The sequence below is a fragment of the Crotalus tigris genome, unplaced genomic scaffold (genome assembly GCF_016545835.1).
Source record: "Crotalus tigris isolate CLP2741 ecotype Arizona unplaced genomic scaffold, ASM1654583v1 scf7180000018299.754606, whole genome shotgun sequence".
Lineage (NCBI taxonomy): Eukaryota > Metazoa > Chordata > Lepidosauria > Squamata > Viperidae > Crotalus > Crotalus tigris.
This window is the reverse complement of record NW_024096930.1, coordinates 682-142,830: the sequence shown is the minus strand read 5'-3', so window position 1 is coordinate 142,830 and position 142,149 is coordinate 682. Positions and strand designations below refer to the sequence as shown.

At 38.8% G+C, this 142,149-nt stretch overlaps 10 protein-coding genes across 30 annotated transcripts in view; 5 read left to right on the top strand and 5 right to left on the bottom strand.

Annotated features, from left to right (window-relative positions):
* TESK2 (testis associated actin remodelling kinase 2) overlaps window positions 1–6,917 on the top strand; it is a 57,539-nt gene extending 50,622 nt beyond the window's left edge. For all 4 annotated transcript variants that reach the window (XM_039349591.1, XM_039349590.1, XM_039349592.1 and 1 more), the window contains one exon: window positions 949–6,917. In XM_039349591.1, coding sequence (XP_039205525.1) covers window positions 949–1,964 — 1,016 coding nt within the window. In that variant the 3' untranslated portion in view covers window positions 1,965–6,917. The remainder of the gene's footprint in view (window positions 1–948) is intronic.
* A 1,290-nt stretch (window positions 6,918–8,207) lies between these two features.
* On the bottom strand, window positions 8,208–13,396 carry TOE1 (target of EGR1, exonuclease). The gene is made up of 8 exons (XM_039349603.1): window positions 13,262–13,396; window positions 12,695–12,815; window positions 12,507–12,547; window positions 11,945–12,041; window positions 11,375–11,533; window positions 10,620–10,879; window positions 9,585–9,759; window positions 8,208–9,175 (listed from the first exon to the last, which is right to left on the bottom strand). The coding sequence occupies exons 2-8, from the start codon at window positions 12,803–12,805 to the stop codon at window positions 8,405–8,407; spliced, it is 1,614 nt and encodes a 537-aa protein (XP_039205537.1). The 5' UTR covers window positions 12,806–12,815; window positions 13,262–13,396; the 3' UTR covers window positions 8,208–8,404.
* A 44-nt stretch (window positions 13,397–13,440) lies between these two features.
* MUTYH (mutY DNA glycosylase) lies at window positions 13,441–30,053 on the top strand. Of its 8 annotated transcripts, none has more exons than XM_039349600.1 (16): window positions 13,441–13,694; window positions 15,189–15,286; window positions 16,654–16,775; window positions 16,877–16,916; window positions 17,145–17,218; window positions 17,327–17,368; window positions 17,502–17,573; window positions 18,105–18,218; window positions 19,923–20,020; window positions 22,580–22,724; window positions 24,311–24,398; window positions 25,067–25,258; window positions 25,845–25,987; window positions 26,632–26,793; window positions 27,520–27,567; window positions 28,026–30,053. In XM_039349600.1, the coding sequence occupies exons 2-16, from the start codon at window positions 15,196–15,198 to the stop codon at window positions 28,152–28,154; spliced, it is 1,560 nt and encodes a 519-aa protein (XP_039205534.1). In that variant the 5' UTR covers window positions 13,441–13,694; window positions 15,189–15,195; the 3' UTR covers window positions 28,155–30,053. The 8 variants fall into 8 exon arrangements, with proteins under 8 accessions (XP_039205534.1, XP_039205533.1, XP_039205531.1 ...); XM_039349599.1 differs by having other exon boundaries at window positions 13,441–14,365; XM_039349597.1 differs by lacking the exon at window positions 13,441–13,694 and adding an exon at window positions 14,349–14,482.
* HPDL (4-hydroxyphenylpyruvate dioxygenase like) lies at window positions 29,895–35,403 on the bottom strand. Its single transcript, XM_039349604.1, has 2 exons — window positions 34,751–35,403; window positions 29,895–31,413 (listed from the first exon to the last, which is right to left on the bottom strand). Exon 2 carries the CDS (start codon window positions 31,362–31,364, stop codon window positions 30,123–30,125), a length of 1,242 nt encoding a protein of 413 aa, XP_039205538.1. The 5' UTR covers window positions 31,365–31,413; window positions 34,751–35,403; the 3' UTR covers window positions 29,895–30,122.
* A 2,828-nt stretch (window positions 35,404–38,231) lies between these two features.
* LOC120310792 (selenoprotein Pb-like) lies at window positions 38,232–44,534 on the top strand. The gene is made up of 6 exons (XM_039349589.1): window positions 38,232–38,373; window positions 39,846–39,909; window positions 40,196–40,432; window positions 40,973–41,185; window positions 41,790–41,928; window positions 43,063–44,534. Exons 1-6 carry the CDS (start codon window positions 38,247–38,249, stop codon window positions 43,285–43,287), a joined length of 1,005 nt encoding a protein of 334 aa, XP_039205523.1. The 5' UTR covers window positions 38,232–38,246; the 3' UTR covers window positions 43,288–44,534.
* A 5,380-nt stretch (window positions 44,535–49,914) lies between these two features.
* Window positions 49,915–64,296, bottom strand: PRDX1 (peroxiredoxin 1). Of its 4 annotated transcripts, none has more exons than XM_039349588.1 (6): window positions 64,275–64,296; window positions 57,038–57,154; window positions 55,209–55,362; window positions 53,992–54,114; window positions 51,711–51,841; window positions 49,915–50,330 (listed from the first exon to the last, which is right to left on the bottom strand). In XM_039349588.1, exons 2-6 carry the CDS (start codon window positions 57,141–57,143, stop codon window positions 50,245–50,247), a joined length of 600 nt encoding a protein of 199 aa, XP_039205522.1. In that variant the 5' UTR covers window positions 57,144–57,154; window positions 64,275–64,296; the 3' UTR covers window positions 49,915–50,244. The 4 variants fall into 4 exon arrangements, with proteins under 4 accessions (XP_039205522.1, XP_039205518.1, XP_039205519.1 ...); XM_039349584.1 differs by lacking the exon at window positions 64,275–64,296 and adding an exon at window positions 58,891–59,044; XM_039349585.1 differs by lacking the exon at window positions 64,275–64,296 and adding an exon at window positions 58,877–58,974.
* On the top strand, window positions 63,754–90,281 carry AKR1A1 (aldo-keto reductase family 1 member A1). 4 transcript variants are annotated; one of them, XM_039349583.1, is made up of 9 exons: window positions 63,754–64,060; window positions 71,757–71,852; window positions 74,458–74,577; window positions 76,642–76,793; window positions 77,209–77,404; window positions 82,008–82,207; window positions 83,300–83,372; window positions 86,694–86,780; window positions 90,039–90,281. In XM_039349583.1, exons 2-9 carry the CDS (start codon window positions 71,763–71,765, stop codon window positions 90,102–90,104), a joined length of 984 nt encoding a protein of 327 aa, XP_039205517.1. In that variant the 5' UTR covers window positions 63,754–64,060; window positions 71,757–71,762; the 3' UTR covers window positions 90,105–90,281. The 4 variants fall into 4 exon arrangements, with proteins under 4 accessions (XP_039205517.1, XP_039205514.1, XP_039205515.1 ...); XM_039349580.1 differs by lacking the exon at window positions 63,754–64,060 and adding an exon at window positions 64,112–64,244; XM_039349581.1 differs by lacking the exon at window positions 63,754–64,060 and adding an exon at window positions 64,220–64,357.
* A 4,289-nt stretch (window positions 90,282–94,570) lies between these two features.
* LOC120310789 (nuclear autoantigenic sperm protein) lies at window positions 94,571–109,969 on the top strand. Of its 4 annotated transcripts, none has more exons than XM_039349578.1 (15): window positions 94,571–94,723; window positions 95,959–96,015; window positions 96,545–96,655; window positions 97,643–97,723; window positions 98,423–98,526; window positions 99,270–100,139; window positions 101,274–101,344; window positions 101,616–101,692; window positions 101,787–101,860; window positions 102,786–102,974; window positions 107,054–107,220; window positions 107,750–107,803; window positions 107,879–107,938; window positions 109,038–109,166; window positions 109,810–109,969. In XM_039349578.1, exons 2-15 carry the CDS (start codon window positions 95,966–95,968, stop codon window positions 109,852–109,854), a joined length of 2,082 nt encoding a protein of 693 aa, XP_039205512.1. In that variant the 5' UTR covers window positions 94,571–94,723; window positions 95,959–95,965; the 3' UTR covers window positions 109,855–109,969. The 4 variants fall into 4 exon arrangements, with proteins under 4 accessions (XP_039205512.1, XP_039205513.1, XP_039205509.1 ...); XM_039349579.1 differs by having other exon boundaries at window positions 94,605–94,723; window positions 95,965–96,015; XM_039349575.1 differs by lacking the exon at window positions 94,571–94,723 and adding an exon at window positions 95,164–95,244.
* Window positions 109,970–114,729: 4,760 nt separating this feature from the next.
* On the bottom strand, window positions 114,730–119,337 carry LOC120310788. 2 transcript variants are annotated; one of them, XM_039349573.1, is made up of 6 exons: window positions 119,130–119,337; window positions 118,784–118,940; window positions 117,786–117,878; window positions 116,682–116,886; window positions 116,470–116,576; window positions 114,730–115,754 (listed from the first exon to the last, which is right to left on the bottom strand). In XM_039349573.1, the coding sequence occupies exons 1-6, from the start codon at window positions 119,309–119,311 to the stop codon at window positions 115,638–115,640; spliced, it is 861 nt and encodes a 286-aa protein (XP_039205507.1). In that variant the 5' UTR covers window positions 119,312–119,337; the 3' UTR covers window positions 114,730–115,637. The 2 variants fall into 2 exon arrangements, with proteins under 2 accessions (XP_039205507.1, XP_039205508.1); XM_039349574.1 differs by having other exon boundaries at window positions 114,731–115,754; window positions 118,784–118,937.
* A 1,127-nt stretch (window positions 119,338–120,464) lies between these two features.
* Window positions 120,465–140,269, bottom strand: CCDC17 (coiled-coil domain containing 17). The gene is made up of 12 exons (XM_039349572.1): window positions 140,240–140,269; window positions 133,631–133,754; window positions 132,135–132,294; window positions 131,424–131,546; window positions 130,755–130,888; window positions 130,198–130,326; window positions 125,305–125,534; window positions 123,382–123,467; window positions 122,863–123,078; window positions 122,072–122,294; window positions 121,671–121,781; window positions 120,465–120,661 (listed from the first exon to the last, which is right to left on the bottom strand). Exons 1-12 carry the CDS (start codon window positions 140,267–140,269, stop codon window positions 120,500–120,502), a joined length of 1,728 nt encoding a protein of 575 aa, XP_039205506.1. The 3' UTR covers window positions 120,465–120,499.
* Window positions 140,270–142,149: the final 1,880 nt, after the last annotated feature.

Below are 142,149 nucleotides of genomic sequence, written 5' to 3'. Positions count from 1 at the left end.
AATTGTCCAGGCTGTCTCTGCCCTGCTGAGCCCGCCAAAAGTCCCATTCTGCAAACAGTGCTGCACTAGTTGAGTAGTCCTCGACTTACGACCGGTTGAGTAGTCCTCGACTTACGACCGGTTGGGGGTCACGGCATTAAAAAGGTTGAAAACCACTGCTGTAGGCTATACACTGCTTATCCATTCTTGTTTTAAAGTATCACTTTAGTATCTGTTATGCTTAGGAAAATGTAAACATAAACTCAGATATCTTAAAGGAAAAGGATTTTTTTGTAATATAGCTAAACACTTTCCGTCTGACCTTAATATTTATAGCTGCTTTGTTTAGTGACTTTTTATTTAAATGTATTTAACAGATTTTTCCCCCAAGCTCAAGTGCTGTGTATCCTAGTTTCTACATTGGACAATGTGCTGTTTCAAGGCTGATGTGGAAAATAACCACTTCCACAGGGAAGTATTATTGTTTGCCTGCCCTTTTCACAGCATAGTGGTGTCTTTTGCTCCAGGGAAACCTCACTTCTGGAAACTATTGTCATTAATAGCATGGAATGTGCTAAACTTAATTAAAAGGGGAGTGTCCTCTTTAACTTTCACTCTTGGGAAGACTTTTAGGGTGTACAAATAATTGGAAGAATATATTTTTGTCATATTAGCTATTTCTAAATATGTCTATGCATTTGAGGGATAGAAGATATGTCGAAGAGTATAAAAACAAAATTTAACAATATGCAATAGATTGCATTCTCTGTCTATAGAAATGGCTTATACAAAATTTATTTGAGATTGAAAAAAGAACTTTATGAGAATTTGTATACTTCCTAAGGGTGTATGGTTGTGGAGGATATGAGAACAGCACATATGTATTGATTATCTCTCCCTGTGAGTGTATATGAGTCTAGATTTGTCACTGAGGTAATGTGTGGATTTAAATCCGATTTTATTTTTTAGGATTGCTAGAGAGGGGACAAGGTATCAAACGGCTGAGCTCATTGGATGACAAGATCCCACCTAAATCACCCCGGCCACGGCGAAACATCTGGCTATCACGCAGTCAGTCAGACATCTTCTCTCGGAAACCTTCCTGCAAGATAAATGTTCAGGATCCATATTATACACCAAGCAAAGGGGCAAGTCGAAAAGTCAACCCCTTCAATTCTAGGGAAGACTTGAAAGGGGGGAAGATAAAATTTTTTGACTTGCCTAGCAAATCCGTGATATCTCTTGTATTTGACCTGCACTCTCCAGAAGCAAGAGGATGTCTAAAAATGAGCCAGCCGCTATTCAAGCACACCTATGCCTCTGACTGGCAAGGCTCTTCTTTCTTTCCTGGGAGAAGAAGCAGATCACTTCCAGTTTCTCCTGAATTTGGCCCTAAAGATTATAGCGCATTTGGAGGTATCTCTTCAACAGTCAGTTGCTGTGATCCCACGCAGCTAGGGGCTGAGGTGCGCCAGAGGCTACTATGCAGTAGTAAGTATGGTGTATCTGAGATCCCTCCTTTTCAGGTTAAACAACGCAGGCAGGACTCTCATCCTCTGCTTCTGCAAGAGGAGGAAATGGATTGTTCTGATGAACTGGAGTCTCTAAACAAAAATGGGTATTCTGTAAAATGTTCAGCTGAAGAGCCAGAACTTGGGAAGCCTGAGGGACAAGTGCTGCAAAACACTCCTGGCCAAGTGGCTAATATCTTAGTAGACAATTTAGACTACCCAGAAAATCAATTCCCAGAAATGTTCATGAGCTGTACCACCTCTGAAGAAATGGAGGTTGAAGATGAAACTCAAAGGAATATGCCTTCCACTAAATTGGAATCTTCTAAACGGTTGCTCAGTATTAATCCTTCCTCACAGCATGGCAGAGACTCCGGCTTCCTTGAAGTGGTGGACAGTGACAGTTCAAATGTTTCTCTGCTGCCTTCAGACACACTAGCATCAATAAGTGGACAGCCAAAATGTGACATTTAAAACTAGCCATTGGATGATTATGATGATACACTTCTAACTATGGTTTTAACTTCCTGTGTCAAATGTCTCTAAACAGTATAGAAATGTAACCAGTCCATTTGAAAATTCTAAAATGTATTATGAGAGATCGTATGCATGCAAGGATGTGCGTAAAGAATTCTCAGCATACCTCAGGAAGAAGCTAATATAGGAATAAGGTTTGCTGTTGAATGCCTGATTCATGTAGGGTCACAGTTATAGAGATAGTGAGATTATGGACATCTCTCCATGTTCCTATTTGTGTTATTCATACTTTTTACATTCTGTTAAATGTTTTTTTTTTAAACTTAGTGTCTCCTTGAACCTTCAAAATCTTTGTCTCATTAGCAGTAAAAATGCTGAGCAGCAATAAATATTTATGTGGAAAATATTTAAAATAACAAGTATCCTGAGTCGGGGGCAGACTGTCCTGGACTAGTCTTACTTACCCTGGCCAACCTTCAAAGTATTAATTTTAAAACCTAGTATTCTGAACAATGTCCATTGTTGGAATATTCTGCGAATAGAAGTTTATACTTGAAGTTGCTTAAAGGTAAGGGCAGTTGATTTAGATATTACTGGACTACAACCACAACTGTTCTGGCCAGTAACAAGGGCTGATGAGTTGGAGTCCATTATTATCGCAGGTTGCCCAAAAACATGTACAAGATTTTTTGTCATGGGAATTTCAGTTTCAAAATCAGCTTCTCTGGAAGTAGTTCAACATATCAAACCATTTCTACAATATTCAAAAAATTTTGGTCCATGATTGCAAGAAATCACTTTTGGATTGATTAATTTCTAGAATATCCTATTTTGGATCAACCAAAATAGAATGGTTTGCAATGATACTTCCCCACTTTTGCTATAAATAAACAGGAAGAATAGGACTCCGAATACTATAACAATTATTAAATAAGTTGAGATTTGGCTACAATAACTTCCTTACCTTTTCCAGTCCAGTTGCAAACAGTGGAGGCACTGAGCACATTCCTACTTCAGGCATTCCTTGTTAAATTATTAGTTGCTTGTCCAGGTTTTATTTGCTGGTAAGGAAATTTTCCATCAGCCATTTTACTGAAGGAACAGCAAAGTTCCTTTTTTGAATAAATTGCTCATGAAACAAAATGAGATGAATATTTTTTATCTCTTAAGTAACCTTATTCCCTTTATTGTAGAAGCATGAAACGTATGGTCATCAAATGTTTGGCATGGAAACTCCCTTCAACATATTTTAAAAATCCAGTTTTGCATGCATATCTTCAATTAGTCTATGTGCGTCACTCACATTGAAACATGGTCTCTGTGTACAATTTATATAAATTTTGTAGATAAGTTGCTTGAAATCTCTCAAATGGAAAATGAATTTTAAAGTGTAGCTACAGAAATAGCACATCCAGACCAGCATTACATGCTCAGAACTTAATAGGAGTTAATATAGATTATATAAAAAGGATTAAACTCCCAAATTTTGCCTCTAGTTAGAATACACTTGAAATTAGTTCTGGTGAACATAATTTCCTAATGTTCATTCCTCAAAACTGAACTATAGAAAGGGCAAATCCTCACAAAATATGAAGCAATAAAAGCAAAGTCACAAATATTGAGCAGACCAGTTTTGCAAGCTATGTTTGTTTATAGAAGTTAATGACAGTCTCAAGCTGGAGAACAAAATTGTCTTAATTATTCATTTGAAAATTTCTAAAGTAGCACCATATTCCAGTTCAATTGTTTCCTCTTTCAGAATTAGTGATAAAGAATCCCAGTAGTTATTATCAGGCTGCTTTATTTAAAACAGGTGGCACGATTTTAAATTTGGTATCATTTTCCTCCACCCCATCCAAAGCAAAACAATTGAATGTAATTTATGCTCAGCTCTGGAAAGCACCAAGTATGCAATGTGTCTCAGAGGCCATTTCAATTTCACTTCCAGAAACTATTCCATCCTTCGCCCACGTTAGTTTATAACTTGCTCTGCAGATTCCATTCTTGTAACCTTTCAATATCTCACTTTTACTGCTTTTGAAGGCTAGATGTGACAAATTACTTCCATTCTGGTCACATTCCCCCACCCTTTTTTGTATATTTTCCTGGTTTTTTTTTATAGACTCTAAGAAGTGGTACCCTCTCTTGTTAATGGGATAATAGATTCCTACTGCAGTTGCTCTGCCTTCTTGGTAGAGTGTTAGTGATAACCTAGGTCCTTGATGCAAAAGTAAGTCTTTCTAGACTGCCATTTAACAAAAGTTGGCTTCATAGGAGCTTGAGAAAGCAAACTACAAAGTTATTGAATGGTTAAACAGAAAAGTAATCTGTCATCTTATACAACATGTAAACACTATTATCACATTCTTTGGGTACACTAGGGGTCTTCAACCTTGGCAACATTAAGATTTGTGGACTTCCAACTCCCAGCAAAGCTGGCTGAGGAATTCTGGGAGTTGAAATCCACAAGTCATAAAAGGGCCAGGTTTGAAGACCCCTGGGGTACATCATGGAAAGCCAGCATTGAGGACCAGCTATGAGCCATCATCTGTACTCTATACAGAATGTGGCCAAATGAATGCATAATTTGTACAAACACAACAATGCTAGATGGTTTTGCTTTTCAGCATGTTTGATTTGCTAACAAAGATGCATATTGCTTTTGACAAGCCACCTGAAAACACTTGTAAGATCCTCAGTCGATTTTTAATTCATTAATTTTGTCTAAATTACATTTAATAAGCATATCAGAGGATATTCATGTGGCCAACTGATGAAAGACTGTGAATACATGTAATGTAACAAATTGATGCCAGAGTAGAAAAAAAGTGTACTATGGATTCTTGGTTGCTGGATCTTGTCCAAGAACACTGGTATTTCTTGCCAGTTTAACTAGACACTTGAATAATTCCTCTTTGCACTTAATGCTGCTGTTTATACTGCATGTCACTACATTTCTATGCAAAAATAACCTTTGAGGTAGCCAAATATTTGATTTAAGGTTTATAGATCTTTATAAGATCTATTTTCATATTTATGAAGGAATTTTATGTCTTAATATTTGCTGTCTGTAAATAGCTAAATTTTGTCATTAAAGTTTAGGAAAAAAAATTATAGCATGATGTGTATAATTTAACACTGCCAAGAAAAGGATTTTTTAAAAAGCAGTTTTCTAATACTTTAGATATTTATGAATGTTTAAAGAAAACAAATCTTGATTTGTATGTGTTGATTCATATTGTCTGATTCCCCCCCCCCTTAGAATTACATAAGCAGTATGTTTCACTGGAACTAAAAAAAAAACCAAAGATAAACGTAGTTTAAAATATCTGCAAATTTTCTTTATAGTTTTTGTAAACTATTCCCCAGTTTAGTCAGAAGAAAAACAAATATGTTTTTGTGGTTGAGAAGACAAAACTTACGAAGCAAAGGAGCAATATAAAATGGCTTCAAACAATTTCTGGGAAACACCCATTCTGATTTAATATTCACACATTCCAGTATTTTGTTGTGCAAGTGATAATGTTTTTTTCTGTTACAGTCAGATTCCAGGAGAGTCTTTGTCTCATTCCAGAAGGAATTCCTTATTGTGCTTTCACGTTTTCAGATTTTCAGTTATGTATTCACCAAAAATTAATGCTGGTGGTAGATTATCCTAACATTTGTTTCTAGAGAAGACACATCACATTTCATAGTGTGTAAGCTGCAGTTACCTTATATTAAAAAGATAGTAACTGGAGCCAATGTCATGTTGGTAAGTTAAATGCTTTCATATAACAAGTAATGGGACAGTTGTTCTGTTGAGGCATTTGCATTTGTGCTACAGATCAGTGTTCTATTAATTTGGATATTTCTATTTTCTAAGTAATCTATGTATCCATCTTGAAGTTTTCAAGTTAATTGCATTAATGAAGGATAGAATTACCAATCAACTTTCACTAAATGATTGAAAGTTCTTTTTGAGCAAAAAATTCTCCTTGCTCTTTAAGTTATTTATCTTACTTAACAACTGCCCATCTCCTTCACAGAGGGACTCTGGGCAGTGTACAATAAAATCTACTCACCATTTTTAACCAGCCACCTCATTTCTCATTTGTTTTACTCTGTTTTCAAAGGAAAACAGAGTAAAACAATCTAAATGCTTTCATTTTTCTTATACCAAAAAACAGCTCTTGATTTCACATTTAACAGTTATCCTTCAAATATCAAATATGTTTGGAATATAGATGGATATAAAATTATAATTTTATTCAATTCCTGTGAAAGTATAAATAATAAAATTTGTAAGTATTAACATTTATAAAAAATTTGTGTGCTACTGCTGCATCACTTTACATTGATTTCAAATTTTGTCATTTTGCTGTCCATCCTCACAAGTTGATAACATCTGGCTAGAGCTATTCAGTTAGCTTGAGCTTTCGTTTCTCTAGCTTGGTATTAATGACCAGCTTTAGCTACTTCATTGCTCTCCCCAGCAACAGCTTTTAATAAGTTGAACGTTATTGACCTCAGTAAAGCTGTTATCAAATAATGCTTTCCAGCAATGTATCTGGAACAGATAAAGACTAATAAAAGAATCATTATTTAGCTTCCAAGAGATCTCATTACTGTTTTGTTGTGTGTAACTGGAATACATAACTTCACGATCTGTATTACAAAAAGACTTGCAACAATAAATTAACAGCTAAAAAGCTTCCAGTCTGCCAAATATTTTGATACAAAAAGCTAAACATTATTTAATAAGCAAAACACCAATATTTTATTTCAACAAAGATTGGTGATGGTACAGAAGAAAAATATCCCTTTGAATAATTATACTAGAATGGGACTGGGAGCCTATGACCTTCCAAATGTTGATTTGTAACTCTATCCTGCATTACTGTTTTTTTCCAACAGAAAGCTTAATTTGCATTTGGAAAATAAGACTTCAATAGAACTGTAAAAAAAAAATTAAGCAATTTGGCTTTAATTCCTTATCTTTTCCTTATTTTTTTGTTGTCCTATCTAAAGGATTTAAAATAACTAAAAACAAAACAGTATAATGTAAAACACATGTAAGAACAGTTTAGAGGGCGTGATTTCAAAAGGATATCCAGAAAGAGGAAAGACAACCAGCTGTTTGCTAATGACAAACTGTAATACAAGAAAATCAGACATCACCTTGTCAGTGTTTCCCAAACTTGACAATTTTAAGGCATGAGGACTTCAACTCCCAGAATTCCACAGCCAGCAACGCTGTGGGAGTTGAAGTCCACATGCCTTAAAATTGTCAAGTTTGGGAAACACTGCCTTATGTTATGGTAGGTTAGATTCAATTAGATTTCTGAAGCCTTGAAAACTTTGTAGTTGATTTAAAATGGCTGCAGTCTCCTTTTTGGGCTGCTATAAAAATAGAGGAATTTATATTTGATACACTGTATTTGCATTCCTCTTCCCCAAAACAAAAGCCTCACAAAATTTCAGAAAGTTTGATTAGAAATTTGTGATACAGAGTTGGGGCTTAAATATTCGAATGTAATCAAGTTAAGCAAGAACTAACATAATAACTCAAGTGTCAAACTGGCAGCCTATAGGCCGGATGTGTCATATGTAGGCCACGCCCACCCCAGCTCCGCAAAGGCAAAAAAAGTCTCGATAGGTCACATGACACGATCAAGTTTGACACCTGTGTAATAACTGTTCTCAAGTATTCACTTGAACGCACAAGTGTTTAAAAAGGTAGGTAATGCACTTCTTACCTATTCTGATCAAGCTGTACAAGCTGGGATGTCAGAAAAGGAACTAATGCTGTTTTAAGCACCTGCTTAAAAACAAGTACTAGTCTATAAATCTGAAAGTCTACTAAAGTAGGCATCTACACTGCATGGAGAGCTGTAATGACTTCACAACATCTGATAAAGACATAAAAGTTAGAGAGCAGGAATACAGCTAACTATCTGATCTTATGAACATTAGTATGGAGGGTGGTGCAAGGCGATCCATGTAAAAAATGTTTTCCCACAATCCCCTTGGTACAAAGAAAACATTTCTCTGAATGTTTAAGGTAGATGATTCTTGGGAAAGTTTACAAGGCTGCTTTGAAAACTGATGCCATCTGTCTTCTCATACATGTACAGCACTGCCATTCCCCAAGAGGCATTGTGTGCGTATGAATATATAAACAAATGGGAAACATTTTTTAAAGTGATGTACTAGTCTTATACAAGAAAGTGCTTGAAAAAAAATGCTTCATCTGCCATATAAAGATTCTATCCCCAATGGGAAAATTTAATACATAATTTTACAAACATTTAAAAATAAATCCATATTCAGGCTGCTACACATATTCTATCATGTCTTATTAATGTCTCTATAGCAGCTCTGGTTTGAGGGCTGCGGCTTCAAGAAAACGATAATAATAGCATTATCTGTGATCCTGAACGATACGGTGTTTGCTTCTAACTACTGTCCCATGCCAATTTCATCTTTTGGTTGTGGGCTTTGGAAGATTTAGAAAACAAACTTTTCACAATCTGAAGAGGCACAGACTTTCCACTAAGATACAATTTGTTATGGCAGTCTGGTAACCAAGGCCCATCATTTGAGTCTCTCTGTTTATCATTCCTGAGCATCTGGATGTATGCTATTATGTAACCTGTCATGAAAGCATCAAAGCCAGCCCGGTGAATACTCCCTCGTGAACAGTTAGATGGTGCTACATTATCTGTAACAGGCAAAGAAGTCACTGCAGAATCACTCTGTAACTGGGCTTTTGGCTCTGTTCCTTCACTTCCTATTGGCTTTTCCTGCTGGAAGTCTTTGAATGGTGAAGAAATGACATTCCCATTGTCTAAGGCAATGGCAACATTGCCATCAACACTGGCATCAACTGCACTGTTGGAAACTAGTTCTTGTTCCACATCCATTGAAGTCTCCCCATTACCAGATGCTCTTTCTGCATCTGCATTATCTACAATAGGAACAATCAAGTTAATAGGGCAGGACTGTTTGGAAGGGGAACCTTTTTCCTTATTCCAAGCTAACTTTACATCATTCATGGGGCTGCTCAGTTCAACTTCTTTTGTCGACTCTGCTAAGTTCTTCCGCCGTTTCCATTTCTGTTTTCTTGTCTTCCGCTTCTCCTCTTTCTGATTCTCATCTTCATTAATTATTAGATCAATATTGTGAGATTGTGTACATTTCAGCCCATCTGGGCACCAGCCATAAGCCTGTGAAGGAGAATGAGAACTATTAGGATAGATTTAAAAAATTCTGAAAATTTTGCAATGACTGGAATCCAGTCAATCTTTCCTAGAAAACAGTACTATGCATAACCATTGATTCTAAACCTCCTCACTTGGATCCCCCAAGTAGCTTGTTCCTAAATGAAGCAAAAATTCCAGTTTTGTTCTTTCTTTTAAAATAACCCACTTAATTAAAAAATATCTGGTTTCCCTGTAGCATATTTTAATGGCCAGAAAAGCTGATCTAGCAAGAGAGATTTTTTTTATTCGGGGTAACTGGTTTTCATGGTCAATATCTAACAACATTTGAGGCCTAAAACAGTTATTTCCAATTTGGCTTTAGAGAGATTTTTAAGATCCTAAAAGGCAGATGAAAGAGCCAATAATACTTAACCGAAAATGGTTGACAGATGACAATTTTGTTAGCGCTGTCAGTTTGAGCCTGGCTGACATCAGGCAGAGAGCAGAACCGATATTCAACATAGGCATCTATGCTGGCAGGATAGTTGCAGAATTCTATGCTGAGATATGGTTTCTTAGAATCTTTCAACCTGAAGTTTTCTCGTTTGCTGAAAATTGAAAGCAGTATTATAATAGCAAATGTATGGGGATAATCAGTGATTTTTCAGGACTTTTCTTTTACAAAATCATACAAAAGATTTACAGAACATAGAAAAAGACGTATGATGGAGGGAAAATCAATTCAAAACAAACACAGAATTGTCATTGAGATGAAATTTAATACAGAAGTGCTGTTGGGTAACTGTATAATTTGTCTACTGATAAGAGTTTTCCAATTCTATTGCCAGTTAACTATCACTAGCATTTTTCCTGATATCTACCTTGCTGAGCCTTGTCTCTAGTTAGTTAACCAAAAGAAAAAAATCCTACCATTCCTATTCCACTCTGCCATGTTATGCAATATCTCCTCTCATATTTTCTGGACCACATGGAGAACACAGAATGCAGATTGACATGCATTTCATGCCACTTTATCATTATTCTGAATCAGTATAATCACCAGAGTACAGAATGAAAAAAGACTTTAAAATTCATTTCAGAAGAGTAATAAAGCCAGTGATAATCATAAATAATGGCTAGTTAAGTGAATCAACCAAAATTTATATAAGTTATTTCTGATGTTTTCCCTCCCATTTTCACAAAAGAAGGAAAAGAGTGTTTAAAAAATGTCAAAAGCACTGCTTTGGAACTACATTTGATTACATAAAGAGAATGATCTATAAGCAGCTTGAAAACTGCCTCCTGACTAATAAGTATAAGGATACGGTAGTTATCTTCTTAGCCTTCACCCTACTTGGTCATGTGAATATTGAAATCTTTTTATATATAAAGAAGAAACTGAAGAGGAGCAATACAATTCCAACATTTGCAGGGTGTTTACAGCATATATTTGTTAAATGATACATACCACTTCTTATAGGCATACTCTAGGTAAGACGCTACAAAACGTGCCTCGAATTCTGAGGCATATTTGGTGTCATAGAGGCCAGCTGGGAACATCTCAGAAAGGTCAGCAGTGAAAGTGCCCAGATTGTCAGGTAAGTGGGCATAGAAGCATTGGTAGAGGAAAACTAAATCAATTAGGCCATTGTGCAGAATGATAGGTTTTCTTGCTCGAATTATTTCCAGGAAAAAAGTACGAATTGATTGGCTCTGATTTTCATTTCCCTGTGAGTAAACAAAATGGAAACAATGTTATTTAGGCATTCCACTAAAGTCCTCTTCTGACAGTCTTTTAGATTTGGAGGGGCAAATGGGGTGCCAAAAGTTATCTCCTCTAGACCTATTATCTAAAGAAAATACAATCTAATCTAAAGTATTGTATAGGCAATAAAGTTTTGCTTACCATTTGTTAGCTACCAACTAAACCACTGAACATACAACTACATCATCTAAATATGGCCTTATCAGTAAGATCTCCAATCTCACAGAAAAATGGTACTACTGGTAACTTTCCTTTCAATAGCTGAAGGTAATATGAGACTTTTATCAAACAGCTTGAACCTGGGTTAGTTTCTAAACCTGATGTTGACACTAAACTTTCACCAAGTTATGGAACAAAATATTCTGTGAAATCTACTAGGTAAGAAATCCAAACTCATTTCCCAATTTCTTTCTTATATTTCCATTAGATTTAGTCCTTTAATTAAGGAATCCTTGTACCTTATCATTGCCCCTATGATATGGAATGCCCTGAGAATATTGCTTGTTGAAGTCAAAGCCATGTTGCACCAGGAATTGGACTGACTGTGGCTCAATTATATAATCATCCATACACAGCAAGGTCATGTTGTAGATTTGGGAAAGATATGTGTTCTCCATCTGCAAAATAAAAGCCAATGCAATAAAACAATTACTATTGTGTTGTGAATATATGTCTCATATATACATTCAGATATGTGTATATGAAAACCTCCAGCATTGATTTCAGCTACAGTAAGCAATCTTAACTGAGATAGCTGAACACAAAATAAGATGTTTGTCAGATTTCTAGCAGTGTTTGTGTCTACTCTTTCTTTTTTGGATAATTGTTTTAAATTTAGGTTCTCTCTCCTTTCTGTGAATACAATAATACCCCAGAAATTCAAAAGTTTTATAAACTAATGCTAATAACACCAGACATCATCTTTAGATTAAGTTTCTAAGGTTTGCCTTCAATATTCATCATAGGTAAGATTCTCTTGTCCTCACAGAAATATCAACAGAAGGCTAGATACGAGATGAGCACCATACCTTGTCAGGAAGGTGTTTAAAACAAGCAACTCCAAGAGACAAAATAGAGCGTGTTTTAGCAGCATTGCAAACCGCTTTATATCGTTCTTCAATGCACCTGTGATAAACATTAGGCAATTTAATAAAAAGCAAAGAAAGAAAATTTAATCTGCAGAGTGCATAACCCCTGAAAATATCATTAGTATTGTCTAGATGGACCAATAATCTGATCATTATAAAGTAGCTGTCAACACTCCGTATGATTTCTGATCTGATGACAAAATCTTGTCATTAACCTAACTACATCCCCTAACTTTAAACATGATCTTCCCCAACTCCAAGAGTATTATAGTGATGCCTATACCTATAGTTAACAGTCTTATTTTCAGAAGGGACAATTGCTTAAATAATCTTAATCAAGTCATCAATTCCATCTAAAGCTTATACCTATTGAATGCTTCTATCTAAAAATCTGACAAGTATATTTAGTAAGTATTGTGAATAAAATATTTGGCTCAACATTAAGAAATTGATTATTAAGAAATTGACTTCGGAAGAGAAAGAGTGGCAGCACAGTACTTACTGATTCAGCAAACTCTTCCTTGTTCCAAGCCCACTAAGTTCCTATGGATAAAGATAACACTTTCAGTCTTCAATCGAAGATGCAACTACACAAAATAATTAGAGATACATTTTACCTAACTCTCAGGAGTCTGACTGCAATTTTCTCTTGTTCCAAAGTTAAAACCAATAAAGAGCAATTCTACTCACTGTGTCAACAGCAATAAAGCTAGACGTTTTGATAGCCAAGAGCATGGATGGCCACAGCTCCTTGAAATTGTCTTCCTGGACATCAATGACGGGCACCCTTAAAGAGGCCATTATAATACAGCTGTTGGGAACAAGACACATATGATGTTATTTTAATAATCCAGTTATTAACTTTGTTTTGGGGGAAATCATGGTGAAAAAGTAAAATAAGCAAAAGGCTGCCAACTAGTCAATTTAAAGAACTGATAATTTTCTGCATCTACCCCATCTCTTCCATTAAAACTCAAAAAATATAGGTCACATGTCTCAGTTGCAAGAATCCACACAACCTGCAGAAGATAGTAGAGATACAGAAAACTACTTGCTGTCATCTACCGGTCCTCCGCATTTGTGCAGTGTAGATATGGTAGCTGTAACCAAAAGAATCATATTGCAATTGCCAATGTCTAAATGGGAGCAGGCTTTGCGTTCGGCAGAGCTCTCTTCTCTGCGTTCCTGGGTACCAAATCGCCTGGGGAAAACTATAAAGGAGAGAAAAATCAAAACGAATAGAATCCAGGAACTCACATTCAACTGTAGCAATCCTTGGAAGTTTTCAGATTTTCTATTACCCTTAGTAGAATTCGTCTCCCGCTGATACCCCCATAAACTTCCGGCGCGTTACGAACTCAAGGGTCCTTCTCCTGCTGATGGCGCACAGATCTAGATGCCTATTTCAGTGCCTTTCGTTCGATGCTAGCGCAGTTATGTAAGATTATCTAAACAGGAGTCCCGTTCAAATTAATATAATTCGCAGAAAAATGAATGTAGTATTCCAGCTTTCCTAACCCAGACGCTTTAAAAGTTTTTGGCATGCTATCAAAAAATAAAGGCCATGGGGTAATATGTTTAGCAACTGTGGGGTTTTCTGCATATTTTTTTTAAAAAATTAAACCCAACTTCCGAGGTGATCAAAATTTTCATTTTGCGTCAGATCTCCACAAGCCGAGAATAGATGCAAGTATGCATATAAAAACATTTTAAAAATATGATATTCGGACTTGGAAGCGGGCAAGATTTTCCAATTCAATATTTTACAAAAATTGCCTAGTGGGAGGAAAGATTTTCCATTGCAGTCTTATCAACAACTCATTTATTTTTTAAAAAAAATCAGCGATATACTTTATTTCATAATTGGTTGCGGGAAAGTAGCTAATAAAGTTTTAAGAAAAAAATTAAAATATGCGAATTACAAAATAGCATCAAGCAGGCAGTTACACTATACATAAGCATAAATTGCCATGCTCACGTTTGGTTGTTTTTCATCAAATGACCAGCGCTAGCTTAACGAGGATTAATTTTTTTCCTAACAAGCTTTAGCTACTAAGATCTTAGTTTTTCCATCACGTAAATAAAACCTGATGGTATGATTTATAAAAAAGATCTGGAGAAAGAGTTAGTCTCTGCTCCTCAATGCTTCCGCCGAGTTAAAACTTCGCGCCTCCCAATCGCAAAATCTGCAGAACAGCACAAACTACGTCCCGGGTCTATTTGCTGCTTGAAATATTAATTGCAGGGCAGCTTGCAAAGAACACCATCCCCTCTCTCCATTAGAAACACACCTCTTTGTACACGGAGTAAGAATTACGTTAGAAAGTGGATAGACTCCCGTTGTAGGAAAGAAATACTTGAGTACGGTAAAATCCTTTACTTTCATTTCCGTCCAAAGAGGGAACTCTATCGATACAAGAAAAAGTAACCGTTGGAGAGCCTAGGTTTTTTGTGCTTCCTACAGTAGCGCTGCGGTTGGTGAGCTTTGTATATCCCTTTCCTTTTCAATCTGCTGTTTGTGTAGTTCGTACCGTTTGTATGCATGGCCAACCGGTAGCGTTTCCGTGATGGCTCTGGGGCTACAAAGCCGTACAGATGAGAGGGAAGGGGGAAAAAAAGAAACGTTGTATCCCTCCTTTGAAAGGACGTCTGTTTTCTAATAATTGTTCCATTTTTGAGCGTGTAAGAACAAAACAATCCTCCTACACGGATGTTGTTGGCACGTGGTGAGGAGAACCGACGGCTTTGTTAGGCATGGAAAGCTAGAATAGTTTGCATTAATTTAGGTTATTGAAGGAAAATCTCACTCTTCCAAAAGTAGGATTTAGTTACCTGATCTAATTTTATTTTGTATTTGCATAGAGTTTTTATATAGGGTTTATATTTATATAAGGGGGGGAACAAAATATTTATTTGCACTGTGAAGTCGCTCATGCTTTGGAGTATTCACCAGTCTTATGTGAGTAGGTGAATCCGTTTCAAGAATAAAAAAAGACTTTGATTTCTTTTGATTTCTCCTTGGAACATATTTTCTCAGATTGCCCACATTTGTGATTGTGATTGTTTGCATACTAAATTGGTAACAATTTGGAGTATTTATATAGAGTGTTGCACAAATTATTACATTTAGATTTGGAAAGAGTTTGATCTAATCTAATGATAACATACTTTATGTTCTTCCTAGCTTGGCAATGAGTAAACGTCAAACGTCAAAGTGCAGCAATATGGGAAAATCCAAAAATCATCAAAGAAATGTGAAAAAAGAACTTGTACTTTACAAAGGTAATGGAGCTACACAAAGATTTTGCTCAAGAAACAGAAAAATGAAAAGTCTAATACTGTATTTTTCCAAAGTCTCAATATCTTTTTTATAATGTGGTAACCAGAACTGGATGCAGTATTCCAGGTACGGTCTTAATAAATACATCCAGTTTTGGCCACCACGTTACAAAAAAGATGTTAAGATCTTGGAAAAAGTGCAAAGAAGAGCAATTAAGATGATTAGGGGCCTGGAGACAAAAACATATGACGAAAGTTGCAGATTGGGTATAACTAGTCTAGAGAAAAGAAGGACTAGGGATGACATAGCAGTATTCCCGTATTTAAGGGGCTGCCACAAAGAAGAGAGGGTCAATTTATTTTCCAAAGCACCAGAAGGCAAGACAAGAAACAGTGGATGGAAACTAATCAAGGAGAGAAGCAACCTGGAATTAAGGAGAAACTTCCTAAAAGTGAGGGCAATTAACCAGTGGAACAGCTTGCCTTCAGAGGCTGTAGGTGCTTCACCACTGGAGGTTTTTAAGAAGAGACTGGACAGCCACCTATCTGAAATGGTATAGGGCAGACATGTCAAACACAAGGCCTGGTGGGCCGGATGCGGCCCGTGAAGTGGTTTCATGTGGCCCACAAAGCCATCCTGGAAACAGTGAGGGAACGGCCCCCACTGCCTTGGCCCTGGCCCAGGCCGGCCAGGAGCCAATGTACAATTTTGTGGTGGCCATCTATGTTGAAACGCATTCAGTCTTAGCTCCACAAGGCCATCTGGAAACCGCGAGGAACCAGCCCCTGCGGCGTCAGCCCCGCCCTCTGGGTGCATGCTGGGGAGGTGTCACCCTTTGTGAGGAATGAAGAAATGGGGCATGCCTTGGTGCTTGCCCCGGTTCCAACCCCTTTTGCCAGAGACTCTCAGATCTGTCCCACTCCTGCCCAGGCCCCCCACAGGCCCCCTTGACGCGAACGATGTAGGGCTGGCCATGCCCACCCAGTAGGCCACACCTACTCCATCTACGCCCACCCAGTAGGCTGCACCCACTCTAGCCACACCCACCCGCCTCCCCCCCAGGGCAACTGCAATGCTGATGCGGCCCTCAATGAAATTGAGTTTGACACCCCTGGTATAGGGTCTCCTGCTTGAGCAGAACTGCTTGAGTTGGACTAGAAGACCTCTGAGGTCCTTTCCAGCTCTATTCTGATTGATTATATCGAATATAATTTAAATATAATTTATATTATCTTGGAGTGATCACTTAATCTTTTATTTGATTATACGTTCTAAGAAATTGCAGAAAAATTCAATTACAGATTGATTTCCCCCTCAACGTAGCCCTAAGAAATGCTAACTTAAAAAGGTTAATTTCTCTTTACTACAGAAGCGCCAAGTTCCCAGTCTGTATTTCACACATTCAGTGATGCGGATGAAATCAGAGACTTCCAGAAGAGACTGCTGTCTTGGTACAATAAATGTAAACGAGATTTGCCTTGGAGGCAACTGGTATGGAAAAATAAGGAGTGGTTCAGAAATATTTTGTTTTCTTTGAAATGAGGAGATAATTATTGTGTTGGGTTTTCATCCTTGCTGTTCCTCTCTCGCAGGCTGCAACTGAAACTGATGATGACCGACGAGCATATGCTGGTGAGAGCAATAATTCAACTGTTTCAGGGGGTCTATATTAAATGCCCCCAAATTCTCATCAACAAAGCAAGTGATTTGATTGGAGTTTGGCTTGGGTAATATATTTGATTATATATTATTTTTATTAATATATATGTTAAGGGGCATACCTCTTTTATCATGCTTCCTTGATCTAGATATCTTTAATGAGCAGTCTCTGATGCTGCTGTTTCCCCTTTGTGCTTGCAGTGTGGGTATCGGAGATCATGCTCCAGCAAACCCAAGTGGCTTCAGTGATTAATTACTACAATCGTTGGATGCAGGTGATGCTGAGCTCCTTTCTTTGTGGCTTCTGGCTTCTGAATTATTTGTGCATCTGTTCTGCTTTTGCAGAGCCAGTAAATAAACACCTGTTTTTCTTTGTGATGTAGAAATGGCCAACTTTGCAGGATTTAGCTGGAGCTTCATTAGAGGTAGAAAGATTTTAAATACGTTTATGAATATGCACACATTTGTTAACTGTAAAGGGAAAAAGACATTTATATGTATGACCTTATCCTTCTCGGGTTAATTCGGTTTTTTTTTCTCATTTCTATTTGAGAATAGGAAGTGAATGAACTATGGGCAGGCCTTGGCTACTATTCTCGAGGTAAAAGACTCCAGGAAGGTGCACATAAGGTAATGTAGACAGAATTAATGAGTTACTAGATGACTGGGTTGTGGTGCTTAACTTTGGCAAGAAAATGGTACTATTTACTTGGCTTATAGTCAGTTCACAAATTGAGACTCTGGGTGGTTAATATAGGATTAAATCTGAGAACAAGCCAACAAAAAAGCAAAAAAACAACCAACCAACAACCCTAGACTGCACTGGAATTGGGTAGCCAATATATTTAAATAAACAAATAAGCACATCCAAGGCCAAACATTAGTCATTTTCACACGCCAATTATTATAAACGGGCTCATCCAACACATTGCCCTAGGCCAGGTCTTCAAGGCCCTACATAATGCCAACATGGTTGGGAACTTCTTAAAAAACTATTAGCCTTCAACAGCATATCTGAACTTAGAGATGTGTTTTTAATAAAAACATCCTTGTGTTGAGAAATACTGTGGAATACAGTGCAGCCTTGTTAAGAGTACAGTAGACCTTCAGCTTGTTTGTTTCCCTTTGTTTTGAATTGCTTTCTTCACTGGTTTTTTACAGGTAATGTCACAACTGTCAGGTCATATGCCAAGAACAGCAGAAGAGCTGCAAAAGCAGCTGCCAGGAGTAGGGAAGTACACTGCAGGAGCTATTGCCTCCATAGCATTTGGCCAGGTAACAAGGCCATCATTCTGGGTGTTTAACTTTGCTTTAGGGTGCATATGGAAGATAGCATGGGCATCTATGTTTTGTAAAAATGGTCACTCCCAGCTCTCCAAACATCTCCTATCTAATTGCCCTTTTGCAGCTTTAGGCTTCTATTTTGATCCTGTTTATGTGTTTAGAGACCCAAAAAAAGGCATCTCCCCTTGCTGGAAGGGCCCATTGAAAAGATGAAATGTTTTCCAGTAGGATGGAGTAGAACCAGTAAAATGGAAGCTATTCTTCGTGCTTTTATTTTTTAGAAAGGATGGCTCTATTTATGTAAGTTTTATGGTATACATTAGTAATTAGTAATATCTGTGACATCCAATAATTGAGATTCTTTTAACCAATCACAAAATTACTACAAAATTAAAATAATGCAAACAATAAAATAAGTAGCACAGGAAAGGTCTATCATATATTAGAATAGAATGGAATGGAATGGAATGGAATGGAATGGAATGGAATAGAATAGAATAGAATAGAATAGAATAGAATAGAATAGAGCAAAGCAGAGCAGAGCAGAGCAGAGCAGAGCAGAATAGACTTTGGAGGTCATCTAGTCCAACCCCCTGCTCAGGCAGGAAACCCTTTACCATTTCAGACAAATGGCTGTCCAGTCTCTTCTTAAAAACTTCCAGTGTTGGAGCATTCACAATTTCTGGAGGCAAGTTGTTCCACTGATTAATTGTTCTAACTGTCAGAAAATTGCTTCTTAGTTCTAGGTTGCGTCTCTCCTTGATTTGTTTCTATCCATTGTTTCTTGTCCTACCCTCAGGTGCTTTGGAGAATAGCTTGACTCCCTCTTCTTTGTGGCAACCCCTGAGATATTGGAACACTGTTATAACACCCCACGTGCATGCACAGACATAAATATAAATCTTTTTATTCTAGCTTAGCTCCTGATGTCTACATGAACTGTAAAATGCTTGGAAGGAAGAACAGTCAGTCTTAGCCTGGCGTTGAAAATATATCAGTTGCAAACAAGTGTGTTTCCCTGGGGATGAGTTTCCATAACCTGGAGGCCCAACTGAAAAGGCCCTCTCCCTTGTAACAATCTTCTTCCCTTCATGGAAGGTGGAACAGACATCTAGATATCTATGATGACAAAGCAAATCTGCACACAGCCTGTAGGGTACTGTGCTCATGAGTATGTTTAGAAGACTCATTGAAATCTCTCAAGCATAAAAGCTTGTTGGATGATTTTGAGCCAGATGTATCTCAGCCCATTCTGCCTCATTGTGGGGAATCATTGAAAGAAAGAATAGGAAGGAAGGGTGAAATACTAATTTATCAAATTGGGGAGAGGCATTTCTTTGATATATACTCTCAAATTGTATTCATATGGTTTTGTGTTTGTTTTCTAATTTTAACCCTGTACAGCAGCCCTGTAAGGAAGCTCAGTAATAATATCATCCCTCATTTTGTAAATAGAGGCCCCAAAACTGAATGAGTTTAGTTTATTTAGGACTATCAAGTAATTTCCTGAGAGGGGGAGGATTTTAACTGCTTTTTAGTTATTGCACTGTAGTGCCCTCAAATTCATAAAGTTGATTTAGACAGATTGCAGGTGCCTTTCATTATCATTCAGCGCCTGACTTTCTCTCTCATTTGTTCCTGAACACAAGTTTTCTCAAGTATATGAACCAGTAGGTTTTTGTTCAAAATACACAGGTGACAGGAGTGGTAGATGGGAACGTGACTCGAGTTTTGTGTCGCACAAGAGCCATTGGTGCTGACCCTGCCAATTCAGCTGTTGCAGACACACTCTGGTAAGGAAATACTGTCATTCCTACAAGGCACTAAGATTTATAAAGCAATAATTCATACAATAGAGAATGCAGTGCTTTGCATGTAAGCAGTCCCTTTGAAGTCAAGAGGGCTTAGAGGTCTCTGTCCAGCATACCTCACCAGATTCCTGTTGGATGAAATGAGAAATCCAATTGCAGCTGCCTTGAGTTTCTGCAGAAGAAGCAAGATATAAATCTCACAAGGATCATTTAGGATTGAATTAAACAATATGCTGAGAAATGAATAGAGGCTATAAAGAATGATGATAGCATATGTAAAAATAGTGCTTGCAGTGATAGCTGAATTTCCAGGACACTGCATGTTTTCAAAATTTGTCCACAACAATGAGATTTCAAAATCCTTATTTAAATAATGAAATGAAAGATCCTTAAAATGATGTGTTTATGCCATCAGATTCTATAAAGGAAGAGTATATATTTCTCATTCATTTCTATGTAACTTTTTAAACTTGGGCTCAATGCAGATATTTGTTGGCCAGATTTTCCTGTGGCTTACAATCAGATAATTGTTTCTAAACAAAATAAGCTTTTCTCTATTCTTTATTTAACAGAGGTGCTTATTTGCACATCCTTCCCCATAGCCATTGCCTTGGACTTGAAGTCGGAAGCATAATAAATCAAAATTTTTATATTCACAAGATACGTGGGGTTATAACTATCTCTAATATTTTAGACAAGTATTAGGACATTTAATATCTTAGTAATAAGTTTTGTCTGTCATGTCTTGTTAACATGTTAGACTTTTCCAGAATGGAATGAAAAGATAAGATACTTGCTGAACAATTAGCATTCATACAGGTAGTCTCAAATTTACAACTATAATTGGGACCTGAACTTGGGTCACTAAGTGATGCAGTTGTTAAGAGAATCGTGCCCAATTATACAAATTTTTTGCCATAGTTGTTAAGTGAATCATACAGTCACTAAATGAATCCAGCTTCCCCATTGGTTTTACTTGTTGGAAGTTGGCTGGAAAAGTCGCAAATGGCGGTCAGGTGACCACAGGATGGTGCAACCGTTGCAAATACATACTGGTTGCCAAGCACCCAAATCGCAATTGCAACTGTCGGGATGCTGCAAAGGTCACAAATATGACCAGTTGCAAGTCACTTTTTTCAGTGCCATTGCAACTTCAAATGGTTTTAAATGAATGGTTGTAAGATGAGGATAGCCTATATCAGATTTTTCTTACAACCCATCCTGCAGTTACCGTATTTTCCGGCGTATAAGACGGCTTTCTAAACATGCAAATCGTCTCTGAAGTCGGGGGTCGTCTTATATGCCGAGTCGTCTTATACGCCAGAAAATACGGTACTAAAATAAAAAAAATGTGAAGTTATATAAGATCGTATTAATATTTTAGGTCCAAAGTACTCTAAAATAGTAAACTAATGTCTGACTCTATTTCAGAGGAAGAATTTATAGAGGTTTTACAGGTAATGGTTAATGTTAATACAGATTGTCCTTGTCTTATGACCATAATTGAGCCCAAAATTTCTATTGTTTAGCCAAACAGTTGTTAAACGAATTTTGTCCCATTTTACAACCTTTCTTGCCACTTTTGTTAAGTGAATCACTGCAGTTGTTAAGCTGGAACACAGTTATTAAGTGAACCTGGTTTCCCCCTTAACTTTGCTTGTCAGAAGATCGCAAAAGGGGATCATAGGACCTGGGGACACTGCAACTGTCATAAATATGAGTCAGTTGCCAAGCCTCTGAATTTTGATCCCGTGACCACGGGGATGCTGCGATGGTTATAAGTGTGATAAATCATAAGTCACTTTTTTCAGTGTCGTAACTTTGAATGATCACTAAATGAACTGTGGAAATATCGAGGACTACCTGTACCTGCAAAGACTTAACAATGACAGTAATGAATAATGAAATAAGATGTCATTTCCTAGAAAGCAGATTACAATGTAGTATTTGGGCTGCATCATACATGCTCTAAATCAGGCATGTCAAACTCGCGATGTCATGTGATGTCACGCAACATATCGGGATGGTTTTGCCATTGCCGGCAATGGGGTAGGCGTGGCTTCCACATGACGCGTCTGGCCTACGGGCCGGCAGTTTGACACTCCTGCTCTAAATGATGGCATACATCATGGAGAAAGAAGATTTGGTGGTGTTTTTTGATTTAGGGAAAGTTGTGGGGAAATCTTGGTTGTAATGGGAAAAGTCAGGGCTTTGGTATACTTAAGATTCTGCATACATAACAAAATAAAGTATATAATGTTCTCAGCTTTAAGAAGAAAAAACTACACATAATTTTTAATGTGGTACTTGTTACTACATTTTTTATTGGTTTAGTAGTTTCTAGTTCATGAAAAAAACATGAATTTAATTGTGTATCGGCCATTCCATAGAGTGCAGGGTTGTCTCATGTTATGCCAAATTGTATGCAATGCACTTTGTGGAATAGCAGGAGACTCATTTGAATAAGTGAATCATATCTTTTTCTAACTTGAATTCCTCCCCTACAGTATAGCATTAATGAATAACGGCTATTGTTCTTAGGGTGTTAGCCAACACTCTGGTTGACCAGACCCATCCTGGTGACTTTAATCAAGCAATGATGGAATTGGGTGCAACAGTGTGTACTCCCAAGACCCCATTATGCACGGAATGTCCAGTGAAACAGCACTGCAGAGGTCTCCATAAAGTAAGGACAACCTGTTTGTTTGAATGTTCTACCCAGATATGCAAAAATGATATGAGGGAGGCTTTGTTCTTTTGTGGGATGTGGTGCACTGACTTTGTATCTTAAACTAAAATACCATATGGACATACATGTATGGAATATGTGAAGATTCCAGGAAGATAATAAATAGGATCACAAATGAATCTTGAGGTTGAGAGGGACTACAGCCTTCCTCTGTAGACTGGGAATTTGGGAAGTTGTAGTCTTAATATACTTGAACAGCATCATATTGCTTTAATATGATTAAAGTTGTAACCTAATGCATATATATTCAGAAATAAGTCATTCTTCAAGATCTTAGATTTACTTTTGAATGCATTTGGATAGGCTTGCATTGTTAGCCTAATGTTGACCCAGTGAGGCTTTGTTATATTTGTTCTTATCAGAATGAAAATTATTTTTCACAATCTCTTCCACATACTAATTTTACTACAACTCTTTTTTTTTAAGTGCTGACTACCTTCTCCAATCAGAGAATACTCTAGTTCAGTGGTGGCGAACCTATGGCACGGGTGCCAGAGGTGGCACTCAGAGCCCTCTCTGTGGGCACGCGCACCGTCGCCCCAGTCCTAGGCCTTCAGCTGGGTTTTATAAAACCTTTTCACTTTAGGCCTCCGCCGCCGTGTACAAAAAAAAAGGTTCACTCAATCAGCCAATTTCAACTTCTAGCGGGAAAAAAAGATCTTGCAAAGTTGGAATTGATTGATTGAACTTTTTAGTTCCACCCAGTCTGCTGTTACCACCGCAGCCACGCCCACCCAATGGCCCACACCCACCCAATGGCCCACACCCACCCGGCACCTGACGATGCATAAGTGGGTTTTGGGTTGCAGTTTGGGCACTCGGTCTCTAAAAGGTTCACCATCACTGCTCTAGTTGAATGGAAGTCAACTCCCAGAATTCTTAGTAATAGCCATCATCATTTTAGCCATTGTCTATCCACTGCAGGATGAAGGCCTCTTCTGCATGTTTCCAACCAATACAGTCCTGAGCTTTCTTTTGCCAATTGGGCCCGCAATACTTGTTGATGTTGTCGATCCATCTTGTTTTAGGTCTCTTTTGTGGATGCTTTTTATCAAGTGGGATCCATTCCATTATCAAGTTGGTCCACTTGCCATCAGTTCTTCTTGCTATGTGACCAGCCCATTTCCATTTCAATTCTTTTACTCTCTTCATGATGTCATATACTTTCATTTGTTCTGTAATCCATGTGCAGGTCTTTCTATCTTGTCTTGTTTCTTTCCATGGCTTTTTGCACCATCATAACTTTTGTATCAATTGTGAGATTAGTGTCCATGTTTCACCTGAGAAGTTCTAAAAATTGAAGTTTGCGCCTTATTTACTACAAAAATTTGTACAAGAGAGGCTGCTGCATAACAAACCTTGCAGTCCAATTTTTCACCTGGCTTAATCTTTAGTTGGAATCATGATTAATTGAACCCTTAAATAGGCAGGTCTTGGTATCCTTCCAGACAGGTCTCTCCCTGTTGTCATCTGCACCCTTTTCCTACACTTTTATCAGTACAAAAAGCCTTTATCTTTTGTAGGTGGAAAAGGATCGGTTAAATTCCACCAAGAGACTGTTCGGAAAACCTGCTTCTAAAAGTCTCCCTGTGCTAGATATGGAGGAATGTGGTAAGTGCTAATAAGAATTTATATTACCAGGATAGTTGTTTACACTGAGAATGAGAATTTAAGGTTTTATAAAAGTGAGGAAGACTCTCACAACTTCATTCCCAACTAACCTCTTTCCACAGACATTGCTTCGTTTTCCTGATGGTTGCATAAAAAGGAGGGGCAGAATTTTGGTCATACTCTCAAATCAGCTGGTTTAATCCCTCAAAATAAATTGTATTTTTGTCTTCATTGTTAAGGCTTTGGCAATGTCCTTGTGGGAAAAAGTGGATTGAATGTGGGGTATGCTTCTAAAGAGCCTACTTGTTTGGAAATTTTGCATCTTTAAATTGAGGTCGTCTTTGATCTGAAGGTCATGGCAAATGGATAAAAAAATAACATCCTTGTGTAATGTTTATTTTATACTTGTTAATATTGCTATTTGAAATGTATTCTGTTATGTTTATTGATTTAGGCTTTCAAGGCTTCCTTGGGAAGGAAGAATTGGAGGTGGGTTGAGCTTTGTCACCATGGGACAGGCAGGTTCAGAAGAACTGTGGTTCTTCTTGTCCAGCCAAGCCTTCCTGTCCTAGATGGACATGAAAATAGATTATAATGAAGCACTGCTCCTACTACCCTCAGCATTTCAGAGTTTGCCTGATCGCCTGCTGCTTCCTTCTCATTATCAGCTGCTGTCTCAGGAAGCTGTTCCCTCTGCCTGCCTCCTTCAGTACCATGGGAGCCCAGCCTTGGTGTCACTAATTTCCCAAGAAAAGCTACCAAGAAGCAGCCCAGAATAGAACACACAGCCACATGCGTGCTAGAGAGGAGATGCAGTGATGGGAATCCAGAGTACTTTCTTGTGAGGAGGCCCACCTCAGGTAACTCAGCTGAGGAAGAAACCAAAGAAGGCTAAGAAGCATTGTCAGCTAATGTTAGCTCTAGTTCTCTAGCAGTTACAGAAATCGGGATCTTGCTCATGAAGTCTCTTTTTGTCTATTTTTTTTTAAAAAAAGAAGAAATTACCAGGAAGGTTTTTTTTTTCTCTGATGGTGTTTAGGGGCTTTTCGTAGGATAAGAAGCCAATTTTATCTTGATAATTTTGAATAAGAAACTACAAATATGTGAGCATCTGTAGTTCTGAACCAAGAGCTGATTTATTTGTGTGTCTAATCCAGAGTACTACCCAGTGGTCTGGGCCCAAGCATCTTTTGATTAATGTCATGTTTTTCCATTCTCATTAAGAAGACATTTGAATAACAAAATGTATTGAATTCCTCGACCTATGTGAGGGAAAGACTGCCTTTAACAGAATACTCATTCCTTACATAGTTACTGTAGAGATGATGTTTTAGCTGAAAGTGTGCAGCATTTCAGTAGCTTTTTTCCTTTGAAGCAGAAAGTTCAAGTTCACACATGTAACCATGGTGTTATATTAAATTGCACTGATTAGACATTTTCTTGTAGGACTGCTAGCTGGATTGTGGGAGTTTCCTAGCATCCTCCTTGAACAAGGGCAGGAAAAGCAACAGAAAGTGATTCTGGCAGATCACCTTCTAGCCTCCCTTGGCAATGACTTGGCACCGAGGCAACTACAGTATGTTGGAGAGGTAAATTGGATCCCAGAAAGGAATTGGTAATGCTCTTATAATCAGCCAGTGTTAGCTGATTGTTTTCCAACAAGTTTCTCCCATATTTTCGCTGTGTCTTCGATCTTCAGCCCAGTTCATTTTGGGGTAGCATTAGCATTAGAATTTCTATTGCTATTTACAATTATAGTAAAGTTTTAGAGTAGAGTAGTTGCATGGACCCAAGATGAATGTATTACACTTGGGAAATGGTTGTTTGATATTGAAATTAGCCAAGGTTGCAAACATAGCTACAGAGCAATGACATTAGTTCCCCCAGAAATGTGGGCATCAAAATTTATCAGTTTATTATTGTCTTATTAAGACTTTTCAAACTTGCAAGTTTGCAAAAATATTGATCTTAATTTCAATTTTAGCCATTATCCAAATTGTTATAACAATGCAGCAGAATATTTTTTTTCCATATCTTTGCTCCTAAATCCAGCTATCATATCCCTGCATCACCTTGTCTTAAAGCAGGGAAGAGTAAAAAAGAACTCCAAGGATCCCTCTCCTTGGGGCATTTAGTTTCTGTCTCTGCCATTCAGTGTCTTCCTTCTGCCCATGATAATACTGAGTTAACAGGATCCATCCACCCACCCATATATCCATCTTTCCCTCCCCAGGTTCTCCATATCTTCTCCCACATCCGCCAAACATATGTGATCTATTTTTTGAATGTGGACAAAGATGAAGAAAATTGGCATAGGAATGTGGAACTGCCAGCATTCCGATGGGTGACCAAAACAGAATTGCAGTTATCAGCCATCTCCACAGCTATGAAAAAGGTACTGAAAATCTGAGATTTAAACACTTTTGCAGTGGATTCTTTGCAAATCTCTAAAAAGTAGTATGCGAGGAAACAATATGTAGGTAAATGTGTTCTATTTGTATTTTGCCTTTCCTGTACGAATGCGTAACAACTTATGTAGCAATCAGTTATCCATTTTCTTCTCTCCCAACCTCCTCCCTTGAGATACCGATTGGCCCAGAAACACCCAGTGAGATTTATGGCAGAGGGTAGACTTAACAATTGCAATTGTTTCATTTCACATGAATGCAATTTGCTTCATTGTTCAGACAATGTGCTTCCAAGGAATGTTGATAGAAGACTTCAGTGCACAGAAACAGAAGCCATCCTGTCTCCCCATGTCTCTGTGGAATTAGAACCAAATCTGTGCAGACTCTCAGCCTGTCAGTGTAACAACTTGGGGCTGCATAGATGTCTCTTACGTTCTGCAATAGAGTTGATAAATTCATGTGTAGCTATGTCAAGATTTCTAATCATTGATACATTTGCAAATATTTAACTGATTTCTCAATCTATTCCTGCACAATATATGAGCATCTACAAAATGGAAACAGATGTACAGGGTTCCTGAGAACAGAACTTGCTTAGTCCCATGCCCTTTTTTAGTCTTGCTATATATATATAGGCTGAGCATTGGCACATACTATCCACATTAAAAATGGTCCTGCAGTTATTTGAGTATAGTTTCTATGTTCTTTTTTAGGTCTTCAGAGTTTATGAAAAATGGAGCTGTAGAATCAACGATGCCCAAGTGAGTTTATCTTTTTATAGAACCAAGCAGCTTTTGCTCATGCCTTGTTTAGCTGCCTATTCTTAGTCTCTTGCCCCTTTTTAAAGTAAGTCCCCAAATTGGTCAGTGATTGACTTGTGCTTGGCCAAGGTACTTATCACAGTAGTGCTTTCACCAGGGGTCCCTAACCCCTGGCCATGGCCCATTCAGAACCAGGCAGTGTCAGCAGTGGGTGCGCTCATAGCTGCACTCACGCGAGGTGGCGGATGCTGGCACTCACAGCCCTCACACAAATGAATCTGTGCATGTGTGAAGGCACTCGCAGCCTTCACACAAAACCATCCCCTCTCCCCCCCTTCGGCTGCCACCCCGGAAAAATTGGGGAACACTGGCTTACAGGATAAGGTGGGAGAGGATGAAATAGGTGACTGTTTGCAGGGTCTTTTCTGTTAAATCTCTACCTTTGTATCATTGTACAGGCTGTGAAGAAGAAGAAACGGGACTCTCTCAGGACCAGCCAATTAAAGCCTAAAGAACAGACTAGTTCTTCCAAGAAGCTGCTTTCTTTGCATTCGTTTCTTAGAGCTGATCTCAATAGCTCAGTATAGAAAAAACATGAAAAGTGGACATCTTTGCACTCCCAATATTCTTGTACAGTACTTTGAAATCTGGGTCAATCATCTTTTGAAGGGCCTGGGAATAGGGTCCTCTAGCCATGAAGTGAGATGTGTCTGCCCAGTATGTGAGATACTGAAACAGTGCTGTGAAACATATCCTGTTGTCATTTGATTTCCTACTCATTTGCTAAATGATTAAATAAGCACTGCTCTTAGCACTGCATGCCCAACCCCAATCTGAGTTGCAGCTATAGATATGCCAAAGAAAGAGACCAACTACCATTTTTTTTTTGTAATATGGCACATTGAAAGAAATATGGCAAAAGCAGGATAAAGTTTTTTTTTTTTATTAGAGCCAGATTCTTTTGGGAACAAGTAACTGAATAATTGCAGTTTGCCTACATTCTACAATTGTACTGCGTGCCATTTTTCTGTATGATCAATTATTTTAATGCTTGAAATGTCTTGTTTTATAACTGTGGTTTCTCTAATAAAACTTTTAATGATTGTTTATTAAAAAAAAACTTAGTGAGCTTCCATTTTTAGCTGTTTCCCCAAAACGTACTAAATTTATGAGAGTGAAGTGTTGAAAAGTGAATTTATCCCCCTGATTCTTAAATCAAGATATAGTGTATAGAGTTAATAAGCCTTTCTGTATTTTAAGGTGATTTGTTTCACTTCTTCTAGCAAGGAGAAACATAACTGTGCTATTCAAGAACATCCAACAGATAGAACTATATTTGGACAAGAAATAGATTATGGTAGATATTTGTGAGCAGGAAAACATACAGGGAGAGCAGTTACCACTTCACCACCACTTTTCTAGCTGTAGCATTCAGTAACAGCAAGTGGACGTGACAGACGCTTCATTAATAGATGTAACCACTAAATTAATTAAACCATGGATACTTTTCAGTAACAGCTAAAGAAATGAACTGAGAAAATCTCTTCATATTCAATGGATTCTCAAGTAAGGGCTCTTCTACCAAACTACTGAGCCAACTTTGGACGTATATTAATTAGCAATATGTTTTGAGAATCGCAATATTTATACACAGTTCTTTATATTAGATAATGAGTAAGTCGGGTTCTTTTCACTTTTTAGGAGTGTAAATAGTACAGTAGCTACTTTCCATCAGTATAGATGCTTGGATCCATGCTAAAGATTCCCTGTGGTTTCCATGTTCTGGTATTTAAAAAGATGTCCTGATTCATGAGACAGTGGCTAACAGATACTCTTGCCTCCTGTTTGTCCAGTTAACACTACAGTTGGTGGATGCAAGTAAGTAAGAACAGGGAGAACTGATTTTCTTCCAGTAGTAGAGAATATGTAGTCCAAAGTTTGCTCTTGATGGCTTCAGAACTTGGTTGTTTTCACTGAGACTTTTTGTTACCTAACTTGGTAATTTTCTTCACTAAGAGTAATGTAGCTAAGCAATAGGGATCTTGTACCTTTTCAGATTTGAACTCCTTGGTCCCAAAGACTGGGGTAGGAGGTTTCTGTAGATAGCAGTCACTTATTCTAATACAGAGAGCATTTCTCTCTTCCTAGGAAAAATATAACAGCCATTCCTTCAGGCCTTTGTGTTTTGTTAGGGAAAAATCAATTACCAGTTCAGTAGTTCAGCTAGCAAGGCAAAAACCTACATGCTTTCAGATGTGGTTATTGTCACAACTTTGCTACAGTAAGGTTTCAGTTCTCATCAAATAATGCATCAGATGGCCTCCAGCTCACTTGGATACTTTTTAATGCAAGCCAGCACTGATTGCAAAATCAATTTTGAAAGTACACCTTTAAACCAAATCAGTCCATATGCTTTGTTCTAACATGGGCATTAATCCTGTGTTAACAAATCTGAGGCAGCACTATATTGTTTAGCTATAATTTATTTATCAAATTTGTTTGGGGCCCATCTCACAGTTCAAGGCGCCTCTGAGCAGAACAAAATAAACATTTTGTCACGCTTCGTTCTCAAGTAGAGTGGGTCCTTGCTGCCGATCCATATAATCCTGTACAGACTTCCAAAGCGCACGGACATTTCTCTCGCCGAAACCTGCAGCTCCATGGCGTTCAATGAGCTCTATGAAAAAGGTCTCTTCTGTAAAAAGAGGTTTAGTGAAGATCTGCATCAGATATTGCTTCTCAAGCATGCTAGGGCTATCATCCTGTCCTTCGTTGTCTATTACCGCATCAAGAAGGATGCCGTAGTCTTTCAGGAGCTGAAGATCTTGCCCAACTTGCTGTATCTCCTTCTCTTTGCTTTTCTCATTGTAATATGATACTGGTGGTTTAAAAAAGCTTACTCCTGACTTTGCCATGGCTGCAGCAGTACTTACAATGTCTGTGGTATGAAGGGCCACATGCTGGATGCCAGCGCCTTCATGCTGCTGAAGGAAAGTGTCCACCTGGCCCATCCTTTGCGTTGGCAGCGACTCAGCCAGAACAAATTTACAATCATGCTCAAAGAGTGACAGTCGATCATCACTGTATTGCATGGCGGTAAGAAGAAGGCCCATGTCTTCCCCCTGAATTCGAAAGCCTTCTACAGCGTCATCTTGCTGGTGGATGAAGAAGCGCTGGAAACCAAAACAGTTTTTGTACCAGTCCAGCACAGCCTGTGAGCTACCTTGCAGACAGGCATAGGTGATGTGGTCAAAATGCACGGTCTCCTTCTCCTTCTGGCATTTCTTGGGGGCAACCTCAACTTCATAGAAACCAGGCAAGAATGGCCCACCATACTGGGATCGGTCAAGAAGAGTATGGCTTACGTTGCCCACAATGGATCTCACTACAGAGTAAGTAACAGAGCCATTTTCATCTGCTTCAGTGGAGGGAGGAATAAGGATCTTGCAGCCTTTCTCTTGTAGATTTCGGGAGATGCCAGGGACATCGTCTACCTCAAAGCAAATATTGGACGCTGTACTGACTCTGTACTGCAGGTTCACATCATACAGGATTCCTTTATGCTTACAGCAGTCTGAAGGTAAATCTGAAGACAAAAAGTTTTTCCCAGTCAGCTCCTGCTCTTCATTGACAACAAAAACAGCATCTCCTCTTCGGAAAGCCTGCTGCCTCCTCCTCTCTGCTTCCCGTATAGCAAACAGTTCAAAGCCAAACCTTTGTACCAGGTGACTGGCCAGCTGTTGACCCTGAAGAACATGGAATCCAATGTAACACAACCGCTTCAGAACAGCAGACATTGTGAAACTTGTGGTTGGTTAGTTGCAACACATCCTTTTGCTATTAAATCTACAAAACAAGAAGAAAACATCCAGATCAATATCTTAAGATGGGGGGGGGAGGTAGGAGTGGCAGACCATTCCTGAATGGAAACTGGGTCCTATTCTATTGCGCCAATGAAAGGTTCTCAGATTTCATAGGAAGAGACCGTTTGGTGTAGTGGTTAAGGCATCAGGCTAGAAACCAAGAGACAAGAGTTCTAATCCCACCTTAGGCACAAAGCTAGCTGATTGACCTTGGCCCAATCCTTCTGTCTCAGTCCTAGAAGCAGACAATGGCAAACTTTCCAATTAACCTTGCCAAGAAAACTACAAGAACTTGTCCAGGCATTCTGTCCTGCCAAAACCAGCAATTCAGTTTCCATTCTTTAGGATGCAGCCACATTCTGTTTTCAAGCACAATAAAGAAAACATATATCTTAAATTCACTTTGTTCACTTTGTAGTCCTGTCTCAGAATATTCCCACTCAGAAAAGGAGAGGAAAAGGGCATTAGAGATAATAGAACGCAGAATTGGTGAAACATAGAAACAGCAAAACTATAACAGCAGCTATGAACAAAGTTACTTGGCTCCTACAGAGTGGATATTTACACCACTCGGGCCCACCCCAAGCAGCCAAAGAAATTCAAAAGCACAGAGCTACACACACATTGCCATCACATCTACCCTGGGCAGTTATTAAACAAGAGCGCTTCCGAGCATATGCACAGAAGCCTTTCAACAAAGCCACCTGCCACTTTTTCAGTGCAGTGATATGGTACATTTTTATATATGACAATATGAAAAACATTAATATGATTGTAGAGTTTATCGTCTTTAAAAGTACACTTTGTCACGGATCCCATCTAGAAGGAACATAACACTAAAGAGAAGAACCAAGCATGGATGCCTGCTTTACAAGAAAGAGGGACTTTGAACAATGGGAAAGCGAAGGTTTTTATACAAGTTGGAGGCTACAAGACAGGAAATCCTACGAGCCTGATTGGTCCTTATCAGCGTAACTGGGATTAATTTTATTATTAGGCAAAGGAAGATGGAATAGTGAGGTCATCAGCTGATAAAGGATGAAAAGTTGCAGTTTTGCAATTTTGTTGCTAAGGTTGCCTTTAGACTGTGCTGCGAGCTGGTGAGGAGGCTTCTATGGAATTAGGCCATTGATGAACTGGGTTTGGCCCTGCTCTCTTCTAAAACACAGGGAGGAAAAGGGCGTAACCTCCATTTTATTTGTTAGGTTCATTTCATATCTCCACTACTATTTTTAGCCATCCTACAATCTTACTTCACATTTGTATATAAGTGAAGATATTTATCTCTGTTGAAACCATTTTATTCATCACAACTGAGGGTTTTCGTAAGAAGCCTTTGCACCGCTCCAGAATCAGTTAGAGCTACATGATCTCGTGCTATGTATCTTAAAGCAAATATTGGACTTTCTACTATAGATTCACATCCTACAGCAGGGGTCTTCAAACCTGGCCCTTTTATAACTTGTGGACTTCAACTCCCAGAATTCCTTAGCCAGGCACGCTGGCTGAGGAATTCCGGGAGTTGAAGTCCACAAGTCAGAAAGAGGCCAAGTTTGAAGACCGCTGTCCTATAGGATCCCTTTACGCAGTCCAGAGTTATGTGATCTCATACCACCATGTTCTGTGGCTGAGCCAACTGATTTCTTGTTCAGATTCATATATCTGAAATTGCACTGAAGATAATTTTTTTGACTGAAATGTTGAACCTGTAGTGCTTGAGGGCCAGATGGTTGGTTTGGAACAGGGGTCTTCAAACTTGGCCCTTTTATGACTTGTGGACTTAAACTCCACAGAATTCCTGTGGAATTCTGGGAGTTGAAGTCCACAAGTCATAAAAGGGCCAAGTTTGAAGACCCCTAGTTTGGAAGTTTCTCACATCATGTTACCTCCTGACCATCTTAGACTCATCGAGACACTGGTCTTCCATGGCTACCTTCTTGGTTTTGCAGCTTCCTCTCCTACAGTTACATTTTCTTCAGATACAAAAACCAAAAATGTAGACTTTAGTGTGGGCTTTTGGTAATTGTTCCAAAAGAGTTAACACAGTCAACTTCAAGCAGCTCTCCCCAAGAAGTGGGCAGTGATGAGTGACTCTGTCCTGCCACAGTGGAGTAAAATTGCCATTTTAAATATTACTTTTATTTGATCATATTACTCGATGTTGGTTTCCTTTCTTTCTTTCCTGTGGGTCGCGACCCCATTTGGGGTCGAATGACCATTTCACGGGGGTCGCCAAACAACGCAGTCCGCCATTTTTTCCCCCTTTTCCTTAGCTGTGCTACTCCCTTTTGAAAGCCAATAGAATAGACTATCTTGAATAGAGTCTAATTCTATTGGCTTTCAAAAGCCAATAGGAATTGTCCAGGCTGTCTCTGCCCTGCTGAGCCCGCCAAAAGCCCCAGTCTGCAAATGGTGCTGCAAGTTGTCTGCAGCGAAGGCGAGCTGTCTGGAAGCTTCCACCCCTCCCTGCTGAGCAACTACTAAAAATGTAAGTAAAAGAGGGCCGGGGTGGGAGGTGGGAGCCAGCAGGCACAGGAAAGGTTGCTGGCACACGTGGGGCCCAGCAGGTGCCTTACCTCCCTTGGGCTGGGCCAGCTGGTGGCCCAGCCAGTGGTCGCCCTGCGCCATCGCTGCCCCTAGCCAGCTACGCCTCGGCTGGCGCAGGGGGCGGCACCATGCATGTGCGGCGCTCCCAGGCAGGGAAAGTCCTCGACTTACGACCAGTTGGGTAGTCCTCAACTTACAACCGGTTGGGTAGTCCTTGACTTATGACCGCTTGGGTAGTCCTCGACTTACGATCGGTTGGGGTCGCGGCATTAAAAAGGTTGAGAACCACTGCTTTAGAGTTACCATTTCTTTGACTGTTTAAGGAAAACAGGTTCTGGGCTTACTCACATAAGAAATACATACAAACTGCTCCTTTAAAAAGAAGAATTTTCTTCGACAAGCATGTTGTCTTTTAAGTTGCTTAGAATAATCCGTAGAAGAGATGAAAGATGAAACGTTGCATTTTAAAATACTTCCAATACCTGCTCCTTTATCTTTAAAAATAAAACCACGTTTTCTCAAGAGAACAAGTTGCAAAAAGGAGAGAGGATCTTTTTCCCCCCCTGCAATAAATCTAAGAGGCACGTTTTATCCACACCATCCCACTCCCAACTCCTCATTCTCACTTGAAAAAACATGGGTTGCTTTTTTTTTTTTTTTACTCATAATCTTTTACTCGGCAGCGTGAATATTTCCTCTTTTTCCCCTGCCGCGTGCTGATTCCATCTGCTGCTGCCCGGCAGATTTCATGCATCTACTCCCTCGCCTCTCACCTGATTTGAACTCCTTATTTCTCCCGCCGTATTATTATTCTCTCTCCTTCCAGCCGGGAATGAATGCATAACGGTGGTGGTGGGGCAGAACACAGCAAAACACCAACTTTCTCACGACCTTGACGTTAAAGTAGCAGCTCCACAGCACGGACGGAAGCGGAAGATGTTCGAGTATGAGATTGCGCCTAAAGGCAGTTGCACCGCATTTTACAGGATTTGGATAATCCAGAGCTAGGACGAGCTTTACCACTAAGCTCCCCCCCCCGCCCCTTCTTTTCAGTTGGAAAACAGAAAGAATGAGGCGCTGTGTGAGGCAAGGCATGCGGCTGTCTCTCTGGGAAGAGACTGGCTTGTATTTTTTTAAATTTGAAAGTTAATTTTAAAAGACAGGTGTCCGTATTCCTTCTGGGTTTAGACCTCGGACGAGGAATGTAATGATGAACGTCCGAGGACTGTAAAAAAAAAAAAAAAACCCCACAGTTACTAGATGGCAGCAAAGAGAGATTTTGGTACTCTGCTACCATCTGGTGGTCATTCTCATGATCTGCAGCTGAATCCGAACACAGGTTAGTCCTGGATTTACCATGTCATTTAGCAGCTGTTACGAGTTACAGCAGCATTGGAAAAAATGACATATGACCAGTCCTCACACAATCGTCACATTCCCCACAGTCATGTGATCAAAATTAGAGCGCTTGGCAACCAGTATATATTTAGACCAGGGGTCTGCAACCTTGCCAATTAAGATTTGTGGACTTCAGCTCCCAGAATTCCTCAGCCAGCATTGCTGGTTGAGGAATTCTGGGAGCTGACGTCCACAAGTCTTAAAGTTGTCAAGGTTGCAGACCCCTGATTTAGACGATTGCAGTGTTCCAGCACCATATATTGTCATTCGTGACTTTCTCAGCTTCTGACAAGCAGTCAATGGGGGAAATCTGAATTCACTTAATAATCCCATGACTCACTTAATAACTGCAGTGATTCACTTACCAACCATAGAAAAAAGTCATACATATGGGCATGATTCACTTAATTGCCTTGCTTAGCAACGGAGATTCTGGTTCCAATTATGGTTATAAATTGAGAGCTACCAGTATTTTAATCTCAGAATGTTCTACTGGTAAACTTGCTATATAGCAAGGCAGAAGGGTGGGGGGAATGAAAGTCATGTATCTGATTGTATTTCTGAAAGCTACAGATGAAGGGAAGATCAGAAATGCTCATTGTGCACACATCCTAGTCCTGAACTATTATATTTTAAAGTATAGGTAGAAGTTATTTTCAGGGATAAGAAAAATCACTGAATGTGTTTTAGGACATCAGCACTATTACTTCACAAATAAGTCTTTGAGCCTGTTGTTGCTTTAAGAGCAGATGCCACTGCTTTCTTTCATAAGTCTCTGGATTATGAGACTTGGTGGTAACACAGTTCTGACCCCCTAATCTCCTTTAAGCATTTATTTTTAAAGGCACTTTGGATCTGTTGTTGCTTGATACAATTCACTCATTATTGCTTTTGACTCTGACTACAGCAAATACTTTCTAGATCAGTGGTTCTCAACCTTTTTAATGCCGCACCCCCCCAACTGGTCGTAAGTCGAGGACTACTCAACCGGTCGTAAGTCGAGGACTACTCAACTGGTGCAGCACCGTTTGCAGAATGGGACTTTTGGCGGGCTCAGCAGGGCAGAGACAGCCTGGACAATTCCTATTGGCTTTTGAAAGCCAATAGAATTAGACTCTATTCAAGAGAGTCTATTCTATTGGCTTTCAAAAGCCAATAGAATAAAAGGGAGTAGCACAGCTAAGGAAAAGGGGGGAAAAATGGCGGACTGCATTGTTTGGCGACCCCCGTGAAATGGTCGTTCGATCCCAAATGGGGTCCCGACCCACAGGTTGAGAACCACTGTTCTAGATGATGGGATGCAGGCAATGAGTATTTAGTCTGCAGATGAGAGACCCTACCATACACTGAATTGAGTGAGCACACTTGGGGGGGAAACTGAGCTGTGACTTGCGTTGTTCTCAAAGTTGAATTTTCAATACTCAGAGTCAATGGGGAAGCCCTAAGGAAGTTGCAAATGGCAATCATGGGACCACAGGACGCTGCAACTGATGGCAACTGAGACTGCCAAAACTGCCGTCGTAAGTTGACATAGTCCAATGACATTGCTCCTTAAACTGTGTAATTTAGTGATGAACTTCCTGATCCCAATTACTGGGGTGAGGGCTGCCTGTATTTAAAAGCCACAGTTGACTGAAGCCATGGTGGGTTGCAGAAGTTAGTATCTAGGAGCCCCAATAAAATGACCGTTAAAACAAATACTTCCTCAGTGGCTATATTCACATGATAATATTCCTGTAGCATCGTAAATTGGTGCTTCAACTAGGTTAAAATAATTCAGAATGACATATTTTGGGATCTGAACAAGTTTCAGACCTATATTAAAGTTCTATACATGGAGCAGGTGAATGGTTTTGTCTGTGCAAGTAGCCAAGCTTGTGGTGAACCATGTCATGCAAACCACAACCAATATTCACTTTATTTAATTTATATGTTGTTGTTCTTCAGTTGAATAGTACTCTAAAAATAAAATAACTCAGTTTCAAGGCCAGTTTGATAGGTTTCTCCACACCAGCTAGCCATCTTTGGACTGGAATCACACACCGCACTATACCATAAAGCATTGATTGCTGACTATAGTGGCTGCTGGGTTCACCTAGAATGCTCTGCCAAAACCAAACAAATGTTTGAGTATTTCAGAAACTCTAGCTTTAGTAGATTTTAGTATCAAGCAACACTCAGAGCATTAAGAAACAACTTTTCAGTATAGGATGGTACCTAGTATAGGGTCACCTGAATGTATTATGAAAATAAATATCAAATGTACCAGCTTATATGGCACAAGCAAATATTCAATATCTGCTTCCAGAGTAGCCAGAGTGGACATGAACTTGAACTGCAAAGGAAGCAGTTTATTTATTTATTTTAGAGTTGCCCTGTGGAAAGATGGGTGGCCAATAAATTTAATAATAAAAAGTCTGTCCTACAGACTTCCTTTTTCATATAGTTTACTTGCACTCTACTATTTCATTAGGCAGGATTATTTTTATACTTGAACCTGGAATAAAATGTCAACTTGACAATGTTCTTCTGCTAGACAAACTGTCTCCTCTGAAACATTTGTAACAGGTACCTCTTTTGCTTCATGGTGAGGCTGGTTAACATGTCTTAGTGTTTTTCTTCATAAATATTGGTAATTATTAGGAATTAGCTGCTGCCCTCCTTCGAAGCTATATTTTCTTGTATTCACTGCCTGGCAGTGCACGGTATTTCTTATGTGAGGAAATCTGAGAGAAAAACAAGTACAGCTGGGAGACAGGCTGTGGTAAGTACAAAGCCTAATGCTATGAATATCTCCAGGGACACGCCTGTAGTTGGCTCTTCCCCAGCTATCTCCTTTCTCCCAGCCCCTTCTGGGTGGAGAGATCTGGAATGAAAATTAACTTACACCAGAGGTCAGTGCAGAGTTGGGAGGTTAGACCCATCAGAGCAACATCAGGAGAATCCCAGTTTTCTCAGTGGACGGAGCTGAACAACGGCAACATTCACCAGGGAAAAGGTAGAGTATGACCTTGTTTGGAATTCTGTATATGGAAGAAGGGGAATTTAATTTCTGCAGATGATTAAGGATTTTCGATTGGTCCACCAAGAAAAGCTGGCTGAGGAATTCTGGGAGTTGAAGTCTACAAGTCTTAAAGTTGCCAAGGTTGAGAACCCCTACGACTGTCTACAGAGATTCTCAATCATCCAGGTCATGGTTGTCCCACAGGTGCTTTTCAAAAGGCAACTGGACTTTCTTAAATTTTATTTTTTTGTCTTGGAAACATTTCACTTCTCATCCAAGAAGCTTCTTGGATGAGAAGTGAAACGTTTTCAAGAGAGAGAGAGAAAGAAAAAAAACTAAGAAAGTCCAGTTGCCTTTTGAAAAGCACCTTTGGGATTTCCCCCAGACTGACTTCAGTGGTTAAGAGTGTAACAGGTTTTGAATCCTGCAGCAGGAAGGCATTATAAGTTTTTTCATAGGTATTTTCTGAGTATGACATCCTGCCCCTTTTTACTATTACCAGATTATTTTCTTGAGTGCAGGAGGATAGAAAAGTGCGTGTTTGAAGGGAATGGGGACTGCTAGGCCAATGCTAGGCCAAGTATTGCAGACCTGTTGTATAGTATCAAGGAGATGGGGAGAGGGAAACACTATAAATGATTTCTGGGTATGTCAACACTGCTGTTGGTAATAGAGCTGCTGATAATGCTCCAGACATTTCTGGCTGATAGTAGTGGAAGACTATTGGTAAAGAAAACTGTTTAATTTGTCCAAAGTAAGAGGATGAACTCTGGTTCAGCTAAAGAATTTTATCTTCCTACACTGCCTCTTTTCTAGGATCAGGACAAAGCCATCTAAATAAATATTTGGTTTTTTTATTTGCACTCTTTGGTTGTACTGCTGTTATCTGTGATGTGTCCTGATGTGTATTTTTTTTTTCATGAAATCAGGACTTCTCTTAAGCTAAACATGTGGGACCCAAGTCTATAACTTAGAGCCCCAGAGTTATTTCCTAGAGACCTGAGTATCCTTTTCAATCAATGGAAATGTAACTTCTAAACTTAATTGATAACAGGGACAAAAAGGAGAGAGCTCAGCTATGATTGAAAGGGTACAAGTGAAAATAATAAAAATTTGGGAAGTGCAGCGCTGCTTTTTGGCAGACCACAATTTTGCTTTTCAGCGTGTTACTGGGAAATGAATGAAAAAAGCTTATGGTACATTATGGTACACGTTATTTAGAGAAGGTTTTTGCCGATTTTATCAGCTACATCCAACCACCATTTTCTTTCCCTTCCCCTCAACCCATGTAATTTTCCTCCATATTTTTTCAGTCCTCATTTTTTCTTTTAGTATAACCAGTTGGGTGCATGTCTCACCTCTCTCTTTCCTTTTCTCCCATAGGTGTAGTAGATAATAGTGATACAAATCAGATATACATTTCATTTTTCTTTTGTTTTATCTCATGTCTTTAATTTCTTTTGCAGACTATTTCTTATTCCTTTTCTGCACTGTGCCTAAAAGGGAACAACATGATGAGTTGATACGTATGTATGTACTAGGGATTTGCAAAACATTTAGTCCGTGAATGTTTTCATGAACAGAGCAGCTGGCTTTAGGTAACTCTGAAGTGATAAAAGCTATAGTAGATGAGATAGAAGGCTTGCTGAGATCTTTCTCTCAAACATCCAGGCTGCAACCCTCAACATATTACTAAAGACTTAACTCCACTGCATAATGGGATAGCATTGCTTATTTTCTGTGGTGCAAAATAGGCTATGCCATGGAAAGTGATTTTTCTGGAAAAGATCCTTAAATCTGCTGTCTTTTCTTGTAGGCTGAAGGGGGTTGCAATGGGCTACCTGCCCCCGACCACAAAAGCCTTGCTGCTGGGACTAGTGATTGCTACTACAATAGCAGAAGTGGTTGTGGTTGAGAACCAAACCAGAATATGCCAACCAGCTCCACTCTGGGAGATAAATGGCATAGACCCAATGGCTGGAATTGAGGGCCAGGTGATAGTGGTGGTTCTTTTGAAGGCCAGCTGACAGTTCTGTCTCAAGCAAGCAGCCAGGTGAGTTCAGCCCATAGAGCAGATTGTTTGCTTCAAGAGCTATAAAGAGCCTAAACAGAAACCGCGTCTTTGGCATTGAGGTTTCTGCGGAAAATACTGAAGTGAATGCAACATTGATTAAACTGTTGAAATTGGTTCTCCATCAATTCCTATTCAGCGAGATATCAAATGAGCCCTTGACTGTAATATGCAAGATGTGATATACGAAGAGGAATTGCTATAGTTTAACTCATGAATTTCAGTACTGCATAATGTGTAGTCAGATATCTCTAAAAAATTTCAGCTGTAATAGGTCATTTAGTGAGACATCAAATAACGTGGTTTCTCTTGCTCTACAGATTTTATCCTAAATTATACAAAGCATCCTTCCTAATTTATCCCTCCAAATGCCTTGGATTTCAAATCTCATAATTCCTAACCAATGATGAGAGTTGCAGCCCAACATATCTGAATTTCCACTATCAGTGATGGGTGGGGGCTGAGCATGACATCTCTGCATGTCTTTTCCTATATGTTATTTATTGCTCTTTTTATAACCAGCCTCGGCAGCTTGCAAGAGAAATTGTCTGGCGATGGTATGGCCAATGTCAGTTTCATGATTGTGAATGAAAAGACCCCTTTCTCCAGGGCAATGTATTGGGAGCTCAAACGACATGCTCCCAAAGGCATTCCAGTTTACCAGCAACAAATCCTGGAACCTGATGTCTGGCAAATTCTAAAGGGCAACAAGGATGACTTTCTGATATACGACAGGTTAGTAGCACTTGACACAGGGAAGAATCCTTTCAAGTGGATATGCAGATACAACATGATTATAACACTCTTGGATTCTGTCAAGCACCAGGGAAATCAGGAGATTCAGACAGTTCAAAGGAGTATAAAGAGTTATTGCAAGCTTAAGCTCGCTACAAGAATCTCTCCAATGAACGGTCAAAGGAAATGTGCTGGAAATAAGAAAGGCATTCAAGGTGGGCTGGACTTAGATTTCTTGCAGGCACGCAGACACTCAAGACTTATGACGTGTTTGGCCCTTCTCTCGGGCTCAGCCTTATCATCTCCTACCGATTCTACAGTGGGGGCTGAAAGGAACTGACTAGGCTAAAGCTTAAAAGCAAAAAAAAAAAAAAAAAAAAAACAACCAAAAAAAACCCCCACAACCCTATCTTTAGAGTACATACAGTAGAGGAAAGAAGGCAAGAGGCATGTTCCTTGACTTCAGATAGGGACCTTTTCTTCTCATTCTATCATTGATAAAAATGTCAGCTCAGCCAAATTATATTCATTTCTGTTCATGCAGGGATGAGCGTTCTGAAATAAAACTCTTGCACTTTTCTTGCATGGCATCCGGGTTCTGCAGGTGCAAGAAGCTCACTTTCCATATCCAGTTGCCATACAGTTTTCTGCACTTACCATATGTTGAGGCAGCTGTGCGCTACACATACCATAAAGACTATTGTGGCAATTGTTCCTGGTATTATCTGAACAGCAGCCAAGAGGTAAGAGTTTAAGTCTTCTCTCTCTCTTTAGCTCTTCTGTTTAAGTTGGACATTTCTTATTTGCTCAGCTTATTTTTTGATAATTAAGAATTCTCCAAGTTTTCTGATTGCACATTTTATTCAATGAGGATGAGAGAAATACAGTAAAAGGGAAGCCATGTTTCATATTTTCCTTTGCCGTATACAAGAACAAGCACAACTGGAATATTTCAATTGTATCTTTAGCTGTAATAGGAGGGACTGTGCTGAAAGATCTGAAAGAATAACTTTAGAATCAGACAAAGGGCCCAGATTTAATTATTTACATCTAGGTCTGTTTCTGTTACATATTGGCTGAATCCACACATTGTGTTAAACTCTACTTTGCTTAACCACGACTGGTGAATAAAAAGCAGTTGACTTTATTTGCACATCATGCTATGCCAATACCCACTATGGCTAAGTAGGAATTATAAATCAGGTCAAAGACCATCAGGTTATGATGGTCAAGGCTAAAGGGACATGCAAACCTGCAGTTTATCTCTCTGCACCTGTGGACTTTTTTTTGTCTATCTAACATAGGAAGTAAATATAATAAAATAAAAATGGTTTGAGAAGAGAGAAATCTATTTAGTAATAGATATTTGTATCAAAATGCAAGGGTATCTTTGCACTCATTGTCCCTCCTTCCTGTGACATCTATTGTGGAGCTGTACTTTCTATCTTCTGCCATAATGGTCGGGTTCAATTGTGCCAAATCAAAATGTGGTTTCTTTGTGTCTTAGCTTGTTATGCAAATCCAGCCAACTAGGTCATAGTCTACAAAGCAGGGATAAAACAGTTGAACTTTTTTTTTTAATCTGTTATGTGTAAATCTATAATATTAGCACCTAGTTACAAAAATCTTACTTTTTAAAACCACTTCCTTAAAATTAGAAAAATTGCCTTGACTGAGTCAGCAACAGAAGAAAATTTATGTTTGCTAGAAGACTAGCATCATATTCTGCAAAACTAATTCACTTTGGCAGTTAGTGCTTTGTGCGCGTAGATCACTTCAGAATAATATATGTCATTTTCCTTCACCCTTAAACTGTTCCATCTGGCTTCCTTTTGAGTCCATCTTATAATATATCAGAATTTACTACTATTTCACAGGTGAACAATGCAGCAAGTACTCCTATGATGACAACTGAGGCTCCCAGAGACAAAGTGAAGAGCCTGGAAGTATTGAAAAGTCAGCCTGAAAAGAAAAATCAAGAAACGCCTAACTTCAAACACATAGTCCAGAGCCATTCCCATCATGGGGGAATTAACACAGCCCAACCATCCCTGCATTCTCAAAACCATTCAGTTAATTACCACACAAGGGAATCTCACTAAATGGCTACAGTATGGAAATACACCCTCAACTGTTAGGAACCCCCAAATCTTACACTAAAAAAAATTAAGCAAGCAATGTAAGAAATAGCTAAGAAATAAATTTACACATCTCACAAAGGAATGGTTCCATGTTGGCTCACAATAAGAGAGAGCAGAGTAAACCACATTATTTCCAGAGGGACAAACATCATATTAATCTATAATAGGTTTTGTTTCATTGTGGTGTAACCAATAATTAACTTGAACTCAAGTGGTTTATTGGCAGGGCTGAGCCCATAAGTTGAACAGTTAGAACACAGGTGTCAAACTCAATCACGTCACGTGATGTATCGTGACGTATCATGACTTTTTTTGCCTTTGCGGAGCCAGAGTGGGTGTGGCCTGTGCGTGACGCATCCAGCCACGGGCTGCCAGTTTCACACCTGTGAGCTAGAGGTTTCAGACATTGTCTCTCAGAAGACTATTTTGTGGAAGCACAGATTGGTATTTCTCACTACCACACCTATCTTCTATGCGGACTTAAGCTCCCAGAATTTTCCATACAGCACTGGCTGCAAATTCTGTGAGTTAGAAGTCCATATGATGTTACCTAGTTTGCTAATGAAACCTGTGCAAGAAAACCACCAAGCATAGGGAGCAGCAAGGACTCCACAATTCAATCCTGAGCGATAAATATTCTCTATTTCTGTATGTACTTAGTCTGCTGCTGCTGGGAAATCAGTTTTGATTCCTCACCTTTACAGTTCCTACTTTTCTGTACTCAATGAAGTATGCAGTGTAACCTAAATATTAGTCACTGCAGTCTGAAACTGTTCAGAAAAGTAGTTAACTAAAATGGAAAGCTGGGATGAGGATCAGAATTAGGATTTGAGGAAGGGTGACAGACTAAGTGAGGGCAATGGAAATAAATTTGGCACATTAATACGCATGGACTTGGATGGCTAATTTGAGGACTGTGGTTTATGTGGTGTTCCTGAAAACAAAAAGTTTGCTAGAATCAAGAGAATAAAATGTAATTAACTAGGTTTACAGAAATGTTACTTGCTTCTATATACGATTCACCATATGTAGTCAGAAGGTTTGGGGTGAAACTTAAATAAGTGGCAGAACATTATGAGATGAACTGGTGAAGAAAGTTTATTCTTGACATATTGGCAAAAAAAGTAATGAAAGTGGATACATCATGTATTGAGTAAAAATAATACTGCATTCTGGTGGAAATAAACTATCTGAAATTGCATTTGAAATCTTAATTTTCAATATCTTCATGGATCAAAAGCATTACAAATTAAAGCAAAGTCTTTTATTTAAAACACATGCACAAATAAATATGACCAAACCCATTTTTGCTTTGGGCATCAAATTTAAAAATTATTCCTAGTCATGCGTTCCTTATCAAAATCTTCCGATAGATTTACATCTTTCCCTACTTTATGTCTTGTTTGCCTTTACAACAAATTGCACAAAGACCCTGAATTATATGAGTGTGGTTAACATGGTTAAAAAATATTTGCTAAAGCTTAACCTTTAACAGACTTCATCTTTTCTCTATAACAGCAGCTCACTTAGAAGAAATTGCTGTTTCTTTTTTTTTTAACTATATCTGTCCCCTGGTATAAGAATAAAGTGACATACATGTTCTTCCCCCTCTGGTTTATTTTCTCAAAAATCCTCTGAGTTTGGCTAGATTAAGTGATTGCCCCAAGAGTAGTTGGTTTCATGGAATGGAATGTTGAACCAGAGTTTTTCAGCTGTCAATCCAGCACTATCCACTGCATGGTCATCTGCATAGGGTCAAAGCAGCAAAAACCACAGCTGCAAATGCATGATTGAAGCTCCACAGTTTTTTAATTGTGCCAGAGATGCATGTTTAAAAAAAAAAAAAGCTGGAGCTTCAATAGTCTCAGCCACCTTTTTGCTGTTTTTGACTCTTCCCCCCTCCATAGGCAGATGTTGCTGCTGGATGATGTTAAGTTAGTAACACAGTTGGTAAGTAATAGTAGTAATGTTGAAAGGGACCTTGGAGGTCATCTAGTCCAACCCCCTGCTCAGGCAGGAAACCCTACACCATTTCAGACAAATGGCTGTCCAGTCTCTTCTTAAAAACTTACAGTGTTGGAGCATTTATTGCTTCTGGAGGCAGGCTGTTCCACTGATTAATTGTTCTCACTGTCAGGAAGTTTCTCCTTAGTTCTAGGTTGCTTCTCTCTTTGATTAGTTTCCACCCGTTGCTTCTTGTCCTGCCTTCAGGTGCTTTGGAAAATAGCTTAATTGAATAGCTTAATTGAATCTGGCTTCCCCATTATGAAAGTTATCAGTGCCTTGTAGACTTCAGGGCAGGGAAATACAGGTAGTACTTGACTTACAACAGTTCACTTAGTCACCATTCAAAGTTACAACAGAAAAATGACCCTTTTTCACAGTTGTGATCTTTGCAGTATCCCCAGGCATTTTGATCATGTGATTCAAAATTCAGACGCTTAGCAAATGGTTCATATTTATGATCGTTGCTAGTGTCCCAAGATCGTGTGATCATCTTTTGCAACCTTTTGATAAGCAAAGTCAATGGGGAAGCCAGATTCACTTAACAGCCATGTTACTAAATTAACAACTGCAGTGATTGTCATGGTTCCAATAGATGGAACCAATTAAAAGAACTTCAAGGCAAAGATTTCTTCCTTAAAGAACATTTTATTCAGGAAACAAAGTATCTGGCACTTACATAGTTGAACCCAAGACTGAAGTTCCCTCCCCCAGATACAAAGTAACAAGTTGTAATTCCCACCCCAGAAAGGCTGTCATAAATCACATTCACCAATTAGTCTAAAACATGGGCTCTCCTCCCAACTTCTCAACCTGCCGAATCTTTATCTAACATTGACCTTGAGTTCACACACACACAGCTGCAATTGTTATGGCTAACTGAAAACACTGGAGCATTCCCCTCCTCCCCCTTTCTACATCTAAATATGTCAAACAGCAGAAAAAGCACAGTAAAAGCAAAAGGTAAAATGGTTGCAGTTTCTTAATTGTCAAAATGTTGACAGTGATTCTGTTCTGCCCAGACAGAACAACTTGCTTCTATGTTCAATCTAAGGCAGATAGACAACTCAATAGAAATAATTATAAAACAGATAAATGTTTATTCAGAGTAAACACTTGTTTTTACCATGTTACTTCTGTCTATTACATCTCTCTGTTCATTTCCATAGGTAAATTGATAATGGATTTTCCCCTCTTCTTCTGCATAAGCATCACATGTTGGCATAAGCATAAGATCTCCAAGCCGTGTGGCTAGGGGCCATGAGGCTGGATGAACAAAGGCATTCCCAAATGGCTTGTGTCCAGGAAATCTCCCAATGCCCTTTAGAAACTCCTCCCACTGATCCATTAACAAACCAGCACTTAACCCAATAACTGCCAGATATTCTAACCTACTGATACGTGCTCTCTAGTTAGGGTTACATAGAGCTATACGAGGTTACATAGAGCTATATGATTCAGAACAGATTCAGTTAACATACGTGGCAAGAGTTGTAAAATGGGACAAAACTCAATACATTTCTCACTTAGCAAATTTTGGGCTCAGTTGTGGTCTTAAGTCGAGGACTGCCTATATGCCCAATGAATCTGTTTAACATAATACAATATGTAAAATCTAGCTAGGCATCTTTATTGGAACCCCATTAGAATGGCTGGAAGGAAATAAGTTCTTAGTGGAGGAACAAAGAAGATTTTAACAGACAAGGTTTCAGGGAGTTTTCTTTGTGTTCAATTAAGGAATAATACTATCCCATTTCATTGAAAAATAGACAGACCTCAACTTATGATCAGTTGCTTAGCTTAAATCAGGGGTGTCAAACTGCCATCCCGCAGCCGGCCACATCATGTGGAAGCTGCGCCCACCCCATTGCCGGCAATGGCAAAACCGGCCCGATACGTTGCACGTCACATGACATCACGAGTTTGACATGCCTGGCTTAAATTATCATGAACCTCCCCAGGGAATACATATGATCTAGTGTTGATTTGAAGTTACAACCACCAGGACACTCCTCCCATGATCACATGACCACATTTTGAGCATTCATCAACCAGCCCACCTTTATGCCTGTTTGCACCCTCTCATGGTCACATGACTTCATTTTATGATATTTTTGCTGAAAACCAGTATTTACTTCTGATGTTCAGCAAAACCAGGCATTGTTTTAACAACCACCACAAAACTGATCACAAAATTAGGTCAGTCACATGAGTGACCCACTTTATAACTATCACAACTTACAAACAGAATGGACAGGCTCCATTATGGTCGAAAATCAGGGGCTACATGTTCTCAGTTACCTATGTCAGCTCTTTTGGTTTTGTTTGTAGATCTCAGGCAAGCTTTTGACTTACCTCTAGAGCAACTGGAAAAAAACATCAGAGCATCTGCAACAGATAGTTATCGACCCTATTGTATATACTTTGTAAGTACACCAGTTTGAAGGTGAGATGTACCATCTCTCAGCATTTCTCAAATACAGCGCCAACTAGTAAAGTAGTTAAACAAGGATGCATTTTTCCCCCAGTATTTTTTAATTACTATAGTAATGTAGTGGTAAATGCCATTAACAAGGAAGAGTTTTACACCCTCAAAATTGACTAATAGACCTACTGCTTTACACAGTAGCTGAGCTACTGTCACAGAGACCAGTAGGTATCAGAAGAGCCATAGAATCATTGATCCATTTCTGTAGAGAACGCTCTTTACATATTAACTATGTGAAAACATAGTTTTCACTGGACCTTCAAAGGACACATAACTGAACAATTCCCTTGTTGACATATCTGAGGGCTGTGCTGCATTATTCAGGGAAACAACTTACATCTCTCAGGTTTCTTTGCATGCTCAGAGGAGCTCAGTAGCAGTCCACTCTCTTTTGCTCTAGAAGAACCCCAAATATTCCAGCTGCTTTGAAGCCAAGACCTTTTCACAGCTGCTCTATGTAGTGCAGTTAAATCCAGGTCTCAACTATGAAAAACCGGAGAATGTTCAAGCTGGCTTCCTAAGAAAACTATTTCAAGTAGGGCTCCTAACACTGCTGCACATTCAGAGGCAGAGTTTATAACAAGGGGATGGCTATGCAGGCTTAGACATTGGCTAAAAGCCAAGAATGTCATTAAGAGAGCAATTGGGGTATAACAAATTTAATTTTAAATCAGCATTTCATCTGGCTCAATTTATAAATAGCAGACTTGGGGAGGGGGGAGTCCTTGTACCATTGTACTTGAATGTAGGAAGCCTTGACATTTCAGCTCATAGTTAAAATGTGCTATAGCTACAGAAGGATGCTGTCTGCTTGGTGTTAGCAGTGATTTTTCTGAGTATTACCAGACAAAGCTGGCAACAAGTTCCTGCTGAAAACCAAAAAAAATTGCTCGTGTACATAATGCTAAGCTTAAAGGACCTGAGTTAGGTGTATGGCAGATAGATCCAGATAGGAATTCCAAAGTAGTTCTGTTTGTATCTATTGTATTTTATGTAAACATGCTTAAGTGCTATCCCAGTGATCACAAATTGTCTAAACATGACAATGTCTGGATTTTGCTCTCTGTGCTGGAAAATTATTCTGCTGTTTACTAGTTTGGCTGTGTAGCAGTATTAGAAACAGTCCAGTTGACTTCATTACCAAGGTGAGACTAGAACTCATGGTCTCCCATTTCTAGCCTGATGTCTTAATCACAACAATTAAATGGCTCTCAAGTTGTAATATAGTGGTTAACAAATAATAATGGATGTTCTCTCCCCAATATTGCTAGCAAGGAGGAATCTAATACTGTTCTAGGCTAACTTCTATTTCTTAAAAATTCTTACCATGAATAAATTCTTCCTACTATCCAGCTTGAGTCTCCTTTTTAATTTTAAGCTCTTATCTTAGTCTATTGCAGGGGTTCTCAACCTTGGCAACTTTAAGACTTGTGGACTTCAACTCCCAGAATTCCTCAGCCAGCTTTGCTATTGCATTAGTATTGCATGTATACAGAAAACTCTTTTGAGAAAATCATGGAAATTTAATCAAATGGTGCACATAAATTAATCTTTGAAATGATATTAGCTAGAAGGTGACAATGGTTGATAGATGACTGAATGAGAAACAAAAGGACAGGTCTACGCAGTAATCTGATATTCACATACTGATTACTAAAGCATTATTTCCCTCCATTGGCAAGAAAGAACATTGCAACTTAAAACAGTGTATCACCCATACAAGCAATCCTCACCAGTAGCAAGACGGACTAGCAATTTTGTTGCTAAGCAGCACAATAATTGTGACATCACATGATCATGCCTACCTGTATCAATTTCAGCTGTAGTTATCAAGTGAGATACTCAAGCAACTTGCAATTTCCTGCCAGCTTTCCCATTGACTTTGCCACAAAAGGCAGTCGTGATTGCACGATGCTACAATCATTGTAAACGGGCAAGCACTTGACTCATGATCATGTGACTTTGGATCAATGCAACTGTCTCAACTTTAAGGACTGGTTGCAACTATTTTCAATGCCATTGCAGGTTCAAAGTTGCAAGGGCTACTACGTTATTAGGATTGTTCATGTGTTTCTATTTTGAGAATAATTGATACATTTTTTCAAGTTTTTCATAGAAGTTTAATAACAGTACAAAATACAAGAAAAGCCATTTGTTCCATATGTACCGGAGGGAGTCATTACTATGCTAACAATTGTCAGCTATGTGCATGAGTACAAGGAGCAAATTCTCTACTTTAGCTGAGGTGAATAGGCTAGATAATTAAGTCAAAATATGTCAATCTGTAATCCACTTATTCAGATCCACACGATCCAAAATAAAAGACTGTTCACAACATGGCTACTCTTTAAATAAGAAATGGCAAAGACTGCTCTGCCATATGTTACAGTATACTTTTTTTTTGTACAAAACACAACATACAACATTTATTTCTGTTTGGAGAAATACTCTTTACTCTGCTTGACATCTGGCTTGATAGTGTCACTTCCAGGTTGCCAGCCAGCTGGGCACACTAAAGAAAATATATTTGAAGTTCGTTATTGGGTCATATAAAAAAAAATGCATGTTGCATGTTCATAACTAGATCAATACCCCCAACCTAGCAGAAAACTAGAATTGTACAGGACTAGAATTGTATTGGTTGGAAAAACCTTGATGTATAGGGTTATTTGGGCCAAAAGAATTATTATGGCCATAAACTGAAACTTTCATATTCTCAATTAGAAAACATTTTTAGCAATACAAGACTGTATATCATTAGTATCATAACATTATTTAGTATGATGGTATTTAGAATTATGTTACTGAATAAGCCACAACCACCTGAGTTCATCATAAATTACACTTTGTCATAAACTGGGAACATGTGCAATACCAAATCCATTTCTGAGATGCCAAGAACCCTTTCTCATCACATCTGCTGAAAATCAGCAACATGGGCTTCTGATATTTCGAGATGGGAAAGATCAAATTCTCATAAGCCCTAAACATTGTTGCTTAAAAATATTCAGAATAAAAAACTTGAGCCTTCTCCAAGAGACATGGAAAACAGACACTAAGCTGATAATTCTGATAATAAATTTATTTCATTTATTATGTAAATCACATGTGGCACTCTGTGCCACTAAACTCTGTTTGCACTGATTTTAGAGAATGTAACTCCAACATATTTTTACAATGGTGAATAAAGTTATCCTCAACTTTTAAAGATTTTGTTTTTCATTGAAAGAAACTCTGTCACTTCACCAAGTGTTGTCTGTGCAAGTCAGCCTAAAACCTGTACCACAAATGAGTAAATCTTTTGTGAACAAGGCTCATTTCTATGCATCCACCCGTATCAGCTTTCATCTTAATCATAAAAATACAATCCAAGTGGAAGCTGAAATCTATTTTTAATGTATCGAAAAAGTGCTAAAATTTCTCAAGTATTCATATGTATGTAATTTATATAATCCTAAAAATATTTTTTTGCTATGTAGACAAAATGTCAATAGTACTTTTTTTCTTCTTCTTCTCAATCATGTCCAGTTCTCAAGAACAATGCCTGGACAAGTCACCAGAGTTTTCCTTGCAAAATTTTTCAGAAATAGTTTCCCATTGCCTTTCTCCTACAGCTTAGAGAAAATGGCTATCCCAAGATCACCCAGCTGGCTTCATGCCTAAGGCAGGACTAGAACTCACAATGTCTCAATTTCTAGCCTGATCCTAATCACTATACCAAACTGGCTCTGAGTGCATGTTCTGGCTAACCAATACCTTCCATTTCCTGCTTTACCAATATAAGCTGGCAAATATAAAAAGTTTTGTACAAAATTTTCCTAATTTTCTATGCTGCTAGAGCCCACTGGGGTTTACGAAGCCAGTACATTTTTAAAAAGTATAACTATCTCACCTTCTCCATGTTTGTCTGTAAACTGAAACGCCTGAACTAATCGGAGTGTCTCATCAACTGAACGACCAACGGGCAGATCATTGATTGTGATCTGGCGCAAGATCCCCTTATCATCAATAATAAAGAGGCCCCTAAAATAGAAAAGAGCAATAAAAAAAGTTAGAGGTCATGCAAACAGCAATTCAATGTTCTCTAAATTAATTTTTAAGACTATAGGTCAAAGCAAATATCAAATATCAGGCACTTATTCCTGCATGTGCTATGTGAAACATTAGCTTCTTGCAGACTTCTTTAGCTTGTATAGTATAAGAAACATAATAGATGAGATAATGAAATTTGCCTAGTATTATTTATCAAACAAAACTTGTAAAGCTGTCCACCCACCAGAAGGCAGTGAACAATTAAAAACACAGTACAAACACTATTTAAAATAACAAACATTGAGGCCTTGATAAAGCTTACATTCATCCATCAACCACCCTGTGCCAGTACTATTTACATCCTGGCCCCAGTGTGCCTGGGAGAAAAGCCAAGTCTTCACAGTTTTCCTAAAAGCCAAAAGAATCAGCACCATCTATCTCTCCAGGGATGGAATAGGATGAGGCTACTCCATATAAGGCAGGCACAATGACAGAGCAAGCATATTTCTGAGATCCCACTAGATAACATTCTTTCACTAGGGGGGACTCCTCCATGCCCACCCTGCCAGATCTAGCAGCACAGGCAGAAAATAACAGGGATAGGCAGTTCTGCACGTAACCTGGCCCTAGGCCATGTAGGTTTTTAAGAGTGACAACCACCACCTGGAATTGCACCTGAAAGTCTACTGAGAGTAGTGCAGGAGAATTCTGAACCAGATGCTTTCAAATGCTTTTCATGATCAGTCCAATTTACAGTATACTGGAATAGTCACTTGGGAGGTGACTAAGGCATGAGTGACTTTGAGCAGTACTCTCAATCTTCTCAAAGAAAGGGTACAACTGATACATAAGATATAGATGTGCAAGGCTCCCCAAAGATGGAAAATCACTAGATACGGTGATTAGCTGGACATGGGGGACCCTAAAACTTACAGCCACTCAGTCTTAGCAGGTTTGAACCAACCCGCCCGCCCCCGCCTGGCCATCGGAAAGCACCTTGAAGGCATCATAGACATTCCACTTTGTTCCCCCAAACTGGCAAAGACAACCACTGAATAGAAGACAAAAAGTATCAACTTTACATCTAAGATTTATCAAGCATTTGACAAGTTTACATACTTTACACGTTACTTGAAAGTTATCAGAATGTCACTTTTTTTTCCTATTACCACTTGTCAGTAGCTTTTTAAAAATATACTCAGTAGGTTGAAAGAGGATGAGGCATTCACAGCTTTATGCTCTGAGAATTTATTTAATTCCCTTTTAAAGTAATCAAAATTGGTGACCAACCTCCTGAGTTTGAAAATAGTAAATTCCAGTTCCACATATTGTATAAAGAATTTCAAACAGAGGCAATATTGAACCCACTAACATCACTATAACTCAACCAGCCATGAAAAACATTAGAACAGAGGTTCTCAACCTTGGCAACTTTAAGACTTGTGGACTTCAACTCCCAGAATTCCTCAGCCAGCAAAATGGCTGAGGAATTCTGGGAGTTGAAGTCCACAAGTCTTAAAGTTGCCAAGGTTGAGAACCCCTCCATTAGAACACGTTTTATTAGATTTTTGCCCTGCCTTTATTTATCAGTTCAGGGTGGTGTACATATTTAATGCTCTTGCCTCCCATTTTTCACATAACTCTGAGAGAATGACTAGCCTCAAGTCACCGAGCTAGCTTTCACGCCTAAGGAAAGACTACAACTCAAGTCTTCCAGTTTTGATTTTTTTTCCTTAGTGAAAAAAGTAAAACTCTGAACAAAGTTTCCACATATTATAAGGAATTAGTTTATATTCTTTATTTACAGACATTCCATACATTCCTTACATAAACAATTTTTCCTAAAAAGGAAAGCAACGATTTTTTTTTAAAAAATAGGATCTATCTGAACTTGATAATGTATGCTCAGATTCACATGCATTGGTTTTGCAACTAAGTAAATGTAGACTTGAAAAGATGCTAAATAATGACTGCATTTAAACATAAGCATTGATAGCGCAAACCACAAAAATATGGATCAACAAGATCTTGTTAACACACTAACAATTCAATGGGAGTGAATTTAATTTAGAAAAATTATCTGAAGGCAAAATGGGTTATCTGCTTGAAGAATACCAATCAGATGGAGACTGTTACATTACCTGTAAGAAATGCCTTCATCTTCCTTTAGTATACCATAATCCTTAGCAATTAGACGTTTTGTGTCAGAAACCAGAGGAATGCGCATACTGCCTAGTCCACCCTGTTTTTTGGGAGTGTTGATCCTTTAAGAAAAGTTCAGAAAGAATTCAAAAATTGGTATACAATTTTTCAAATAAATACTTTTAAAATGACCAAGCACAACTGAAGCACAAATGTGCAAAAATAAAGTATTTTAGCAACTTGAACAATTGCAATGAGGCAGAGATCTAAAACTATCCTCCACAGATTGAGAATTTTTCCCAGATTACCAAAACTCAGTTCCCATTATAGGAACAGAGTGGAAAATGTTTTGGTGGTGCAATCCAACTGTCCTTGTGCACAAAAACTCACAGTTCCTTAGCATTAAAAGAGCTACTATGAATGAAAGAAAAAAATGGCTTCACTTAGTCAAGGTGTTCCCAACCGGGGGTGAGAGACACTCCAGGGGGTGCGAAAACTTGGGTTTTCAAAATTATAGTGTATATGCATAATTCGTTGGCGTTATTTTGAACTTTTGTAAGCGGTACGAGAATATATCAGAAGCGTTCTAGGGATGTGGGGTATAGAAAATGTTGGGAGCCGCTGATTTAGTCTAAGCTTTAACAGGCTCTAAAAATCTTTAAAACTCCACATTAGCAAGTTTGTGACAGTTATCTAGAGCAGTGGTTCTCAACCTTTCTAATGACGCGACCCCATAATACAGTTCCCCATAATTGTGGTGACCCCCAACCACTTATACATCGCCGGGTGCCAGGGGCATGGCCAAAGAAAAGGGGAAAAAATGGCGGACAGCCTTGTTTGGCGACCCCCGTGAAATGGTCGTTCGACCCCAAATGGGGTACCGACCCACAGGTTAAGAACCACTGATCTAGAGATTCACTTCTTTTTCAGCTATCAATTTTTCAAGTTGTTGAGGAATTAGGTTTCATTTCTACTACATACGAATTGGTTAGTACATAAAGTGACATCAGAAATATAAAGATAAAGCTTGCTGATGAAATCACTTCAGGACAATTGTTCCATTTCATATGAACCCATCTTTCAACCTGTACCTGTTCATCAAGGGTAAACCACACTAACCTCAAAGGTTTTGGTTTAAACAGAAACACACAAGGTTTCTATTTTCTAGGAAAAAGTTCTTTGACAGTATGAAAGCCCCAAGCCCAAAGATTCTTACCAGGCTAGATGGCAAAAATGAGAATCAACGGAAGCACCAATCACCTCACAATTTATTTTCTTAAATTCATCAGAACGGTCACTGAATGAAATAATTTCAGTTGGACAGACAAAGGTGAAATCAAGTGGATAGAAGAAGAGTACAATGTATTTCCCTAGGAAAAAGTTAAAAAGATAGTCAATAGCATGGAAGAATTTCTTTCATATGCAAATTGGTATGGTTACAGCAAGATATAATTATTATGGATGTGGACAGAATGGAAAGCGTTCTGAAACCAAAACAAACCATTGAATTCTACAGGTTCTGATAGAACCATTTTGGATTTGTCATGGAGTGACTGAAACGAAAGTTAGTGGTCACCCAACTCCTTTGTTCTGCCCTTATACTTTCACTACCTTTGAACAATTTCTGCCCTATATGAATGTATTAACCAGAACAAAACAGCCTCATTTCAATTCAGAATATGAACCAAAACTTTCAAACACATGCATTTTAAGTCAGCCACAGATCATCCAAAATCATGCATGGGATGCTTTGCACATTCCTAGTGCTAAATCCCATATTCCAGAATTCAAATATTAGAGCAATTTTATGGCATCTCTGCAGATTTACTCATTGCCAAATAGCACAAAAGATATCTGCTACAATTGAGAATGATATATAATTCTCAAAAGTTCTTCTTAAGCAGCCATATTTGTGGGTGCTTCATATACAACTCTATAAAACAGTAGGCACCTATCTTTAAAAGCATGCAAGTTTCAACACAAAAATATCAAACACCAGATATATTAGGACAATGATAGAGTATTATTCCTTCACTAACCAATTATGCTACATACCCACCATGTTTCCTTGAAAATAAAACCCAGCCAGAAAATAAGCCCTAGCATGACTTTTCAGAATGTTCGTAATATAAACTCTACCCCCAAAATAAGCCCCAGAATTGTGGTTGCCGGGGAGGGGACAAGGGGCATGGCCAGCTCATCACTCACATCGGGGGGCAACTGTGAGGGCCCAGGTAGGGCTAGGAAGGATCCAGGGATCTCTGGTGGAGGAGGGGCAGGACCAGGGTGGGCGCCAGGACCTGATCTACCAGAGGAGCTTCGCCGACCCTCTTGGGTTGTGTGGGGCAGCTCTGGGACTGGGCTTGGGTGGGGCGGGGAGTCCCAGCTGCCTCTTGGAGATGGGGGAGGGCTCCCTGCCCTTCCCATTCGCTGGACCTGTCACAGGTGGGACACTGGGCTCGCAGGAGGAAGAGGTTGGATGGCAGGAACCGAGCATGCAAGGGCCGTGGCATGGCACCAGTCCCATCCCACCACCTGCCTCGCTAATAACAAAGTGTGTGTGTGTAAAACAAACGAACCAATTGATTGCTATAATTATCTCATGATTTGACTGGTGAGAGAAGCACACCACTTCCTCTATGTTACTTATATGCACACTGTGTACTACTGTATATATTCAGCTGGTTAATTTAGGCTTGAAGTGGACACCTCACCCATTTCCAAGATACCATCCTATTTTATAATATATCCTGTTCAGAAGATGTAATCATTCCCATCTTCTGAACAGGATCTCAGGATTGCATATACACACCTGCCCCCAAAACCTGTTCTTTTAGACCACAATTCTATAAGCAGTGAACTACTTATTTACAATACTTTTAACATCCTAAATATATGGTTTTATTTCTTATAATTTAAATGTTGTTCCATTCGTATGTACAATGCATTTTGGTATAAATCACTTGTGAGATGCTCAAACTGTTTTTGTAATCTTAAACAGAATATTTATTTCAGATCCAATCCAACAAGCTTTACTGGACTTACCTCTATAGTCAGAAAGTGTAATATCTTTGAATTGCCCATCTGGCATTACTGCTGTGGCCTTGAAGTCTGGGGCTGGTTTCCCAATGAAAGCATTTCCTGAAGACATTCTGACTGAAGCTTAAGAGAGAGAAATGATTAGTAAATATTTTGCCATCACCTGAAAGAGCATTGATAGCCAATCCTGGCCAAACTATTCAGAACTTCATAAATTTTAGAAACTGAAATTTAATGTCCTAAAAAGAAAAATGATCTTAAGCCTTTAAACAATCATTCATGTTAGAATTCACCTATAACAATTACCCAAACTACAGATCAACATACTTTTGTTAATACAGATTTTCTTAATACAGGACAGCATTTTTTTCTACATTTATCAACCATCAGCTAGGATGAGACTATGACCTAGGAAACCAGCAAATATTCTAGCTGGCTCAATTCCTAAAATTGAATTTTAAATCATACGGTGGGCCTAAAGTTCTTTATACAGTACAACTTTCTGCTAAATTTATGCATCCATAGATTTTCCAATCCCCAATCTTATCAAGCATAAACTTCTGGCATAAATTATTTACTGCAGATTTTGAGAACCAGCAAAAGCTAAATATTGTAGACAAATAGTATTTATAGATTCTCCTAACAATACCAATTAAATGTATATATTCAAGTCATAATCTGTACCAAATATAAAAAACACAACTAAATGCAAATTAGCTTTACCCAAAACGAATCCCCATAATTCTAGTTGCTGGCCCTTTCAGCCAGGAAAGAAAATGTATGTAATATATGTAAGTACTCCCGATATTCCAAACCCTGGGAAATTAAGTTTGACAATTTGACATAATCCAATGCATAGCCAGCTTTTTAAAAAAGTTCACTGTGTACATTTGTGCAAGCTAGCCATTACATTCTGAAACAATTCTGAATATTAAAGCCAGCAAGTTTTTAAAAAATCTTAAAGGCAATCTTTCAACAATCCAAGTTCAGATGGGTTTACTCTGGGGAGGAATAGATTTCGTTTTCCATTACGTAATTACCCAAAATTGAAACCCTTGAAGAGGAAGTTAGTTTATGAGTTGCTTTCACCACTCCGCGGCTGTTGCAAATTTATGTCTCAAATTCCAATGAGCTCAATGACATTTTCTCTAATCAGTTTGTAAAGAATGCAGCCTTTATCACATTTTGCCATTAACTGCAAGCAGGAACGAATTTGTATATCGCGCTAACCTCCGAATTACTTAAATGTTACATACCCAGCAAGTGAAACAAGCTAGATTAGAACTGAAACAAACCACGCTGGGTCTTAACTGGAGCACATATCGATCAAAATGTCTAGAAATCCCAAGAAACTCTAAGAAGCCCGAGTGCTCCGCTTCCAGCCAGAGCACCGAGCGTTTCTGAAAAGGAGACTCGTCTTAACGGTCTCCTTGTTTAAATAGCTCATTGTAACCTCCAGCTGATTCAACCGCAACATCGTTACAAGAAGCGCAAAACCTTTAGTGGTGCAACTTAATATAATAACCTAAGACGCCGCGCAATCAGTGCCCCCATGCCGTGCAGTAAATTGTTTTCGGTTGTTTCAACCAGATTTTTTTTTTCTCTTCCGCCTCCGCCCATGTTAAGCCAGGAGGCACCTGCTGCGAGAAAGCCAGCAAAACCTTCCAACTACTCAATAATTGAAGTTAAACCCATTGCTTTCATTATAAAAAGTCTCACCCTGCTCCTCTAGTATGCAGTAAAATATCACCGAAAACTATGTTCCCCCCGCCCTTGCTTGGGAGAAGCTGTTCCACAAATCCAGCCCCGGCTTACAAACGAACCTCCCGCCACACCGGCTCTCACCCAGTTGCGGTTACCTAAAGCGAATCAAGACGACACTCTCAATAAAACTCGACCAGTACAAGCTAGACAGGAAGAACCGCGATTTACATGATTTTATACCGTCCGAAATCTCGCGATAGAAGTGACGCAAGGTCGATACTCCTATCGGTTGGCTCCTTTTCCCGCTCTCTTCCTGCCCATTGCTTCGAGATGCAGCGCCAGGATGACTTTGCAGATTTGTTGCGCCTTAGCGTTCGGTGTGGGTGATTGTCTAGAGACTCTAGAGAGCATTCAGATTACAATTCGGAGTGATGGAAAGATAAATGAATTCGAGGCAGTCTGGCGGCGTAGTGTGCTTTTTCCTGTGTGGGGGAAAAAAACTCCCTCCGAGTGGTTCTTTTGGAGCCCGTTATCAGATATTGCTAATATTGTTAATTATAATGTTGCTAAGTAATTAGATATCCCTCCACGTATATTACCGAAACGTTGTGTAATCTACATACAAAAATGCAAAGTCACGAGGAATTGGCCTTTTCTAAACAAAAAGGAACATTTGCATTACACATCAGCCCAAAGGTGTTTTTTTCACAAGTTAGTATTTATATAATTTGCAGTCATGTGATTGTTAGCCCTCTTTCTGAAAATAATTGAGGTCACTTGGAGGTTTATCTGTGCCCTCAGGGTCACCTGAATCCTTCCATTCTCCACCATTCAGCCAGAACCAAAGAAGCTTCTTGGATGAGAAGCCAAATGTCTTCTAGCAAAACAAGGAAGTCCAGTTGCCTTTTGAAAGAAAGCACCTTTGGGACAACCATGATCTGGACAAATGAGAATCTTCATAGACATTACACTTCAGCATTCTTACCCTGGTTTATAGTAAAGCATCTCAAAGAATTGAGATTAAGGCCCAAGGAAATTTGTTTGGTCAACTCAGTAATGCTATCTTTATCTAGAAAAGTAGTGGATTGTGCTAATTTATCTCAGTTGACTCATATTTTACTAAAATAACCAAACCTAGGTTGCATGATGTGCTAGCAGGAGTCACACAACAACCCTGCAACTATATTTAACCTTGAATATTTAAAATGCTACACAAAGCTAAGTTGTTTAACAACCATGGTAGCCAGATTCACATGTAGCAATCTGACTTCTGGTGTCTAAAAGGTTTCTATTTTATCCTCTGTGGTGGGAACGTTAACTGTGGACGTGGGAAAGTTCAGCACGGTGAAGGATATACAGGTCTTAGGTATTGGTGAGTTGAAATGGACTGGAATTAAACGCTTTCAGTCAGATCATCATACGATGAGAAAAAGGTTCGGAAGCATATTGCATAATACAGTATGTTTAGCTATGGTAAATTCCCACCTTAGGCATGAAAGCTGGGTGATCTTGGGCCAGTCACTCAGCCCAAGCCACCTCACATGGTTATTGTTGTGGGGTAAGAGTGTTATGTATCTTCACCACCTTGAGTTATTTGTAAAGTAACAATGGGATAAAAATCAAATAAATACATAAATTTAACCATTATTAATTGACAGTATTTGATTTCCTATGTTTTTATGATTTAATGAATTATAAACTGATCACAGTAATTGAATTTGTTGTTATTAGTTGCGAAGTCGTGTCCGACCCATTGCGACCCCATGGACAACATTCCTCCAGGCCTTCCTGTCCTCTACCATCTTCTGTAGTCCATTTAAGCTCACACCTACTGCTTCAGTGACTCCATCCAGCCACCTTATTCTCTGTCGTCCCTTTCTTTTATTGCCCTCAATCTTTCCCAGCATTAGGCTCTTCTCCAGTGAGTCCTTCCTTCTCATTAGATGGCCAAAGTACTTGAGTTTCAACTTCAGGATCTGGCCTTCTAAAAAGCAGTCAGGGTTGATCTCTTGGACTGACCGGTTTGATCGTCTTGCAGTCCAAGGGACTCACAGGAGTCTTCTCCAGCACCATAGTTCAAGGCCTCAATTCTTTTGCGCTCAGCCTTTCTTATGGTCCAGCTTTCACAGCCATATATTGCAATTGGGAAAACCATGTTCTTGACTATGTACTTTTGTTGGCAGGGTGATGTCTCTACTTTTTAATATGCTGTCTAAATTTGCCATAATTTTCCTCTCCATGAGCAAGCGTCTTTTAATTTCTTGGCTGCAGTCTCCATCTGTGGTGATCTTGGAGCCCAGGAAGATAAAATCTGTCACTACCTCCATTTTCCCCCCATCTATTTGACAGGAATTGAGAGGGCCAGATGTCATGATCTTGGTTTTCTTAATGTTGAGTTTCAAGCCAACTTTTGCACTCTCCTTCTTCACCCACATCAAGAGGTTCTTTAGTTCCTCTTCACTTTTTGCCATTAGAGTGGTATCATCTGCATATCTTAGGTTGTTGATATTTCTCCTGGTAATCTTAATTCCAACTTTTGATTCATCTAGCCCTGCCTTTCTCATGATGTGCTCTGCATATAAGTTAAATAGACAGGGTGACAGAATACACACTAAATACTAGTCTACAGAATCCAATCTGAGTTGGTCACTGGGACCAGAGGTTTATTCTTCCAAGTTTTTGGACTCACGCTGCAGCCCATCCTCATGGAACCTCGGTCTCCAGAAGGTGTGCATTGGGCTGTTCAACACGTATTTATATGGTGCCTAATTTATTTTTCTATAAATGATGCAATTCAATAATTATGCATTGAATGATACTTGAACCAGATTTTGCTCTAGTTTCAGTGGGATTAGTTTAGTGTTTAGTGAGGCATTAAAAACTCTGAAGTACTTATTTTTCCTGTAGTATTTTTTTTCCCTTGTTCTTCAACTTATTTTCCTACTCTACTTTCCCCTGGGTAATCTCTCATTTGCTGTGATTATAACAGCTATATAACACTACTGAGGCATAACCATGTGAAAGGCAAACTGGGATTTGCTTCTCTACATTTCGGATTTGGGCCAAATGCATGGAGCATTTGTGATGGTAGACTGAGAATACAATAATAAATTATTTCAGAAACAAATAACACCTACCCAAATCCCAGTTGCCTTTATGAATGTGCCAGTATTTCCATAAACATACACATACAAATTCAGTCAATGGTGGAAATATGATGAAAAATCTTGTTACTAAAACAGCAGTAGCATACAAAAATGGATTAACATTAAAGGCTGAACAAGATATATAGTGTATTCTTGAAGTGTTTACACAAATATAAGATATATGACATTAAGTGGTTCTTATTTCCAAATAACTACGCACAGGAGTTGAAAAAGTAATGTTGGAAGCAAGCTGAAATGCTTTTATTCTGATTCAGCAAGAAGCTTCTTATGAATTGTGTTGCAATATTTATCTCTGGAAATAAATTATTTTTAAAATACAATACAGAATATGTTACCTTATCTTTTGTGGTTAATGTTTAACTAATATAAATTAAAAAAAAGTGCCAATCACAGCAAAAATGAAAAAGATACATTAATCAATAAACAGAATTCATTTCAAAGTCCATCTAGACATGCCAAGAAGTATGTGAAATATTGCCATATTCATAGGTATAATCACTCTAAGCAATAATTTACTTAACCGTAGTTTACTGAATAAACCATAACTGACTGCAAAACATGAGTCCAAATGCAATGATAACATGATAAATCACATTGTGTATTAACTACATTGTGTAAATAAAACCAAAATAAAGGTCTATGAAATATGTATCCTATGATTAGGAATATGGCTAATCTGAACTTTTTGGGGTAGTTTGTCCACTTCCAGAAAAAATAGTCTATGGTAATCTGGATGTGGCTGCCCCCATGTCCTCATTCCACTCCAGAATGCTGAGGTAGGAAAATTCTAACATAAAAGTGATGTGTGAGGTATTATCAAAACATTGTCCAGACAGATCATAAAGGTTTGAACAGAAATAATAATGGCTATCCAGTTTGGTGTGTAGCAGTTAGAGGACTGGAGAGATCAATTCAGACACTAATTATGAAGTTTTTTGGGCTCTGATTCATAGCCATAATAATAAGCAATCTACCAGGCTGCTCAGCAACAAATGAATATCATCTTTTTTTCCCATCCCACACCTCACATTCTATGTAGTTATCTAACCATCAGCCACAGCTGCAATGCTGTATTAAAATAATAGTTGTAAATTATGATCCCAATGGGTAACAGTTGTTTATATTTGATGATTGGTAACTTTAACAAGCTTTATCCATTTAAAATCATTTGCTTGTTATTTAGCATATTGTAAGAACTCAGTTGAGAATAGCTGAATTCTACCACGTGTACTTGATGAAGTCACTCCCAGTCATGAACCTGAGTCTGTATATGCAGCACACATATGTGCACAATTGCTGCATGTTAAAACACCTAAATAGAAACTTTTAAAAACAGAAACTGATGGAACATTTTTTTTTATAAAATCAGTGATTATGTTCATACATCTTGCTGATCGCTAACCCTTTACTTAATTGGCTGTGTTTATGGAACATTCTGAAGGAAGTTAGCCCAAAGAAGGAAATATTAAAAAGGCAGAAAAATATATTTTTCCTCAAAAGGACTTTTTAAAACCAAACCTGGCCCCAAATCTATCTCTCTGCCCCAAGCAAGACTTTAGCCCCATACAAATGCAGATATAAAACCATCAGAAAGTTGAAGCCAGAGCAATCAAGAAGACAAAAGAGAAGATCTGCATACCCCACCCAAACTCTAGGAGTCAGCCCCATCACCTGGGAAGCAAGATAGGATAATAGAATTAAACCACAGATATCAGGGCCTAGACAAACTCAGAAACAGCCTCAAAGTTCATGCCACAGGAACAGGAAACTATTCCAAACAAGGCTAGAGGGGGTATAAAAGCCTATTGCCCCATGTGCTCAGCCCTTCTCTCGCCTCTGCACTTTCCTGAAGAACCATCTTTCTGCAATAAACTGTAACCTTCTTCCCAAAGCAGTCACCATGTTTGCTTATTTATTCCCAGCTTGGATGAACCAGGATGAAGACCTTACTTCTAACAATTCTTAATTGCCAAACCACAGGATGTGTGCCATGCTAGGCTCAAGTGTGATTACAGATAGTTAATTTGTGATTATGCTTTTAAAATTAAAAACATAGAACACAGAAGCATACGGCTGGAAGGGGCTTTGGAGGTCTTCAATCCCTTGCTCTTCAATAAATTGCACAGTCGGAGTTTATCGAAATTGGTTTCTGCTACTAGTAAGTTGCAAAATAAGGGAAATACGGTGCTCCGCAAGCCCACGTGGCTTGGAAAATCAGAAAGACTGAGGAATGCTCAGTTAAATTTCAACCCGGAAACGGAAACATTAAAGTCAGAAGAGAGGTTTTTTTTTTTTTTTTTTACTTTCTTGGGAACTCCAGCGAAGGACTAAAGAATTAGAAGGTGTGTAATGAGTGAGCTGTTGTGACTTACCCGAAGCTGATCTCCTTTGTCTTGATTTGCGTCAGTCCGGTTTGTGCACAGGGGTGGGGTGAAACGTGCGGCTGAACTGGCGGGTAGGTTAGGCTCTTTCACTCGCTCTCCTTTTCCTCTAAAAAACATCAGTGTTACGGAAGGGGAACCTCCAATCCAATTAACGGGAAAAGAATTAAATGCACGGGAGAACATTTAGACAGTATTAGGAAATTAATCACAATGCGTGACTTTATGTACTTCAAACTGCATGTTTAGTCGTATGCCTTAATGGAATTTTTCCCCCAAGTAAAGTGTAAGTTGTACTATCCATATTTTCTTGGATATTTTCTTTAAATTATAAGATTTATTTCTGAGACAATATGTCACATTTCTGGCTGGATCAGGAGCAGTTATGATAAGCTAATGATTTCGTTCCCAGGAACATAAAAACCCCACTAGAATATACTTAATACCGATCACAATCACCATTTATTGCTCTCCCTTCATATTTTGCTCTGTGCCGATCTATGTTACGTATTATTAATTAGAGCATTTCCCTGTATAAAAATAAGGAATTTCTGCTTTATAACAGCTGTATAGAATTTCAGCACGTGCAGCCTACATATTCTGTTTCACTAGGGCCTCTGTGTGTGTGTGTGTGTGTGTGTGTGTGTGTGAGAGAGAGAGAGAGAGAGAGAGAGAGAGAGAATTATCCACCTAACTCCGGTGGATTCTAATTATATATAGGTGGTATTTCATTGAGAAATATGATTATTTAAATACCACCCAACTCCCAATGATTCTGGGAACCTTAAAATCATTAAAATATTTTTAAACAAACAATAGAACACATACATACACACACAAGAACAATGAAGGTAAAGAAAATAAATAGCTCTGTGAAAAAACTCTACAGCTGATCCTAGCAAAAAATGAGGATGTTGCATAGTTGAGAGCCCTTGAAATATTATTTCCTCTTATGATTAAGCCTGTAAAACTACTTTTAGATCACTGCAGGATGTTCCTCTTGGAAACAAAATGTTTTTCATAAGCCAGGAAAGAGTAAAAAAAAAAAAAATAACAGTTAGCCATCTTCCTTTTTCCTCTGCCTGAGAAATGAGACTGTCAGCAAGAAAGGAGAATTCTTTGGACTTTGAATTCTTAGCACAGTTGAATTTTCAACAGACATGAGGATAATTGAAATCTCCCATTAGACAGACAGACAGACTTGTTTAATCATCAGTATCCCATTTTTAGGGAAAGTTGTATTGAAAGCAGCGAGTGTTTAGTATTTAGAGGGTCCTGCTGAAACAGATTATCTGGATCCATGCTTGTCAGGTATTAGATCCTATCATAGAACAGGTAGGACATTATTTGTTCTGTTCAGTGGCCTTTAGTATCTTGAGGAAATGTACCTTTTTTTTCCTATTAGCATTTTGAATGCCACCTGGCACCTTTGACCATAATGACCTATTTCAGTGGTTCTCAACCTTCTTAATGCCGCGACCCTTTAATACAGTTCCTCATGTTGTGGTGATCCCCAACCATAAAATTTTTTCGTTGCTACTTCATAACTGTAATTTTGCTTAAGAATCGTGTTACTAATTTAATCTCTCCCTCCCTCTCTTTCTCTCTCCCTCTCTTTCTCTCTCCCTCCCTCTCTTTCTCCCTCTTTCTCCCTATCTTTCTCCCTCTCTCTCCCTTCCTCTTTCTCTCTCCCTCTCTCCCTTTCTCTCTCTCCCTCTCTATTTCTGTCTCCCTCTCTTTCTCCCTCTCTCTCTTCCTATTTCTCTCTCCCTCTCCCTCCCTTTCTTTCTCTCCCTCTCTCTCTCCCTTCCTCTTCCTCTTTTTCCCTCCTTCTTTCTCTCCCTTTCTTTCCCTCTCTCTTTCTCTCTCCCTCTTTCTCTCCCTCTCTCCCTCCCTCCCTCCCTCCCTCCCTCTCTCTTTCTGATCGGGGATTGATTTGGAGGTGTGGAGGGGAGGGGAGTGGCCGAGGGCTGCCTGTATGACCGGGCAGAGTGGGCGATGGGAGAGGAGCGAGCCGATCGCCTTCCCGGGAGCTGGGACTCCAGTGCGTTTTCCCAGCCAGTGGGGCCTACGGTAGCGCCAGGATCCCGTGGTTCCCCGGGAAAGGGACTTCCTGGCTGCACTTCTCAGGGGGTGGGGCGCCCGGGCGCAGGGCCAATCAGAAGCCCCTCGAGGGGGCAAGCCTGCATAAGAGCCATGCCCTTTCTGTGGGGGAGAGACACAATGAGGGAGCCAACCAATCGCGGGATGTAGATTCTGACGGACGGCCGGCCTGAGCTGAGGAGCCGGCGATCGCCTCGAGCCGCCGGCATGGCCCGATGAGACCGCACTGCGCCCAACAGGCAGTACATAATGGCCAATGAGTGCCGGATGGGGGGTGGTGCTTGAGAGGTGGCTACTGAGTGCGGCACCATTGTGGCTGTCAAGCCCCGTGGGCTTGACATTCCTACAAGGGAAGGGGCCCACGCAGCCGGCCGCCGAAGCATGCAGCCGGCTGCCAGAAACGCCACACAGGAAGAACAGCTGATGGCAGCCTACCGGGCGGCGTGCGGGGCTCCTGTGCACCCTAGCATGGCCCGCCGGCGCCTGGTTAGAGCAGCTGGCTGGCACTCCATTGTGGCCAGCTCCGGCGGGGCGGGGATTCCCTGGTGTCATGGAACGCGGCACGGCAATGTCACCAATGGGTGGGGCATCCCGAGGAGGCTGCTGGCACCTGGTTGAAGCAGCTGACTAGCATTCCATTGTAGCCGGCTCTGCCGGCGGCGGCAGGGATTCCCCACAGTTTGCAGCTTCTGCTGTGGTGCCCGGATCGGTTTCCCAGCATGTGGGCGTTGGAATGTTCGATCAGTATACCAGTTGAAAAGCCTTGGGATAGAGGAGTAGTGTCTCGGTTCCTAAGACCTTCGGAAATATGTGTTTTCCGATGGTCTTAAGTGAACCCTGTGAAAGGGTCGTTCGACCCCCAGAGGGGTCGCGACCCACAGGTTGAGAACCGCTGACCTAATGGATTGTCTGCTAAGGCTGGGAGTTTGAGGCATTGAGTTACAAACTGCATTCCTATCTAAGAGGGGGTTCCGCTCAATTACCATAGAGCAGTGATGGCGAACTTTTAGAGACTGAGTGCCTAAACTGCAACCCAAAACCCACTTACGTATTGTTGGGTGCCGGGTGGGTGTGGCCCATTGGATGGGCATGGCCAGTTGGGTGGGTGTGGCCCATTGGGTGGGCGTGGCAGACTGGGTGGGACTAAAAAGTTCAATCAATTCCAACTTTGCGAGATCTTTTTTTGCCCCCGCGAGAAGTTGAAATTGATTGATTGAACCTTTTTTTTTTTTTTTGCACACGGCAGCAGAGGCCTAAAGCGAAAAGTTTTTATGAAACCCAGCTGGAGGCCTAGGACTGGAGCGACGGCATGCGTGCCCACAGAGAGGGCTCTGCGTGCCACCTGTGACACGCATGCCATAGGTTTGCACAGCAATGTTCCACCACAGAGGAACATTGCTTGAATCCATGATCTCTCCCATATGAGGTGTAGCTTCTCCCCCCCCCCATGGTATTTAACATATATGAAGCTAGTAGGCAAGGTTTGTTTCATGGTACGGTGCTATCAATAAGCTGACAATTTCTACATTGCCATATCAGCGTATGCTGGATCAGTTTTTGACAGCTGAACTGGGTTTTGGAGGTTGTCAGAATCTACATGGTGCAAAACAAGTTTAAATTAAATCCACGTAGGTTAGGTTGCTTATCATCAATAAGGTTTGGGGATTCTATTAATGTTGGCTACAGTAAGACTCTTTCTGTAGTGATTCTTCCCTCAAAGAAAGAGTTCTGTGATTTAGGAGAGCTCATAATCCTGCTTAACTCTTCCTCCAGTTGTTGTCACTTTCGTTTTAGCTAATGTGCCAATTTTAGACATGGGGTGCCTTGTACACAGTGATTTGTTCCCTAATCACTATGTGATTGGATAACTGCAACCTGTTCCACAGGTAGTTCTTCATTTACGACTGGTCACCTAGTGACCGTTAGAAGTTACAATAGAACCCCCCCCCCCAAAAAAGCTACTTACTACCCAGTTTTGAAGTTATGGAAGTTGTAACATCCTCGCGGTCACATGAACAAAATTTGTGCAGATTCACTTTTATAACTGACCTCAGGGACTGTCTGTCTCTCCCCCCATACCTCCCTGCAGGGTCCCTGCAGCCCTTTTGCCTACTTTCTCCCCCCCTCCCCAAATTGCTTTTAGCGAGGCTCCTTCCATATAAATATATCTAGATTTCTAAGTATGTGTAGAAGCAAAAAGGGCTGCCCGGCTGCCATGTCCTTGGCTGCGTTGCTCCGCGTGGGCTGCACTTGGGGGTGACTCTCCTCCAGGGGGGCTGCTGGTGAGGGGGCCATGTGGGGAGGCGGGGCTGGGGTGATGGCACGCGTGCCCACAGAGAGAGCTCTAAGTGCCACCTCTGGCACCCATGCGATAGGTTCACCACCGCCTTAGGTTCGCTCATGGTGGCATGCAGGCAGGCAGTGGGGCTGGGTTTGGGACACTCGGTCTCTAAAAGGTTTGCTATCACTGACCTAAGGAATACTAAAATCCAATGCTGAAGGCCATTTATATTGTAGTGTTGTATCTTTTGCCATCACAGAAATAATAAGAGCATTAAAAACTGAAGCTGGCAGTTACTTTGCCTATTAAATGTTTTTTCATGAGTAATATTCTGACAGTGAGAAGTAACACCTGATGTACTGATATAAAACTGAAAGTTTTAATTGAGTTTGATGTGTTAATTTCTTGCCTGGAGAAAAGTTCTTAGCTCACCTAGCAGATTTATAAGGCATTATTTAAGGAAAGCCTTTTTTGTTGCTTAACTAATTCAAGATTATCAAAAATATTTAGCCATGTTAACAGGTATTGGTGGAGGAGTTAAATAATCTTATCTATAATTTAAGATGTGGAAATGGACAGAATTTGTGAATGAATATCTGGCATTCTATAATGTTTGCTATAAAATTCGGATTTCACTGTCACTCTATCACATATGAGATTGCTGGGTAGATAGGCTCGCCTATGTTCAGAAAATGACTAATACGATCATGTAAGTGGCAAACTTCAGGTACAGACCTGTCTGTAGTTCCTGCACAATTTCCTAACCAAAGTACATACTGTATATTCATATTATCTTAAAATTAGATTTCAAGGCAGGGAAGGATAGCAGCTAACTCTGTAAGACAATGAGCTTAATCTCCTGTGCCCAATCCTTCTTTTCCCTTTCTTTCTCTCTGTAGAAAGCTGAACTGTATTATAGGCCTAGTACTCCCATTCTTACACTAGATTTATGGAAGTTTTATAAATGTTATTTGTTCTGATAATGTATAATAATTGCCAACTAACTTGGAAAATACGCAGCATGTGCTGTCATTTTTCTTAACAGCAATTTGATTAGCAGATAAATATTTTCATAGCATTAACATAAAAATTAGAAAGTGATTACTATCAGGGAACCATTGATAACTTTGAAGCACGGGCTGATAAGAAGATTTAGGAATCCAAGGGAGCGTTTGTCAGCCCTTCAAGGCAGACCAGGTCTATTGAAAGAAATACTAAAATATAAGAAAGAAAGAAAGAAAGAAAGAAAGAAAGAAAGAAAGAAAGAAAGAAAGAAGGAAGGAAGGAAGGAAGGAAGGAAGGAAGGAAGGAAGGAAGGAAGGAAGGAAGGAAGGAAGGAAGGAAGGAAGGAAGGAACAATCTTGGAAGCCGGATAGTGTTTTTCCTTCTATTCTCCTTATATCAAAGATAATCAAAGGTGGAACAATTTTGAATTTTTCTTAATAAGTCCTGTTTTCCCAGACTAAACTTATGTTTTATCAATGGTCGATGTATATTTTTTTAGGACTGTTCCATATTTCTCTACAGGTTAGAACCTGGTCTCCAAAATACCGATTGTTTTTTAAAAAAATTGTTCAGCTCCCTGATGCACTTTAGAAATTTGAGATGGCTTTTTCTTATTGCAATCTGACATGTGTGGATCTGTGTGTTTTATTAGTGTAAAATATGATATGCGTGGTTTCTCAGTCAATCTATCCCATGGCAAGCAGCCATTAAAATCTTATTTTGGTAGTGTTGCTTTTATCCACATTACTAGGCTGGGATGAAAAAAGATGCTTGTAGTTGTTTGCTTCCTCACAGAGAGACTTTTAGCAATACTCATAGTTGTTCCCACATGTTTGAATTGGGGAAGATGTTCTGTTTTGGAGACTGATGAGTTATTTCTGTAGAATTCCGTATTTTTGGTAATTTAGAAAAAAGGGTTCACAGATCTTTACCCATGGAGTTTATATATTTAAAGTTAGATATAAGGAAATGATTTCAAGAAAGAGTGAGGGGAGTAAATGCAGGAGTAAACAAGATCCTTTTATTCCAAGTTCCAATAAAATTGCTTCAAGCCTAATTTCTAGCGTCAAACTTTTACGTTGCACCCTCAGAATTTTCAGAGTTTATTCCTAGAACTAGTTGTGGAGAAGTATTACAGCACTGTACTGTTAACCATAATCATTTGTTTTGCCAAGAGTAGTTCACAAGGTTGTGTAGGAACTGGCATAAAGAATTATACCTATAGACTGCCCGTCTACAAATTACTTTGAATCTAGAAGCATGCACAAAAAAACCTTAAATTCTTAGTTTGAAATGAAATATCCCTATTCAAAACGAACAAATTATATTTGGCCATTTTTGTGCATAGCTCCAGAACCAAACAAAGCAACACAATTTTTGCATTTGGCAATTTGAAAACTCAGGAATCTGTCAAATGCCTATTCACTGGTTAGTCAATGAACAATAGTTTTTAATGTTTCCTATTGTGCTGTGAAAATGGCAAGGCAAGGCAAAGATGTTGGCCACCAAATCTAAAATATAGCCCTATTTAGATTGAAAATATTTTGTCCACATTGTAGGCTTAAAAAAGTAATAGAATCTGGTTCTAAACAATAAAAAGTGTCTGGGTGCATATAAACAAAAATTCATTCACACTGAAATTACGCAACATAAACAACCTGTCCCAACATAATTTCCCAAGCTATACAAAAGGCATTTTTGCATTTATTATTCTCTTGGCCTTGTTTTTGAGAACAAAGTGTCTTTGTTCAGGTAGGCACTGAAGCCATTGGATTCGTTGTTTTAGTAGGCTATTCTCTCATTTTATAATATTTCAATATATTGATTCTCTCCATTTTATTCAGGCATTACGGTATTTATTGTTATGCTTTCTGTGGTTCTTTTAAAATTGTTGCCCTTGACAGAATATAAAATGAATGCACTGAATATTAACTAAAATGTAGATGTAATATAACACTTCATCCAATTATTATTTTCTTAAACTGAATGGCATTATCAACATTAAAAATGCAGTCCAATCTACAGTTTTTCTATTTTGTGCAGTTAAATAATTAGAATATAAAATATCATAACATTTCGTTTAGGTGAAGATGCCTTTTGAATGCAACTATGTTTTGCTTCACACTGGACAAAGAATGCCTTTGGTTGGATTAGGTACTTGGAAGAGTGATGCTGGACAAGTAAGTAGTTCACTATTAAATTGGGGAAGTTAAAGTATTTAAGATCTTAATTTCTGTGTGTTGATAGAAAAGTATTTTTTTATTATCTGTTAATTAAAAGTTTGGGAGAAAAGAATAGGTTTCTTCCACAATCACATTATATTCTATATTTCCATCCTTCTTAGCCCCTTTTGCCTTTGGCATAAATCACAAGCAGTGTTACATTTACTCTAAAATTAAGGCTTGACTAGTGATTGTCAAAAGAAGAAATTCCCAGTGATGTTCCTATTGATCAAAACATAATAGTCATGATATTTTCAAGAAACTTTATAAATGTCTACAAAATACTCAATTTTCATAAAAGAGAATGGAATCTCCTGATGAAATTATGAAGAAGATACTCTGTGCTCTCCTTAATGTTAGGCTTCTGAGAAGCTGGGCAAATGTTGTGAATCAGTAGACCTTATAATGACATTCAGTTTCAATCTGCAAGATTGAAATATAGTATTGCCAATTTACTTTAGTGGTTATTTTCCCATACTTCCAAATCAGGAGTAAAAATAGCAGCCTTAGAAGTTTCGGGTGACCCACTAGGATGCATTTTCTAATCCTCAGATTCTTTTCAAGTAGCTGCAGCCAAAAGTTGCATCTCCAAAAATGGCTGTGGCCAGAACTTGTTGGGATTATATAATAGATGTCATTCTTTAAGATACCTGAATTCCAAAACGTAAAAAAAAATCTAGATAATAGAAACTAATAACATATAAGGGAAAAAAGAAATTAAATAAAAATAAAAGAACAGAGAAAAAGAAAAACACTTCTGTATGCACTATCAAAATAATAGCTCCATCTCTGTACATATTAGTACATCTCAGATTTAAAAAAAAACAGAAAACCTTCTCCATATGGATTCATATTGCCCAATATTTTCTTTTTCTTTTAATACTGTAAAGCCAATTGAAAGGCTGAGAGTTAACCAGTTTCCTTTAGCCAACCTTTAGAATGTAGTATGCACTGGTTCTTCCAGGATCATGGTTTTTGTGATGGTCCAAACTTGTTATATACAGAGCTCTTCATACATTGACAAGTTCTATATACTGGGATATAATTTAACAAGCATTTGAAATCATTAAACTTTACCTTCCTCCTAAGAATCTGGTTCACCATAACAGTGATGTCTAACCCAGGGTTGTCCATCCTTGGCAACTTTAAAACCAGCCAGCAGGTTTTAAAGTTGCCAAGGTTTGATGACCCTGATCTAACCAAACAAACTCCCAAGGGGCATGTCTAAAGAATATACACTAGAATATGGTTGACTACACAAGCACTACAAAGACACTGAATTTTTTTTTTGTGCCACTGTGTCATCCAGCCAAAGGAACAAAGGAACAAATGTACCAAATTATGATTAAGTGTGAAGTATGACCAATCCAAAGTAATTTAGCATATTTTGTAGCTAGAAGAAATTTGAAGCCAGAGTCAGTATTGTGTAGTTGTTGGAGAATGCATCAACTCTGTATTTATGAACCCGTTCTGACTACCAGGCTAAATGATGACAGACAGACAGGTGTTCACACATAAAGCCCTATATCTGTTTTTCATATGAACTCTAGTTAGTTAAGTAAGTAAGTAAGTAAGTCTCTGTTTAAAAGAGAATGGGAATTTCCTATTTCTCTTATGCTTCTCTGTCTTCAAGATATAGGTTGGGCAAAAGTAAGAGTTTTCTGTCTTCTTAATAATTTTTTTTGTTATTATTGCTATCTAAATATTATTATTTCAGAACTTTGGTTATATTCAGAAGCATATATGCTAAATTCAGCTTTTTAGCAATAGCACAGTGAATAGAAATCAAGGCAAGATACTACTGTGTGTAGCAGAGAGCACTGAAATATAATGAGAAACCAAAGTAGTTACAGAGGCACAGCTGGATGTAAGGAAATTTGCAGAATTAAGGTTACAGTTTAGCTATTATTCAACCTGCCTGCAGCAAGTAGCAATTCACTTTGGCTGATCTTGAAAAAGCTAAGAAGTAGGACGTGGTGATGTTTGAATGAGAGAGCATGTAGAAATTCCAGCCGTGGGTGGTTTTAAAAATCACTTTCCCAGTTTCACCAAGAAAACCTGTATTCATGAAGTCATCAGGAGCCAAACTCAATTCAAGGGGGATCTTTTCCTTTTACATGATTTGAACAAGATATTTCCTAAACCCATTTCCCCATTCTTACAATTGGTAGCTATTTATTAAGGCAAGAATGCTGGTGAAATAATCAGATGCAAGGCAATATGGTAGATGAGGAAAACCTATTAAAATAAATACCAGGTTTTTGTCAAAAGACAGAAATAATATGCATTTCTAATTGGGCTGTTTTCTGTGGCAATTCTGACTATTGTGCTTACATAGTAATCTCCTCAGAATGCACCAGTTCTACTGAGAATGCAGTGAGAGTTATAGTTTTTTCCCTTCGGTCATTCTCTTTTCTTTCCTCTTGGTATATATACATGTCCCCTCCCTATACAGCATATCTTAAACAACTCTTTTATAAATAAAAGAGTAGCCTTTTTGGTAAAAAGGAATATGCTTTCTCTCATTCTAATCCATTGTGTTCTTTTCATTTTTCGGTTCTAGGTAAAGGAGGCTATAAAGTATGCCCTTAGCGTGAGCTATCGCCACATTGACTGTGCTACAGCTTATAGCAACGAAGGAGAAATAGGTGAAGCACTCCAGGAGTCTGTTGGGCCGGACAAGGTAAAATAAGGAATCTCTCTGGGTTCCTGTTAGAAAGGAATGGCAGAAAGGCCAACTGTGCACAGCCATGTCTATTTCATATTAGTTCTACTTACTGAACAATTATAATTGCATCTCTTTATGTACTGTAACGTGACCATCAACAACAATGTTCTGCTGTGGTTCCGTGTTGTAAATTCTGCCTGGTTCTATTTATTTAATATTCTGTCACTCCTGAGGTTTTTGCAAGAAACACTTTAAGAGAAGACGAGGTTGGTTGTTTATGGAAGTGAAGTTTTATTAGATAGTGAGCAGAAAGTGAAGGCCAGGATCGTATTCATAATACAGATGACACAAAATATGTATATATATATATTAATCAGCAATCGTAAGATTCAGAATGAATCAGAAATATATCATGCATTGAAGAAGTATGTCTTGTTTTCTGTTTTGGATGTGTATCTTATAAAATCGGCATATAGGTGTCCCTCAACCTATATCAATCCCTCTGATTGTGGGAAGCCAGCAGGAAGTTGCCTCAGCTAGTGACTGTGGGATTTAGTTAACAACGGCAACTGGGACTACAACTGCATTGTTTAGTAATTGAAAGTCTGGTCTCAATTGCACTCTTAAGTCGAAGACTGCATGTATTATTTTTATGAACTGAATTGGTACCACACAAACCCCAGGATACCAACATTTTTCTATAAAGTATTATATTTTGCTATCTTTATAGCTGAAATGCATGTAACATACAAATGAGAAGGTGGCAAAATGTATTTATATATTTGTCACATTTGTATGCTACATGTTCCTGACAAAGTCAGTCCACAAAATCAAATAATGCCCAGTGGTCCTGCAGTGCCCACAATTTCCCTAAATATGTCCATTCACGTCAAAATATCTTTTTAATTAAATAGCCGAACTCTTGCAAAATAAGAGGACTATTTTTCTTACTACGTTTCATTTTGTTTCATTTTTTTTAAAAAATAATATTTAATCTCTAGTGCACACAAAAGCTTGTAAAATGTTACGTTGTGTCACCTGCCATAAAAAACCGCTTGATTAGATGTAGAGCTTGTCTCATGCCCCAATGATTCTTAATAATGGAAACATAAAAATCATTGCATAATGGGAACAGTTTTATACATGGTTGTTTTGAGTAAGCATGATCCACAGTGAGGAAGAAAATAGTATTTAAAATCAGGATGGAGCGATTAAGAGTTTTAGCAGATGGTAGCTTTTCTGAGATTGGAAGTTAAGCAGTGTTGGACCTGGTTACTGCTTGAATGGGACATGTAAGGAAAAATGCTGGGCTGTAATAAAACATAAATGCAAAACATAATTTAGACAGAATGAAAATTTGCTTGCTATATTTGGCATAAAGTTGGGCTAGCTAGATGTTGAAAAAAAATCTTAGAAGGCAGGAGGGGCAAGCCATTTTATTATTGGCAGCATGAAAACATGGACATACTCTTCAAATCATCAGAAGGTGAACTCAACGTGGAGGAATGAACACTAAGATAGATTACGACTAGATGAATATGGAATGGACTTAAAATGAAAAGATGAACTCTTAATATGTAAAAAAGAAGAGTTATTGTCAGGGTAGCATCTAATCATCAATTTGATCATGTTCCTGCTGCAAAAAACTCTGGAAGTGAATGTATGGATTAGAAAGAAAGAGAAAATATGCAAAACATAATTTAGACAGAATGAAAATTTGCTTGTTATGTTTGGCATAAAGTTATGTTAAATGCGACAGGGTGGTATGTTAAAACTTTGAAACACAGCACTTTTTATAGAAATGGGTTTGTTTAGATGTCTTAAGAGATCTAAACAATCTTGTAAGAATTTTAGAACTTATTTGTACTTTGGAATGAAGCTTCTCCTATTCTGCACAGATTCGTCCATTTCCTTCTCCTCAGCCAGAAATAGAACATGAAATATTAATACAGAGATATTGAATTGAGCAATATGTAAGTTAGTGCTCATCTTTGGTGCTCTTCTTTGGTGACATGTCTTCACTTGTATTAAGAAATGCTTGAAACAATAATGTTTCACTGTTTGTTGTTCTTTTTAAAGGCTGTCAAAAGGGAAGAACTGTTTGTTACGTCAAAGCTATGGAATACCAAACACCACCCAGAAGACGTGGAACCAGCTTTAAGGAAGACTCTGCAAGATCTAAAGCTGGATTACCTAGACCTCTACCTTATGCACTGGCCACATGCCTTCGAGTACGTTTTAATAAGAGAAACATTAAGAGATTAAACCATAATTTGTTATTTATTTAAACCTGGGGCACAGGGCAGGGGAACAGAGAGGGAGAGAGGCTGAAATTTACTCCTTTTTAAAAAATGTGGTGGGGGAAGTGATGTGTGATCCAACTCCAATCACAATGTTGATGTTATGTTACTTGTTCAGCAGAGTACTAAGATTCTAAGAAAAATTACATATGACTCCTGGAAGTATTTTGTTTTGCGCGTTCATTCTGGAGGGCTGCTATTAATTTGTATAGTTCATAATACTATGAAAATTTATATAGTTCTCAAGGATAAAAATGTAAACTAATGAATAGTAATTAAGTAATTATTTTAAAGTGCATTCGTTCTTAAGGGTGTTTCCAATGGATTTGCTAACTATTTTTTATAGGCGAGGGAATAATCTCTTCCCCAAGAATCCTGATGGTACAATGCGTTATGATTACATTGACTACAAAGATACATGGAAGGCTATGGAAAAATTGGTGGAAAAAGACTTGGTAAAAGCTATTGGACTTTCAAATTTCAATAGTCGGCAGATTGACGATGTTCTCAGCATAGCTTCTGTCAAGCCAGCAGTTTTACAGGTAAGCTAGAAGAAGGAAAAGAGGATGTGATTAATTCTTAAGATTATGATTAGAGTAATGGAAATGCAGTGTAAAAGAAACAAGTTGTGTTTCTTTTGAGAGGCATGTCAACATATCTGAGCCAAGAAGTGGTTTCTTAAGCAGTGGGTGCACCACACCTTCCTCTTTCAAAACTGCCAGCACCACCAGCCCTCTCAAGGATTCATTCACCACTCCTGTATCCAACCTGTTATCCCCTCACATGTACTAGCCAGGAGGAGTATTTATCTAAATACAGGTGGTGAAGTTCATCCAAGAGAGGACTTTGTTCCTGTCCTCAGCTGTCACAGACTTGAAAAAGTCCCAGATGACTTTGTAGGATGTTACCTTTGTCATCTCACAAGACTTTATAAGCATTTAATCTGAACAGATAAGAGTGATTTTATCTGCAAAATATCTAGTAAAGTGGTCATAGTGGCCTACTAGAGCAGTGGTTCTCAACCTTTTTAATGCCGCGACCCCCAACCAGTCGTAAGTCGAGGACTACTCAACTGGTGCAGCACCATTTGCAGAATGGGACTTTTGGTGGGCTCAGCAGGGCAGAGACAGCCTGGACAATTCCTATTGGCTTTTGAAAGCCAATAGAATTAGACTCTATTCAAGGGAGTCTATTCTATTGGCTTTCAAAAGCCAATAGAATAAAAGGGAGTAGCACAGCTAAGGAAAAGGGGGGGAAAAATGGCGGACTGCATTGTTTGGCGACCCCCGTGAAATGGTCGTTCGACCCCAAATGGGGTCCCGACCCACAAGTTGAGAATCATTGTACTAGAGGATCCAACAATGATTAAATAAGGTTGCTGGGCGGCCTTCTGCCAATAGATTAACTGGAGAAATATTGAAGCTTTATCACCCTTACTGCCACCTACGTTCAATCGCTTTCCCTTTTTGTTTTTCACTGCCATTGCTGCAGGTGTCTCCTATATTACCTTCTGAAGCATCTCTCTAAACCAAAGATGACTTTTTCCCCCCCTCCCCCAGATCCATGCACAGGGAGAGAGTGCTCAGGCATTCTGTCAAGTATTTTCCTCAGTTCTGTGTTTCTGAATTCAACTAAGAGTCTCAATTAAACACTCCTCAGTAGACTGCTGAGAAAGTCCCCATGTTGTCCCTTGAATCCAAGCAGACTCATAAGTGACCTGGGGCCAACCCTTTAATGCTTCTTTCTTCCCTACAGGGTTGTTAGTGGCCATTGAACATCAAGGATATCAGAAAGTGATCTGACCATTATAAAGGATTGGTATTAATGTCTTTAGGTTGGTCTAAGGCAGTGGTTCTCAACCTGTGGGTCGGGACCCCATTTGGGGTCGAACGACCATTTCACGGGGGTCGCCAAACAAGGCTGTCCGCCATTTTTTCCCCTTTTCTTTGGCCATGCCCCTGGCACCCAGTAATGTATAAGTGGTTGGGGGTCACTACAACATGGGGAACTGTATTATGGGGTCGCGGAATTAGAAAGGTTGAGAACCACTGGTCTAAGGTAAAAGCCAATCTAACATGTGACTCCAGTCTGAGTAAGGACTGTGGTAACTTGGGGCAAGCCATGGTTTCATGGCAGTCATAAACAAAACATAAACAAAGTTTATGCAATCATAAACTTCTAAGTTGTCCTATAACATACTTCCAACAGTTTGAAATTGTCTGGAAAAATAGACCACCAGCTAGGCAACATTAAGCAGTTCTGGAAGGCAGCGTGCTGGCCAGCAGGGATGATACTACAGTAGCAGTTCCCCTGCTTGTCCTTGATACCCAGTTTCATGAACAGGACCTTTGATGTAGTCATTACTACAAGAGTGCATCTGTTCACATCAATTTCTCATTGAATGTTATTGTCTCTCCTCTTTTCCAGCCTTGGTTTCAAGTTGGTATATTCATAAAACCTGACCAGGCAGCTTTTAGACAAAAGCAATCCTTCATTTTCACCTAATCCAATCTTAAAGGTATATGCCCATGCATGTCTGCTGCCTCCTCCAACCCATGGCCATGTAGGCACATGTTCTTACTCTAAATAAAACTGGAATTGAAAAGAATCAACTTGAGGCCAACTTCTCCTGCAATTCAGAATCCAGGTTCTTAGCTGGGGCTGGGGGACAGAAATGGAGATTGGTATCAGGTATCCAATTTACCTTTCTCTGTAACAGTCTGTCTTTGCTATGCCCCATACTCCCTTTGCCCATCACTACTTTGATCCTTTCCCATTCGGTCCTCTCCTGATTCTCCTCCCAATACAGGGCGCGTCCAGCCTTTCAATCCAGTCACCACCCTGTTTGTATTTTTGAATAATCATTCTGCCTTTAGAATATAGTTACCCTAGCAGAATGGGCCATGGGCACCTTTCAGCTATCCCTTCCCTTCTCCCATTCATCCCCCTCCCTATTGAAGTCAGTGTAACCTTCCATTCCAATTCCATTTTTAGTTGGTTTTTTTTCACTCTATCCTTCCTGGCTCTCCTGTAGGAAAAATAATGCTTCCTCATGCTGTAAGTTTTCTTTTCCTCCTTTGGAAGTTGGTCCTGCATTCCACCCGTTTTTGCCACGTTCCAGTGCCAGTCCAGATTTCCCATAAATACAGTGAAGTTTGCTACTCTTTCAGCATATTATCTCTCAGCTATTTGAGTTTCTCCAGAAATGGCAGTGACTAAACCACTTCTTTTTCCATGGAGCCTTGATGATGCAGAAAGTTGCTATTTATCACTGTCTTTTCTTTTTTCAGGCGAATCTTTCACCAACATAAATCTGTCGGTTAACATCACTCTTTCTCTGCCCACTCAGTCTTTTTTGCAACATTCTACAATCCGTCAAAAAAATTAGGCCACTATCTCCAGTTCTCTTCCCATCTAGACCCAGTTCTCCTTTCTCCCTTGTTATTAGCAATCCCTTCTCTTTACATGTTATGCGCTTCCTCACATTATCTTCAACTTACAGTAAAGCTTAGCCTTTGCCATGTCCCATCTCAGCGCTTTCCTTCCTGCATATCGAGTTTCTATTCTCTTGTATCCTATCAAGAAGATCAAGAGCCATATCTATATTGTAGGAAATCAACAGGTCAGTCCTCATCCTTAATTCCACTCCAGAAAAATGGACCGAGAAATTAGCTAAATTAGTGTCATTTATACAGTGCATCATTTTCTCTGTTCCTGCTGTTGGCAGCAAGCAGACATATCTAATGTTACATTACTTTCTTCTTTCATTCACAACTACATTGTGTACCTGTTCTTTGATTCTCATTTGGCCAAGGCCCTCCCTCCTGCCCATAGCTTGCAGGATTAGTGGTCAAGGCAATTAGCATTCACCTCACCTCTGCTGTCTCATCCCTATTCCTTATTCTGCTCTGCCAGTTTTTCCAGCTCCTGCTTTCCAGGTATGTTTGCTTTCTCCCTCTTGCATCACATATCCTCCTCACTATAGTTTTTAGTTAAAACCAGGGCTTTTTTTTGTCATAGAACACCCAGAACGGAGTTCCCGCACCTTTTTTGGATGGAACCTTATAGGGTAGGCAAGGCGGGTTGTATGACGTGTGTGAGTTCCGGCACCTTTTTTTTTTTTTTTTACAAAAAAAGCACTGGTTAAAACCAACCTGAAAGAGGGAGAAAGCACAAAAAAGTGTCCCTTGTTTCTGATGTTAATGTCTCATTTCCAAGATATGGAGAAGGGGTACCTTCCCCCCCCCTCCTGCAAAGTAATTTGAGGATGTACCTTTGTGTTAAAAGTGTAGAGGAGAGACAAAATATTCTACCTTGTAGCGTATGCAGAAGGAATCCCATCACTCAGTTGAGCTCCTTTGTCTCCATATGAGCTGCTGGAGAGCCAAAAACTGCATTTTTATTAACAATGGAACCACTTAGTTTTATAGAAGCAATTTAAAATCCGGTAGAACAGGAATGGGGGATTTGTGAACCTTCAAATCTTGCTGAATGCAGCTGCTTTGATCCTTGGTCACCGGCCAAGCTGGCTGGGCATTAGGAGGGCCAGAGATGTCCCACTCCAGCCACAATGAATGAAGGTATAGGAAGAAGAGAGATCTCCATATTTTTCTCTGTGAGGCCTTCTGTTTCGCATCTTGTATTATTCTGAAGCTTTACCCTTATGGACCTTGATATGGTTGTAATGGTGGTATGAGAAGGAAAAATGTAAAACAAAGTGGAGATAATGCAGTAGCTGAAGTAATTTTGCTTCTAGTTAATGCAGCACAACTTACAAGCCACACACAGTTTCTATCACAGGCATTTCTACATTTTGCCATTATGTTTTTTACATTAAAATTAGGAGGTTTTTCTCCAAAAGAATGTACAGCTTGAAAATGCTTTATTATCTTGATTCTGTTCATATAGTTCATTTGTCACATAATGTTCATCTAAGGTAGACAAAAATGCAGTATAGACTCTAGCTCAATACAATCTGCCAGAATGTTAGCTGCACATTTGCCACCAACCCACAGATCATGGTGGACTTAATTTCCCCTAAATTGTTAATGGTTGGAACTTATTACTCTAAAATCTACTCTTTCAGTAAAGTGATTTTAATTTTTTGGCACTAGTTTGCTCACTATTGTATATTGCTTTTAATAGGTGGAATGTCATCCTTACCTAGCCCAGAGAGAACTAATAGCTCATTGCCATCAGCGGGGACTGGTGGTAACTGCTTATAGTCCTCTTGGTTCAGCTGACCGGATGTGGAAGCACCCAGATGAGCCGGTATTGCTGGAAGAACCTGGGATAAAGAAGCTCGCAGAAAAATACAACAAATCTCCTGCTCAGGTTCTTCTCAGGTATTAGTAAATGAGCTGTTGAGAGATCAGCATTAAAGATCTAAAAGAGCAGAGAACTAGACCCTAAAACTCTTTATATTCCTTATTAATACATTTAGCTAAACACTGTACAATAAAAATTGATGTTATAATGTGATGGCAAAAGGATACCAACCACTCCTGATTTTGTAAACACTTGAATTTTGATTCTGTAGTGTTGAAATGTTGCAGTGATTGTGGTGGCTAAGCGAATTTAGTATCCTCTTGAAAGGACAGAGTGTAGAAATATAATTCCAATACCAAGTCAGGCCATCGTCTGCCTAGCCCTAGGCCATTTGGAAGAGTTGCAGAGGCATTCCAGTTTTCAAACAAGCATTGGATAAAGAGATGTCAGAGATTGAATCTGAGATCTTTATAATGCAAATTTTTTTAGAATGAAAAATTCCCTAAGGGAGAAATGAAGCTGGTTTAATGGTTAAGCTGGAGACTGAGTTCTAGTCTCACCTTAGACATGAAAAGCCAGCTGGGTGACCTTGGACCACTCATACTCTCAACCCAACTCACTTCACAGCGTTGTTGTTGTTGTTGTCGTCGTTGTGGGAAAAATAAGAGGAAGGAGCATTAGACATGTTTGCCCTCCTGAAGTTAGTTATAAAAATAATAAAGGAGTGATATAAATAAATAAGGAAGAGGAAAAAGAATGTTAATTTTTTGCTATATAATTAAAACGTTATTATATTTTGTTAATAGTACAGTATTATTTTATTATACAGTATGAATGTTTTTTATTCTGTTGAAAACAACTTTGTAGTTTAAAATGAAGATTTGCAATATAAGGTGCTTTACATACATTTTAATTAAACCAGCAAAAGCAAGGAAGCAGCTTAGTTTTCTTTAAAAGAGCCTCGGATTCTAGGAATACAGTTTGAAGTTCTATTCAAAGGACCCTGATTAGTATTCTATATTCTATGTTACAATGGCATTATATTTAACTTTCACCCTAAAATTGTGTAGCCTTGTAGAGAAAATATTTTCCCTCTCAGAATAGAGCACTTTGGATTTTGTTTACTTTGAATGAGAAAAATCATAGCTTGTTGTTTAATTCTATAACAGATGGCAAGTTCAGCGGAAAGTAGTTGTTATTCCCAAGAGTGTTACTCCTGCACGCATACTCCAAAATATTCAGGTGAGTGGGACTTCCGACTGACTTGCAAGAAGACATTACTTGTAGGCAGCTTTGGTCAACAGTATTGAAGCTTTAGCTGTGTCTTTTCCTTGGTAATACATTGTACAGGTAGTCCTTGCTTACTGATTGCTCATTCAGCAACCATTTGAAGTTACAATGGCACTGAAAATAGAGATTTACAGCTGGTCCTCTCAGTGTCCCTGCAATGACACAGTCATGGTTTAAGTGCTTGGCAATTGGTAGACACGTGTGACAGTCACAGCATCCCATGATCATGTGATCTCTTTTTTGCGACCTTCACCGCTGGCTTCCAACAAGCAAAGTCAATGGAAAAGCGAGTAGGAAGTCCCAAGTCATAGTCACATACATTATGTATAATGAGTGGTTTGCTTAATGACTACACCCAGAACTGATACTGTTAGGTGCTTTTACTTTATTACAGTGTGACTTAGTGATAGAGTTATGGGTCCCAATGCAGTAAATAACTGAGGACTACCTCTATAGGAAGAATATAATTCTCAACTGATGTGTCCTGGTATCATTTTACTAGAGCTGATGAAGGCACACATGCACATTCTGATTTGTTTGAAGTACCAGCTGATCAACTAATTTACTATTGAATCTTACTACCACAGATTCTAGACTTGTTTATGTGGTTATATTTTTTACCTGCTACACTGTACTAGTTTAATATATCTGGTGCTTGCAGTTTGTGCATTCAATATATTTAATTGATCTTCACTTGTATGCTTCTGCCTCCCAGACTTTAAAGGAAATTTTTTCCCTTTTGATCTTGATAGGTCCAGTAGAATCCAACATTTCTGTGTGATATCATATTACTGTATTGCTTTAAACTGCACTTCAAACATTGTTTTAATGATGCAATTTCCTTTTGAAGTTGTTATAATCTCTTTGATATTTTTCAAAAGCTTTAGAAAAAAAATCAGATAAATATAAATCCCTTCTCTATCAGCCCTCTTATTTAGAAATCATTTAATAACAGATCTATGGCTATCTAGAAAGTGTTACAATTAATGCTATCTTATTTGCATACTCCTGAAGTGCTCAGAGAGCTTAATTTTGAATAATTTGCAAAACTTTTGTTTGTTTAACAGCTTTTTATGTTATTTCTACATGTTACTGGGAGAGGTATTACATCTGTAGATGGTTGGAAAGTTACTCTTTTTGCAATGATAGGAAGCAGAATATCAGTGCTTTTCTTTCCAAAGAATTATTGCTGAGTTTATTTCTTGTCTATGAAAAAAATATTCTTTTTCTTTAACCCACCAAAGAAAATTGCTCCTGCATCTTCTATTCCAGTGGTTCTCAACCTGTGGGTCGGGACCCCATTTGGGGTCGAATGACCATTTCACGGGGGTCGCCAAACCATGCTGTCCGCCATTTTTTTCCCTTTTCCTAGCTGTCCTACTCCCTCTTATTGGTGGCCACACCCACTTGGGGGTCACCACAACATGGGGATCTGTATTATGGGGTCATGGCATTAGAAAGGTTGAGAATCACTGTTCTATTCAGTTAAATTTAGGTTATGGGAAAAATGAACAGTTAATCCAGGAGAATAAATCAGTAATAGTCAGTTTGGCATCTTGTCAGTCAAGGAAGGTGGCTGTAAGTTGGGCAGCACTAGCCTAACTCAGGAAGCTGATTCTGTAGGACCCGTCCTTACCTTTTCATGGTGAATCACCTGCTTCTTTGATTTTGCAAAAGTTCATGATGATGAAATCCTGAGTGGAAATCAAACTTCTTCTATAGTCATGAACTATCCTCTCATTGTCGTGTTGTGACTTAGTTTACTTGAATAACTATGGCATAGTAGGCCTGTTGAGAAAGTTTCAAACTCCATGGTACTTTCTTGGAACTTTACAAAAGCTTCTGCAGTAATATGCCTGAATATATTGTGACTCATTCAGCTATAAGCGTACGACTGAACACCTTCCGTGTAACTGTTCAGCCTTGTTGGAATATTAATAAAGCTACTAGAGCTCCAATTTCCAGTGCATTCAGCCACTATAGACAATAGTGTGAGATGCTGAGATTATTACAGGAATATCCGAAAGATCACAAATTTCCCAACTCATTACAATAGTCACTATTGTCCCCTATCACCAGTTTTCACCAAATTATATAATGTTCTGAAGTTGCTTTTTGTGATGAAAATTTTGCAAGGAATAAACAAACTTTATTAATATGAACTCCTACTGAGGAATTTGCTTCTCTGTGTTCAGAGATTGCTGCTTTCCTAGTACTTGTTTTTCTGCTGTATTTCTCATTGAGGCAAAAATTATAAGATTTCTGTAATCTACACTCCAAATGTGTAGTATATAGCACCGCCTAGTAGAAAGTGTGAGTTTTTTAAGGTTGTTTCCAGTATCAGTTTCCTTGCAAGATGTCCTGTGTTAATAGTTTTGCCAAGTTTCTGAAGTTTGGGTCTATTTCTGTACAGTGCTATAAGTAGCTAGACCAGTGGTTCTCAACCTGTGGGTCGGGACCCCATTTGGGGTCAAATGACCATTTCATGGGGGTCGCCAAACAAGGCTGTCTGCCATTTTTTCCCCCTTTTCTTTGGCCACGCCCCTGGCACCCGGTGATGTATAAGTGGTTGGGGATCACCACAACATGGGAAACTGTATTATGGGGTCATGGCATTAGAAAGGTTGAGAACCACTGAACTAGACAATGGAAGTCATCACAAGGAGATAATTTCACAATTTAAAAATAATGAAACTTTACAGATGAAGATTTTTTTTCACACTTAAATCTTTTACAAAGAGTCAGAAACACTGAAAAAGATTATTTCTATAGACCAGGCATGCTTGCCGACAAAAAATGATGTTTTCTTTAAGTGGTTAAGATGTGCAATGCTTTAGACCTGCAGCCAAAAATGTGCTTCCGAGTGGGCGGGCGCATTCATATCTCATCTATCTGCATTACCTTAAAGCAGTGTTTCCCAAACTTGACAATTTTAAGGCATGAGGACTTCAACTCCCAGAATTCCACAGCCAGCAATGCTGGCTGTGGAATTCTAGGAGTTGAAGTCCACATGCCTTAAAATTGTCAAGTTTGGGAAACACTGCCTTAAAGAAGCTGCATCTTTAAGGAGATGCAGCATACACACCCATTCCCACTTCAAAGCATCTTTTGGCTTTGGCACTGAAGTATTGCACATCTCTTAGTAGAGAGCTCTGATTACTTAGATATGTTCTCCACCTGTTTGCATTTACATGTGTTCCACAAGCAGAATTTTTAAGCTGTTAAGTGAAAATCATAGCCTTAATTAACAGTAAATGTATTTACATGTTTTAGGTGTTTGACTTCAACCTTACCATTGAAGAGATGAGCTTTATTGAAGGCCTGAATAAAAACTGGCGATATATTGTGCCAATGGTTACGGTAAATGTTGTTTCTGTTCATACAAAATAAATAAATAAAAAGAAACTGAAATTTGTAAAATACCCACTGAGTGTGCTTAGTCTCCTATCCCTTCAACAGCTGGTCTATCCTGTTCTGCCAAAAAACAAATACATGTTTAAACTCTTTAAATGTTTTCAATTAAAAGTTGCAGTTAAGAAATGGATTAAGGTACAAATAAATCCATAACATCCAGTAACAATGTTTTCATGCTTATTTCTCCAAAGTAAAAATCTGTGTGCCCTCTAGTGGCTTGTGAACTATAGAACAAAATTATAAAGTGACCCTGTTGCTGTTACAAAGGTTGCCTTTCAAAACTCTCACAATTTGGTAAACCTAAAACCATATCAGAAAAGTAGAATTAAAGGAATGAAATCATGTTTCATCCTATTAAAATACCTCAAATATTAAAATAAAACTAACAAACGATAATAAGAAAACAGAATATATTTTTGAGACTAGTATAAGTTTAGATATAACCTTTACCTTTGTTGCGCTGGTCATATTAACATACTGTAGATATAGATAATGATGATGATGATGTCTGTTCATATCTACAGTATTTCTCGACCTTGACAATTTTCAGATATGAGGATTTTAATTCCCAGAATTCCTCAGATAGCTTGATGGCTGCTAGCTGGAGAAATGCTGGTCTGCATGCTGACTGGGGAATTCTAGAGTTGAAGTCCACTTATCTTAAAGTTGCTAAGGTTGAGAAACACTGTACTAGTGAATGGTTGAAGATCAAGCTTGGCTGCTGGGTTTGCTGACTTTTTTGAAGGAAACATGACTAGGTGGGCTGAATATGTTTATATCTTAATTTTTTTTTGCATCATTATATAGTATTACATTGTCATTCAGTGACTTTCAGCTGTATTACATAAACTGATATTCATCCCTTATCTGTCATCTCGGTTGCATACTGCAATAGTTTATTTAAATGTTCCTCCCATTTTTCTTTGTAAACTACATGATGAAGCAATCTGTTCTTGGAAATTCTTGGTGATGTTAATCAGTTCATGGATTCTTATAAATGGTCTAAGAGAGTGATATGTGCCAATATCCTTAGGATAACAAGGAGCATTATTGAGAATCAGCCATAGCTTGAAAACTGCATTTTTAGTTTTCAAATAATGTTTATTTCATGGGTGAAACAGATTTTGACTCAGTCATGAAAAGTGCACCAGTTACCCATGCCTTTCTACCCTCTAGAAAAGGGGAAGATGGCTCTAGTTCTTATTCCTATAAGCATATGGATGAAGGACCCTGATATAAAAACATAAAATCTTGACCGTTAAATCTCTGGAGCACTGCCAGGTGCTTAGTTTTCTTCTAAGACCATCACAAACCTAAAACACTAAGCAATTCCAGTACTGATTGTGTGCTTAGAAATCATTTTAATCATATTTATTAATATTATTTATCATTTTATTTAGGAAACTGTTACTATATAAGTCAGATGCCTGTGTCTCATTTGGATATCAGTAACTTACAAGGCCAATGCATATACAGGTAGTCCTCGTCTTACAACCACAACTGAGCCCAAAATTTATGTTGCTAAGTGAGAAATTTGTCGTGAAATTTGCCCCATTTCACGATTTTTCTTGCCACATTTGTTAACTGAACCGCTGCAGTTGTTAAATTAGTAGCACAGTTGTTAAGTGAATCTGGTTTCCCCACTGACTTTGCTTGTCAGAAGGCTGCAAAAGATGATCACATCACGGCACAACACTGCAACCGTCAAAAATGTGACTCAGTTGTCAGGCACCTGAATATAACCATGTGACCGTGGCTGCAATAGTCATACGTGTGAAAAATGGTCATAAGTCACTTTTTTTCAGTGCCATTGTAACTTCTAGCGGTCACTAAATGTATTGTTGTAAGTCGAGGACTACCTATATACACTCGTGCCTAGAACACTTATGAATGTGTGTACAAGTGAGATATTTTCAACAGAGGTTCACTGAGAAAGAATGAGATCAGCCTGCATAGTTGCTTCCCACCCTCTCTTATGGGAAGAGTCTTGCATCAGGACATATCATCTTTCCCTCCCTTGCCAATACTTAGATTCTGAGAGTTATGAAAGGGAAGTTGATCTACAGAAAATCTTCCATGGAGATCAAATTTGTATGGTTGTTTGGTTATTGCAAAGGATCACTGTGGTATCAATTTGACTGAAAATTGAATAGAATTTTCAAAATTCTAAATGTTAGTTAAGGTCATCTGCAAAAGTGCAATGTCTCCTTTCCGTTCTCTTAAGACAGGGGTGTCAAACTCAATTTCATTGAGGGCCGCATCAGCATTGCGGTTGCCCTCGGGGGACTGGGTGGGTGTGGACAAGGTAGGTGCGGCCTACTGGGTGGGCATGGATGGAGTGGGTGTAGCCTACTGGGTGGGCATGGCCAGCTTTACATTGTTCGCATCAAGGGGGCCTGTGGGGGCCTGGGCAGGAGTGGGACAGTTCTGAGGGTCTCTGGCAGAAGGGGGTGGAATCGGGGCAAGCGCCAAGGCAGGGCCCATTTCTTCATTCCTCACAAAGGGTGACACCTTCCCAGCATGCACCCGGGGAGCGAGGCCCACATGGCAGGGGCTGGTTCCTCAGTGTTTCTAGACGGCCTTGTGGAGCTAAGACTGAATGCGTTTCAGCATAGATGGCCACCACAAAATTGTACATTGACTCCTGGCCAGCCTGGGCCAGGGCCAAGATAGCGGGGGCCATTCCCTCACTGTTTCCAGGATGGCTTCATGGGCCACATGAAACTACTTCGTGGGCCGCATCTGGCCCCTGGGCCTTGTGTTTGACATGTCTGTCTTAAGAGTTACCACTGGAGTAGATGTTTTTAAACATGTTTCTTTTAAAGTGTTCTTTTCAAAACTATACATTGATACATCTGATATAGCAAATGTAAATATTTAAAATGTTTACAGTTCTCGCCAAGCTTTTGTTTCTATTCTCTGATTTCTTACTATATATTTAAAAAAAACCAAGCTGCAAGCTGTGCTGCTTCAGATGCCTAAACTGTAGTTATTTAGTGATATATTTGCTATCTTTGCATATCTAATGTAGTATTGTGCTGATTTTAGATTGCAATTGATACAAAAGTATCCATTTTTTCAGAGAAGTAGAAATGATGACTTTGTTATTAAATAGTCAAATTTCAGAGAATGCTATATTCACTTTGAAATAATAGAAACAATTGTGTTTCCTTTTAAGTAACACTTTTCTTTTATCTTTCACAGGTGGGGGACAAAATGATAGCAAGAGATGCTGGACACCCCCTATATCCCTTCAATGATCCATATTAATTCATAGAGTTTGCCAAAATGAGAGTGTATTTCCGTTCAGGACTGCTAGTGCCATCAAGAAATTTAAAAAAAAAACTTAAATAATGTTTTATATCTGTAGGATTGCATTTAATCCTGAAGAGTTAACAATGGTTTGAGAGAAATAACTGTTTAACAATATAAATTGTACAACCTGAATTTTTTTTACGAGCTCTTAACTAACATGTTCCTGCATCTTTTTTTTAAACATCTGGACCAAAGTATTTTCTCAAAATGTAATAAGGTGCAAAGAGGAATACATGCAAGAAGTATATAGCAATAGCACTTAGACTTATATACCGTTTCACAGTGCTTTACAGCCCTCTCTAAGCGGTTTACCGAATCAACATATTGCCCCCAACAGTCTGGCTCCTCAATTTACTGACCTTGGAAGGTTCCTCATTTTACTGACCTTGAGCTGGTCAGGATCGAACTGACAAACTGCTGGCAGCGGCAGTCAGCAGAAGTAGCATGCAGTACTGCATTCCAACCACTGTGCCACCAGGGCTCTTTCCACATACCTAAATTTAAATGTTGGATCTCCTGTCATAATTCCTAATAGTTAGGTAAAGATTGTGACCACAGGGTTTATGACTTTATCCCAATATATGTCTGGTAGCACAGATTAGAAGAGTACAGTATGCATGGTATTGCTGCTGCCTTTAGAGCTGAATGAAAATAATTTGCCACCTCGGCTTATATTTAGCTACATTACTTCTATCACATAGTAGGATCATCTTCCAAAATAGAGATCTCTAACTCTCTGGATATGTGAGCACATTTGATTTTACGTGTCATAAAATGGCTGCCATGGTGAGCATGTCACAGAACACTGGAAAGCGAACTAATAAAGTTATAATCTATTTCGAGACTCTTTGTCTCCCAGGTGCATGCTACTATCTTATTTTTGTTCTTTAGTGCACCTGTCTCCCTAGAATTTATGATAGGTGAATTTTAAAGAAGTCTCGCATGGCTTAAGACCTACTCTTTCACAAAAACTGAAATCACATCTAAAATAGTTTGGTGCAATGGTTAAGATGCTGGCCTAAAATCCAGGAGACTTTAAGTTTTGATCCTGCCTTACATCTTACCTTGGCATGAAAGCCATCTGGATAACTTTGGACCAGTCACTCTCTCTCAGCCCAACCACTTCACAGGGTGGTTGTTGTGGGAAAATAAGAGGAGGAAGGAGTATTGTGTATGTTCACCATCTTGCTTGTAATAAAGATGGGATAAAAATCAATCAATAAATAAGTAAAACAGGCTTCCCAAAATCACCCTGTCCCCTTTGAATTGAATGTTAATGTGTTTCCCAGCTCCCATCCATTATAGAATTTAAGTGGTGTTCAAGAGTACTAATGGCTTTCTGGGAGGGAAACTATAGAGCAGTGGTTCTCAACCTGTGGGTCGGGACCCCATTTGGGGTCGAACGACCATTTCATGGGGGTCGCCAAACAAAGCTGTCCACCATTTTTCCCCCTTTGGCCACGCCCCTGGCACCCGGTGATGTATAAGTGGTTGGGGGTCACCACAACATGGGGAACTGTATTATGGGGTCGCGGCATTAGAAAGGTTGAGAACCACTGCTATAGAGGTTGGTTATCAGCATATTGACAGTATCTCATCATGGATCTGTATAGATTTGAAATCTAACTTCATAGGGAACAAGATAAAATGCTAGGAAACATAGTAATTTAGCAGTTAAGATATAGAATGGTAATTCCTCCATCACTATCTTCTGGTGCAATCTCTCAGGGAACATTGAAACAACTCTAAAATAATGCCTTTAAGCATGGCCCCTGCCATAACCAATGACATTAGTTACCAAAGATTCTATGAAAAGTACTAGCACTACACTGCTCTTGTGCAGATCATTCATCAAAGTAGTCTGACCTGAAACAATAACAGATTGTCATCTTCCCAAAACAATACCGTCAAACAAGTAAATTGATATTTCAGGCTTTTTTGTAACATTTTTGTTCTGTAGCTTTATTTTATTTACATGAAATCCGGGACATGACCATTGAAGTAAAGACAAGGATAGAAAAAGCCCGAAACAGCATTCTTCAAAATGAAAAAGGCCTTCTGCAGTCACGACATAAGCTAAGACTGAAAATCAGGCTTGTCAGATGTTATATTTTTTCTATCCTTCTGTCAGAGTTGGTCTCTGAAAGAAGGCCACCTGAAGAGACTAGAAGCATTTGAAATATGGATTTACAGGCGGCTGTTATGTATAAGCTGGGTTGACAAGATCAGAAATGAGGTGATAAGCCGCCTGGGAAAGCCAAGGGACATCATTAAAACAATTAAAAAACAAAAATTAAAATATTTCAGACACATGATGCGACACCCAGAAAAATACGGCATACTTCATTTAATCCTCCAGGGAAAGTTTGAAGGCAAACGAGGTCCAGGCAGAAGAAGAACACCATGGCTTCAAAATCTAAGGGATTGGTTTGGATAAAACTCAGCAGCACTTTTTTGTGCACTGCTGATAAAAACAGGATCGCCAACATGATCACCAACGTCTGATAACAGATATGGCACAAGAAGAAAAAGCTTTTATTCCTGTAAAGTATCACTGTGAAATATTATTATACTCCTGTAATTAGAATTTAGGAATACAGAAATTAGGGCACTATAGCTTGTGTATTAATCTGCTTCAGCGTGTTTAATAATAATCCCTTTTAAGTAATGAATCTTGCAATCTGAATAACTAAGTTACTTCCTTGTAGCAACCTCAGCAACCCTAAGGTGTGACTTCAACTCCTACCCTGGGGAATTCTGGGGGTTGGTCCACATACTTTAAAGTTGCTGAGGTTGGGAAATGTTAGAGCAGAAAAAAATGATAATTTCTAATATAAAGCCCCAGGATGTTTACATTTTCACTATAAACATCATGTAATTAGGTTAAGTCACAGATACATTTTAAGATTTGATGCCACATAGAAGGATATATGAATTCAAGAACTTTAGAAGCAGTGTAGCACCACAGATGTGGAATGTTCTTTTTTATATATAAAGTACAGTTGTATTAACTAAAGTGATGGCTCATGAATGCACATATGGAGTTTCTTGGCATAATAGGTTTAATCATAGTTAATAGAATCATTGTCTATCCTGACCAAAAGTTCTACATTTGATACTAACTAACCATAGTGGCCAGGTTCACACCATAGGCTAAAATATGATTGGCTAGATTAGTTCATTAGCCAATTTAGCTACTAATAGGGGCTTGGACAATGTTTTTGTACAGATGTATACTCTAAAATTTTGTTTAATTTTTATCTTAAGTGTCTCATACCAATACAATAATAATGTTCAGTGCAAAAAAGTTCTGAAGTTTTATTTTTCAGTGTAATGCCTTTATGAAAGCTTGCAACCCAGATCAAACACTTTAGTAATTGTAGTTTTTCTACATCCACTAAATCTTACTGTAATACTCTAATCTACAGAGATTATAAAAGGATTCTTAAAAGATGACTATTTTAGTTTATAGCACGGTGAAATGTTGATATAATCATAGAAAAAATTATTTCTGTTTGAATTACTAATACTTCATCTACTTGTTTATGAGAGTACTCCCTATATAGTACTAAGAAATATAAGTCTAAGGCCTATTGCTGTTTTTACAAATAACTCATATACAGCATTTCCGCTTATGAGAGTTGTTCATGAGTTGGATGTTTTTTTACATTATACTGTATGGTTAGCTAATTTGTGTTCTGTCTGAACGCTGAAAAGAAGGTTAATTTACAGTTCAAGTATTATGCAGACCATAGCATTGATTAATTCAGTAAACAATGATTCTTTAAATTAAGGATTAATATGGAAACAGCCACCAATTACTGCTCCCACAAATGCAATGCTACTTCTTCCCTCCAGAAACTTTTCATAGTGAATAGAACAGTGTGCACTTAGTTGCATAAAAGATTAAAGATTTGTACTCTCCATCTGATCATCTCTCTGTGAGAGGAGGCTCAAGTAAGCCACATTTCACACTAATACCCTTTTACTTATGCAGACTGGGAGCATCTATGCGTACCTTTTCTTCGGGATTATTTCGGGATAGACTAGTTGATCCAAGTTAAAGCAATAACGTAAGACGGGATAAAAGCCCGGGGAATTTGTTTGAAACAAATATATTGCACAACCAATTATTTTTAATGCTTGCAAATCGGTTCTCATGCTTGCAACCCACAACTACTATTTTGTGAGATTGCATTTTCCAGCACGCCGAGACGGTGAGCTTTATTTACTCCGATTTTTGGACTACCTTTCCCAAAATGCCAATCGAATTGCAGAGGGAACCACCCAGTTCTATTACAATGGTAGCTACCGGTATTAATGACACTCATCAAGAGACTGCCTTTCCTTTATTTTGAAGACGTCTTCCAATTCGTCGAAAGCCCTTAGCAAGAGACCACAAGGCATTCTGGGAAACGTAGTTCCTTTTCCGGGAGAGCGTGCTTCGCGCCACTGGGGCGTGTCCTCAAGGGCTATATAAGCATCTGGAGGGGCGGTGGGCTGCGTTTGTCTGCTGATTATTGCTTCGTTTTCGGTTTTCTGTGGCGGGTCGTTGGTTACCATCGCCTTTTAAGGTACAAGGGGCTTGAGGCAGGATTTCTTTCTTCCGAGCTGGATAAGCAGGAAGGGGGAGTTGAGCTGTGGGTTCGTGTAATAAAGGGGCGACAGCGGCCGCGATACCAAAGAGCCTTTTCTGAGGCTTTAAGCGTTTATTCTCAGGTCGTAATCTGTGATGTTCGGACACAGCTGTACAGTTTTTGATCCGGTTTTTTTCCCTGTTATTTTTCTCCATTTCTTTGAAACCTCACCAATTCTCTCCCCCCCCCCTTGAGTGGGTTCGTACGTGCCGTCCTCTGCGTGATGGAGGCGGAGGTTCTTAAAAACTGAGACACCACGTGACCTGGCTGGAGTTTATGCCGCCATTTTTAATAGCTATCAATCTGGCGCGCGCCAAAGCGAGGGAGGGGGTGGTGGGAGTAGAAGGAAGGGAACGAGTCACGTGGCCAGCAGTCTTGGCCCATCAAAAGCGGCCGTTGAGATTTGGCGCCGAAAGCACTGACAGGAGAGTCGAGAAAGTGGCCCATTGTCTCTTCAGGTGAAGGCTTCCGTAGGAAGTGGGACGCTTTAAAACACGTTTGACTTAACATGACTTTAAAACATGTTTGAGAAACCTAAGTTATTGTTATTGGTGCCAGTCTGATGCCTTTTGACACATTTGGGCGTATTATAGGGCCTGGGTATATTTATTGTATGGTTCTTGTGAAACTTGACCCCCTGTGGTTTTTATTAGGACAGGAAATGAAACATGCTTGAAAGACTGAAGCTTCAAATGCAGTTGCGCAAAATATATATTTTTTTTAGTTTTTCCAGTAATTAATCACATGCTTGTGTAGGTATTTCAGAGGATTATTTATTCTTTGGTACAGCTTGTCATTTAAAGCTATGGGAAATAGCAAGTTGTCCATGCTGATTTTTTGTCACTAGACTATATATCAGATCACACATGCTTCCTATATATATTGAAATATATAGAAACCCTTTTTAAAGCTTCTTTTAACCAATTGTGAGTTTTCAATTTTAATATTACTCATTATTGCTCTCTTGGCAATGAAAAAGCTGATGATTTGCCACTGCATGAGAACTTAAGAAAAATAGTCAACTTATCTGAAGTAACAAGTTATTTTACACCACACTTAATAATTTGGTAGCCTAAATACTTGAAAATGTGATAAATGCTTGGTGTTTATGTTCCAAATGCCTTCTGGCTAAACTTTGAAAACTTCCTAGTTTGCCTAACTTAAATTTTCAGTTTCAGGATGACAGAAGAGACTTCTGCTCCCTCTACTTCTGCTGACAAAACAGAGAGGTAAGAAATAATTGGATAAAAAACAAACATGTGAGAGCCAGAATAATGAATTAATTGAGCTCTTCACTCAAGCTGATAAAGGTGACAATTGTATTTTGAGCATTTGATGCTTTTGATTTTAGAGCTGGTGTGATGTGGTAAATTTTTTTGTGAAAACCTTTAACAAGGTAACTGGAGGGTATATTATTTGGCCAAACATAGTAAGTATAAAAACTGGTATAAATTGGTAATCTGGAGGAACCATGCCTCTGCTCTGCTAGCTGCATTGGTTACCAGTCTGTTTCTGGTTCTAATCCAAGGTGCTAATTATGACCTTTAAAGCCCTAAATGGCATGGGACTACCTTTCCCCTATTAACATCTACTTGTATTCTGCTTTGTGCTTTATATAATGTTAAAGGTTTTTAAAATTAACTATATTCTAGTTTGTATATTTTCTTTTTAAATTTTGTTGTATTGACCATTGTTAGTAAAAAAAACTATGCAAAAAGTTATATTATGGGAAGACAATATATATTTTCATACTTGCAGTATTGATGTGGATGGGGAAGCCAAGAGATTACTCGGCTTGGGACAAAAGAATCTGGTAATGGGAGATATCCCATCTGCTGTTAATGCATTTCAGGAAGCTGCTAGCCTTTTGTAAGTATTTAGAGCATTCTATAAATCTGCTTTTAAATGGGAGTAGCATGTCGAAGATTTGAGATTATATATAATGGGAGGGTAAAATGTTTACACAACTATAATTTCCTAGATATATTTTTAGTATTTGAAGATTTTAGTCTTCTCTGTTGTAGTTTGCTTTTGATATGTTCTACATAGTTTAAAGGTTCATTAAGACGCTAACATGGCAAATAAGCAGGAGAATAGATTTTGTCTGTTGAGCTACATTCCATTTCAGTCAAGCTGTAACAACAGCTTTATGTAGTTAAGACTAATGCATTTACAGTGAAGGAACAAATCCTTTAACACAGGGGTGTCAAACTGCAACCGGCCCAATACATTGTGCGATGTCACGTGACATCGAGTTTGACATGCCTGCTTTAACACAACCTAATTTACTCAGGCCTTTGCTATCTAGCTCTTTACTAGCTTATTTTTTATCTACATGGCAGTATGAGTTAATATTCAGTACAGATAGGTCTCGACTTAACCACAATTGAATCTAAAATTTCTGTTGCTATGTGAGATATTTGTTGAGTGAGTTTTGCCTATTTTACGACTTTTCTTGCCACAGTTATGTGAATTATTGCAGTTAAGTTAGTAACATGTTTATTAAATGAATCTGGCTCGCCCATTGACTTTGCTTGTCAAAAGATTGCAAAAGGTGATCACATAACTTGGGACACTACAACTGTCATAAATACATGTCAGTTGCCAAGTGTCTTAATTTTGATCACATGACCATGGGGATGCTGCAATGGTTGTAAATGAAAAACGGACATGTCACTTTTTTCAGTGCTGTTGTAACTTTGAACAATCACTAAATGAACTGTTGTAAGTCAATCTGTATTTTGGAGAGTATGTTAATGAGTTAATTTGAAATTGCTTATTATCCCTTAATATAATTTAAGTTCAGTTGAAGTAATTTTTAAAAAATGGGAGAATTCATATCTAATTTTTCTTTAGGGGCAAGAAGTATGGTGAAACAGCAAATGAGTGTGCTGAAGCTTTCTTTTTTTATGGAAAATCACTTCTGGAGTTGGCAAGGTAAGTTGATATGTCCTATCACTTAGCCAAGTGAACTTCAGTATATTCATTTAAAATTTAACCAGTCAATAATTCATACAATTCTTATTGCTACTGTTCACATTTGCTTTAGTTCTTCTGTGTGCGAGACTCTTTCTATGCCACTTTATTTTCCAAGAAAGACCCCAAAATCATATTTTCATAAATGTGTGTGTGTGTGAATGAATATATATTCATACTAAATACTTGCTCTGAAACTAACTTACACAAATCTTCCAACAAGTCTCAAGTCACCAGAATAGATTTTATAGATATTTTATTATTGAAGATGTAGTATCAGAATCTAATAGCTTTTTCCTAGACCTAGTGTAGAAGTCTGTAAATATTTATGAACTATACTTCTAAAAATTGGAAAGATACGGTTTATTTTATTTGTTTGGGTTAGTTAATCTTGGATACCTCCATTCCCAGCTGTTCTTTTTAATGAGCCATGTATTTACTTTCCAGAGTAAAACTATGCAACATGAAATGAGGGCCAGTTTGTGTTATGCTATCATAACACTGAATTCTTCCAAGTGTTCCTAGATTAAACATGTAATTTATTAGAATTTGAGCACTGAACTACCTGAATAAAATATTAATGTTTCCATTAAATACTGGTTAATGACACAATAGCACAAGGTCTGTAAATCATTTCATCAATTAATATTGTTGTCCTAGAATGGAAAATGGGGTGTTGGGAAATGCTTTGGAAGGAGTGCAGGTGGAAGAGGAAGAAGAAAAAACAGAAGACTCAACGGTAGAAAGTGCTGATAATATAGATGGTATGTAGAGCTGTCTTAATGCATTAAAGAGATGCCAAGCTGTATGTATTCTGAATGAATATGAGGCATGAATTGAGATTGTTTGTCTTAAATAACACAAATTGTAAAATTTAAAATTACAGTAATTTAGTAAGGTCACTTAAGTGAAAATTGCAGTACCTAAATTTTTTTGCTAAATCAATGCTTCTATTAAATTAAAATCCTGCCACTTGTTCTTCATGGGAGAGAGTACCAACTGTTTTTTCTTGATGAAAACCTTGATTTATATACTTGTTTTAGAAACAATTGGAAGTAAACCTTAAAGAAAATTTTTGAGATAAAAATCCAACACTTGGGCTTGCAACCAACTCATATATAGCGCAGTGCTCTCTAATCTTATTATATAAGATTTGAAGTATAAATTCTATTGTAAGTATAAATGAAATCCACTTCAGAGAGTGAATAATTGCTTGTCAAATTTGCTTAAGTCCCTCTGTAGTGGCTTTCCTCTGCAATGTTTGGTGTCTCAGAAGCTTGGCATCTCTTGCTTGGCTGTTAACTCCTGCTAGCACACAATTCATTGCTTAAGCTCCACTGCTTGCAGTTCATAAATGTTACAGAGGTGCTTGTTCTTAAATTAAAAATAAGCATCTGATATTTTGGCAACAAGGTGTTAGTGGGACATAGGGTGGGATGTGAAGATCATAAATGCTTATCACTAAATTCGAAGATTTCTTTGTGCTTCATCTTCCTTCTTCATGTAGAAGAAGCAAGGGAGGAATTAAGAGATCAGGTATATAATGCCATGGGGGAAAACGAATCAAGAAAAACTTCAGAAGAATCTCTGGTAGAAACTAGAGCACAAGTGAAAAATAAAGATGCAGAAGTGGAAGAAGTTAGAGAAGAAAAGGCAGCTGTGAATATAGACAACAATCTTGGAGAAAAAGAAAAATCAACCAAGCAAGTAGAAGATATGCAAGAAAAACAGATCAGTGAAATAACTGTGAAAGCTTCATTAGAAGGTAGTGCTGCTGCAGAAGAAAAGCCAGAAGAGATAGCTGGACAAGAAAAACTAGCAGCAGAAGAAACCCAGGAAGACATTGCACTTAAGAAAGCATTGGTTGTAGATAAAACTCCTGGGGAAGAAAAGCTAATAGTAGAAGAGGCTGCAGAAGCAGCTAGTGGAGACAGTATACAGAAGGAAGAGACCGCAGAAGAAAAAAAGCTAGTTTTACAAAAGAAAGAACAGAATGAAGAAAAGCTTGTAGTTTTGGCTGTTGAAAAACATCCAAATGCAAAGCTAGAAAATTCAATAATAGAGACATCAAAAACTTCAGATGAGACAGAGGAAAAAGAAAAAGCAGAATGGCAGGCAGAGAAGGGAGAACAAACACCTGTGCCTATTATTCAAGAAACAGACATGGTTGACGGACAAGAAAACGTGGATTTGAAAGAGGAAGAAAAATTGAAAGAACCTATGGCTTCAGGGAAAATGTTGCCTACAGCTCCAAATGAAATTACTTCTCCAGGGGTTGTTGAACAGTCATGTGAAACAGAAATTGAAGAAAAAGCTGAAGCTGCTGCTAAGGTAGAAAAGGAAGAAGAAAAGGATCACGAGATGGGAGAGGGAGAAGGTAACAGGGATAGAAAATACTTGTGGGTGGATTTTATTAGAATGCTAACCCAAGTAAAACACTAATCCATTCAGAATTCTCTTTGCCTCGAATGAGGGAAGGGGTGTAGCTAGGGAGAAATACAAAAGTGCACAGAATAGCATAATTACTCCCCCCCCTTTCCCCCCAAGACAGTTAACTGATGGACATAGGAAAATTATTGCTTGATTTGGGGTTATTGTTAGTCTAAAAAGCAGTGGCCTATTAGAGAATGCTGAATGGATGTTCACTGCATGCTCTGATTTTGCAAAATTAACCCAAAGCATAGCTTTTCTCCTGTCATTTTATACCAAAGCAATAGTACCATTACATTAAGATGTTGAGATTATAGATTTATGCTAAAAAAATAACAGTTTGCTATCATCTAGAAATATCATGGTGCAACTAGCAAATTCATAATTTTCATGCTTTTTTTCCTGCCTTATAACATTTTGGAAATTTATCTGTTCAGTTTTTAAGCAGTTAAATGTCTTAATAATTGAAACTATTTGCAAAATATAATTGATATATTAAAAGAGGCACGTCAGTAAGCTTATTTCAGACTTTGCAGAAACTTCAAATTCTACTTCCTAAATGTTTTTTTTACAAAGCAGATTGTATTTAGACATTTAAATGAAAAGAACCAGTAAGATACAGAAAAATACTGTTTACTTGCTCTGTAAACAGCACATTTTCTCAAAAATTGCAGAGTTAACAATTTGAACTATCCCATCTTAATCCTTTTGGAATGGGATCCATTGTAAATAATCCTCGCTAGAGAAACTGATCAATGCACTGAACTGTTCTAAAAGTTAATTTTTATTTAGCAGAGCCAAGTACCTTTTACCGTTTTCCGTTTATGCATCAGAAAATTTAATATAAATAGAAATGAGTTAACTTTGGTTAAAAAAAAGTAGAAGTATTCTTCAAATTGAATCTTTAATCTGCAGATATTAGTATGAATGTTTCCTGAATGTCTTGACAATTACAAAACAATAGCATGCAGTTGAGTTTAGAAAGACTGTTAAATAATGATGCTGTAAGAATAGCATTGAATAAAATAACCAAGTAAATAGCATGCCAATAGTGTATATAAACAGGAAACTCCTCTTACAGAGACAGAAGGGTCAGAAGAAGATGATAAAACTGAAGAGGAGAAAGAAAATTATTCTACAGCTGAAGAAAAGGTGAAGTATAAATCAGTATTCAGATCTATTAAAAGCTATTAGATAGAGAGATGGCTCTTCTATGGTAAAACTCCTTAAGAAATATTTTCTGGTTATATGAAAAAAGATAATCTGTTCTAAAGCTGTGTGAAATCTTCTCTTAATAAGTGTATTTCTATGAGAAAGACTATCATTTTCATAAGATTCAGTGGAGAGTCCAATATTTATGATGGTTGTTAAGGGATAGGAAATTGGTAGTATCTAATATGACTAATAAATCATATTCCTTCAGGAGAGTGAAGAAGATGAAGTTGGAAACTTAGAACTGGCTTGGGATATGCTGGAATTGGCAAAAGTAATATATAAAAGGTTTGTCTTGGAAGTTCTAATAAAATAATATCCTTAACTATACTACTGATGAATGTTATTACAGTGTATTTTCTGATTTGCTTTTTTGGTCTAGGCAGGACACTAAAGAAGCACAGCTCCATGCTGCTCAGGCTCATCTAAAACTAGGAGAAGTTAGCATTGAATCTGGTAATTGACTTAAAGTTGTCCAGACATGCTATTTCTGAAGTGTTTTGCATGTTGTGACTGTATATGAGAGCATGTCTGTTATGCATTGCCTATCAACCTTTCAGTCATATTTTACATTAAAAGTATACAAAATTGAAGTAGCATAAACTGAAGTATTTCATATACTGTTTTGACAAGTTTGATATGCTTTTATGTATATTATACATTGAAAGTTGTAATTGTTTCTTTTTTTATTGTAATCTAATTACATTTGTATAGCTGGCATTTTTTTCACTGTTCTAGCACTTAATTCCTAATTAAACTGATACAGATAGTCTTCAACTTAATGGAGTCTCCCCACTGCAGACACAAGTTATGACGGTCACAAAGTAAGCTGTCACATGACCAATCTAACTGACCTTTTTGCCATGGTTGTTAGGTGAATCATACAGTTAAGTGAATCCAGTTTCCTCCTTTGACTTTGCTTATTGGAAGCCAGGTGGGAAAATTGCAAATGGCGATCACATGACCCCAGGACACTGCAACTGTCATAAATACATGACGGTTGCCAAGTGCCCAAATTTTGATGTAATCATGGGTATACAGCAGTGGTTGTAAGTGTGAGGACCAATTGTAAGTTATGTTTTTTCAGTGCTGTTGTAACTTTGAATCGTCACTAAGTGAACGGTTTTATGTTGAGGATTACCTGTATGATGACTGAAGAAGGGAAAAAAGGATAACATGGAGAATGCATATTGTCTTGTTAGCTATTAAATTCCTGGTTTGCAAAATTATAATTGTACCTCTGAACTGAGTCTACTTGTCTCCAATATATGATACAATTATTTTCCTAAACAAATGTGAATATTTTTCTATATTGCTTTTAGAATTGAGTTTGTCTGCTTTTGGGATAATGTTTATCATGATTTTCTGGTGTCTTCTACAGAAAACTACATGCAAGCTATAGAGGAGTTTCATTCCTGCTTGACTCTTCAGCAGAAGTATTTAGAAGCCTATGACCGTTTGCTTGCAGAGACTCACTACCACCTTGGATTGGCATATCACTATAACAATCAGTATGAGGAAGCAGTGCTGCAGTTCAGTAAATCAATGGAAGTAATTGACAAAAGACTGGGTAAATCAAAACAGAAGTTCTGCATCCTTTTAATTATGTTTCTCCATTACTGTTCCCTGTTTGTTTCGAATTTCAAATTAACATTGGGTGCAATTTGCCATTAGCTTCCTTCGACAACTTCCATAATTTCTGATTTTGGGGGGAGTGAGGAAGATTTTAGAGAAGTGGATTTTCAGCTACAGAAGATTCTAGAAAGAATGAGTTATCTAGATCAATTACAATCCAGTTTTACACCTGTGTGGAAGACAGAAGCATCTTGTTCTGGTATATGATATGAGTAGGAACTTGAAGAGAAAGAAATTGTGAAGCACTGTGAATGTGATTTTGCTCTTTTCTGAATGTGTGGCTCAGCTCTGTCTGGGGAAGGGAACAGTTGATCCCTTGGTTATTTCAGTATAGGGTGACAGTGGACCTGCTCTCATTGTCTATTATTCAATGTCTGTTGAAATTTTGGAGGAAATTTAACGTGATGAAGTATCATTAGGTTGGTACATAGTTGCATATAATCACTGTGGAGTTGTTGACGCTGTTTGGAGTATGTAAGGGACTGGATAGACCAGAACAAGCTTAAATTTCAGTAAGAGTTTGATCTGGGATAGAGTCACTCTTTCCCTGAGGGAACAAGTCCATGTCTTAAGTGAAACGCAGGTGGAATCTGTAGCCAGGAGACAGGTTTTGCCCAGCTTCAGCTGATGGTATAGTTGCAAGCCAATAAAAACTTATGCTGTAATAATAATGATAAAGATAAAGTTGGAAGGGACCTTGGAGGTCATCTAGTCCAACCCCCTGCTCAGGCAGGAAACCCTATACCATTTCGGACAAATGGCTGTTCAGTCTCTTCTTAAAAACTTCCAGTGTTGGAGCATTTACCGCTTCTGGAGGCAGGTTTTCCATTGGTTAATTGTTCTAACTGTCAGGAATTTCTCCTTAGTTCTAGGTTGCTTCTCTCCTTGATTATTTTCCATCTGTTGCTTCTTGCCCTGCCTTCAGGTGCTTTGGAGAATAGCTTGACTCCCTTTTCTTTGTGGCAGCCCCTGAGATATTGGAACACTGCTATCATGTCCCCCCTCGTCCTTCTCTTCATTAAACTAGACATACCCAATTCCAGCAACTGTTTCTTATATGCTTTAGCTTCCAGTCCCCTAATCATCTTTGTTGTTCTTTGTACTCTTTCTAGAGTCTCAACATCATTTTTACATCACGGTGACCAAAACTGGATGCAGTATTCCAAGTGTGGCCTTATCAAGGCATTGTAAAGTGGTATTAACACTTCACGTGATCTTGATTCTATCCCTCTGTTAATGCAGCCTAGCCCTGTGTTGGCTTTTTTGGCAGCTGCAGCACATTGCTGGCTCCTATTTAAGTGATTGTCTAAGACTCCGAGATCCCTCTCACAGTTACTACTATTGAGCGAGGTACTCCCTATACCAGTGGTTCTCAACCTGTGGGTCGGCACCCCATTTGGGGTTGAACGACCATTTCACGGGGGTCGCCAAACAACGCAGTCCGCCATTTTTTCCCCCTTTTCCTTAGCTGTGCTACTCCCTTTTATTCTATTGGCTTTTGAAAGCCAATAGAATAGACTCTCTTGAATAGAGTCTAATTCTGTTGGCTTTCAAAAGCCAATAGGAATTGTTCAGGCTGTCTCTGCCCTGCTGAGCCCGCCAAAAGTCTCATTCTGCAAACGGTGCCGCACCAGTTGAGTAGTCCTCGACTTACGACCGGTTGAGTAGTCCTCGACTTACGACTGGTTGGGGGGGGGGTCACGGCATTAAAAAGGTTGAGAACCACTGCCCTATACTATACCTGTACATTTGGTTTTTCTTGCCTAAATGTAGAACTTTGCTTTTTTTACCTTTTTATCTTTTTTTCACCTTACTACTATGTATTTAGTTTACTGCAACACGTGTACATTGGGGCTTTCTTCAAAGATGACTCAGAAACTACATTCAGTCCAAAATGCAATGTCCCACCTGCATCTTTAGTAATATCTGCTCTGGATTTTGGTTTTTTTTTATTATTATCTTGCATTCAAACTGAATCCATTTTGTGTGCTCATCCTGAAAAGGGCTGTTGAGCATCCACAGCCTGCGTGAATTGAGGCTAATAGAATATCTTCGTGGTGTAACTTTAATGTATCCATATATGGGAACGAACATTGTCACCTGAGATTCAAGATCACAATTCCCTGCTTTCACAATACCTTTAAGGCTTTGTTTTGCAACAGTTCTATAGTGCAGCGGCACCCAGTCTTTTTGGCATCAGGGACCAGTTTCACGGAAGACAGTTTTTTCACTGACTGGTGTGTGTGTGTGTGTGCGCGCAACTGAATCCCACGCATGTGCAGTTTACAATAGGGTTCACTCGCCCACGGATCACCAACTGTGTGACCCAGTTCCTAACAGGCCATGGACTAGTATCAGTCCAGGGGATGGAGACCCTACCTTAGTGGATTATTCCATTGGATTGGTTTTACCTTATAAATAGCTCAGACAAATTACAGGTAGTTCTTGATTTATGGCAGCAATTGAGGCTGGCAGTTAAGTCATAAATTGTGAAGGTTGGAACATATCCTTTGCCATGGGCCAGGTTTTGCCAGAAAGTTTCTGGGAAAGCAACCATAAATAGTGGTTACATGGCTACTGAGTGTGCAAACAGCTATAAATGCAGCATCATTACTGAATGTCCAAAATCTGGTCATATGCCCATGGAGACAGGAACTTTGAAACTGGGTTGTAAGTCCCAGGGGTATGTATATTTGTGTCATAACTTTAAGCGACCAATTGTAAATAGAGGACTACCTATGATAAATATAAGGTATTAATCTCAGCTTAACAAGTGATCTGTGAACCATGAACCAATCTCTTTCTGGTTTTGTTGTGATAATTGAAATAATTGTGGTTTGTTTTTACAAATGAAAAATTAATAGATCTAAATTTAATAATGATGATGATGTTGGAAGGGACTTTGGAGGTCATCTAGTTTAACCCCCAGCCCAGGCAGGAAACCCTATACCATTTTAGACAAATGGCTGTCCAATCTCTTCTTAAAGACTTCCAGTGTTGGAACATTCACAGCTTCTGGAGGCAGGTTGTTCCATTGATTAATTGTTCTAACTGTCAGGAAGTTTCTCCTTAGTTCTAGGTTGCTTCTCTCTTTGGTTAGTTTCCATCCGTTGCTTCTTGTCCTACCTTCAGGCGCTTTGGAGAATAGCTTGTCTCCCTCTTCTTTGTGGCAGCCCCTGAGATATTGCAACACTGCCATCATGTCCCCCCTCGTCCTTCTCTTCATTAAACTAGACATATCCAATTCCAGCAACCGTTCCTTGTATATTTTATCCTCCAGTCCCCTAATCATCTTTGTTGTTCTTCTCTGTACTCTTTCTAGAGTCTCAACATCTTTTTTACATCGTGGTGACCAAAACTGGATGCAGTATTCCAAGTGTAGCCTTAAAAAGGCATTGTAAAGTGGTATTAACACTTCACGTGATCTTGATTCTGTCCCTCTGTTAATGCAGCCTAGCACTGTGTTGGCTTTTTTGGCAGCTGCAGCACATTGCTGGCTCATATTTAAGTGATTGTCTACTAAGACTCCGAGACCCTCTCACAGTTACTACTATTGAGCAAGGTACCTCCTAAATTACACCTGTCCATTTGGTTTTTCTTGCCTAAATGTAGAACCTTACTTTTTCACCATTGAATTTCATTTTGTTAGATAGTGCCCAATGTTCAAGTCTGTCAAAATCCTATATCTTAAGCCTGTCTTCTGGACTGTTGGCTATTCCTGCCAGCTTGGTGTCATCTGCAAATTGAGGAGTTCCCCATCTATCACCTCATCCAAATCATGTGCTTTGTGCCTTTCTTGAGCCAATGTTTGGTTTAAAATCTGGGTTTTCATTATAAAGCTATTTTAAAAATCAGTGGGTCAATTTACAGAAAATTGATCAGTTATTGCTCTCTGATTTTGTTTGGGGGGGAGTATTGTGTTTTGTAATTCTGTACCAAGTGATAATATGGCCAAATTAAATGAATTGTTCCTACAAAATACTAATGGCCTCCTATATTGTCACCTTTTTTCAGTTATGTTGACTGAGCGATTAAAAGCAAAGGGAGAAGGACCAGCTGAGGATGAAAAAGAAATAGAAGAACTCAAGGGCCTGCTTCCTGAAATCAAAGAAAAGATAGAGGATTCAAAAGAGTCTCAAAACAGTGCAAGAGTGACTGAACTGGCTCTGAAAGCAACTCTAGTGAGTTCCATCATTGTTTCTGTTGAAATAAACAGATTTTAAAATGTATCAAGGCAAATAAATCTATGCGCCTACAGGATGTACTTCACTATGAAAAGTGATTAATAGGTCTGAAACCTAAAATCTGAGCAGAGGATCTTTAATATCACAGTGACATATAATTGATCTTGACATTTGAATGCAACATGAAATAACCATGTTTCTGTAGATCTTATTTATAATTGTCACTGAAAACAAGATTAGTTTACTAAAACTAAGGATTTAAAGATTAAGCTTTTAAATTACCTTGCAATATTTGTTTTTAACACTATTCAGATATACCGTAAATGCCGGCGTACAAGGCAACCCGGCGTATAAGACGACCCCCGTCTTTGGCGCCGATTTCAGCGCTCGCAGAAGTCGCCTTATACGCCGGCATTTACGGTATTCAATATTTCAGAAAATGCCTTTTTGCCCTAATCTGTTTTTTTTCCTGGAGTTTCAATAGAGGCTTTCTAATAGTATCTTAAAAGGATTTATTTCTTTCCAGGTTGGTGGATCTTCTAGCTTTTCACAAGGGTCTGAAAGTAGTGCAACTTCAACAGTAAGTGACACTAGCAATAGCAATTATGCCATTATAGTTAATATTTCATAGAAACTTCAACTGTTTCTGTAATAGATTCCAGCTGGACACAAAACTGATGGAGCTACAGACATCTCCCATCTTGTTAGGAAAAAGGTGCGTATTCTGTTAAATAAATGCAATTCTTACTGGCTTGTAGCTAATCCTGCATTTAAAAAGTTAAATCACATTATTTTTACAATTTTTATATATCCTGCATAAAATCCTTTCCACTGGGAGCCAGTCAGTCTGGGAACCATCTAACTTCCTTAATAGCTTTGATGGTTTTGTGCTGTGCAGCACCCATCTTATTAACGCTGGTTTAATTTCAAAGCTTGATTTTGTGGGTTCTGCAGGCACTTCAACTTGCCTGTGTTAAGGACCTGCAAAAGTATCCATGGTAGTCCTTCAGAGCAGAAGTCCCCAACCTTTTGGGCACCAGGGACTGATTCCATGGAGAGAGGTTTTTCTGTGGACCAGGAGGGTACATGGCTTTGTGTGCTGCCCACATCCCATGGATAGGACTTTACTTGTCTGTGCAGACCAGGCATGCCACAGCCTGGTATCGATCCACAGACCGGGGGTTGGGGACCCCTACTTCAGAGTACAAAGGTGACATAGCATCCGTAGAAGCTGAACTGAGTTCCCTTATTTTAAATGGAAATGGAGAATTATTCACTAGCATTATTCAATCTCGAATAATCTGCTTAGCTATCTTTGTATTGCGGTGTTCTCTGAGCTTGGTTGTTTGCTTGCAGACGTCTTATTTTGTTTCCTAGTCACTTAATAAAATATCTGCATTTTAATCAAGGACTCTGCAGTTCAACCCTGAGCTACATGTATTCTCTTCTATTGTATGTTAGGACTACTATATGAGTTGCTGAGCAATATATCCATATTGTCCTTTAAGTCAATTATTTGATTCTCATAATTAAATAATCTCCTTTTTTTTTGAACTGCTGGTCTAATGTTAGAATTCTGGTCCTAAATTTGCTCTTTAGAGTAATATGGAGGCTAAGTAACTTGAGGTAATTAACTTTTTAAATTTTCAAACAGTTGAAGAGGACCAAATAAATGTTCATGTTGTTTGTAATCTTGCTTAATTTAAAGCAGTTAGCAGCTGCTATTTAATAGCATATGGATAATAATAACTAAATATTCTTAAGATTCACATTTAGAGTTCCGCTTGATGAGGACTAAACAATTTTGTCTTCAGAGGAAACCAGAGGAGGAACCTCATCAGGGAGACATTGAAGCTAAGAAATCTAAATCAGAGCCGGCTGTCAATGGTGGTGGTGATGCGGCCCCCAATGGAAATGAGGTTGTAGAGAAAATGGAACAGGAGGTGGGCAGTTCAGTCAGGAGTCACATAAATTGAAATAAAGAAAAATAATATTCCTGGGCATTTTTTTCTTGACTATGTTTAATTGCTTGCTGGTTTTTTCCCTAAACATCTTGAAGTTGGAAATATATCCATGCTAAAACACATGTTGATGTATCAGATCTAAATAGAAAACCTAATTTGTTGGGAGCAAACAACCAGACTCACATATGCCGAGTTCTGCCTATAAGGAATTTTTCAGTCTGGCAGCCTACCCTTGAGAACAATTATATAAGACTCCCAAGAAATTTAGGGGTCCTAGTCCTTTTGCGGTTGTACAATGAGTCCAAGCTAACTGCACTTAATCCCTTTCCTTGCCAGACTTCATGCTTCCCAACAAAAATATAGCAGTGTGTACTTCTTGATAATTGCTACAGTTTATACATGGATTTAAATCTTGAGCTTATTTAAGTGCTATTATGCAAGCATGTGTGCATATTATGTGCAGCAAGATACTAAAACAGGATTATTAAGCACTAATAGATATTAATATCTTCTATCAAATTGTCTATTTGTTAGACTTACAAACTGTACCAAATCCTTTAACAATGCATGAATTAATTAGCTTTCTAAAAGAAATATATTTATTGAACTTTTTCTTTTTTAGACAGGGGGAAGACCACAAGTTGAAACTGTTCAAAGTACCGTATGATAGTTCTTTAATATTGGACATGCTGCCTCCCAAGGATTATGGGTTTTGTATATAATGTATTTTTTCACTCTTTGGCAACTTTTTGTATTCAATAAAGATTGTACTCAAACATTAACATTGTCATTTTAAGATATGTAAAATTAAATCTTAAAATCTATTAAGTTAGTGTTCTGGCTTCAAATTTGGGTTATCTGCCTTACATGCAATCTGCATGGTAGTTACTTATTGTCTGGGTTTTTTTTTTAAATACTTAAAAGTACTGTTGAATCTTACCATTTTGGTACAGTAAGTTTCTCAAGATTAAAGTGGGAATCTTCCAAAAAATCTCAGATCAAAATAAGTAGATAGGAAAAGAAAAATGTATGAAAAAGTATGTTTTTAAAATTCTCTAGTCTAAAATGTGAGGTTTCTGTTTATTTTAAAATTGTAGTTTTGTAATTTCATAGAGACAAAGTGTCAGGATTAGGACAAAACCTCAGTTTAAGAAATCTTAGGAAAGCATAAGATTTACTAACTAAAGGAAAACCCAGGTGGAGTCAGAAAGTTTGCACATAGTCCATTTTGAAGGATTACTACCTAGTACTCAATAAAAGAGTGATTCGTAAATTGTCATAGCTGAAAAACTACTCAATAATATGAACTTATTGAATCCTGATCCAAACAGAAATATAGGCTCTTGGATTGTAGATAGGACAAAATCAATGGCTCTAAAACTCCTTTAGGAATTAAATGTGAGACAATGCAATCTTACTAGTAACAGTGTAAAATCTGAAATGTAGTTTTAACAAAGTACCTAGTTAGCAAGAATTAAGGGAAAGATAAACTTCCTTCAAGAAAGCTCTTCTATAATTGTATCATGCCCAGACAACAACTTTTCAAGAGAAATAACTGCAGATAGTTTGCGTTGCACTGAACCAATCATTGTCTCTCCCTGTAGATTTGCAAACCTCTAAGTAAGCGCACACAATATGCTTTTCTGTGTCTACTCTGCAAGCAAATGCAATTTTTTGATTATTTCCTGGAGTTAAAAATACATGAAATATTTTTCATCACTAGCCTTATTGATAAACATTTTTATCTAATAATACATGATACATTTTTGGCTTCTTGTTTGCACCAAGATAAAATAAGACTTGAGGTAGAGCTGAGTGAGACACATAAGAAAGTAGCATTTGATGGGAATATAAGAATTTGGAAGATTTACTAATAATAATCATGGCATTTTATTAATATGGGCAAATAGAGATTTTGAGACATGTATCCATTTGAACCTTGTACCTGAACTGTCGTGGACATTTAGGGCTTCTTGAGATAGCAGCTTCAATTTCAGACTATAAAACTAAAGTATACTGATGTAATGGATTTCTGACTGAGATTTTCCTAATTTTACATTTACTTTACCAAGAAAAGAAAAGTTCAGCTAGAATGTGATGGTAGTGCAAGCATTAAACCTATTTATGCTCTGAAATGTTTGGGAGCAGGCTTCCATTGGTCCAGCAGTTATAAATAATTGCAAAATACTTTGGCAATTGCAGTATATGTACGTAAACAAGGATATGTGCCTACCAGTGATCTGGTACAGGGGTCACCAGCCCTTGGTCTGTGGACCAGGACCAATCCGCAACATGCTGGAAACCAGGCCACGCAAGCAAGCAAAGCCCCATTCACAGAATGTAGGCAGCACACAAAACCACACACACCATTTGGTCCACAGAAAAACCTCTCCACCGAACCAGTCCCTGGTGTCCAAAAGGTTGGGCCACTGATCTAGTATATCATTGGTTTTGATACTGAGCTACTTCAGAAAAGTACAGCTGTAGTGCAAATGTTCTGCACTTAAGAACAATTGTTCTGAGTAGGAATGCTGTGGAAAATACATTGTTTCAATTTCTTGTGTTGAGATTTTTTTTGTCTATAGAATCTAGATAAATTTTATTCTCTTGATATTTGGCAGTTCTGTATGTTAGAATACAAACTTGAGCCTTACTTTACATGAGAGACTGATTGTTGGTAATTTGAGCATTTTTTAGTATTGGAATATAAATTGATATTTTTCAAGTCCTTTGGATGGCTAGAGAATTCTGGGAGTTAGGGTCCACAATTTTAAAGTTGCTAAAGTTGGGAAGTACCGCTCCAATGGTATTTTGCAACATTTTATATAACTCAACTCTCCCTTGCTTTCTATAATTTTCTTAAATAAGTTTTTTGTTCTTTCTTGTTAGCTTCTATTTCTTTGCAACACTTTTTTAGCTTTATCTGTCTCTTGTTGCTGTTCTTTGGAATTCTGCATTTATTTGGTGTACCTGTTGTCTGTCAACTAGATTTTTTCAGCTATAACGGGTGTCAAACTCACCATATCACGTGATGTGTCACGACGTATCATTACTTTTTCCATTGCTGGCAATGGGGTGGGCATGGTTTTGTTATGATGCATCCGGCAGGTAGGCCAGCAGTTTGACATCCAACTATAGCATATCTTGAGTTATAAAAACTAATCTTAACCAAATCTTTACCATGTAATCATGGAATATTGCTGAAATTATATCTTGTTTGTCTGATTATTTTGTTTGTTTTAAGTTAAAAGTAATGTAAGAGGTTGTTTGAGAAAGAGCTACAATTAGCACCTGGTCTTGCTTTTGCTGATTGAAAGAGTATTTCAATCTTGCAGAATATATATATTACTTTGCTTTCAATGATGTCTATAGAGTCAGTTTTCTTTTAGGTTATAGGAAGAAGGTATTTTGCTATAAATATTGCTTTTTCTTGGCAGAACTGTTCTGTGTCATGGTTCATTTCATAGACCAAGGCCAGATTTTTCTGTTATTCATCATTTCAGTCACAGAGTACTATGGCATCTTTTTCTTTTTGGTGTTGAATAGATGTGGCAGATCATCATAAATTCATTCAGCTTTGTTTCCTTTATATCTATGATAATTGATTCACTTGCCCTGGGCCAAAATTGAGATAATTCTATCATTTGGGGGTTATATCAGAACATCAACATTCTGTTAATAATGACGATAATTGGATTTCTTTTATGATTTTCTTGTTCTCTTAATATGAAGTGGTTCAGTTTACTAATTCACACAATGTCAAAGTTCTCAGTCTTGCTCTGACAACATCATGTTTGCCTTGGTTCATGATTTTGACATTCCATCAATGGTATACAATGATATACATATCCTTGCACTGCTGGATTTCTTTTTGCATATTTTTCAGGCATATTGGTGACAAGATCCTTTTGGCTTTAGTTTAATGACATCATAAGTACCAATAGTATTTGTATTTTCCCTCTGCTCCTCCAATAGTTTGTTGGATAATTTCTAACATCTTCCAATATGCTGGTGGTGCACTGGTTATGAATGTCCATTGGTTTTCTTAACTATACTGGAATGGATTACTGCTTCCTTTTCAGTGGATTGCATTTAATCTGATTTTTCATCTGTGACTTGCCCATTGTAGCTGACCCTCCTGGAAATGTATGTTCCAGTTGGTACAACTTATAACAATAATGGGATGGACAAGCTCCTTCCTCACTAAAAACTAGTAGTCTGTGAAGGGAATGTTCCAGGAAGAGATTTTTTTCAAAATAATTTTATCTTTTTTTAGGTATGTACTTTTCAAAATATTTCACCAGAATAGCTGTGCAAGGTAAAGCATACATCAGAGCACTGTTGTCAGAGCATCTAACAATCTGCACTCACTCTGGCAAGAAAAAAAAAAATCCCCTGTGGCAGTTGGCCTTCCCCCCCCCCTCCCCAGAGCTACCTTCAGGGAATTAAGTCTTTAGTTAAATCTGTTCCTCAGATGTGTGCTTGAATGAGGATATTACTTGAAGAGATTGGTTTCTGTGGTAAAGAGTGCTGAATTTAATCTAAGTTCCTTTTAAGAGAGCCCCTCCAATCTCAACTGCCCATCCAGCCCACCAGCATGCACAAAACTGCCTTGGCATGTTCAGTGGCTACTTATTCCTGCTGCACCATACCAGGAGGCCTGGGTCTTCTCTCCCCACCATGTCTGCTAGGCTCTTTCCAGCCTTAAGAAAGATCCTGCTGTTAGTTTCCTAGTTGTGCCTCGCATCAGCTGGGCATACCTGTCAGCAGCTGCAGAAAAAGGCAAAAGTAAAAAAATCCAGGAATTGTGGGACAGGGAAAGAATCCCCCAGCATAATGGGATAAGGAAAAGGCCAGGGACCAGTGGTGGGATTCAGCCCGTTTGCACCACTTTGGCAGAACCGGTAGCTAATTTTTTTGTTGCCGAGGCCCAGAATGGATTTCCGGAAGCAGCATCCACAAAGAACCTGTTGTTCACATATTTGAATCCCACCATTGCCAGGAACTCCCTGCCCATGGCAGATTTCTGCATGCCAATGAGCACCGGGGGGGGGGGGGTTCTCACCCCCTGAGGCACCCCTATGCAATTGCTTAACTGCAATTGGGAGAGCCAGGATTGCAATCTAGGGGAATGGTCACATGGGCATCTCAATGACAACTTCACTCAAGTTGTTTAAGATCCTTCAAGGCAGCAAACATCCAACACCGTCCTATTTTTCCCACAACAACCTTGGCTGAGAAAGGAACTGGCCCAAGGTCACCCAGGCAGCTTTCAGGCCTAAGGTGTGACTAGAACTCTCAGTCTCCTGCTTTCTTGTCTGCTGCCTTAAGCACTAGACCAGTGTTTCCCAAACTTGACAATTTTAAGGCATGAGGACTTCAACTCCCAGAATTCCACAGCCAGCAACGCTGGCTGTGGAATTCTGGGAGTTGAAGTCCACTTGCCTTAAAATTGTCAAGTTTGGGAAACACTGCACTAGACCCAAGTAGGAGAGATGCATCTGTTAGTTTTTAGCATCTTGCAGTTTTCATAAAAAAAAAAATATTATGTATTCATAAATAGGCCATTACATCCACTGGAAAATACAGTTTGTGCTGCCTATCCAAATATATTTACACCATTTCACACCCTCATTAAAACCAGATAAGCCATTTTTTTAAAAAAAAAAATGCTCAATTTGAATTCAAATCCACTTAGCCTTGAAATTCTTTGAATGACCATTAACCTAAAGGAAGATGATGGAAAATAAGTATAAGATCTTAAGTATCAAAAATGCAGAATATGATGGTAAATAAATTTAAATTATTTGGAAGGGAATATTCATATTCCATTTTAAGAAGGGGTAGTTACATTAGCAAAAATAGGAATTTATTTAACTGAAGTAAAGAAAAAAGTATGCAAAAAGGGGGAAAAACGGAAAAGAACAGTTTTAAAACACTATTTACTTTGATTACATAGAATGATATAAATCAGCCTTTTTATTACTACAGTATATTAGTGCAGATCTAGTTCCTAAGCAGAATGAACAGTATCATTTATAAATCATATGATTATATAGGGATTGATATCTTTCCAAGGTAAGAGTAACTTGTTTTTGGCCATGCTCCTTCCACAATAGTTTTTCATATGATAGATTATTAATCCTAGATCAGTAAATTTAACTGTTACTTCCAAATCGGAAAATGTATTCATTCAAGAAGGTCGCAAAACACAACAAACAAATCACTGCAAAAACAAAATCCTCAAGATGAAGAATGTGTTGAGTAGTTACTGTACTGGGGAGACAACTGGAGAAAAACATTTGACTTCTTTTCCATGTTATTTGAATGATGTCTTGACAAAAAAAACCCCACCTTTGGGTTCTTCTATGAATTCTGTTTCGGATAGATGAGTCCAAGCCATTCTAGTTTACAACAACAAACTATTCTTCCTCTAGCACTTGTATGGGATTAGGCTTCTGTAGGATCAACTTTGGCTGGTGATTCTGGTGGGAAAGGCAGCTCAGGTTTTTGGGTGCTAAAGATGTGTAGCCTCAAAGTAGCATCGCCATACCTCTTGTGTTCTGGCTAAAGTGAAGATAGAAATGATAAGGCTTGACTAAGACACAGAACATTACCATAGAGTAGAATGAAAACTAAATCAGTTGATTCTTACGCATATGACATTGCTTCTATGGCTTGTAAAAACATGGCTTTTAAAATGGTTTAATGTTTAAAACTACTAAAATAGGCCAATTAAGAATGTTGAAGTAATAGGAATAGGATTTGGGGCCATCTCTAGATATTTACAACGGACTGGCATATTATGAACACGTTTGCTCAATCTTCTGTTTACTGACTAAATCATACTAGGCTTATATAATACACCAAGTTGTAAATCATGCTGATAAATAATGGCTTGGTTTGGCAATAGCACGTAAACTTATACTGCTTCATAGTGCTTTACAGCCCTCTAAGCGGCTTACAGAGTCAGCATATTGCCCCCAGCAATCTGGGTCCTCATTTTACTGACCTCGGAAGGATGGAAGGCTGAGTCAACCTTGAGCTGGTCAGAACTGAACAAAATCCTCAGCAGAATTAGCCTGCTGCAATTCTGTAATCTAAGCATGGTGCCACCTTGGCTCTTAATTAAGTTGACATTAAGCTAAAAGCAAACCAGATTGTCCCATTTTACAATGTGAATAACATTTTCTTAACTGGGGGGAGGAGGAGTTACCTTAACTTTAATGTATTTACTGTTTCCTAAACTAAACCTTGGCATGCTACATTTGAGTGGACTTACCACAGTGGGCAAAACTGTTATAGATGGCACAGGACTTTGATACAGAGATGATGTATGGGTTCCAATATTCCATGTAGTCATTCTGGATTCCTTTTCCCTCTTTGCACCTAAAGAGGCAGAGTGTGGGTCATTTATTATTGTAAGAGCACCATGAAAATCTTGATTCCTGAAGAGAATCGTAGCTTCAAGGCATCTAAAACACCAGCACGTACCTGCAAACATCACTTCACAAGATTCAAACCGCTTGGTTAGTCTGAACACAGCCCAGGCAGTTAACCATTGTTCACTCCCTAATGATGGATAATGGGAGGTGAATTTGTTGTCCCAGAATGCAGATGCTTCCCTTTCATTGGGGCAGTGATAAAAGCGAGCAACAAGGATCATATCTTCTTGTGGCAGAACATCCCAAAATATTACCTGAGAGGAGATCAAAAGAAATCTACACTGTTCAATAAAAAGATGTACAGCTCCACTGTTTCCGCCATTGTCCATCCATTCCTTCTATCATTGCTTTAAATAGGTGTATGTCACCACAAAATCTATACAGGTAGTCCTCGGTTTAGGAACACAGTCAAGCCCAGAATTTATGTTGCTAAGTGAGTTTTACCCCATTCTATGTCTTTTCTTGCCACACTTGTTAAGTGAATCACTGCAGTTGTTGCATTAGTGACACAGTTGTTAAGTGAATCTGATTTACCCGCAGACCTAGAAACACTCAGTGTTTTCTTCAACTGAGAATATCCTTCACTTAATACCCTTTTCCTTTTCACATATTGTGCATGACAATAATTGCAAATAAATCCAAGCATTTGCCGTGAGAGTTCTACAACCATTGACCCACCTGTAAAAGAATCTCTTTAACAGTGGGGAATGAAGACCTGAAAATTGAGAGGCAGAATTGGAAATGCTCACCAACAATCTCTGCAAAGCTTCAACATTGCAGACCAGGAAGAAATGCCTTTCGCAAGAGTAGGGAATTAATGACCTGTTAAGCAGATCGCCAACATGATCGCCAACGTCCGATAACGGATATGGCACAAGAAGAAGAAGTCTTGCATTAGGCATGAAAAGCCAGCTGGGTAACTTAGAGCAAGTCACTCACTCTCATCCCAATTCACCTCACAGGGATGTTGTAGGGAAAATAGGAAGAGAAAGGAGCATTATGTATGTTCACCACCTTGAGTTACTTATAAAGTAATAAAGGTAGGATGAAAATTGAATATGTAATAAGATCTTTCAGGGGCAAAGTTGATTCTGGAACAGCATAAAGATTTCTTGTAGAAATGTAAATCCCACAATCTGAGCCTTCTGCATACCTGTTCTTCTCCAAATAGGAAATAACTGTGTTTGATATCTGATCTGATGAAATTAGTGCAATAATTAAATCCTGAATTGCTGGTGCAAATCACCTGAGAGGATTAAGAAAAATAGAGTTCATCTCCTTGCTTAAGTCATTTAATACATTTTTTATATTTGAGATAAATGCTTGGATGATTCTATTCCAGTAAAGCTTAATATGAATTGCAGACTACAAAACATGAGGGATGTTATAGTCCAAATATACATTATGGACCTTGGATAACCAATCCAGCTGTTCTGAATTCACTTACATATAGATGCTTGTTAACTCAAAGTTTATGATTTATAGAAAAGTCTTGATAAAGTTACATTAGATTACAATAATTCTTAGCTCTTCTTGTTTCTGGCTAAGCTTCAGACACCTCACAAGCTGCAGTTGACAATATATTCTTCTGCATGTAATGGGTGCCAATGTAAGAAATTATTGTGTCAAATTGTTTCATCTATTCAGTACAATATTGTCTATTGTCTGGCAATAGATCTCAGGATTTTAGACACATCTTTTTTAGTTCATAAAAATACCAAGAACTGTGCCTTTTGAATGCATGAAATATGCCTTTCTCCCATGGAAAAATTAGAATGTAAGAGCATTTAAGCCAAATCTCCTACATATGCATAAGTGCAACAAGAATTCAAACATGCCTAAACTATACATAAAAGAATAACATTGACTTAATAAGAAACACTGTAGAAAATTATATTTACACATCACAATGGCTACCTCAATTAACTTCCTTTATACCTAGACATAAAATACAGGTGTATGAACTTATATTTAACTTGTGTGCTCTTGCATCTACTAATTGAAAGTTATGCCACATTAAAATTCAGTTTTTAGAACACATTTAAAATGTGATTGGCAGTGTGTGAACTTGGACGTTTAGGTTAATTCAGTAAGTCACATTTCAGTAAACTAAGGACTAACCAAAGATAAATTCACACATTTGCTACCTACCTGACCAGTTTTCTGATGGTAACCTGTCAGCCGGATGGCCCCATTGCCCGGTGGGGCACCTTTCACTCTATCAAGAATGATTCCCAGTCGTATTTTTTTGGGCTGCCTGCAGTTTCTCTGCTCGGCAATTGGACCCGGGGGTATTTTTTCACCTCTGCTGGAATTATTAGATGCTGATTAGCTCAGATATTCTTTTTCCACATCTCATGAAATAATATGTACCATCTTTATCAGACCCCAGGGGGAAAAATAATTTTCCACCAAAAAAACCCTAAGAAAATAAATCTTCCTGCATGCAGAGAGAGAAGAAAATTAATCTGAAAACCAAATCGCACTGAATCTTTACCTGGAGTAGGCTGGAGAAGCCTCTGATCTGTTTCTAGATGCTGCCAATGCCACAGTCAGGAAAATAGTGTAGTGGAAGAAGAGGGACACGAACAAGGAAGGGGGTTGTGTGTGTGTTGAATATGAACAGAGCACAACATTAAAGTCCAGAAGATTCTTTAAGAAAACCCAGTACATACCCATTTGGATGTTAGAGAGCAGAGAGGAAAGTGAAAGGTAATTGGTGATATAGATGTATAGATAGGTACAATGTAACAAATTGGAAGGAACATAGGAAGAAAAAACAAGTAATTGATCAATTAATCACTGCATTTATTTGGAAAACTATTGAGCACAGCAAAATAAACCCCAAAGTAATAACAAAGAGTAAACCACACACAACAAACGAGCTACAGTCAGAGTAATCTAGAATGAGCTAACATTAGAAAGTTCTAATTTTTATCATCAGGAATTCAGCTATATAGTTTTTGTTTGTATTTCACTGTGGTGCCTTTTTCAGTCAGACAATTTATAACACTGGTCACTGATCATAACCACAGCTATGGATATTCAATGAGAAGCTTTCCAATAACAACTGTTTTGAAAACTTCACAGTTACTCAGGAGACTATTTATATACATTTGTTTGTAAGCCGCCCAGAGTTGCCTCTAGATGAGATGGGCAGCAAACAAGTCAAATAAATAAATAAATAAATAAATAAATGTTCACTAGTACATTAGGGACTTTTTTTAAAAAAAAAAATGTTGCTTAATAGTTTAAAAGGTTTTATATAGCAATTATTTCTTCAAAAAGCAGGGCTAATTTATAGCCTATTTATCTGAAAGTAAGCTCCACATAATTTGATGGGACTTAGTGCTTGATAGTTAGATATAACCATCAAAATGGTTTTAAAAATGCTTTTTTTCACATATTACCCTACTGAATTGAAAAGGTGCCTGTAATCTGTGTAGCATGCAATTTGCATAATCACCTTGTCTTCCCCATCACATCTCTTTTTAAATCCTACATTAGGTTACACATGCCTCTGATGATGCGCTGTCGCACTCAAAGGCTGATACCGTTAGTTAATCTGAAAAAAAGTACTACTTCACCAGATTGCCTGATTTTTAGCTCAAAGAAAAGGGTGTGCCATTAAGATTTGAAATATAAGTAATGTTTATTTACTTTTGATGTGTACTAAGTAGTTGCCAAACTGCTGAATATAAAGCGAAGTATATATCTTATTAGAAATATTATTTATTTATTTATTATAACAGCTTTTTAAACAAACCACAAACAGGGCAGGGGCAGGGAGCTATATTTCTATGCTGATTTGTTTTAAAATTGAAAGGAAAGAAATCTTGGAGGGAGAAAACGGCTAATCCTCCTTTTTCACCTTTCATTGGTTTTTAGCTGGACAGACTGTTCCTGATTAGGAGGAGGGTCAATTAAACCAGTGTAAGGAGAAGCAGAAAAGGACAGGTTGGTGGGGGCAGGATGGAAAGAATGCAGGGTTGGAGGAAAATCGATAGGAGGCGCTGTGGAACTGGATGCCTGTGTAGGAGAGAAGAGAGCATAAGAGTATTATTGTAAGCAGCATGTCAATAGGAGAGCACACTGCAAATATTCTGGAGCTGGTCTCCTCTCAAAAAATAAAATAAAATAAATGTAAGTCTGTTATCTTTGCTGTAACAAACCAATGCACTTTAACTTTGAAGATTGCAACTCTGCTCAAGAGCTTACAACTTTATTGTTTCAAATATAAATGTGGAGTTGCTGGCTTTTTTTCAAGCTTACTACCTTAAGTTTGTAAATGCTTCTTCTCTTGGAAAGTGATATAAAATAATACAGTAGAGAGGTTCTTTCTACAATAGATGTTTCCTAGACATCCTTATTGCTGAATACAGCCATGGTCCAACAGAGTGATATTTTGAGTCTTCCCATTTCATACTAACAACCGCTACTGAGTTTGCTGACTCAACACATGCTTTTTATATTTTCCAAGCAAATACATGGTCATGCTCATTGTTGCCTTTTTGGCAAATGGGGAAGGGCTCACTGTCTAAAGAATATTTCAGTCTTCCCCTAGCACAGAAATTTGCACTACCAGTTAGGGAAACTAGAGGATTTGAATGGGTCCTCTGTATTCTCCAAAATGGCAGTTCTTGCAATTGTGTGATGCTAGATCCAGTAGAAAAATAGTATGACTGGGATAGTTGCTAACTAGGTTAAAAATATAGGATCAATCTGACTCTCTTGACACTTTGAATTAGCAGCATGTCTGGAAAGTGCTCTCCTATCTGTCCTATGAATTTGGATATTCATGTATATTTGTTTCTCAGAGAAGTTCTGTTTTCAAGCTGGAGCACTAGGATTAGACGCGCATCCACACACAGATGCTTAAAATGCCAAAAAAATGGGTTACAGTTGCAGCATCAGGAGCATACTTGAGCATGCATAAATATTTAGAAGGAAGGCAATAAGTAAAGTTTTATGCAAAAGAAATTAACTGTTCCAACTGTTCCTATTTGGTATATATTTTGTTTCTGACATGGCAACTCACTGTAGGAGGGTATTTATATAAGGAAGCACTGCCAGGTTGGATATCAGCCATTGATTGCAAATCAGCATCTCTTGTGTTCACCAGCCGCAAATAAAGCTCAGTTTTGCCAACCTGAGAAATTAAAGGGAATTTTATATGATCAGAACAGACAGATGAATGCAAACATGATGGGTTGAGCATATATAATTTGATACATTGCCAAAGATCAGGTATTCTAAGAATGAATAATCAATTTGAGAATCAGTGGTAGACTGGATGACATCTGGCAGAGAATCTGTCTAAAATCACAAACACAATAAATACTAAGAAGCTGGCTATGAAAAACTACTGGAATACCTTTTTTTATAAATAGTTGTTTGGGTAGGAAGGCTGTTGCTATGCTCTGCTCTATTCTTTCTTACCTGGGGCACACCATTCAATTGTTCTTCAGTAAGACTTGGTTTTACAGGAAGTAGTCGTATAGGAACTTTCCAATGCCCACTCATCACTTGGTGCAGGTGGTCAAAAATGTTGATTTTAGCCCATCCTCTGGGGGCCAAATTCTGAATTTCCTGGCCATAAACATCAAAACCTCCAGAAGCCTGAAGCTCAACTATAAGGCTGATGGAGGTTGAAGGAAGGATTCTGAAAAACACAGGAAATCCACAATAGTATGGCTACTTTTGATGAAGGATCCGATGTATGTCTGTTTCATAATGTGCCGTAGCATAGACCATCACTTTTAAGAAAATATACAGAGTTAGTGTAAAGTTACCTCCTAAATAGGAAGAAGCAGAATTTAGCAAGCCTTAAACTGGATGAAAAGAAGTCATTTTGTGCATATAAATTACATATTGTTCCCAGTGCAAACAAGCTGAAACGTTTCAAAAGTTCTTAGAATAAATCTGACATATTAAAATAATACTACAAGGTGTACTAAACAATCTATGGTACCGCATGAATATAGCCACAGAACAGAAATGACAATAGTTGGCACTCAGTTGGAGATATAGAAATATTAAATAGCAATACTATATTATTCAATATTTTTACTCTGACAACCTTTAACTTTACTTTGTACTATTTTTCTAGAATTTAGAAATAATTTGTACAGTTACAAAACCATAGTAGAATTGCCAACTGAATGGCTGTCCACACAATTACTTGCTGATTAAAAAAGATGTGACATGATGGAAATAGCTTAGAAGTTCACCTTGGGACTGGCTGTCTAGCTGCTAAGATGGCACAGCACGCTCTTTGCCTGTCCATGAGAGACTGTGGAGAGTGGCCCATATCAGAGGAGACAATGGGAAGAGGTGTGGACTTCCCTAGTTGCTGCCCATTACGATACAAGCCAGAGACCAGGCGAACATGGTAGAACATAGGATCCAATCCGAAAAGAAAATCATAGAATATTACAAAACCAGATCTGCAGAGAGAGGATAGAGTTAGTTAAATTCATAGTATTCCATGTTGCTACTTTTTCTATAGAGCTGGATGAGAATCATCATACCCAAATAGCTTGATCAAAATCACTATATGCTTGGATGGAGAAAGAATAGAAGGATGAATATATTTACTTCGTGTGAAGGTGGCCACTTGATTTTTTTAAAAACAAATATTTTATGCAGCAGTGAATTCTAACTGCAACTTATTTAGAAAGGACTGTCTGTCTGTACATGTGTATGAATGTCTCTCAGGACTGAATATTATAGGTTACAGTACTACATACACTGGATCATATGGAGCTGGTCCTAGTGTGTCAGAGGGATCCAGAAAGTACTGATTTGTTCCTGTAGCAGATGATCCCATGGGATTCTATAACAAAGAGGAAATTTGTGAATTTTATCAGCAAAATCCAACTAATTCTTTAACAACATATCCTAAACAAACATATCCCCCAAGGACTTCTTCTAACACGCTACTGTCTGGAAAGATTAAATGGTAGACAAATTGTGGTGGTAAAACATACCCCTCCAGGCACTTGTGAGCTGCATTCATTACCGGACCCCTGTGATGCCCACCCCACTCCATACCTATGAACCGTTTAAAGTGCCCTTGTAAAAAAGCATTAATGGCAAGTTGTGTCCTTTTATTCCCCACATATGCAAGCAGAAATCCCCCTGCCCAGGCGCCCACAGAAGACCTAAAGTGCAACCTGCACCTTCAACTTGATAGTACCTGTTTGGAAAAATGCCTGGCTGCAAAAGTATGGTGTTATATCACAATCACACTTTCAGATGGAATTTATATGCAGAGATATTGATATCTTCACATCCGAATAGCCAAACTGTTTTCCTGAAAAGACTAAGGATCAATAGGATATTTTTCCCCACATGGAGACTGAAGTTGAGAGAATATTTGTTATTACTATTGACTGAATTATTATTTTTGCACTTCGCTGTTACTTGGCAGGAAAGAACAGTGTCTGGCTCATAGAAGTCCATGCCTATTCTCAATGCTCTGAAGTTAACAGGATTTAAAATGCAATAGTTGTGAATATCACTCCCAATGACCCTGGCCTGAGGTAATCTCCCCATTACAGGACCCATCATCAGCCTCTCACTGAGGACTCACCCTTGACCCACTGATAATTCACATCTTCCAATGACCCTGACGTGAAATAACCTACCCATCACAAGACCTATCACAAGCCTCTCTCTGATGACTCATCACAAGACCCTCCCTTGACACACCCACACCTGAAGCCCTTATAAATAGAAGATCACTGGCACAGACATCCCCTAAACGAAACTGAAGATGTTACCTAGCCTGGTAACGAAACGTTTGGAAACCAACCCTCAAGCTTGGAGAACGAACCTTCACCCTCAGGATTTAAGATGATTAGATGGTTGAATTTAAGATGCTTGGCAAGGATTGGAAAAGGGGAACCATGCCATGTGGAAGAGTTCTTAAATTTAAAACCGGTTCTGAGACATTGAAATTTGGCACCATAATACTTTTTAAGATGATCATATAAATGCAAAAATGTCTTCTTTTTCCTCTTCCAGTAGCTAGTACGTGTATTTTTCAATATAACATTGAACACATTTTATGGCATGCCATCACTTGAATCAAAAATATCTGTAAATAGGGATCTGTAATTGTGACTAATTGTGGCCACTGATTTTTCAATTCAGCAACCAAAGGTCAGCGGATGCTAAAGCAAATTTGTTGGAAAGATTGGTTTTCTTGTATATTCCCTGAGGCAAAGTATTGAAATAAGGGAAGAAGGAAGGAAACTATGGGCAAAACTGCACTACAGCCACTCATTGTATAGATTGTGTCTCCTGCTCATTTTTCCAGAACACTGTTTCTTTTACTACACATTAACTGTGAGTTAAAGTTAATGAAATCATCACAAATATGACAGAAAAATATTGCCATAAAAGCTAGAGGTCAAAATTTGGATTTCATTCAAAGCCTAGACTCATGAGCCAATCCACTGAACTTGAGCTGAATTTAGAAAAAAAACAAGTCCCATCATAGAGAAAACTCTACCTACTTTCTCTGTGTTTATAGGAGCAATGTTTTCTTGCCTTCTTTTGTTAGAAAATATGCACTATAAACAAAAGCACAGCAGATCATGCAGATCAAATTGTTCTATATAACTGCAAAACCTCTCTCAAATTTATCCAGGGAAAATGGCACTCACCATATTTCTAGTCAGAATGGTGGGATCAGGGAACCCAAAGTGAGGAGGAGGAGGAGGAGGTGGCAGAGGTGGTGCTATAGGGGGTGGCAGAAGGGGTGGTGATCCCCTTCTAGGCCACTGAAGTTTTCTTCTTTCAGTATTGTGTCTCAGCCTGCCAATCTCAGCATGTAGCTGAGCCATTTCTGCCATGTGTACTTGTTGCAACTTGTCCAGCTCTAAGTCCAAAGAACCTAATGAAAATGAACAACACACAAAAGCTCATTAATGTAGCATTGTATCCGATGAGAGCACTTCCAAATGCCAATAAAGAATGTAGAGATGGCTGGTCTAATTGGAGAATGTGGATTAAACATAGGAAATTAATAGATAAATCAGCAGAAAATGTCAATGCTTATTCTTTTGGTGTTATAGCTTTTCATTAAACTTAGTTCATGGCCCTGTTCCATTTTTGCTGGGTTGACATCAACATTTAGCTACACCTTCAACAGGATATAGTTTCCTCAATCTATAGGTAATACCAAACTAACCCCTCCCCCAAATTCTTGCTGTGCAGTCTCATTGGGGTAGCATGTTTCTGGGAGTGATGACTGATGAACACCAGGAGTGAATGCCAAGACTATATAATCGGAGCAGACTCTTATCCCAGGCATAAAGGTTATGCTAGCTGCCAAAATCAATTAGTAGATCGTCAAACTAATCAGAGTAGTGAAAACTGAAAACAATTACAAAGACCTTTAAAAGGGTATATTTAAACTGGGTGCATAGCAAAAACAATCTAGTTTAAAAATTTAAAGTAAGGGCAGCTCTCCATCTCCCAGCATCCTATATACAATTGATGATTCTGAGCTGTCTATAACTAATTAACAAAAAAGGTCTTGGGATGGGGTCCTAGCAGGTAGCTGTGGAATAGCTGTGGAAAAGGTGAATGCTATAAATGCTATATAAAAAAGGACTATAAAAGAGATTGAAATATACTGTATGTACAGTTGTGGTTGCCGCATTTGAAAAAGAATGTAATGAATCTGAGATATTGCAGACCAGAACTTCCAGAATGATTGGGAAGTTTGCACAGTTCTGAGAAAAGGCTATAACATTTGGAACTCTGGGTTAGAAAAAAGGTGATTGAGAAGCACATGACTGAAGCCAGTAAATCTTGCATGGCATAAAGGAAGAGAATGAAGAGAAGTTTTTCTGTCTCTGACATTGAATGATACTGATTAATAGGAAACTAGAACAAATAGTGTAAACAAATAAAAAAGGTACTTCTTCACACAGTGCATAATTAACCTGTGGGATTCATTAACACAAGGCTCTTTAAATTAGATGGCTTTAAAGAGGAGTTAGATAAATTAATGGAGGGCAGCTCTCTTAAGGGTTTGAAGCAATGAAGGCTCAATGTTACCTCCAAGTTACACTAGGGATGACTCCAAATACTAAGTAGAGGGGATAACAGACTAGAGGATGTATGTTTCTATTTCCTACTTGGAGATATCCCCAGAGACATCTGATAGACCACTACAAAAAACAGATTGAACCTAGATTGGGCTTTTCTTGACCCAGCAGTGCTCTTTTTATGTGATTCCTTCCAGGGCAAGAATACAGGTCTTGAATACATAGCCACTAAGAATCTGTAATTAGAACCCCACAGAAAATGTATCATACAGTAAGAAGATAACTCAGGTAAACCTTGACTTATAACCATTTGTTTAGTTCAAAGTTACAATGGTGCTAAAAAAAAGTGACTTACAACCATTCCTTGCACTTATGACCATTGCAGATCACATGTTGTGATTTAGACACTTGGAAATTGGCATGTATTTACAATGGTTGCAGCATCTCTGAGTGATGTGATTGCCATTTGCAACCTTCCCAACCACCTTCCAACAAGCAAACTTAATGGGGGAAGCTAGATTTGCTTAATAACTGTAGTGACTAGCTGAGCAACAGTGGCAAAAAAGGTCACAAAATTGTATGGGATTCAATTAATGACTGCATTGCATAGTGGTGGAAATTCTGCTCTCAATGCTGATTGTAAGTCGAAAACTTGCTGCATACAATGGAAATCTTACAAGATCTTTCAAGAGTTTAATACACATGTCAGCTGGGAATCTGTAAATTGGTCCAGAATCACCATCCACTTTATAGTGATGGGACATCTTTCCCTTTTTACAGAATTTTCAAATAATATGCTTCATGATGAAGTATTAACCATTTTCCAGTGTTATAAGAGCATAGCATTGGTACACTTCCCAGTTGTGTGGCTGGTTCATAACACTTTATTTTGTTGAATTATGTTAGGTTGTATATGTTGCATGCATGCTTCATCCTCACCAGCACTGCTGACCACCCTCTGTCCTCATTTTATCTTGATATGTTGGGCTGCCAGACTTCTACAGAGGAATCTTCACACAGAAAATCCTGACTACACTTTGCTTTGGAAAGAATTTCTCAGGCCTCCTTATGTACATGAAAACACTGTTTTTTTTTTTAACAGAGTACATTGTTGACATATAAGAGGGATGCAGGTGGTCACTGAATAGGTCAGGAATTTCAGCTGGTGTAAGCACAGAACATGGAAGTTGCCTTCACCTGAGTTCTCCTGCCAATTGTCTAACAGAGAAACAATGCAGTGAAGTAATACTTTTTTTTCCCCCATCATCAAAGCTGACACCAGCCAGAGCATAGAAAAACTCAAAGAATTAGTGCAAGATTGGAAAATGTGGAGAGATCTGGCCCACAGAATCACCAAGAGTCAGACACAATTGAATGGATAACATCATCATAATCAGTACATTTTTTGCCTATGTAATGACACTTGTATATTCTAGCAGGGGTGTCAAACTGCCGGCCCACGGGCCGGTTTCATCATACCAAAGCCGCGTCCACCCCATTGCCGGCAATGCAAAAAGAGTTGCGATACGTCGTGACACATCACATGACGTGGCGAGTTTGACACACATGTTCTACAGCAGGGCTTTTCAACCTTTTTACCCATTGTACCACTTTTAGGATATGGCAACATCCGAGTACCACCAGTCACCTAGCAAGGTGTCAAAAACTTGGATGACCAAAAAAAAAAAGAAAGAAAAAAGTGATAAAGTACAGGTAGTCCTCGACTTACAACAGTTCACTTAGTGACTGTTTGCAGTTACAATGGCACTGAAAAAAGTGCCCCCCCAAGCCACAGCCAAGCAAGACACCTGCCTGCCCACCGGGTGGCACTCTTCCTCCTGTCCAAGGTTTTCATTGTTGTGAGCATTTCTGTTGAGGATTGGCAGTGGGGGGTGAGGAGGGAGGTGTTTGGTTTTTATTCCCGCTGTCTGCTAGGGGTTGCAGCAGGTTTTGGTCAATTCACATGACCCTGGGATACTGTGACCATCATAAATATGAATCAGTTGCCAAGCATCTGAATGTAAATCACAAGACCCCAGAGATGCTGCAATATTCCAGCTGATCGGTGCTTCTTCTGGGCTCAGCAGAAGCACCAGGATCAGTACTGCTTTCCAGCTGATTGGTGCTTCTTCAGGGCTCAGCAGAAGCACCAGGATCAGCGCCGAGCTCCAGCTGGAGCCTGGTGCTGATCCTGGCGCTTCCACCGAGCCCTGACAGTCCCGAAGAAGCGCTGATCCTGGCACTTCCACTGAGCCCTAACAGCCCTGCAACTCCAGCCATCTCTCGCTCAGGCTTGTGCGGTGCTGCCACCGATTCAGCTCATTCCCCACTTTTCTAGGATGGGTGAATTGGTGCTGCCACCGATTCAGCTCATTCACTACCACTTTTCTAGGATGGTCACGTACCATCTGCCAGGTGCCAATGTACCACAGGTGGCACCCATACCACTGGTTGAAAAGCCCTGTTCTACAGGATACTTTGAGGTGCTGCAGCTGCCCATTTAAGATATGTGCAGACAGAATGAAATTGACACATGTTCTACCAGTTTGTCCTTCCAGTTCATTTAACTAGAAACTGTAGAACCATTTACTGGCCTTTACAACAATTCAAGGTAGATTAGACAGGAAACCAATGACATGTAGGTGAGTTATAGTTTTATTGTGAAGCCGTAGTAATAGAAGTTTGGAAGTCTGAATTCACTCTTCCTTTCTCCCTTTATATTGCTGTGAACTAGGGAGGGGGTTGTCTGAGATGTTTACACAGGTTACATTCTTGCCAAGGATTCAGGACCCTTTTAACAGGTATCAGTTCTTCCTCCTGTCTGTTAAGGCCATTCCTTCATCCCTCTTCAGGCCTTCGGGTAAATTTGATAAACCTCAAGAATAGCTCAGCTCTTAATGGGCTGAAGGATGGCCAGGACCTTTACTTTACATCCCTTCTCTGTCCTACTGATCTCACAATTGAGCTCTTTTTGGACACATCTTAAAAACACTGGTAGGCTGGTAAACATGTTTATCATTCCTTTTGTGACCCGGGCTTTCAGAAGATCAATAGATCTGTGTTCAAAAAAGAGCATCCTACAGCACTGGCGACACAGGAATCAAAGGAGATGTATTCCTCTTTGCCTTTCTTCTTCTCCCATTTCATGCACGGACTGACTCTCTGTTTTCATTTCAAGGCAGAAAAGGGTTGAATGTGCAGTCAACATTTCTCTAAGCTAGCATATTTAATTTGGTTTCCAAACTTTACTGCCGCCATGTGTAGATGCAAACTATAAACCAGGGATGTCCAACCTTGGCAACTTTAAGTCCTGTGGACTTCAACTCCCTGAATTCCGCAGGCAGTCACTCCTGCTATAAACCAAAACCTCTAATTATAAAAATGTCTCCTTAACTCTTGTGAAAGTAATTTGTCCTTCAGCATCTTGTGGACTAATTTGAAATGCTGGCTTTGTGGCCACTATCTTTATTCAGTTAAGAAAAAAAGGCTATGAACTCTTACCATTTTCCATTCTCCTTCTATCCTTCAGAATTTTCATTTTCAGTATCTCATCTTCCAGACACTGATTCTCTAACTCAACAGACAAGAGTTCTGCATCCAAAGTTTTTGAGTTGAGACTATCTTCATATTCTGTAGAGATAGGAAGGAGATTCAATCAGAAGCAAGGACAGCTACAAGTTGTGACTGAGGAAAGAAGCATTTGCTAAGATTTCAGATTTACAAGATCTATCAATAATTCAGCTTAAAGATTCACACATGCGTAATAAATGAGTTTTTATGGGCAAGGTCATACTATCCAGTGGAAGGCAGTTTCCCCATAGACTGGGTTAAGACTTCACGTTAATCTTACTGCAATGTATTTGGTTTTGGCTTACCGTCTTGGATGAACCCAACCATTGAAGATATAAATTATAATTTAAGTTTGGGCATGTGGTATGAATCTGGTGATGATCTGTTAACGCTTTGCTGAGCTCAAGAGAGATGCAAACATTCTTGGCTTAAGTGTAGGATCAATATCCAAATTTGGGGGTAAAGTTGATTGGGAAAACATAACTCACTTTTCTTTCTACCCCTTTGTTCAGGCTTTGTGCCATTTTTTTCCAGGGCTGTGGCCTCCAGCTGCAGTTCACACATCTGACGGAGGATGTGATGGTCACTGCCTCCATTCTGCAAGTAAGTCAGGTACAGCATCCTGTCAGGAATATGAACAGTCATCATCAAGAATTGTTACAATTTTTTCTCTATTTATATATTTAATAGTTGCATTCCCCAAAAATTCAACTTTTCATGGCACGGAGATAACTTGATGAAAAAGGATGCATTTGTTCAGTTACTGCATTTCCTGCAGCTGCTATAGGGTTTTGGTTAATTCACTGGTCCCACTGGGAATGGAGCTAAGCCTTCTCAAAATAGTAAAAAGTTTGTCATTTCAATTGTTGGAGACCACATTTTGTGTAGAAAATCAATTTAGGACATTTTGTTGCTAGCAATTTGTGATTCAGCCATCATCATGTCAAGAAACATGAAAAGTACAGTTTTATATTACCACAAGGTAGCTGAGTGATGCTAGAGAAAATGGCCTTAAGAGTTGCAGATGCAGGTTTGCTATGTGGTGGGAAAGTTTTATAGGCAGAAACAATTAAAGATATAATAATTCCTATATACTCTAACTTTACAGAAACTATTATGTTACATGTTCTTACAGCTTACAGTGTCTTCCAACTCACTGTATCTCGGAAGAGAGGGGCCCAACAGCTGCTGGAAACATCATAGACTTGAAGATGGCGTTCTTGTCCATTTTATTTACAGTGCTATCTGTCTTTCTATTGGTGGCAGACTCTAGATTGCTTCTAAAAATGAAAAAGGAGGCGTTTATTTATTTACTTATTAATTTTTATGCCACCTATTTCCCCTTTAAGGCGCTCAGGGTAGCTTACAAGAAAAATAATTAAAATATTAAAACTATGGAGATTAAAAATTTAAAAACAATAAAAAAACAAAATTAAGACAGATGGCACAGAGATGAGGTCTTTATACCCTGTCAACACCTCCAGGAGTGAACACCCCAAGCCATCTGGAAAAGTTTTAATGCTCTTCCAGAAGGCTAAAAGGGTAGGAACATTTCTCATATCTGATGATAAAATGTTCCACAGGGATGGGGGCCACAACAAAAAAGGCTCCTCTCGACCTCACCTGCTGGAATTTCTTAGCAGGGAATTGGATGTTATACAAGGACCTTTTTGCTTTCTCCATTCATTGGTGATGCTTATTTATGTTCTCAAGCACACTACACCAGTCATATTACAAATGTCCAGACAAGTCTTATTAATATGGTCTGAACTATCTTTGATGTCCCACATAGTATGCACTAAAACATTGTCATATAGATCTTTTGAAAAATGTGTTCATTTCCAGAGTTCTCTGTCTTGGAGTCTTACCTGTTCCCTGTTGCTGCCTGCAGAAGTTTCACCTGTTCCCTCAGTGCATTCAAAGTCAACTTGTTATTTTTTTCTTGGGTATTCAGCTCCATCAATAACTCTTCTATCTGAGATGAAGATGAATTCCCTAATTTCAGCTCTGACAGGCGTGTACGAATTTCTAGATAAATACAAAATGGAACAAATTGTGCTGGAACAACTGCATCAATTAATGCAATGGTCTCTCTCTCTCTCTCTCTCTCTCTCTCACACACACACACACACACACACACACACACACACACACAAACACACAATATTAGATGTGCAGTATGCCATTTTGCCTTAAAAATATATTGGAATCCTAATTCATTTAGCTCAGAAACACTTTATACATGTTTCATTAATATATATTCTTCTAGCCTGTTTCTCAGAAGGAGTAGATTGTCAAACACTAGGAAAATCAAAAGATCCTGACAGTTCAAATAGGTATAAGGATATATTGAAGCTTTATGAGCTCTCTGCAAGAATCTGAACTACCAACGGCCAAGGGAAATTAGCTGGAGATAAGAGTAGAAGGAATTCAAGATGGGCTGGACTTAGAACTCTTGTGGGCATGAAGGGACTCATGACCGGTGATGCTTTTGACCCCTCCCTTGGGCTCAGCCTGGTCATCTCCTACATAGATCACACACACGCGCACACACACACACACACACACACACACACACGTAGATCTTTGGTTATTCGGGTTTTCTCCCGCGTCAAATTGGAAGTGTCTTGGCGACGTTTCGACAAAGTCTCATTCGTTATCTTCAGGCTGGTGTTTCGTGCTCCTAGAAGCACGAAGCCGAAAACACCAGCCTGAAGATGACAAATGAGACTTCGTCGAAACGTCGCCAAGACACTTCCAATTTGACGCGGGAGAAAACCCGAATAACCAAAGACCTACATACAAACACCCGCGAAAACCTCAGAAAACATATATATATATATATATATATATATATATATATATATATATATATATATATATATATATACACGTCTTAATCATATGACAACACTACAAGTAATTATTCAAATGATAAAGTAGTTCTCCATAAAGAAGACCACAGAAAGGTAATCTAACATGCTAGAGTGAAAGTTGGGTTTTGAATTTTTCTTCATGAAATTGTAATTTATACATGTAGAGATCATTTGTTGCCTTTGGATTGAACAACACTGATACACCACACTCAAATCTCCTCTTGATGAGAACCAGGTCTCCTCTGTCTTTTGAGTTGGGAAATTCCATACATAAAATATCAGGTACAAGCACCATTGAGGTGGTATACCCTTCTCTTATCTGGTATACATGGCATAATTACCCATGTGTGCTAGTCTCAAACACTTTTGGCTAAATGAAAGCCCATTTATCCTTCTTTGTTATTTTTTTCTCCAATTCAGGTATCTCCTTAATATGAACCAGGAACAAAAGGATGACAATTCAGCAAAATCTCTAATTTTCAACTTACCATCTTTTTGCTGTTCCAGGTGTTGATTGTTAGCTTGGATTTCAGCCAACTGGCGCTCATGTGCATCTACTATTTGCCTTTGACGCTGACAGTATTCTTGCTGGTGAAGTATTTGGTTTTCATTCTAAGAATCAGGGAAAGACACAAGATTCAAACAGTTGTTTCTTCTACAGCAAGAGGAAGGAATTGTAGTCCTCCAACGATAGATGCTGAACCTTATGTTCCAACCTCCATCAACACTAACCATGCTGGTGGAATGTCTAGGAATTATAATGTAGCAACATCTGAAGCATAGCACCATTCATACCTAACATAAATTCAATTATTTCAGTGATGGCGAACCTTTTAGAGACCGAGTGCCCAAACTGCAACCCAAAACCCACTTATGTATCATCAGGTGCGAGGTGGGTGTGGCCCATTGGGTGGGTATGGCCAATTGGATGGGTGTGGCTGTGGTGGTAAGGAAAGTCTGGGTGGAACTAAAATGTTCAATCAATCAATTCCAACTTTGCACAATCTTTTTTTTCCCCCAAGAAGTTGAAATTGATTGATTGATTGAACCCTTTTTTTTCTGCACATGGTGGCAGAGACCTAAAGCAAAAAGCTTTTACAAAACCCAGATGAAGGCCTAGGACTGGGGAGATGCCATGAATGCCCACTTTTCTACCTTGCCCTATCAATCTTTCCTAGTAAAATACATGAGAAAATCCCATTGGAGGAAAATTCCAGTTAGGGTAAGGGTTAGGTCAACATGAACTCAGAGAGCAAAATGGACATCGTCAACAAATTCAGAGTGCTTCGGTATGGTTAGGAGGGCACTGACTTTTCTAAGCTGCCCTATCTATCTTTCCAGGTAAAATACATGGAAAATCCCATTGGAGGAAAATTCCACTTAGGGTTAGGGTTAGGTCAACATGAACTCAGAGAGCAAAATGGACATCACAAACAAATTCGGAGTGCTTCACTATGGTTAGTAGGGCACTGAATTTTGTAGCCTGGCCTATGTATGTTTCCTGGTAAAATACATTGGAAAATCCCATTGGAGGAAAATTCCACTTAGGGTTAGGGTTAGGTCACCATAAACTCAGAGAGCAAAATGGACATTGCCAACAAATTTGGACTGCTTGGTTATGGTTAGGAGGACACTGACATTTCTAGGCTGCCTTATCTATATTGGTAAAATACATGGGAAAATCCCATTGGAGGAAAATTCCACGTAGGGTTAGGGTTAGGTCACCATAAACTCAGAGAGCAAAATGGACATTGCCAACAAATTCGGAGTGTTTGGATATGGTTAGGAGGGCACTGACTTTTCTAAGCTGCCCTATCTATCTTTCCAGATAAAATACATGGGAAAATCCCATTGGAGGAAAATTCCATTAAGGTTAGTGTTAGGTCAACATGAACTCAGAGAGCAAAATGGACATTGCCAACAAATTCGGAGTGCTTGGGTATGGTTAGGGGGGCAGTGACATTTCTAGGCTGCCCTATATATCTTTCCAGGTAAAAGACATGGGAAAATCCCATTGGAGGAAAATTCCATTTAGGTTAAAGGTTAGGTCACCATGAACTCAGAGAGCAAAATGGCCATCGCCAACAAATTCAGAGGGTTTGGGTATGGTTAGGAGGGCATTTACTTTTCTAGGCTGCCCTATCTATCTTTCCTGGTAAAATACATGGGAAAATCCCATTGGAGGAAAATTCCACTTAGGATTAGGGTTAGGTCACCATGAACTCAGAGAGCAAAATGGACATTGCCAACAAATTCGAAGTGCTTGGGTATGTTTAGGAGGGCACTTACTTTTCTAGGCTGCCCTATCTATCTTTCCTGGTAAAATACATGGGAAAATCCCATTGGAGAAAAATTCCATTTAGGGTTAGGGTTAGGTGACCATGAACTCAGAGAGCAAAATGGACATCGCCAACAAATTCGGAGTGCTTGGGTATGGTTAGGAGGGTACTGACTTTTCTAAGGGGCCCTAAATATGTTTCCTGGTAAAATTCATGGGAAAATCCCATTGGAGGAAAATTCCTCTTAGGATTAGGGTTAGGTCAACATGAACTCAGAGAGCAAAATGGACACCGCCAACAAATTCGGAGTGCTTCACTATGGTTAATAGGACACTGAATTTTGTAGCCTGACCTATGTATGTTTCCTGGTAAAATACATGGGAAAATCCCATGGGAGGGAAATTCCACTTAGGGTTAGGGTTAGGTCACCATAAACTCAGAGAGCAAAATGGACATTGCCAACAAATTTGGAATGCTTGGTTATGGTTAGGAGGACACTGACATTTCTAGGCTGCCTTATCTATATTGGTAAAATACATGGGAAAATCCCATTGGAGGAAAATTCCACTTAGGCTTAGGTCACCATAAACTCAGAGAGCAAAATGGACATTGCCAACAAATTCGGAGTGCTTGGATATGGTTAGGAGGGCACTGACTTTTCTAAGCTGCCCTATCCATCTTTCCAGATAAAATACATGGGAAAATCCAGTTGGAGGAAAATTCCATAAAGGTTAGTGTTAGGTCAACATGAACTCAGAGAGCAAAATGGACATTGCCAACAAATTCGGAGTGCTTGGGTATGGTTAGGAGGGCAGTGACATTTCTAGGCTGCCCTATATATCTTTCCAGGTAAAAGACATGGGAAAATCCCATTGGAGGAAAATTCCATTTAGGTTAAGGGTTAGGTCACCATGAACTCAGAGAGCAAAATGGACATTGCCAACAAATTCGAAGTGCTTGGGTATGGTTGTTGTTGTTAATTTCGAAGTCGTGTCCGACCCGTCGTGACCCCATGGACAATGTTCCTCCAGGTCTTCCTGTCCTCTACCATCTTCTGGAGTCCATTTAAATTCACACCTACTGCTTCAGTGACTCCATCCAGCCATCTCATTCTCTGTCGTCCCCTTCTTCTATTGCCCTCAATCTTTCCCACCATTAGGCTCTTCTCCAGTGAATCCGTCCTTCTCATTAGGTGGCCAAAGTACTTGAGTTTCAACTTCAGGATCTGGCCTTCTAAAGAGCAGTCAGGGTTGATCTCTTCTAGGACTGACCGGTTTGAACGCCTTGCAGTTCAAGGGACTCGCAGGAGTCTTCTCCAGCACCATAGTTCAAAGGCCTCAATTCTTTTATGCTCAGCCTTTCTTATGGTCCAACTTTCACAGCCATACATTGCAACTGGGAAAACCATGGCCTGGACTATACGCACTTTTGTTGGCAGGGTGATGTCTCTGCTTTTTAGAATGCTGTTTAGATTTGCCATAGCTTTCCTCCCCAGGAGCAAGCGTCTTTTAATTTCTTGGCTGCAGTCCCCATCTGAGGTGATCCTTGAGCCCAGAAAAATAAAATCTGTCACTATGGGTATGGTTAGGAGGGCACTTACTTTTCTAGGGTGCCCTATCTATCTTTCCTGGTAAAATTCATGGCAAAATCCCATTGGAAGAAAATTCCTCTTAGGATTAGGTTTGGTGAACATGAACTCAGAGAGCAAAATGGACATTGCCAAGAAATCTGAGTGCTTGTGTATGGTTAGTAGGGCACTGACTTTTGTAGCCTGCCCTATCTATGTTTCCTGGTAAAATACATGGGAAAATCCGATTGGAAGAAAATTCCACTTAGGGTTAGGGTTAGGTCAACATGAACTCAGAGAGCAAAATGGACATCGCCAACAAATTCGGAATGCTTGGGTATGGTTAGGAGGGCAGTGACATTTCTAGGCTGCCCTATATATCTTTCCAGGTAAAAGACATGGGAAAATCCCATTGGAGGAAAATTCCACTAAGGGTTAAGGTTAGGTCAACATGAACTCAGAGAGCAAAATGGACATCACCAACAAATTCGGAGTGCTTCACTATGGTTAGTAGGGCACTGAATTTTGTAGCCTGACCTATGTATGTTTCCTGGTAAAATGCATGGGAAAATCCCATAGGAGGAAAATTCCACTTAGGGTTAGGGTTAGGTCACCATAAACTCAGAGAGCAAAATGGACATTGCCAACAAATTCAGAGTGCTTGGATATGGTTAGGAGGGCACTGACTTTTCTAAGCTGCCCTATCTATCTTTCCTGGTAAAATACATGGGAAAATCCCATTGGTGGAAAATTCCACTTAGGGTTAGGGTTAGGTCAACATGAACTCAGAGAGCAAAATGGACATTGCCAACAAATTCGGAGTACTTGGATATGGTTAGGAGGGCACTGACTTTTCTAAGCTGCCCTATCTATCTTTCCAGGTAAAAGACATGGGAAAATCCCATTGGAGGAAAATTCCACTTAGCGTTAGGGTTACGTCACCATAAACTCAGAGAGCAAAATGGACATTGCCAACAAATTCGGAGTACTTGGATATGGTTAGGAGGGCACTGACTTTTCTAAGCTGCCCTATCTATCTTTCCAGATAAAATACATGGGAAAATCCAGTTGGAGGAAAATTCCATTAAGGTTAGTGTTAGGTCAACATGAACTCACAGAGCAAAATGGACATCACCAACAAATTCGGAGTGCTTCACTATGGTTAGTAGGGCACTGAATTTTGTAGCCTGACCTATCTATCTTTCCAGGTAAAAGACATGGGAAAATCCCATTGGAGGAAAATTCCACTTAGGTTTAGGGTTAGGTCACCATAAACTCAGAGCAAAATGGACATTGCCAACAAATTTGGAGTGCTTGGATATGGTTAGGAGGGCACCGACTTTTCTAAGCTGCCCTATCTATCTTTCCAGATAAAATACATGGGAAAATCCAGTTGGAGGAAAATTCCATTAAGGTTAGTGTTAGGTCAACATGAACTCAGAGAGCAAAATGGACATTGCCAACAAATTCGGAGTGCTTGGGTATGGTTAGGAGGGCAGAGACATTTCTATGCTGCCCTATATATTTTTCCAGGTAAAAGACATGGGAAAATCCCATTGGAGGAAAATTCCACTTAGGATTAGGGTTAGGTCAACATGAACTCAGGGAGCAAAATGGACATCACCAACAAATTCAGAGTGCTTCACTATGTTAGTAGCGCACTGAATTTTGTAGCCTGGCCTATGTATGTTTCCTGGTAAAATACATGGGAAAATCCCATGGGAGGGAAATTCCACTTAGGGTTAGGGTTAGGTCACCATAAACTCAGACAGCAAAATGGACATTGCCAACAAATTCGGAGTGCTTGGATATGGTTAGGAGGGCAATGACTTTTCTACGCTGCCCTATCTCTCTTTCCAGATAAAATACGTGGGAAAATCCAGTTGGAGGAAAATTCCATTAAGGTTAGTGTTAGGTCAACATGAACTCAGAGAGCAAAATGGACATTGCCAACAAATTCGGAGTGCTTGGGTATGGTTAGGAAGGCACTGACTTTTCTAAGCTGCCCTAAATATGTTTCCTGGTAAAATTCATGGGAAAATCCCATTGGAGGAAAATTCCTCTTAGGATTAGGGTTAGGTCAACATGAACTCAGAGAGCAAAATGGACATCGCCAACAAATTTGGAGTGCTTGGGTATGGTTAGTAGGGCACAGAATTTTGTAGCCTGCCCTATGTTTCCTGGTAAAATAAATGGGAAAATCCCATTGGAGGAAAATTCCACTTAGGGTTGGGGTGAGGTCAACATGAACTCAGAGAGCAAAATGGACATCACCAACAAATTCAGAGTGCTTGTGTATGGTTAGGAGGGCACTCACTTTTCTAAGCTGCCCTATCTATCTTTCCAGGTAAAATACATGGGAAAATCCCATTGGAGGAAAATTCCACTTAGGGTTAGGTCAACATGAACTCAGAGAGCAAAATGGACATCGCCAACAAATTCAGAGGGTTTGGGTATGGTTAGGAGGGCCCTTACTTTTCTAGGCTGCCCTATCTAACTTTCCTGGTAAAATACATGGGAAAATCCCATTGGAGGAAAATTCCACTTAGGGTTAGGGTTAGGTCACCATGAACTCAGAGAGCAAAATGGACATTGCCAACAAATTCAAAGTGCTTTGGTATGGTTAGGAGGGCACTTACTTTTCTAGGCTGCCCTATCTATCTTTTCTGGTAAAATACATGGGGAAATCCCATTGGAGGAAAATTCCATTTAGGGTTAGGGTTAGATGACCATGAACTCAGAGAGCAAAATGGACATCGCCAACAAATTTGGAGTGCTTGGGTATGGTTAGTAGGGCACAGAATTTTGTAGCCTGCCCTATGTTTCCTGGTAAAATAAATGGGAAAATCCCATTGGAGGAAAATTCCACTTAGGGTTAGGGTTAGGTCAACATGAACTCAGAGAGCAAAATGGACATCACCAACAAATTCAGAGTGCTTGTGTATGGTTAGGAGGGCACTCACTTTTCTAAGCTGCCCTATCTATCTTTTCTGGTAAAATACATGGGGAAATCCCATTGGAGGAAAATTCCATTTAGGGTTAGGGTTAGATGACCATGAACTCAGAGAGCAAAATGGACATTGCCAACAAATTCGGAGTGCTTGGGTATGGTTAGGAGGATACTGACTTTTCTTTGGTTGTTGTTGTTAATTGCGAAGTCGTGTCCGACCCATCGCGACCCCATGGACAACGTTCCTCCAGGTCTTCCTGTCCTCTACCATCTTCTGGAGTCCATTTAAATTCACACCTACTGCTTCAGTGACTCCATCCAGCCATCTCATTCTCTGTCGTCCCCTTCTTCTATTGCCCTCAATCTTTCCCAGCATTAGGCCCTTCTCCAGTGAGTCCTTCCTTCTCATTAGGTGGCCAAAGTATTTGAGTTTCAACTTCAGGATCTGGCCTTCTAAAGAGCAGTCGGGGTTGATCTCTTCTAGGACTGACCGGTTTGAACGCCTTGCAGTCCAAGGGACTCGCAGGAGTCTTCTCCAGCACCATAGTTCAAAGGCCTCAATTCTTTTATGCTCAGCCTTTCTTATGGTCCAACTTTCACAGCCATACATTGCAACTGGGAAAACCATGGCCTGGACTATACGCACTTTTGTTGGCAGGGTGATGTCTCTGCTTTTTAGTATGCTGTCTAGATTTGCCATAGCTTTCCTCCCCAGGAGCAAGCGTCTTTTAATTTCTTGGCTGCAGTCCCCATCTGAGGTGATCTTTGAGCCCAGAAAAATAAAATCTGGTTCCCCATCTATTTGCCAGGAATTGAGAGGGCCGGATGCCATGATTTTGGTTTTCTTAATGTTGAGTTTCAAGCCTACTTTTGCACTCTCCTCCTTCACCCGCATCAAGAGGCTCTTTAATTCCTCTTCACTTTCTGCCATTAGAGTGGCATCATATCTTAGGTTGTTGATATTTCTCCCGGCAATCTTAATTCCAACTTTTGATTCATCTAGCCCTGCCTTTCTCATGATGTGCTCTGCATATAAGTTAAATAGGCAGGGCGACAGTATACAGCCTTGCCGGACTCCTTTTCCAATTTTGAACCAATCAGTGGTTCCGTGTCCAGTTCTCACTGTTGCTTCTTGACCCGCATATAGTTTCTCAAGAGACAATGAGATGGTCTGGTACTCCCATCTCTTTAAGAACTTGCCACAATTTGTTGTGATCCACACAATCAAAGGCTTTTGCATAGTCAATGAAGCAGAAGTAGATGTTTTTCTGGAACTCCCTAGCTTTCTCCATGATCCAGCGTATGTTGGCAATTTGATCTCTAGTTCCTCTGCCTCTTCGAAATCCTGCCTGTACTTCTGGTAGTTCTCGATCTACATACTGCTGGAGTCTAGCTTGTAGGATTTTAAGCATAACTTTACTAGCATGTGAAATGAGTGCAATGGTGCGATAGTTTGAACATTCTTTGGCATTGCCTTTCTTTGGAATTGGAATGTAAACTGACCTTTTCCAATCCTGTGGCCACTGTTGAGTTTTCCAAATTTGCTGGCAAATTGAGTGTAGCACTTTTACTGCATCGTCTTTTAAGATTTTGAATAGCTCAGCTGGAATACTGTCACCTCCACTAGCTTTGTTATTGCTCAGATTTTTCTAAGGCCCATTTCACTTCACATTCTAGGATGTCTGGTTCGGGTCAGTGACCATCTCATTGTGGTTATCTGGGATGTTTAAGCGCATTCTTGTATAGTTCTTCTGTGTAGTTTTGCATCTCCTTCTTATCTCTTCCTGCTCTGTTAGGTCTCTGCCATTTTGGTCCTTTATCATGCCCATCTTTGCATGAAACGTTCCCTTCATATCTCCAATTTTCTTGAAGAGATCTCTGGTCCTCCCTATTCTGTTGTTTTCTCTATTTCTTTGCACTGTTCATTTAAGAAGGCATTCTTATCTCTTCTAGCTACTCTCTGGAATTCTGCATTCAATTGGGTGTATCTTTCTCTTTCTCCCTTGCCTTTTACTTCCCTTCTTTCCTCAGCTATTTGCAAAGCTTCCTCAGACAGCCATTTTGCTTTCTTGAATTTCTTTTTCTTTGGGATGGTTTTAGTTGCTACCTCTTGTACAATGTTGCGAACTTCCATCCATAGTTCTTCCGGCACTCTGTCTATCAGATCTAATTCCTTAAATCTATTTGTCACCTCTACTGTATATGCATCAG

Bases quoted from the DNA above. Each gene is read 5' to 3' on its own strand.
- TOE1 (XM_039349603.1), bottom strand. From the start codon at position 12,805: ATGGCCTCTTTAAGGGTGCCCGTCATTGATGTCCAGGAAGACAATTTC. The intron at 12,042-12,506 runs GTAAGTACTGTG...TGTTTATCACAG, and splicing joins AGGAAGAGTTTGCTGAATCA to GTGCATTGAAGAACGATATA. The intron at 10,880-11,374 runs GTACAAGGATTC...GTTTACTCACAG, and splicing joins ATCATAGGGGCAATGATAAG to GGAAATGAAAATCAGAGCCA.
- MUTYH (XM_039349594.1), top strand. From the start codon at position 14,600: ATGAGAGGGAAGGGGGAAAAAAAGAAACGTTGTATCCCTCCTTTGAAA. The intron at 17,369-17,501 runs GTAGAAAGATTT...ATTTGAGAATAG, and splicing joins TAGCTGGAGCTTCATTAGAG to GAAGTGAATGAACTATGGGC. The intron at 24,399-25,066 runs GTAAGTGCTAAT...TCTCATTATCAG, and splicing joins GCTAGATATGGAGGAATGTG to CTGCTGTCTCAGGAAGCTGT.
- HPDL (XM_039349604.1), bottom strand. From the start codon at position 31,364: ATGTCTGCTGTTCTGAAGCGGTTGTGTTACATTGGATTCCATGTTCTT.
- PRDX1 (XM_039349588.1), bottom strand. From the start codon at position 57,143: ATGTCTTCAGGAAATGCTTTCATTGGGAAACCAGCCCCAGACTTCAAG. The intron at 55,363-57,037 runs GTAAGTCCAGTA...ACTTTTTCCTAG, and splicing joins TACACTTTCTGACTATAGAG to GGAAATACATTGTACTCTTC. The intron at 50,331-51,710 runs GTGAGATAGTTA...TATTTTCTTTAG, and splicing joins TACAGACAAACATGGAGAAG to TGTGCCCAGCTGGCTGGCAA.
- AKR1A1 (XM_039349583.1), top strand. From the start codon at position 71,763: ATGCCTTTTGAATGCAACTATGTTTTGCTTCACACTGGACAAAGAATG. The intron at 82,208-83,299 runs GTATTAGTAAAT...ATTCTATAACAG, and splicing joins CCTGCTCAGGTTCTTCTCAG to ATGGCAAGTTCAGCGGAAAG. The intron at 86,781-90,038 runs GTAAATGTTGTT...TATCTTTCACAG, and splicing joins ATATTGTGCCAATGGTTACG to GTGGGGGACAAAATGATAGC.
- LOC120310789 (XM_039349578.1), top strand. From the start codon at position 95,966: ATGACAGAAGAGACTTCTGCTCCCTCTACTTCTGCTGACAAAACAGAG. The intron at 96,656-97,642 runs GTAAGTATTTAG...ATTTTTCTTTAG, and splicing joins CAGGAAGCTGCTAGCCTTTT to GGGCAAGAAGTATGGTGAAA. The intron at 101,345-101,615 runs GTGAAGTATAAA...ATATTCCTTCAG, and splicing joins ATTCTACAGCTGAAGAAAAG to GAGAGTGAAGAAGATGAAGT.
- LOC120310788 (XM_039349573.1), bottom strand. From the start codon at position 119,311: ATGGGTATGTACTGGGTTTTCTTAAAGAATCTTCTGGACTTTAATGTT. The intron at 116,887-117,785 runs GTATGCAGAAGG...ATCTCCTCTCAG, and splicing joins TCCTATTTGGAGAAGAACAG to GTAATATTTTGGGATGTTCT. The intron at 115,755-116,469 runs GTAAGTCCACTC...TCTTCACTTTAG, and splicing joins TAACAGTTTTGCCCACTGTG to CCAGAACACAAGAGGTATGG.
- CCDC17 (XM_039349572.1), bottom strand. From the start codon at position 140,269: ATGAGATGGCTGGATGGAGTCACTGAAGCA. The intron at 123,468-125,304 runs GTGAGTGCCATT...TCTTTGTTATAG, and splicing joins CCATTCTGACTAGAAATATG to AATCCCATGGGATCATCTGC. The intron at 123,079-123,381 runs GTATGTAGTACT...CTCTCTCTGCAG, and splicing joins CCAGCTCCATATGATCCAGT to ATCTGGTTTTGTAATATTCT.